This window comes from Ovis aries, chromosome 16, assembly GCF_016772045.2.
Source record: "Ovis aries strain OAR_USU_Benz2616 breed Rambouillet chromosome 16, ARS-UI_Ramb_v3.0, whole genome shotgun sequence".
NCBI classification, from domain to species: Eukaryota; Metazoa; Chordata; class Mammalia; order Artiodactyla; family Bovidae; genus Ovis; species Ovis aries.
Window position 1 is genome coordinate 33,477,360 of NC_056069.1, and position 121,166 is coordinate 33,598,525.

The 121,166-nt window shown below is 39.3% G+C and overlaps 1 protein-coding gene across 8 annotated transcripts; it reads left to right on the forward strand.

Annotated features, from left to right (window-relative positions):
• Positions 1–9,904: 9,904 nt before the first annotated feature.
• On the forward strand, positions 9,905–94,396 carry C6 (complement C6). 8 transcript variants are annotated; one of them, XM_042233825.1, is made up of 21 exons: positions 9,905–9,979; positions 16,154–16,244; positions 19,264–19,311; positions 20,888–20,952; positions 25,678–25,840; positions 27,833–27,989; positions 29,554–29,698; positions 36,686–36,827; positions 41,373–41,511; positions 46,600–46,800; positions 52,464–52,704; positions 58,064–58,186; positions 63,810–63,976; positions 65,391–65,616; positions 66,759–66,930; positions 67,503–67,614; positions 71,839–71,971; positions 72,865–73,053; positions 78,615–78,705; positions 86,979–87,220; positions 93,836–94,396. In XM_042233825.1, the coding sequence occupies exons 5-21, from the start codon at positions 25,698–25,700 to the stop codon at positions 94,009–94,011; spliced, it is 2,799 nt and encodes a 932-aa protein (XP_042089759.1). In that variant the 5' UTR covers positions 9,905–9,979; positions 16,154–16,244; positions 19,264–19,311; positions 20,888–20,952; positions 25,678–25,697; the 3' UTR covers positions 94,012–94,396. The 8 variants fall into 8 exon arrangements, with proteins under 8 accessions (XP_042089759.1, XP_042089757.1, XP_042089760.1 ...); XM_042233823.1 differs by lacking the exon at positions 20,888–20,952; XM_042233826.1 differs by lacking the exon at positions 16,154–16,244.
• Positions 94,397–121,166: the final 26,770 nt, after the last annotated feature.

The window sequence follows — 121,166 nt, forward strand, 5'->3', positions numbered from 1 at the left end:
TTATTGTCAAATTCTCTGATGAAATGATCCCAGTTCCCTGAGTTATGCAACATTTTCTAACCCAAAGAAATAGAATAACAAAGTTTCATTTGTGGGAAAATGCTAGAATTTTTCCCTAAACATGAGGAAATGGAATTTCTATTATTAAAACAAGGAATCTAGTTACTTTGGACCACATCAGTATCAATACCTTGCCATTATAATATACAGTGCTTTCTACTTTATCCTTTAAAAGAAATAATGCTATGCTCACCCGGGAAGAATCATCTTTATGGAAGAGCATTCTATACTGTTTACCTGGTTTTGTAAACTCTGGCTACCAAAATTTTATCTCTATTGGTTAAGCTAAGTCTATCCATCCAGGTATCATATATAGGAATGCTTGAAGGTTTAATTTACTTTCAGGGATTTATCAAGAGACGGAAATATTTCTGGAAATTACTAACGCAATGTTCAATATCATTACCACATTCATAGTATGCTGCTAATGCTGCTGCTGCTGCTTAGTCATTTTGGTCATGTCCAACTCTGTGCAACCCCATGAACTGTAGCCCACCAGGCTCCTCTGTCCATGAGGATTCTTCAGGCAAGAATACTGGAGTGGGTTGCCATGCCCTCCTCCAGGGGATATTCCCAACCCAGGGATCAAACCTGGGTCTCCTGTATTGCAGACAGATTCTTTACCACAAGGACACCAGAGAAGCCCATGCTTAGTATAACCAGAATCAAACAACAAATTAATTTATTGAAAAAGCTAAGTAAACTGCAAATGTATACATAGGTAACATTCTCATATCACCTAATGATAATCTCAGAGAAGGCAATGGCACCCCACTCCAGTACTCTTGCCTGGAAAATCCCACGGACGCAGGAACCTGGTGGGCTGCAGTCCATGGGGTCGCTAAGAGTCGGACACAAGACTTCACTTTCACTTTTCACCTTCCTGCGTCGGAGAAGGAAATGGCAACCCACTCCAGTGTTCTTGCCTGGAGAATCCCAGGGACCGAGGAGCCTGGTGGGCTGCCGTCTATGGGGTCGCACAGAGTCAGACACGACTGACGCGACTTAGCAGCAGCAGCAGATGATGATGATAATAATCTAGCATGGCTAGACAAAATGATCTGGTCTCACCTGGATATTGCTGTTTCTTTCACAGCGTTCTTTCAAATCTTTAAGATAGGAGAGCTCTTTTTCCTTCCCATCCTTTATTTAAAAAATGCACTGATTTATTTTTGCTCATGCACTTACTTAGAAACAACTGAGTATTTATCACATTTCTGCAGATGTGCTTGCCTCCCTCTAAAGTGCACTACAAAAAGTTAATTGCTTACTTTTCTGTAACGAGAATAGCTCTATGCTCTTTTCTTACATTATTGGCCTTTGATGCTCGTCCCTCTGCCATGATGTGAATGTTCTGCCGGTGAAGAGCTTTTCTATCTATGATGTCAGTAGAGACAGTTACACCTTCTTTAGAGATCTTAGGTGAGCATCTCTCAAATCAGATAGTCCAGTTACACTTTTTGTAGACCATACATCAAATAACAGTGGTAGCAGCAGTTTGTCATCATTGTTTAACTACTTCATGTCCAATATCTTTTATGCCACCATCTCCTTACAGATCAGTGGTTTCACTTACTTTTGGCAACTATCAGAAACAGTAGTTAGAGCAATTATCATTTCCTTATTTAAGATGTAACTGAACCCTAAAAATATTAATTTACATTCCCAGGTCAAAATTGGTGACTGAGCTATCATTAGAAGAAAATTTTCATATAGATAAATGTTTATGATATTGTCAAGTGAATTTTAAAAATATAAAAATGCAGACAAAATGATATGCATGACAGAATATTAATTTAAAATATACACACACAAAGAATAAGGCTGGTAGAAAAGCACATTTTATTAATATCAAATATCTGCTATGTTCTAGGCTATGCTAGATACTATTTACAGAGAGGAGCAGAAATATGGTCCTTACCACACTGTCACTAATAATTGAATGCTAATAAAATAAATATAAAAATAAATCTATGATAGCACATTGTGGAAAGTGTTAACTAAGTGCTATGAATAGTATCTAACTTAATATGAATAAGGGCTGATTAGACTTTGAAGGAGTTAATCGAGGTTGCAAGCAGAAAGATGACTAGGAATTAACCAGGTGAAAATGTTGGATGCTTTTTAAATTTTTCTCTTTATTTTTCTGACTTTCCAAATTTCTACAAAACATGGTTACTTTGCCAGTTAGGAAATAAACATGTGTGACTTTTGATTTTTCTCCCTGGTAGAGTACTACCCATCAGACCAAACTCTTCTAAAAACAATTCTAAAAGCTAAAATTAAAAAGAGAATAAGCAAGGCAATAAATACTTTAACAATCAAGAAGACTGAGCAAAGGAAAATCCACTGTGGTAAAAAAAAATTCTGTCACTTTTCTTTTTAAAGAATTGTCTGACATATGATATGGGCTAGAGTCTTAACAAAAAGCAGGAGATTAGAGCTTTCTGGAGACTCTTAGTCCTAGGGAGCCAAAAGCTAGTAGACTTCTAAGATAGCCAGAACTCAAGGGATAGGCAGTGATATGGAAGATTTTAATCCACTGCTCAATAGTAATTTATAGGACAAGCAACCAAAATTCAGTAAAGATGCAGATTTGAAGAATGCTATTAATAAATTTGACTAAATTGGAATAGGTAAAAGATTACAAAATTTTTCATATACTTTTTTCAAGTGTATGTGAAACATTTGTCTTATATTGGTAGATAAAAGCCTGGCGAGCTGAAGTCCATGGGGTCGCAAAGGGTCAGACAGCACTGAGTGACTGAGCAGGCACACACACGCACAATCACTCACTGGATCAAATCACAAGCCTCAAAAATTCGAAGGGATGGAAATATATAAATATACTCTCAAATAACAGTGGTACTTATCTATGTCTGTGTATTCTAAAATGTTTGGAAATGAAGTGATACAGTTCTAAATTATCTATGGATGAAAGATGTCATAAAAATGGCAAATAAAAAATATTTTAACTTGAAAAGCAAATGCAACATATTAAATCTTGTAGAATAAAATGAAAATGTGTAAGGTAAATTTAAAACCTTAAATGTATGTGTTTAGGATGAAAAAACTGAAAACAAATAATACAAGTTTATTAAAACTTAAAAAAAATTAAACCCAAATGAAATGAAAAGAAAATGATAAAGTGCAGAAGGTGATAAAACAGAAAACAAGAATGCTAAAGAGAAAATTAATAAGACCAAAAATTGGAGCTTTGAAAAGACTAATACAATTGAGAAAACTTAATCTATACTGAGAGAAAATAATTATTAACAAAAATGCTAACATTAGGAATAATAAAAGACATTATTAGAGAGCCTGCAGAATCTAAAATTATCATATTTTGAACAACTTTATGCCAAAAAATAGAAAGAAAAAGAGAAATGGACAAATTCTTGAAAAACAAAAGTATCAAAACACAAGAAAAGAAATAGATCATTTGTATAGTCTATTTTGATTAAATAGATATTGTGTTTTATTAAATTCTTTACCTCTCCAAAAGTTAGGTCTGTATTGGACTTACTTGCAAATATTTTTAAATAACATTAATCTTAAACTCTGTCACATTATTTACAAAAAAAAGTTTGTTTATCATGGCCAATATAATCTTATTACTGACATTTGACCAATACATTAGAAGAAGGGACAATTATATTCCAGTCTTTCTCATGAACATAGAGACATAAATCTTAAATATATATGCAAATTAAATTCAATTAATATTTTATTAATTATATTAATAAATTATTCAATAAATAAAATTTATTAATCTTGAATTAATATTTAAGACATTAATCTTAAATATATATTAGCAAATTCAAACATTTCCAAAATGCACTTAATCTCAAATGCAATGGTACTTTGAGATTCAGAAATCATTTGATGTTATCTATCTTCAGGTGTGGTACTTTTAGGCAAACCCAAAGTGAGAAATATTCTAAAATTAGCTGGTCTTTATTCCTCAAATTAATTAATGCAGCAAATGACCATGAAAATTTAGGCATCTCTTGTTATATTAAAAGAGGCAATGAAACTAAATGAAACAAGATTTGGGGCTAGATGCTATACTGGAGAGAAAAAAGGCCATAAAGGATAGTATTGAAACAATTAACAGTATTGAAATATGAAAAATGTAAACTGTTCATGTCATAATATAACAAAATTAGATAGAAGTACTGTATTAGTTACTAGCTTTTCTAAATTTTATAAATGTACTTGGATCAACAGTACACTGATACGACTCCTAGAAGCAGAGAGGAGAAGGGTGGTTGCCAGGGACTACGGGGAGTGGGTAATGGGAGCTCTTAGCCAAAGGGTGCAAACTTGCAGCTATGCAAGATGAATAAATCCTAGAGATCTACTCGACATCATAGTGCTTATAGTTAACAATACAGTATAGTATACTTAAAAATTTTGTTCAGAGGGTAGATCTTATGTTAAGTATTCTTATAAAGAGGATGGAAAGAAACCTTTGGAAATGATGGATATGTTTATGGCATCAGTCAGTTCAGTTCAGTTCAGTCACTCAGTCGTGTCTGACTCTTTGCGACTCCATGAATGGCAGCACGCCAGGCCTCCCTGTCCATCACCAACTCCTGGAGTTCACTCAAACTCACGTCCATCGAGTTGGTGATGGCATCCAGCCATCTCATCCTCTGTTGTCCCCTTTTCCTCCTTCCCCCAATCCCTCCCAGCATCAGAGTCTTTTCCAACGAGTCGACTCTTGGCATGAGGTGGCCAAAGTACTGGAGCTTCAGCTTTAGCATCATTCCTTCCAAAGAACACCCAGGGCTGATCTCGTTTAGAATGGACTGGTTGGATCTCCTTGCAGTCCAAGGGATTCTCAAGAGTTTTCTCCAACACCACAGTTCAAAAGCATCAATTCTTTTGCAGTCAGCTTTCTTCACAGTCCAACTCTCACATCCATACATGACCACTGGAAAAACCATAGCCTTGACTAGATGGCCCTTTGTTGGCAAAGTAATGTCTCTGCTTTTCAATATGCTATCTCGGTTGGTCATAACTTTCCTTCCAAGGAGTAAGCGTCTTTTATTTCATGGCTGCAGTCACCATCTACAGTGATTTTGGAGCCCAAAAATATAAAGTCTGACACTGTTTCCACTGTTTCCCCATCTATTTCCCATGAAGTGATGGGACCAGATGCCATGATCTTAGTTTTCTGAATGTTGAGCTTTAAGCCAACCTTCTCACTCTCCTCTTTCACTTTCATCAAGAGGCTCTTTAGTTCTCCTTCCCTTTCTGCCATAAGGGTGGTGTCATCTGCATATCTGAGGTTATTGATATAGATTGTCATAATAGTGTATATTTATCTCCAAACTCTTCAGGTCATATACATTAAATACATACAACTTTTTGTATCAATCACACTTCAATAATTTTGTTTTTTTCAAGTAAGTAGACTGGTTAAATAAACTGTGAAGTTCCTACAGTGGAACTTTGTTGTCTTCTTTGTTGTCTTCCATGCATTGAAGACTAGGGGAATACTGTTTTCATTCAAATAGACTGCTTCACTTTGGGCTTCCATAGTGGCTCAATGGATAAGAATCTAACTGCAATGCAGGAGACACAGGTTCAATTGCTGAGTTGGGAAGAAACCCCAGAGGAGGACGCGGAAACCCACTCCAGTATTCTTGCCTGGAGAACACCACGGACAAGGATCCTGGCAGGCTACAGTCCATAGGGTTGCAAAGAGTTGGACATGACTGAAGTAGCTGAGCACTGCACTTCACTTTACCTGTTAGCAAAGACTTGAGTCAGTGTAATCACGCAAACGGTCAGTTAGGCATATTCCATGGTGCCAAGAAAACATATTTTGAGATCTCTTTTCCTGAAGGGAAAAGGGACTATGCTTTCATCTTTTTATCATATCCTTGCATCTTGAAAGCTTCACTTGGTAACCTGGCACCTGGGATTGCTCATCCACCCAGTCTGTTGTGTAGCTGTATTCCCTGTGGATCCCCTTTAGTATCACTGGAGAGAAGAGCAGAAAAAGCATTTGTAATCAAGTACAATTTCATTCAACCATCTAGTCACTCTAAAACAATAAAATCACCACAGTTTTATAACTAATTCTCTGCTACTCTCTTTGTTTTCCTGCCTCACCTAACATGTATCTCCCCAGTACCCAATGGGGTAACAATAACTGTTAATTCATAAATGTCAACTGTAGATGAAACCATAAAACATAATGCCTTTATTTATTACAATAGTACCTGAGGCGAGTTCAGCTTCAGGCTGAATGCAAATCTTTTCCTTTACATTCTCATTAATTGTATTCATTATATCTGTATTCAAAACAGATTGAAAAGCTTAATTTGTGATAGAAATTCAAAAGGATTTACACAAGTTAAAATATTTTAGGATGAGGAGAAGAACAGGGAAAGTAGCTGATTAAATAAATACATTTAAGAGATTAAATGTATTCTCACTTGAAAGGCTATGTGAAATTCTACTGAACATAGCAATTGGCCATATGGACTTACTTCATCAATTTCTCTTTATAACAGGAAAGAAATAAAATGTTGCAAATTCAAAAGGATGGGGAGAATAGAGGAGAGCTCAGAAGACATCACATCTTAACATCTTTTAGAAAACAAAAAACAGATGGAAGGATAGTACCTGACTTAGAACAGAGGAAGCTATATGCTAAGAGTCACACAGAGAAGAATTCTAAAGAGAAGACAGTCCATTTTCCGCAGAACCCTGTGGAAGAAAAGGACTAGGAAGCACCAACTCACCTCACTTAAGATACATAATTTTAGGTTTAGAAAAACAGATCTTAACAAGTGAGATGGAGAACATTGGAGATACACAAAAATAGTGTTTTTCCCCCTCTTAATTTCTTTAAAATATATACAATAGCTTAAATCAGATTTCCAACCTTTGTTTTCCTTATTGCCCCTTTGAAGTCTATTTAGACACCTTTTGCCTAGTCATTCCCTCAACTCCTGCAATAAAATTTTAATACTTGACATATATGGCACACCTGTTTATATGTTGTACATATATCTGCTTTATGAACAAAAACAACAATCTAAAGTTTATTCTTTTTGTTTAGTATAGAGTTTAGAATGACTAAATTTTTAACTTAAAAGTTATGGTAAAAAATTTAAGAGCGACGTCACGTAACCTAACTTTATAACTGCATAACTGCATGCTTGCCAAGTTGCTGCCCTCAGGTCCAACTCTGCAACCATATGAACTGTAGCTCTGCAGGCTCCTCTGTCCATAGGATTCTTCAGGCAAGAATACTGGAGTGGGTGGCAGTGCTCTCCTCCAGGGGATCTTCCCAACCCAGGGATCAATCCTGGGTCTCTCCAACTCGATGGACATGAGTTTGAGCAGGCTCCCGGAGTTGGTGATGGACAGGGAAGCCTGGCATGCTGCAGTCCATGGGATCACAAACAGCTGGACACGACTCAGCAACTGAACTGAACTGAACTTGTGTCTCCTACATTGGCAGACAGGTTGTTTACCACTAGCACCACCTGGGAAACCCATGACTGCGTAATTATTGCTAAGTAAATTTTAATGTAATTTATTTAGTTCTGAAAGTTGTAAAAAAAATATAATAGCAAATTAGCAAGGTATAAAATACACAGCAATAAGACCTCTCAAAGCAATACATTTTTGAAAAAAGTAATATAACATTTATGAACAAATGTCCATCTAGTCAAGGCTATGGTTTTTCCAGTGGTTATGTATGGATGTGAGAGTTGGACTGTGAAGAAAGCTGAGCGCCAAAGAATTGATGCTTTTGAACTGTGGTGTTGGAGAAGACTCTTGAGAGTCCCTTGGACTGCAAGGAGATCCAACCAGTCTATCCTAAAGGAGATCGGTTCTGGGTGTTCATTGGAAGGACTGATGCTGAAGCTGAAACTCCAATACTTTGGACATCTGATGTGAAGAGCCGACTCATTTGAAAAGACCCTGATGTTGGGAAAGATTGAGGGCAGGAGGAGAAGGGGACAACAGAGGATGAGATGGCTGGATGGCATCAGCAACTCAATGGACATGGGTTTGGGTGGACTCCAGGAGTTGGTGATGAACAGGGAGGCCTGGCTTGCTGCAGTTCATGGGGTCACAAAGAGTTGGACATGACTGAGCGACTGAACTGAACTGAACTGAACTGAACTGAAATATTAAATTTCTTAAAAATTATCTTTAGTGAAATCAACTTTAATTTTTATTTGACATGAGACAATAAAGAACTGCTAGATATCTATTTGAATATTGGGGTTTTTTTTTTGTTTTTTTAGTTCTTGACATGTTAAATAACTTTTATGGAATTCAATAAAATAAACTGAAAATATTTTTATTTAATTCTCAAGCCCAAGTCATACACAGAGACACTGAGGATCAATTAATGATCCAATGTCAGCCAAAAGACACGAAGACCATTTCTTGCAAATATGCCTTGAGATAAATCACCTAATTGAAAAAAGAAGCCATTTACTCACCACAATTTCTTAGCACTGATCTTATATTTTGTATATCTTCCTCGAATCCAATGTCATTACCGCTCATGTGCTACCCAAGAAACCCAGTCAGTGAAATTAAATCCTAAGGAATAAGGTTCTGTTGGGTGAATTTTTACAGACTATTGTAATAGCCAAGAATTTTTCACCATCTTCACCAACCACCCTTTTCATCCTCTTGAGGACAATGTCATCCCTATCATAAATGTATAATTTAAAGCAACAATTATAACAGTGTGTTATGTAGGTTACATTAAGACTATAACGTAAATGGCTGGGGTTAAGATAAAGGCAGTTACATGGGTGGTAGTATTAAGAAATGCTTCCCGGATAGCTCAAGCGGTAAAGAATCCACCTTCAATGCAGGAGATACAGGTGAGGCAGGTTTGATCCCTGGGTCATGAAGATCCCTTGGAGGAAGAAATGGCAACCCACTCCAGTGTTCTTGCCTGGAAAACCACATGGACAGAAGAGCCTGACAGTTTACAATCCATGGGGTCGCAAAGAGTTGGACACTACTGAAGGAGCTTAGCACACACACACACAATCATCTAACACAGCTTAGCTCACATGTTCATCCTTCATCCTTTTCTGACCTCCAAATCTGAATTCCATATCCTTTATACTTTCTCCTGGCAAACTATTATTTTTATAGCACTCTTCATATTTAATTAAACAGTTTTAAAGTTATTATTTCAAAAGTTATACACTTTATGTGCATGCTTATTTTTTAATACGTTTTTCCTAATATACTATAAGTAAGCTCATGAGAGCAATATCTATTTTAGCTACAATTATATTCAGGGTTGAATTCATTCACTAACATATAGGTGGCACTCCAGGGATATTTTCATGAAATCAAGAAACTTCTTTGACTTTGCATCACATGCTATACCATGTCAACAGGAGTTGAATATTTTGTCACTGTAAGACTGTCATTTGTCATCATTTATTAAAAAATACAAATATGCACCAGAGTTTAGTTATTTTTAAAAGTGACTTCCTGTAGTGCAACCCTTGACAGTTGCAGGGAAAGGAGGCTGTTCTTTTTCTTTTTTTTTTGTAAACCAGGTGCTTGACTTAAGCTTTGATTGCCAAGAAATTCACTGCAAAGAGTCGTTCACTTCAAACACAGCTATCTCAAATAAACACAATGCCGTCACATGACTAAATAAGGAGGCCGCTTCTCCACTGAGGCTTCTTTGTTTTGAGCCACTATTTTTCTCTTCTCAAGCTTTGAATTCCTGCTCTTAGATTTTAAATTCACCAATAAACAGTGAGCCTGGGGAACCTTAGGCCTCCACCCTTGACCCCAATAAAAGAAGAACCCCTGGTGCTTGTTCATTCACTCTTGCACTCTCTCTCTACCCAAGACTTCACTGTGTGGTTCCAGGTATGCTGTAAAATTTCCAGTTTCTGTAAGTAATAAATTTGTATTTTTTCAAAGTTTACTGATGGTTACTGTTCAAGGGTATTTTGCAATTATAAGAACCACAAAGCTAGTCACACCACAATGCTGGTAATTGATGGACTCAGACAGCTACATAACACCTCTCTAAACACTTCAATTCCTTCCATTTCTTTCTTTTCCTCTCTACTTTTGCTGTGTTGCACTGCTCTGGTAAAGATGCTATATATATCCTGTTTATGTCCTGTTAGACTTTCAAATACTTAACTAAAATAATTCCTCCCTTAAAGATCTTGAAGAAAATGGGTATTTATTTGTGTGATGCAAATTGTGACGAGAGGGTGTGCTCTATTTCTCATTGACTTTTACTCTTAGCCTGTTGTTAAAAACTGGAGATGTTGATTTGCCCCAACAAAACATTTCTTCCTTTGCCTTGAAGCCTCAAACCTAGCCAAGACCTCACTGATATCTTACTCGACTTGTTCTTTGTTCCATGCTTCATCTATTGCCCTAAGCCCAGAGGATCACATCAGTGATCATTATTAACTTTTCAGTATTTTTCCACAGCCTCACTATCAGAATAAAAATGTTCCCTCATAGCACATCATTAGAACTATCTCAAGGACCTCACATCTCTGTTGCTTTTATTGCTTCACTCATTAGCTACTCACAACCCTGAAGATAAACAGTGTTCAATACAGCCCATTCACCTCTTTTAACAGTCACACTTGAACTTTGAATGGCCTTTTTTCTTGGCCTCTTTCCTTCTATCTTACAGGTTAATCCTACATGATGCTACCTGAAGGAAGCTATCCAATTTCTAGCTTTCTCTTTCCATACAACTATAGGGGGGAAAGTAAGCCATTTTTAGCAAATATTTAGCTGATTTGTTAATTTCTACAAACTTTAAGAAGGAAATAAATTTGGAATGGCCTAAGAAGAACACATGCACAATACTCTAATAATTCAAAATTTGGAATTGAGGGGGGAAGAGTTCCAAGAAAGAAATACAGGAGAAATTATATCTCATTTCGAGGAACAGCAAATTTTCCAATCTAGCTGGATGATGGTACCAATGGAAGAAGAGAAATACATCTAAAGAGCTAATGTAGGGTCAAATTGCTCTGGGCTTAAAAAAATTAGGTGTTGGGACTCTATTCCTAATCCAACAGCCTTTCAAAAAAGAGCAACACTGAGATTTTGCATAGTTTGTGCCACTGGGAGGTGAGCTATAGAACTGAGTTGAGCTTCTGAACTACTCTAGCAAAGTAGTTCAAAAGGAATTACAGGAAGAGTCCAAAGGCTAGAGATAAATTATGCCACTGATAAGATCTTCACGGTGTGAGGTCATCATGGCTGGAGGGGGAGCTGTAACTGTAGACTAGGTGAAGAGGTGGAAAAGATGCAAAGTGCATAGACAAGAGGGAGTTACAGGAGTTAGAACCTAGCTTCACGACCCAATAATCATGATGGTGTGATCATTCACCTAGAGCCAGACATACTGGAATGTGAAGTCAAGTGGGCCTTAGGAAGCATCACTACTAACAAAGCTAGTGGAGGTGATGGAATTCCAGTTGAGCTTTTTCAAATCCTGAAAGATGATGCTGTGAAAGTGCTGCACTCAATATGCCAGCAAATTTGGAAAACTCAGCAGTGGTCACAGGACTGGAAAAGGTCAGTTTTCATTCCAATCCCAAAGAAAAGAAATGTCAAAGAATGCTCAAACGACCACACAATTGCACTCATCTCACACGCTAGTAAAGTAATGCTCAAAATTCTCCAAGCCAGGCTTCAGCAATATGTGAACTGTGAGCTTTCAGATGTTCAAGCTAGTTTTAGAAAAGGCAGAGGAACCAAAGATCAAATTTTCAACATCCGCTATATCATCAAAAAAGCAAGAGAGTTCCAAAAAACATCTATTTCTGCTTTATTGACTATGCCAAAGCCTTTGACTGTGTGGATCACAAGAAACTGTGGAAAATTCTGAAAGAGATGGGAATACCAGACCACCTGACCTGCCTCTTGAGAAACCTGTATGCAGGTCAGGAGGCAACAGTTAGAACTGAACATGGAACAACAGACTAGTTCCAAATATGAAAAGGAGTATGTCAAGGCTGTATATGGTCACTCTGCTTATTAAACTTCTATGCAGAGTACATCATGAGAAATGCTGGGCTGGATGAAGCAAAAGCTGGAATCAAGATTGCTGGGAGAAATAGCAATAACCTCAGATATGCAGATGACACCACCCTTATGGTAGAAAGTGAAGAAGGAACTAAAGAGCCTCTTGATGAAAGTGAAAGAGGAGAGTAAAAAAGTTGGCTTAAAGCTCAACATTCAGAAAATGAAGATCATGGCGGCTGGTCCCATCACTTCATGGGAAATAGATGGGGAAACAGTGGAAACAGTGGCTGACTTTATTTTTGGGGGCTCCAAAATCACTGTAGATGGTGATTGCAGCCATGAAACTAAAAGATGCTTATTCCTTGGAAGGAAAGTTATGACCAACCTAGACAGCATATTAAAACGCAGAGACATTACTTTGCCAACTAAGGTCCATCTAGTCAAGGCTATGTTTTTTCCAGTGGTCATGTATGGATGTGAGAGTTGGACTATAAAGAAAGCTGAGCACTGAAGAATTGATGCTTTTGAACTGTGGTGTTGGAGAAAACCTTTACGGGTACCTTGGACTGCAAGGAGATCCAACCAGTCCATCCTCAGGGAGATCCATCCTGGGTGTTCATTGGAAGGACTGATGTTGAAGCTGAAACTCCAATACTTTGGCCACTTGATGCGAAGAGCTGACTCACTTGAAAAGACCCTGATCCTGGGAGGGATTGGGGGCAGGAGGAAAAGGGGACGACAGAGGTTGGCATCACTGACTCAATGGACATGAGTTTGGGTAGGTTCCGGGAGTTGGTGATGGACAGGGAGGCCTGGTGTGCTGCAGTTCACGGTGTCTCAAAGAGTCGGACACGACTGAGTGACTGAACTGAATTGAACTGAGAATAAAGGAAATGGGGAGAGAAGATGTCATCCCTGTAATAGGATGTTCTCTATGGATACTATTAATGAACGTTAGAATACAGATTGGTGGACAAAAAAGCAATCAATACAAAGGGGATAGATAATGTTATGTAAGGAGATAATTGTTATTGTTGTTGTTCAGTAGCTAAGTTGTGTATGATTCATGCAACCCCATGGACTGCAGCACACCAGGCTTCCCTGTCCCTCACCACCTCCCAGAGTTTGCCCAAGTTCATGTCCACTGAATTGATGATGCCATCCAACCATCCATCCTCTGCTGCTCTCTTCTCCTTTTGCCTTCAATATTTGCCAGCATCAGGGTCTTTTCCAAAAATTAGCTGTTTGTATCAGGTGGCCAGAGTATTGGAGCTTCAACTTCAGTATCAGTCCTTCCAATGAGTATGCATGGTTGATTTCCATTAGGATTGACTGGTTTGATCTTGCTCTCCAAAGGACTCTCAAGAGTCTTCTCCAGCACCACAATTCAAAAGCATCAGTTCTTCAGCATTCAGCCTTCTTTACCGTCCAATTCTCACATCTGTTCATGACTACTGAAAAGACCATAGCTTTGACTTTTAATATACTGTCTAGGTTTTTCATAGCTTTCCTTCCAAGATGCATGTGTCTTTTAATTTCATTGCTACAGTCACCATCCTTGGTGATTTTGGAGCCCAAGAAGAGAAAATCTGTCACTGCTTCCATTTTTTCCCCTCCTGTTTGCCATGAAGTGATGGGGCCAGATGCCATGATCTTAGTTTTTTGAATGTTGAGTTTTAAGGCAGCTTTTCCACTCTCCTCTTTCACCCTCAGCAGGAGGCTCTTTAGTTCCTCGTCACTTTCTGGCATTAGAGTAGTATCATCTTACAAAAGAAAAGAGATTGAAGATAGAATACCAGATGGGAGTAGGAAGAAAATCATAAAAAGAGAAAAGAGAGGAATTTCCTGAGAAAAAAATATGTATTGTACCATGTTCAGGTACAATACATCTTGTACCTGGACATGGGATGAGAGTTACCATACATCTTGTACCTGGACATGGAATGAAATGGTTGAATAGCATCACCGACTTGATGGACATGAGTTTTAGCAAGCTCTGGGAATTGGTGATGGACAGGGAGGCCTGGCATGCTGCAGTCCATGGGATCGCAAGAGTTGGACATGACTAAGTGACTGAACTGACTGACCACATCCAGGAGCCGATAGAGAATTGAAAAGTGAACGTAGTGAATTTAGACTATTCTAATAATTTTAGTAGCAAAGCGAAAGAGAAAAAGATCATAGTAGCCTGCGGTCCAAAGCAAACTTCTATTTTCTCCACTTGAGACTTTTTATCTATGATTCTCCATGTGAAATAATTTAATTTGCATTTCACTTTATCAACTCACACATTGACTGACAAAGTACACTCTAAAGGGCTTGTGAAATAGATGGGGTCATTAGTCTTGGCGCTAATGAGAAATTACAGTATTTTTGCTATAATGATAAGTTGGCATGTGAATATTTAACTTATGAAAAAGCCTTCAGAGAGTCAGCAGCTCCCACTGTTCATTATCTTATGTGTGGGGTTATTTTCTTGGCAGAAAATACCATTTGGTTGTGAATCTATCATCATTAGGAGAGGAATAAAGATTTTTAACAATACACATTCTCCTTCTGGAAAAACGATAATTGCTCCCTCTTAAGTTTTCCACGTCCTGGCTCTGAGTTCCTCCCACACCCTTCTGTTTCTCTACAATTAAAGCCTTTTTTACTGGTCAGTCAAATTTAAGCTCACTAGCAAATTTCTACATTATGAAAATATGGAGCATTTTGTGCTAAAAGGTATTTCATGTCACCAGCCAACACTTTATAAAGTCTGCAGTTGCTTAGAGAGCTCTGATGAACTTCATAGTACACTTTGTTTCTCAGCAGCATGCATCCAAATATCATTTAGAGAGCACTCATATTCTCACCTGGGGTAGTCCTGATCATAATTGTACACAAGCATTCAGCTCCTAGCTCTGAAACAACACCTATGTATTAGACGCAAGTAACACTACTGCAACTTCTCAAAGCCAACTGGACATAGTGGTTGTATTGATCAGACTAGGAATCTTTCCCTTTGGTGTTGTAGGATTCAGAAAGCTTTTTCTGTAGAGGGCCAGATAATAAATATTTTTGGCTTTGCATGCTATATAGTCTCTGTTGGGGCTACTCAATCCTACCATTGTAGTACAAAAGCAGCCATAGACAATGACTAATTGTGTGACTTTATTCCAAAAAAACCTTATTTACAAAATAGGCATCAGGCTAGAATTGTCTCACTGGCTTTAGTTTCCCAATCCCTGCTCTAGAAAAGGACCTTGAGTGCGATATGTCATTTAGCCATCCACGAGAACACAAGATGGAGAATCCAAAGACATCATTGAAAAGATGCTAAATTCTCCTTTGATGCCAGGTCGCTCTTGCATCATTCTCAAGAATTCCTGTATGCAGCCTTCAGTTCTTTCAACCTGTGTTTTTCCTGTACCATGACACACAATATTTTTACTTCTCTATCTTTCTTATAGCACATGTTAATTAATAGTTCTATCTAGCCTCATTCCACTGAGTCTGGACTCTTACCCCTCCAGGGTCCTACTTTTAGCATTTTCCCTTAAGTCCAAACACAATACCTTAGGGAAAATGCATTTAATTTTAGGCCCTCAAAGAACCAACTAGAAAAAGAAGTACTCACACACAAAGGATATATTTTCTCACCCAGGCATAAAATATTTTCTCTCTTCTTTATTGTCTCAGATCCTCATGGTTGAAATTGCTACACCAGCCCCAAGTGTCCGCAACACTGGCATGCAGCGCACCAATTTTCCTTCCTTCTTAGCTTAAATTTTCAGTCTTTAAAGTCTCAATACAATATAGGAGAAAGAAGACAGACTTGTATTCTGGGTCTGACTTGCTTTGGTCTTGGGTAAGTTACTAGAATGCATAGTAAAGCATGATATCTTGGAGTACTGGCTCTCTGCTGTGCTCTTGTGAATCTTCATACTACTGAGGTAATCACGCCCACCACTTGGTGAAAATTTAATTTTTCTGAAGAATATTTGTTTTAGCTTCTTTCCATAATGAGGATATAATTAGCATTTTTAAAAGACATTTTATCCTGTTTTTTTTTAATTAGAGAAACATTTATTTTACAAATGAGGAAACAGCTTCGATGAAGTAAAGTGATTTGTTAAAAATCACCTAGCTGGTGACGGCCAGAATCGACAGTAAGTTTTCTCTTGGGTTTGCTGGGATATAGAAATACTTTTTTGATAATAAATTTGTATCCAGTAACCTTACTAAATTCATTTATTAATTCTAATCTATATCTGTAACTCCTTTTGGATTTTCTATGTACACTATTATTCTATCTATAATTCAATTTACTTTCTTTTCAATGTGATACTTTTTTTTTTCTTTCCTGATTGCACTGGATAAGATCTCTGGTGCAGTACAGAATAAAAATGGTGATAACAGGCATCTTGTCTCTTTTCTGGTCTAAGGAAGAAAAAGTTCAATATCTTTGCACTAGCTATTGATATTAGCTACAAGGTTTTTTGTTTTTGTTTCATTTACTTTATTCTACCTCATACCATTTATAAAAACATAGTGTGACTGTAGAGAACTAAGGAGTATATCAAAAATATAAAACTATAGGATTCTGAAGAAAACTTAGGACTATATCTATGACTTCAGATTTCTTAAAATAATTTCTTAAACAAAAGAAAAACTATCCAAAGCAAAAACTATCAGAGGAAAATAAACAAATTAGATGACATTAAAATTAAAAGTCTCTTATCAATCAAAAATACCATAGATAAAACTAATAGATAAGTGACAGACTGAGAGATCTGTAAAATCCATATCTTACAAGACATTAATATCTAGAATGTATGGGGCACATCTGTACAGATAGAAAGCCAGAATGTTGGGTGAGAATGGAATGCTGAAGTTCACTATTGATCTCTGACATGCTACTTGAACAACACTTAACAAACAAAAAGTGCTAGTGAGAAGTCTTCATAGGCTGCTAGTAAGTTTAAGCACGCATAGTTTTTCTGAAGGGCAACCTGGAAGTCTCTTGGAATTCTTCTCAAAGGTTCACGAGGAAAAAGAACATTGTGTTTATAATTGCAGGGAGATGAAGGCAACAAAAGTGCTAAGAGAGTGGGAAAATAAAATGTAGTCCATACAGTGAATGTCTGTGTTCCAGCAGACATACACTGCATAAGGCTCAGAAGCATAAAGTTGAATGAAGAAAGTAAGAAATCAAATAAAACTTTAGCAAAATACCATTTGTGTAAATCACAAAAGTACTCATAGAAAATGAGACTTTGTATTTTTAGGGTATAAACACGTATATCTAAATAACCATATGTAAGGACAAACATGAAATATACTAATATATAACTAATCTGGGAAAAGAAATGAAACAAAATCATGGGGGAAGATAGTGAAATTAAATAAAAGATCATGCACAGACCAATGATGATATGGTTCTGTAAATCATGGAATATGATAAATTCTGTGCCATTTAAATCTTTTTAAAAATGTGTACTGTCACAAAATTATATATATATGCTTTTTCTGCATATGTGTACGTGGAGAGACACATATATGTGTCCCACTGAACATTATATGACTGAAGTACATTATATATGGAGTATGTACTCCAACTATGAATAGTTTTATCTGTTTATGAAAACTGATTTTGCTTTTCCTCTTCATGCTTTTCACATTTTCTAAATCTTTCTCAATAAATATTACATAATCAGAAAAAATCTATACATTTTTAAATTAAATGGACACATTGCTAAAGGAGAAGGCAATTTTAAGCGATTTATTCTGACAGTTTTTTAAGAGTCAGAGATTTCTTTTATCTTCAGTAGCAGTACCCATTACAATAGTCTTTGAATGGGAAAATCACTGAAAAAGCAGGACCCTGTGTAATATCTCACTCTTAAGAGATACAGGGTTGTTGCAGAGTTGTTTCAATGCTACTCTCTCAATTCATCCACCCTGTCTTTCCCCTACTCTGTCCACAAGTTTGTTCTCTATGTCTGTATCTCTATTCCTGCCCTGCAAATAGGTTCATCAGTACTATTTTTCTAGATTTCATATATATGTATTAATATATGATATTTGTTTTTCTCTTTCTGACTTACTTCACTCTGCATAACAAGCTCTAGGTTAATCCACCTCAACAGAAGTAACTGAAGTTCATTCCTTTTTTATGGCTGTGTGATAGTCCACACACAGCCTCACTCCTTTGAACTGTATCCTGAGAAACTGGGATAGATTTGATCCCCAGGGCTTAAAGAAGACACACCTGGTCTTCTTATGCGATACTGCATGGCCACGGTATCCACTGGAGGACGGCGAATGCTGGCCGGTTGGAGGGTCTCTTAAGCATAATACTGTTTTACAATTAGACCAGTTCTGTAAGGAACAAGGGAAGTGGGTAGAAGTAGCATATGTGTTGCCCTTTTTTTCTCTGTGAAATATGCCAGACTTATGTCCTAAGGGTGGCAACCCACTCCAGTACTCTTGCCTGGAAAATCCCATGAGTGGAGGAGCCGGCTGCAGTCCATGGGGTCGCTAGGAGTCAGACACGACTGAGCGACTTCACTTTTCACTTTCTTCACTTTTCACTTTCTTCACTTTTCACTTTCATGCATTGGAGAAGGAAATGGCAACCCACTCCAGTGTTCTTGCCTGGAGAATCCCAGGGACAGGGGAGCCTGGTGGGCTGCTGTCTATGGGGTCGCACAGAGTGGGACACGACTGAAGTGACTTAGTAGTAGTAGTACCATATGTAAAATAGATAGCTAGAGATAGTGGCAAATTGCTGTGTAATACAGGGAGCTCAACCCAGTACTCTGTGACAACCTAGAAGGGTAGGATGAGTTAGAGGGTGAGAGGGAGGTTCAAGAGGGTGGGGACATATGTGTACTTATGTATGACAGAAGTCAACACTACATTGTAAAGCAATTTTCCTCCAAATAAAAATAAATTTTAAAAAACTTAACAAGGAAAAAAAAAAGTTTTAGGATTACTGCTGATTGAAGTAATCATTTCCAAAGTCCAGATTTCCCACGGAATGTTTGTTCTGACAGTGCTCTAGGTGTTGTTAGATCTCTGGGACATGACCTTGTGTCAGCTAGCAAAGGGGAAAAAAGATTTGTTTGGATTATTCTATAAACCCTTTTCACTGTGAGTGCCTATTGTTTCCTTAACCATCTGCAGATTAGCTCTCTGGATACCACAAACTGGATACCACAATCTTTGTTTAAGGTAAGTGACATAATGATTTCATTTGTGATTTTAAGATTTCAAAATTGTAGATCATGCTTCCAACAAACTTGTCCTTTCATGCATGAAAATACATAACAGATTACAGTCCTTTACTTCCTTTTAAAATAAGATGTAACTATTTTGCTTAAACCTCAAAAGAACCAAAAGGTTCATATTTCTCAAAGAAGTGTTCTTCCAGAGAGCTGCCTTGGTGAATCAAGTTTTTCTGTGAGATAAACTACATTTAAAAGTAGAGCAAACATAACTTTTAGTCAAAGACTAGTCATGTGCCTGGGCTCCCCAGACAGCACCAACAGAGGTAAATACGACTTCTTGAGCTTCTAGGGCATGCGCAGAAGGAAAAAATAAAAAATAAGAGATTCAAGACATTTACAAGAAGATGGAAAGGAAGAACTTGAACTTAGGGTCAGACTAGAACACCCTCTGAACCTGTCAGGTAAGATGTGCTGAACGGCCTTAGGAACAAATCATTCATGTGAGTCAAGGACATGGGAAGGTGACAGATCAGAATAAATGGATTTTACTCTATAATAGAATTCTCCAAATGTTCACATAGCCATCTTCAATGGTTCAATGGAACCGCTCAGTTTTAGAGTTCAAAAGTGTTGGCAATGAGAAAACTTGCAGAACTGCTGCTCTTCTACTATGCTACTGCAGTGGAAAATTTTTCTTAACTACATTTCTCTATTCACTGAAAATTCTTTTTGTTCCATGTTTATATGAAAATTGTGTGGTAATGGGCATAATGCCTGCATGACATTTTAGATATCTCCAAAATGTCTAAAGATGTTAAAAATCGATAAATAAGGAATGCTTTGATATTAGATGCTGGGCTATGATAATAAAAAAATAAAAGAAATAATTATCTTTATTTGAATGAGAATTATTTTAACATAAGACAATTTTTCCTTATAACAATAAAATGTCATAAAAGGAGAAGCTACTGATTAGCTATTTTATTAGCATCTCCTCAAATAAGAATCTTTGGCATTATCATCTTCATTTATAGCATTTTCCAAATTGTCTCAGAGTAGTATAGCCAAATATGAGATTAGCATATTTTATATGGATTCTGTTATTGCAGTTTTATGATAAGAGGAATAAAATCCACCTATACTTTTCAAGCTTTTGGAAGTTAAAACAGAGTGTCTGCTGAGAATTGAGAACTAGTAATCTCTTGGAATTCAATTTTTCCTGATCATTTACATGTTGATCCCACAAAATAAGAATTTATTTTCTTTACAACTGAATTATTCTGGAACATATCTATCTCCTCAAAATTTAATAAGAAAAAGATCAAATAAATAAACAACAGGAAAAACCCCTCTGTTTAGGTTTCCTTCCTTGCTGAAATGGTTCCTGCTTGAGAAGGTCCCAATTTGGGGGTGGGGAATGGGATGTGGTCTGTCTAGTGATTAATAAGAAGACTTCATATTGTTTAGAAGCCTCAGGGCCTTTGGCAGCTGGTAGAAAGCCAGTAGAAAATCATTCAATCTCAGCTTGGGTCTGATGTGTAGTATATAGAACTCATACTATGTATTTGGTTTGAACCCAGCCTAACTTCTGGACACTCTTATCCCAAAGTCTATGGTTCTGTATTGCTGAAGAAAACCAGAAAAGGTGAGTTAAAAACCAGTGAACTAAAATTGGGCTACCTTCATGGCTCAGGTGGTAAAGGATCTGCCTGCAATGTGGGAGACTTGAATTCCATCCCTGGATTGGGACAATCCCATGGAAAAGGGCATGAAAACCCACTCCAGTACTCTTGCCTAGAGAATCCCTGTGGACAAAAGAGCCTGAAAGACTATAGTCCATGGGGTCACAAAGAGTCAGACATGACTGAGAGAACTAAATTTGGCAGGCAAGTGCAGTGGTCTTTAAAGGAGTCTCTTGTTTTATATGATTGAAACAGCCTATGGGTGTAGCAACTTACATGTATCCTATGGCTGATTCATGTTGATGTATGGCAGAAACCAGGTCAATACTGTAAAGTAACTATTCTCCAATTAAAAATAATTTTTTTTAAAGTTTGAATAAAAACCATGAAAAGCATCTTCAGTTTCTGTCTACCCTCCTCAGACAGTGATAATGAATTCTGTTTCTTTATATCTCACTCAATGAATAGTCAAATAGGTGTCAATTCCATTTTAAATTAAAGGACATATTCAGCCACATGTCAGTGGATTTTGTTGCTTTTATACTAGCATTTTTCTCTGAGCTTGTAGGACAATTTGAAAATGTTTACTGACTGACATACTAAGTGATGTAAGTTAGAAAGACAAATGCCATAGGATATGGGCAACATAAAATATGATACAAGTGAACTTATTTACAAGACAGACTCGAAGACACAGAAAGCAAATTTATGGTTACCCAAAGGGAAAAGGGGTAGGAGAGGGATAAATTAGGAGTCTGGAGTTAGCTGATACAAACTACTGTATACAAAGGAAATAAACAAGATCCTATTGCATAGCACAGGGAACCATACATCCAGTTTATTTATATATGTATTTGGGCTTCCCTCATAGCTAAGTCTATAAGTCTTAGCTAACCTCTAACCCTTGTGGCTCAGACGGTAAAATGTCTATCTACAATGCGGGACACCTGGGTTCGATCCCTGGGTCGGGAAGATTCCCTGCAGAAGGAAATGGCAACCCACTCCAGTACTCTTGCCTAGAAAATCCCATGGATGGAGGAGCCTGGTGCAGGCTACTGTCCATGGGGTCGCAAAGAGTCACGGACATGACTGAGCGACTTCACTTTCTTTCTTTTTTTCATAGCTAAGTCAGTAAAGAATCTGCTTGCAAAGCAGGAGACCCAGGTTCTATTCCTGGGTTGGAAAGATCCTCTGGAGTAGGAAATGGCATCTCACTCCAGTATTCTTGCCTGGAGAATCCCACAGACAGAGGAGCCTGGCAGGCTATAGTACATGGGGTTGTAAGAGTCAGATACAACTTAGTGTCTAAACCAGCACCAGCATATATATATGTGTGTGTATATATATATATAACTGAATCACTTTGCTGTATACTGGAAATTGTTGTTGTTCAATCCCTCAATCATGTCTGGCTCTTGGTAATCCCATGGACATGCCAGGCTTCCCTGTCTTTCAGTGTCTCCCGGTTTGCTCAAACTCACGTCCATTGAGTCGATGATGTCATCCAATCCTCTCATCCTCTGTTACCCTCTTTTCTCACCCCCAATCTTTCCCAGCATCAGGGTCTTTTCCAATGAGTCAGCTCTTCTCATCAAGTGGCCAAAGTGTTGGAGCTTCAGCTTCAGCTGAATATTTATCAGTCCTTTCAATGAATATCAGGACTGATTTCCTTTAGGACTGACTAGTTGGCTCTCTTTGCAGTCCAAGGGATTCTCGAGAGTCTTCTTCAGCACCACAGTTCAAGAGCATCATTTCTTCAGCACTCAGCCTTCTTTATGGTACAGCTCTCACATTGGTACCTGTCTACTGGAAAAACCATAGCTTTGACTAGATAGACATTTGTCGGCAAAGTAATGTCTCTGCTTTTTCACGCACTGTCTAGGGTAGTCACAGCTTTTCTTCCTAGGAGTAAGCATCTTTTAATTTCATGGCTTCAGTCACCATCCACAGTGACTTTGGAGCCCAAGAAAATAAAGCCTGTCACTGTTTCCTTTTTTTCCCCCATCTGTTTGCCATGAGGCTAATGGGACCAGATGCCATGATCTTAGTTTTTTGAATGTTGAGTTTTAAGCCAGCTCTTTTACTCTCCTCTTTCACCTTCATCAAGAGGCTTTTTAGTTCCTCTTCATTTTCTGTCATTAGAGTGGTGTCACCTGCATATCTGAGGTTATTGATATTTCTCACAACAATCTTGATTCCAACTTCCAACTTGAGCTTCATCCAGCCTGGCATTTTGCATGATGTACTCTGCATAGAAGTTAAATAAACAGGGTGACAATATACAGCCTTGACATACTCCTTTCCCTATTTGGAACCAGTCTGTTGTTCCATGTCCAGTTCTAACTGTTGATTCTTAATCTACAGATAGGTTTCTCAGGAGGCAGGTAGGCTGGTATTCCCATCTCTTTAAGCATTTTCCACAGAGTTTGTTGTGATCCACACAGTCCATGGCTTTAGCATAGTCAATGAAGCAGAAGTGTATGTTTTTCTTGAATTCTCTTGCTTTTTCTATGATACAATGGATGTTGGCAATTTGATCTCTGGTTCCTCTGCCTTTTCTAAATCCAGTTTGTACATCTGGAAGTTCTTGGTTCATGTACAGTTGAAGAGATGGGAATACCAGACCACCTGACCTGCCTCTTCAGAAATCTGTATGCAGGTCAGGAAGTAACAGTTAGAACTGGACATGGAACAACAGACTGGTTCCAAATAGGAAAAGGAGTACGTCAAGGCTGTATATTGTCATCCTGCTTATTTAACTTATATACAGAGTACATCATGAAAAACGCTGGGCTGGATGAAGCACAAGCTGGAATCAAGATTGCCGGGAGAAATATCAAAAACCTCAAATATGCAGATGACACCACCCTTATGGCAGAAAATGAAGAGGAACTAAAAGCCTCTTGATGAAAGTGAAAGAGGAGAGTGAAAAAGTTGGCTTAAAGCTCAACGTTCAGAAAACTAAGATCATGGCATCTGGTCCCAGCACTTCATGGGAAACAGATGAGGAAACAGTGGAAACAGTGACAGACTTTATTTTCTTGTGCTCCAAAATCACTGCAGATGGTGACTGCAGCCATGAAATTAAAAGACATTTGCTCTTTGGAAGAAAAGCTATGGCCAACCTAGACAGCATATTAAAACGCAGAGACATGACTTTGCTAACAAAGGTCCATCTAGTCAAAGCTATAGTTTTTCCAGTAGTCATGTATGAATATAGGTATTGGACTATAAAGAAAGCTGAGCACCGAAGAATTGATGCTTTTGAACTGTGGTGTTGGAGAAGACTCTTGAGAGTCCCTTAGCCTGCAAGGAGATCCAACCAGTCCATCCTAAAGGAAATCAGTCCTGAATATTCATTGGAAGGACTGATGTTGAAGCTGAAACTCCAATAGTTGGGCCCCCTGATGTAAAGAACTTACTCATTTGACAAGACCCTGATACTGGGGAAAATTGAAGGCAGGAGGAGAAAGGGACAACAGAGGATGAGATGGTTGGATGGCATCACCGGCTCAATGGACATGAGTCTGGGTAAACTCTGGGAGTTGGTGATGAACAGGGAGGCCTGGCGTGCTGCAGTCCATGGGTTCACAAAGAATCAGACACGACTGAGCAACTGAACTGATACTGATAACTGCTGACACCCAGCTTGGAGAATTTTGAGCATTACTTTGCTAGCATGTGACACGAGTGCAATCATGTTGTAGTTTGAACATTCTTTGACATTGCTCTTCTTTGGAATTGGAATGAGAATTGGCCTTTTCCAGTCCTGTGGACACTGCTGAGTTTTCCAAATTTGCTGGCATATTGAGTGCATGTTTTGTTAGAGATACAAAAATCAAAATGGCAGTATTGGGGGGCAAGTATGGTTTTGCTAACTCCATTCATTCTCAAGGCTCCACAGCACATGGGCAACCACTGGTCCAAGTTTTCTCTGGCATTTAGCCACATCTGAGCAAACCCTCTTGTGCTCTAGGTGGTGAAGTTCCAAGCATGTAGATTAGTTTTACTAGAAATCAAATGAAGGGATACATCTCAGCTAAGAATGTGGAATCTTGGGCTTACTTGTCATGTTGCTTCAACCTTATTGTACCTGCTAAAGCCTCAGCCTCACCATCCCTAAAATGAGGGAGTTTAACCTAAAGGTTTCAAAGACCCTTTCCAGCTCTAACTTCTCTGAGTCTAAAAGTAGAGATAATGGGACAATGAACTCTTGAGCAAGCTATTAACGCCAAGATGCCAGGAAACTAAACAGAGCTTCAGAAAGAAAGGTTCCAAAGTCCTTCCCCAGTCCCAGAAAGGTATGAAAAACTGAAAGGAAGTACTAGGTAATACTTGAGGGTATTGTCTGCACAAAATAAGTAATTATCTCAAAAAAGTGAAAGATCATATAAAAAATTCCATTTGGAATGGAATGAGATACAAATATTTACTACACACTTTGTCTTGTAGCCTATCACTCACAGTTCAGAGAAACCTAACTAGTACTGGGATTTTGAACTATGGGAGTGTCCACCCTAAAAATCTTTTTAGAAATGGGATTTATACTCATAAGGCTGTGAATTTATATGTGTTGCCTTAAGGAAGGCAAGATGTTTTCAAAGATCATATTTGAGAATGTAACTGAGAATGATTTGTTAAGTTTTACCCCATGAATGTTTAATATGTATTACATCATTTCTTTTCAGGATCTGGAGGCCCTCCGGGCATGGCCAGACAGTCCATCTTGTATTTTATCCTGCTGAGTGCTCTGATTAACAAGAGTCAAGCCTGTTTCTGTGATCATTACCCATGGACTCAGTGGTCCAGCTGCTCAAAAACCTGCAATTCTGGAACCCAGACCAGAGAGAGGTGGGTGTGGGCTTTGTAGCTTTTCTTTGTGCCCTGGGAAACCTCAAGGACAGAATTAGCAAAATCAAAAAGTGCCACACTAAGCAATGGGAAAGAAAATATATCTTGCAGAGTAAAATCTGCAAACTTTTTAATTTTAAAAAGAACTCATGAATTTGGATGGAATTTGATGTCTTTTCCACATAAGGTTAAAGTGGAGTCTACTTTTGTTCTCTCCATAAAATTGAAGCATTTTAAAGAAATTCAATTAAGAATCTGTTCAATATTTTCAGTTGACTATTTAATTTACTTAGAATCACTACTTGGGCTTTTTCTTTTTTTCAATCAGCACATAACTCTGCTTGCCTACAGTTAGTGAGTTAATTATAGAGAATTTTCTACTCATTAAACTGAGTCTAACAGGACCGCAATTGAGCAGCACTGCTAGCTATTAGCTCGATTGTTGGCATGGACAAGAAGGCAAGAAAACTGTGTTTTACTTGATAACATTTAATAATTCAGTCTTTTCATTAATTCAGATTCCTCCCCCACAGTTTCTTTAAATCTGTTAGATATTTCTGTTCCATGAAGATGCTCATGTGACTTGGAAGAAAAAAAGGCATATACTTAATGTATTTTTAATTGTTATAGAACATTTTAGAGATCTATTTTAGAAAACTATTTTTACATATGTAGTGTGAGTCTCATTAAAATCACCACCTGATGGCCTCAATAAACCATCCACTTTGGATGTAAGAACAGATTTGTTCATAATACTTCCCTACTCAAAAGTCCCTTAGTAGCTCACTACTGCTGCTGCTGCTGCTAAGTCGCTCAGTCATGCCCGACTCAACGACCCCATGGACTGCAGCCTACCAGGCTCCTCGGTTCATGGGATTTTCCAGGCAAGAGTACTGGAGTAGCTCACTACTTACTACCAAATAAAGTACCATAATAAAAGCTCATCCCTCTCGATTATGCTCTTCTCAGGTCCATCCCACAAGCTCCTCCATGGACATGTCATACTCCTTCCCTGCTCATCTGTGCACAAGCTGTTTCCTCTGAACGCCCTACCCTTTGTTGCCTGGAAAACTCACGAGCATTTTTCAAAATGTATCTCTCATGTCACTTTCTCCTTTCATCTTTAGCCCCACAGAGCTCTGGCTCTATCTCAGTCATTGTACTTACCACACTGCATTGTCATCTTTTAAGTAATTTGCAGAAACTTTCTTCTTTCTCTTTCTTCTAGTCCCTCCCAGGAATTCCAGCATGGCAGTCTTCACAGATGTGTAGCCTGTGCAGTCCACACAGGATCCCACTCTGAGGAGGCTATGGTGTGGCCTCATGCTCTGCCTCCTCTCTTTGGAAATTCTTAAGAATTCATGAGTGTGTTGCTGTTCAGTCGCTCAATCATGACTGATTCTTTGCAACTTCATGAACAGTAGCCCGCCAGGTTTCCCTGTGCTTCACTATCTCCCAAAGTTTGCTCAAACTCATGTCCATGGAGTCAGTGATGCCATTGAAACATCTCATCCTCTGCCATCCCCTTCTCCTCCTACCTTCAATCTTTCCCAGCATCAAGGTCTTTTCCAATAAGTTGGCTCTTCACATTTAGGTGGCCAAAGTATTGGAGCTTCACTTTCAGCCTCAGTCCTTCTAACGAATATTCAGGATTGATATCCTTTAGGATTGACTGGTTTGATCTCTTTGCAGTCCGAGGGACTCTTAAGGGTTCTCTAGCACCACAGTTTGAAAGCATCAATTCTTTGGTGCTTAGCCTTCTTTGAACATGTGGCCCCCCTACTTTTATTTTGCACTGTGCCCCACAAATTACGGACCCAGTCCTGAGTTCCATTAAGTGGTAAAAACTGTACATATGGTGGACTGCTTGATTTTCCATGAAAACCTCTTTCCTTTTATTCACTGTAATTGATGCTCAATGAATATTTTTCTTATGGGGCTAGAGCCACAGTGAAGAGACTCATTCTAAGCATTTTCTCTTCCTTATTATAGACGGATTGTTACAGATCAGTACTATTTTGAAAACTTTTGTGGCCAGCTTTGTACCAAGCAGGAGTCCAGAGAGTGTAACTGGCAAACTTGCCCTATCAATTGCCACCTGGGAGATTATGGACCCTGGTCAGACTGCGACCCTTGTGTTCAAAAACGGGTAAGTGAAATGTGGGTATATTCAGGAAATCAGAATCATAAATTCTCGAATTCCCTGACAAACTCAACAATCATAGAAATGATGAATTACTTTAATTTCTGAAAATAAATTGTCCCAGCTTCCACTGAGGGAAATATTTTAGGGGGAGGCAGGATTCATTTGACATGCTTTATTGGCATGTGAATACCAAAAAAGTTCTGCCTGCCACCCCCCAAACCCTGAGGATTGGTATTGCACTCACCCAACTCTGATTTCCACTGCCTCTGCCCTGTGAGAGCTCACAAAGCAAAAACAGGTGCTAAAAAATGGGCAATTCAGTCCAAAGTTTAAAATCAGACAGAAATGAGGTACATTAATTAAAATGACTCCTTGCCCTTTCTTTAACTGCCCCTACTAAGGGAAAGTCCCTCGATTTGTTTATTGTTCCCAGCTGCAATATTTACCTACCTCAAGTGCATTCCAGGTAGGGCACTGGCCCACGTGAATTCCAGTCAGGGTAGGTGCTAAACATTCAGACATTAGGGAAGTAAAGGAATTGACCCAGTACAAGGAAAGCACTCACTATCTCAGAGAGACAGTTTAGGTTCCTTTGCACACATCATCTTACTCAAACTTCACATCACATTGTTTTTCTACCCATTTTACAGATGAGGAAGTTATAGATCATTAGGGGTGAAGTAATTTACCCAAGCACACATCACTAATGAATAGAAAGCTTCATACTGAACTTGGATTTTTCTGACTTTAAAGTCAGTACTTTTGAATCCTATTCTATCTTTCCCTGACTCTTTGATTTACTGCTGCTGCTGCTGCTAAGTCTCCTCAGTCGTGTCCGACTCTGTGCGACCCCATAGACGGCAGCCCACCAGGCTCCCCCGTCCCTGGGATTCTCCAGGCAAGAACACTGGAGTGGGTTGCCATTTCCTTCTCCAATGCATGAAAGTGAAAAGTGAAAGTGAAGTTGCTCAGTCATGTCCGACTCCTAGCGACCCCATGGACTGCAGCCCACCAAGCTCCTCCACCCATGGGCTTTTCCAGGCAAGAGTACTGGAGTGGGGTGCCATTACCTTCTCCGCTTTGATTTACTACTGACAATTTGAAACCTTTCAAAGTGTGGAAAATGTGCCAGCCTTGGTTTCCACAGTGACTTTCTCATACATAAGCCCGCCCCCATCAGTCCTTTCACATTTATCACTTCACACTATCTTTGAGGAATAAAAGGGCTACTGTTATGACCTGGAAGATTTATTGCACTCAGGACATGCTCAGTAAATATTTGTTCATTTGATTTTGATTCAATTTAGAATCCTATGATTTCAGAGTTAGAAACCTTAGGAAATTTGTTGTCCCACTTCCTCATTTTACAGGTTGGAAAAATGAGACCCCAAAAGTATTGACTTCCCTAAGAAAACACAATAATGGAATTGGGGAAAAATCATTAGTAATTTAGGAAATGCCACTATAGGAAAAATCACTACTGTGACGGAGAAGCCCAGTTTTCTTAGACACTTTCTGGCTTTGATCCAGCCTCAGAGTTATTCACCTTTCTCTCCTTTCCTTTTAGTTTAAGGTTAGGCCCATCTTGCACCCCAGTCAGTTTGGAGGACAACCATGTACTGAGCCTCTCATGACCTTTCAGCCATGCATTCCATCCAAGCTCTGCAAAATTGAAGAGATTGACTGCAAGAATAAATTCCGCTGTGACAGTGGTAATGTCTTTTGAAAAATGTTCAGTCTTCACTAAAAATGACTAAAGTTATTCCAATTGACTCCCAGTGAAAGTCATGATAGAAAAGTCCCACCATATTTTAAGCCTAGGGAGACAGGGATGTTATGCTACCAATTATGTACTATTCATGTGTAAAATTATAGCTTTCAGGCTATAATCATCTTGACCACTTACCTGTTTCCTTTGCTCATCAAGTACAGGTTCCCAGGTTCCTACACTGTTATGAAACAGGAGGAAGAGAATGAGGAGGAGGAAATAGAGGAGGAAGCAGATACTTTTAAAAATGGGCTATTAATAAGCACAACTGAAATAAGCAATTGAAAAAGAGTGATGCATTTTAAAATTTTAATATAGTTTATTAAGATAAGGATGCTAATGCTAAGATATTATGTAAAGGGGATGGTTAGAGATGATGTAACAAATTTTCTGGTATGGTCCATTGAATGACTCCAAAGACAATCACAAAAGAGGAGACTGCAAATGATTTAAACAATGGCAACAATTCCCTTCAAGTTCAATTCTCGTACAGATTCATACATTTGGATATTTAAGTATTGTTAGATTATAATCAAACCTTGAATATACTACTTAACCTATGTATTCTCTTGCTAATTAATAGCTTTCCAAAGCTCAGCATGTTGAACCATATAGGTCAGATCTGCAAACTTTTTCAGGAGAAGTCCAGGTGGTGAATATTTTAGGGTTTGCAGGCCATACAGTCTATGTAGCAACTATTCAGCTCTGGAATCGTGGCATCAAAGCTGCCACAATTTGGCAGTATACAATAAACAGTATGTCAACAAATGAGCATGACTATGTTCCAATAGGATTTTATTTACAAGAGCAAGTAGCAGGTCAGTTTTTGTCCATGGGCCATAGTTCACTGATTTCTTGTATAAATAGTCAATTTTAGTTAAAATAAAATTAGAGTTCTGATTAATAAAATCCAAATTATTTGCGTACTCTAAAATACACTGAAAAGTAGAACTAGACGGCAGATTTCGAATTCCCATAAACTGACCCCAGACTTGGGCATAATGTTTCTCTTCTCTTACTCTTTGCTTCCTGCTTTCAGCTTTACCAATCTTTTCTGAAAGTCAGACAGGAAGGCTGGCTCCAGGGTTTTCTCTCTGTACCTCATCCCCAAAACAGGATGTGAGGGTGAGACATGGGTAGGGAGATATACATTATGCCTAAGTAAATAAGGGGCTTCCCAGTTGACCTTAGTGGTAAGGAAACCACCTGCCAATGCCGGAGACACAAGAGATGGGGGTTCGATTCCTGAGTGGGGAAGATCCCCTGGAGGAGCAAATGGCAACTCACTCCAGTATTCTTGCTGGGAAAATTCTATGGGCAGAGAAGACTGGCCAGCTACAGTCCATGCCGCCTCAAGGAGTCAGATATGACTGAGCAACTGAGCAACCAACAACCAACTGGAAGCTGAGAAGAGGCAAGAAGGACCTTCCCAGAGTTTTAGAGGGAGCACGGCCTTGCAGAAATCTTGTTTGGACTTCTGCACTCCAGAACTATGAGAGAAAAAATTTCTGAATTTCTGTATATAAATAAGGTCATGTCACATATTGACAAAACAGGGAATATGAGAAAAACCTTGATGGTAATGGCTAAGGGGAATACAGACCTAAGCACTATATTCAGAATATTAAGATAAAAGTTTAGAACTGATGTACATCAATTTGAAGCTTGAAGGGTAGTTTCTAGAACAGATTACCAGGGAGAACTCTTATATTCAATAGATGATAAATCTATGAAATTTATTATGAAAGAGTTTATGTCAAAAATATCCACAAGTCTGAGAAGTCTTTAGATATATCCATGTGCTATCAGTTCAAGATGAGTGATTTCAGGAAAGTTACTGGTATAGGCACAGCAATCTCTACTTCATCAGTAATACGTCCATAGCTGGTGATAGAAACTGAACCATTGAAATGCAGCTGTAATGGTTGATAAGCAGCTGCTACCCTGAGCTCTCTTAGTGACCTCTGCCCTACTGCCCAGATCCCTTCATCAGAAATTCCTAGATCTCCCCACAGTCCAACCATTAACTAGTTAATCTCTGGTACAAACATGGGTACCATTCTGACTGGGTAATGCCATGGGCTCTTGGTTGTTGAATATTCCACTGAAGATGATATACCACTGTACTCTCCTAAAAACATCCACTAATGCCACTCTCAAAGGAATAAAAGATTGGATGGACCATTATTTGTCTGACATATCAGGATGATGTAAGTCATCCTGACAAATATCAGGATGATATTTGGATCAGTTAACAACAGAAAAAATCTCTATCTTTCCTTTCTACTCTCATGATTGCTCTTCAGAATCTCCCAAGGCGAATTGTATTTTTTTTGTTTTGTTTAGTTTTTAAAACATTTTCCATGGGTGCACTGTGTCCCCCCATTCTGAACCCTCCTCCCATCCCCCTCCCCACCCCACGCCTCTGGGTTGTCCCAGAGTGCTGGCTTTGAGTGCCCTGCTTCATGCATCGAACTTGCACTGGTCATCTATTTCACATACGGTAATATACATGTTTCAGTGCTATTCTCTCAAATTATCCCTTTAATGTATACATGGACCTTTGAGAAGAACCCATGAGGCAAATCCCCATGCACTATGCCAACTCCTCTCGAAGTCCTAACTTTAACACAGAGATGAGAATTTGCAACTGGTTATAAAAGTAATATACCATGTAGTAACATAAATCAATTCAAGTAAATAGGAAAATCATATATAATTCTAAATGACTACATAATTCCAGGTGTAAATATATATATATATGCATGTGTTGGCCAAAGCATGCTGACTTCTACAAATTCTGAACTATTGAAATGTCCCTTCACCTCTGCCATTCCTTTTTTAGTACAGGATATATTTGTGGCTCACAAATCTTTCCGCTTCCTATTGCATTGTGTTTCCATGACCTAGAACCTTTCTCAACTGTGTCCCATCAGTCCTATTTCACACTGCCACCCACTCCTAAACATCGCTCAAGAGAGGTCCTCTTGCTTTCATCCCTACCCTTGCTAATCTTGTTGCTGTTTAGTCACTAAGTCATGTTCAACTCTTGGCTAACCCATGAACTATAGCCTGCCAGGCTCTTCTGTCTGTAGGATTTTCCCAGCAAGAATGCAGGAGTGAGTTGCCATTTCCTTCTGCAGGGGATCTTGCTGACCCACGGATCAAACCTGAGTCTCCTGAATTAGCAGGTGAATTCTTTATCACTGAGCCACCAGGGAAGCCCACCCTTGTTAATAGAGACTCTATAATATCCCTAGAATTGTTAGCACAAGTTCACATTGAAGTCAAACAAACCAAAATGTCAGAGTTTGGAACAGAGAAAGTTAACTGCAGAGCCATACAAGGAGATGGGTGGTTCAAGCCCTAAAAACCCCTGAGCTCCCTGAAACATTTCAGTAAAGCATTTTTAAAAGCCAGGTAAGGGAAGGGAGTCACAGGATATGTGATCAGCTCATGCACAGTTCTCTAACTGGCTGGTGATGAGGTAACAGGGGTGTGTCACTATCAGTCCTTAGGCTCCAGGAGGCCTGGGGCTTTGTGTTCATCGTCATCAAGAGGTTAACATCTTCCATTTGGTGGGGGATGCTCACACCTGTGAAACAACTCAGGACATGTGCTTCAAAAGTATACACACACACACACACACACACATATATATATTCAGTAGGTACTTCAGAGAGGAGCTAAAGCAGGGGATATGAGAGAACGCTAGCTGGAAAAGCCCCACAGGGTCCTGCTCCATTACAGAAGTATCAAATGAATAGACTTTCTTACATATCTGGTACCCTGATCATAAACCTAGGTTAATGAGAATTGTACCTTACAAGTGTATCTCTACCTCCATCTGATAAAATGGGAGTTTTAGTGTAAAATATAAAAAATCAGCTCTTTTTCAAATTTGTGAGTACTATGTTCAAAACTTTTAAAAACTGTAAGATATGTCTTTTTTTTCTCCTTTAGGTAAAGCATCTCTATTTCAAACTAAATTAACCATTCTGCACTGCCCTAAGAAAAGCAAACAAGAAAAACCAGAGATGTGTTATTTTAACAAATAGGGTATCTTTCAGGTTATATCTTAGGACTGACAGGAATTTAATTCTCTCTATATTTTCAGTCTTGTGTGATTATGATGCTCATACCTATAATAAATGTCTTGATATAAAATTTTGAATAATCAAAGGATGATTTAATTACTTGCATTACATTCCACCTTTCTTACTGATGATTCTTCAGCTCAGCTCAGTTGCTCAGTCGTGTCCGACTCTTTGTGACCCCCGTGGATTGCAGCATGCCAGGCTTCCCTGTCCATCACCAACTCCCAGAGCTTGCTCAAACTCATGTCCTGAGTCAGTGATGCCATCTAACCATCTCATCCTCTGTCGTCTCCTTCTCCTTCCACCTTCAATCTTTCCCAGCATCAGGGTCTTTTCCAATGCGCCAATTCTTCTCATCAGGTGGCCAAAGTATTGGAGATTCAGCTTCAGCATCAGTCTTTCCAATGAATATTCAGGGCTGATTTTCTTTAGGATGGATCGGTTTGATCTCCTTGCAGTCCAAGGGATTCCCAAGTCTTCTCCAACACCACAGTTCAACAGCATCAATTCTCTGGTCCTCAGCTTTCTTTATAGTCCAACTCTCACATCCATATATCACTACTGGAAAAACCATAGGTTTGACTAGATGGGCCTTTGTTGGCAAAGTAATGTCTCTGCTTTTGAATATGCTGTCTAGGTTGGTCATAGCTTTTCTTCCAAGGAGCAAATGTCTTTTAATTTCATGGCTGCAGTCACCATCTGCAGCGATTTTGGAGTCCAAGAAAATAAAGTCTGTCACTCTTTCCATTGTTTCCCCAACTATTTGCCATGAAGTGATGGGACTGGATGCCATGATCTTAGTTTTTTGAATGTTGAGTTTTAAGCCAGCTTTTTCACTCTTCTCTTTCACTTTCATCAACAGGCTCTTTAGTACCTCTCACTTTCTGTCATAAGGGTGGTATCATCTGCATATCTGAGGTTACGGTTATTTCTCCTGGAAATCTTTATCCCAGCTTGTGCTTCATCCAGTCCGGCATTGTGCATGATGTACTCTGCATATAAGTTAAATAAGCAGGGTGACAATATACAGCCTGGATGTACTCCTTTCCCTATTTGGAACCAGTCTGTTGTTTCATGTCCAGTTCTAACTGTTGCTTCTTGACCTGCATACAGATTTCTCAGGAGGCAGGTAAGGTGGTCTGGTATTCTCATCTCTTGAAGAATTTTCCAGTTTGTTGTGATCTACACAGTCACAGGCTTTGGCCTAATCAATAAAGCAGAAGTAGATGTTTTTTTCTGGAATTCTCTTGCTTTTTCTATCATCCATTAAGATTATTAACCCCCCAAAAGTTGAAACTAAGTGCTTTCTGGGGAACTCTTTATTAGTTAAAAAAAATAAATTCAACAAAATATCTAATTTCCTCAAGCATTTCAGTTGATCAAAATAGTCACTCATAGCTGTATTGAAATGTTGACCACAATTTAAGATAGGTAATGAGATGTGTGTGTGTGTGCATGAAGGTGCTCAGTCGCTCAGTCATGTCTGACTCGTTGCAACCCCATGGACTGTATAGCCCACCAGGCTCCTCTATCCATGGAATTCTCCAGATAAGATAGTCCTGAGTAAAACATTCAATCACTGTTGATGAGACTTGTACATAATGGTACAGATGCCAGCATTCCTGATTATACGCAAGAGACTGAGGAGCAGGAGATGGGCTATCTGTCATTGTAGAAAGAGTGTTTCAATTTCAGTAATATACAGGCACACACTGTTTCCTAGGATCATAATGAAATTCAGCAAGTTTTAAAAGAAAGAGAATTATCTGAGTTGGTACTGTTTTCTAAACTCACTCACACAAATTGCTATCTAACACTGTGGTATCCAGGCATTTAATGTGTCCAAAAAATAGATATAGTAAATTGTATGTAGTGAAACTCTTATTAATGGTAATTATAACAGTAATCATATATAGTGAATATCTACAATAAAATATTTAATAATGTATAGTAAAGTGGGGGCTTCCCTGGTGACTCAGACAGTAAAGAATCTGCGTGCATTGCAGGAGACACAGGTTCTACCCCTGGGTCAGGAATAACCACTGGAGAAAGGAATGGTAACCTGCTCCAGTATTCTTACCTAGAAAACTCCAGAGGAGCCTAGAGGGCTACAGTCCATGGAGTTGCAGAGTCAGATACAACTTAGTGACTTACACTTTCACTTTTTTTTTTACTTTTCAAAATAATTATATATAGTAAAATATACTGATAGTAAGTGTGCAATTTGATTTTGACAAATATGTACACCCACGTAAATGACCCCCAATCAAGGTACAGAAAATCTCCATAAACCCCAAAAGTTCCTTGTTTCCTGTTTCTAGTTAATCCTTCTTGTTCTTGAACATGAGATAAAAGACTCAGATGGCATGCCTCGTCTGTGTCCAGCTTCTTTCTCTCAATATAAAATTTTAGACATTAAGTCACATTGTTATGTGTACCAGTAGACATGTGTGTGTGAAATTATAGTTTTTTAAAAATAAAAGCAGTGACCTTGAGTCTATTATCCTGAATTAAAACAAAATTCTGAGCTTATTGTTAATTTTCTCCTACAGAACATGATTTCTGCAGCAAGCTCACTGTAGTGGGAATGGGATTCTAGAGTTGTTTCTTTGATTTAAGACAATCAGCTCAAGAGTGACTAATTCTATCCAGACTCTTGCAATCCTAAACAAGATGAGAAAATATCAGTTTGTTATTCCATTTCCTTATTTCCCATCAAGAATAATGAAAACTGGCCCTCTACCTTCCCTTGAAATTTAAAGTAAACATGTTTCAAATCAATAAATACTCTGTTAAGTGACCATTTGTTGTCCATATTACTATTTCTTGACCAGGTCGCTGCATTGCCAGCAAGTTGGAATGCAATGGAGAAAATGATTGTGGAGACAATTCAGATGAAAGGAATTGTGGGAGAAAAAAACCAGTATGTTCACGGAGCTATAAACCCATCCCTAGTGTACAGCTGATGGGCATGGGGTATGTAACATCTTTTTATCGTTTGGGAAGTAAAACCATTTCAAAACCAGAGCTGGAAGCAGCGATGAAGCAGTGAGACCCACCCCTGTTCACATTCCTCATTAACCTCTTACTCCTCCCACTAGTCCTATCTGCCCCTGATACTTGGCTGCCAGGCTTAATGATAAAAATAATTACTTTTAATTTTTAGCTATTTAATAAAGTAAAATGATAATTTAAATTTAGCATTTTCACATTCAGTGCGTAGTAGACAATGCTATGAGTACTTCATAAACATAGCTTGTTTAAAGTCTTATGGCAGGTATTCTTTCCTTCCTGAGTTCCCTCAGGGCTCACCAGTTCACCATTGGTGGTAGCTGCAATTGCTAACATCCTTTGTTTACTGATATGGCAGGAAATATTCCACTTCTCAAATGGTGTTTAAGCATCATTCAATGACTGGTATTTTAAAAATCACCATTGAGCTTTGATCCTCTAAAACTTATTCACAATATTTCCCTATTATAATCCTATTTTAAAAAAAAAAAAGGCAGAAAAAGAAAAGAAAACAAGAGCTACGCCTTAGTTGAAAGCATAAGAAAAACCAGTAAAGGTAATTTCTTGTACTCTCCTGTTCTCATGATAAATAATTCTCCCTTCAGTTTTTGGCCAGAAAGCAAATAGTATTATTCAGGCTTTTATTGCTTTGTAGTGAGATTTTTAAAGTCTTTACTTGTACTGCCCGACTTGCATAAAAAGAAACCTTGAGGCTCTAAAGACAAACAGCAACAGTTGCAAATACAACCTCATTTGATTAGAATGAAAACTAGCAGCTGTAGAACCAAACTCAAGTACAGCAATAAAGTGCAACAGCCATTAATCTGGAAGTGAGAGGAGGCTCCTCCATCCATGGGATTCTCCAGGCAAGAATACTGGAGTGGGTAGCCATTCCCTTCTCCAGGGGATCTTCCTGACCCAGGGATCGAATCCAGGCCTCCCAGATCGAAGGCAGATTCTTTACCGTCTGAGCCACCACCTACTTCTGCATTAATTCACAATATCATGACCAAATAAGTGAACATCTCTCAGCTGTAATTTCCCCAGCTCTAAGTTGGATGGCTACAAACTGATTTGAGGTTGTGTTGGGCTTCATGGGGTCGCAAAGAGTCGGACACGACTGAGCGACTGAACTGAACTGAGCGACTGAACTGAACTGAACTGAGAACTCCTAATTAAGAGTTATTTCAACAAGAGTGTTTCACAGCATCTTCTTGTCAAGGTACAGAAATGGTTTCCTTTTCTTCTTTTCTTTGGAAGAAAAACTCAGCCAAAACCTCCCACTGATAATCCCATTTTCCAATGTTCTGACTGATTCTGGGTAACATTACAAACTCACCTCTTGTTCAGTTGATCTAGACTCTCGAGTTACAGATGGGAAAGACCACATGCTGTGTGTACTTTGGCAGAAGGACCATGTGGGACTCTGCCAGCCAGAGCTGCTGTCCCAAGGATTCTCAGAAATGAGCAAAACCTGCTGGCTCAGGGACAGCCAGTCCTCTCCTCGCCTCCCCAGGGATTGAGAGTTCTGAGAGCTGCTTACTGGAATCTCTAATTTTCTGGCCTTAAAATCGCTGCTTCTCTCCAACACATTTCTACCCAAAAAAAGAAGCTTCCTGAGTGACTGTCCTTCACTTTTAAATGGCATCTTTCCAATAAAGAATTTAATAAGACATTCCAACATTGCTACTTTGTCAACATCAGTCACCAGTTTTGAAATCTGAAGCAAGAACCAGGCAATAATAGTGGGCTGCTTGTGTTCTCTCAGGCTCAGACAAGGTACAAATGCATCCACACAGATGCACACACACACACGTAGAAATAAATATACAAACACACATGCACATTTATATACAGAAATTCTAATGAGATTCAAAAAGTTATAAAATATAACATTAAAGTCAAATTAGATAAAACACTTTAGAAACCTAACATAATAAAAGCCACAATGTGTTTGAGACACCAAAATATTTAAAATTAACTTAAATACCACAGAGGTGAGTAGAGAAAATAGTGCTAAAAACTGCTACATAGCTGACTTCACTTCTAAAAGTCTCCTTGGGGTGCCCTAAGAGGGCCACCTCCACAAAAGTCCTATCTTCAGCCTCTGCCAGCAGTGACTACCATCAGAGATTCCTCATGACCTGCGAGCCATTTTCCTCAAGCCCGTTCTTGTTAGTGATGAACTTATAAGTAGACTGGATAAGGGCAGTATAAGATCATCAGTTTTTTTTTTCCTCATTGACCCCTCTTAACTCAGAAAATGAGTCCTAAACACCTGTGTTAGTCATGTTAACTTAAGTTCTTTGGAAAGTTTTTCCCAGACCAGCTCCTCTTACTTCCTCCCTCAAATGCCCACTTATACAAACTCAAATATGGATGAGAATTTGACTATGAGATATATCTTACAGGAAAGGTAAGAATCATTCTTTTTTATCAGTTTTACTGAGATTTGATTGACATGTGGGTTTTCCTGTTATGTACATCTTTTATTCTCACACCACTGCCACACCTCAACACTTTTGATGCCAGACATAGGCAGGGGGTTTCCCCCACCAAGCCATTGTCTGTGACCCCAGCTGACTGCCCCACAATTTAATTGAATTTTGACCTCAGCTACCTGAAGACAGTATTAGATCCCCTCGGTTCAGGGCTCAGTCCTGCAAGACTGCCGCCGCTCCCCCAGAATGTCAGACACCGATTGCAAGTTCAGGTTTGCATATGTGCTCCTGTCACACTGGAGATTCCCATAAACTCCTCCTTGGGTTTGATTAATTTGCAAGAGCTACTCATAGAAGCCAGTAAAACAATTTACTTAAATTCACCAGTTTGCTATGAAAGAATATGATAAAGGATACAGATGACCACCCTGTTGGGAGAGATAGGTACAGCAAGGATGCGGAAGAGGCCTGAGCTTCCATGCCTTGCTTAGGTACCACTCACCTGCACCTCCGTATGCTCACCGACCTGGAAGCTCTCTGAACCCCATACTTTTGGGATGCTTATGGAGTCTTCATTACATAGGCGTAATCAGTCATTACCCCTGTTTTCAGCCCGTTTCCCCTCTCTGGAGAATGGAAGGTAGGGCTAAAAATTCTAAGCTTTGAATCATGGCAGGATCTGTGTTGTGACCAGCACCCATCTGGGAGCCCACAAAGAATCACCTCATTGGAACAAAAGACACTTTTGTCACTCAAGAAATTCCAAGGTGTTAGAAGCCTTGTGTCAAAAACTGAGGTCAAAGACTAAATATTAGAAAAAAAAGATGCTCTTAGTGCTCTTACTACATAAATTACATGGGTTTTGCGAGCTCTGTGCCAAGAAATGGGCAGCAGACACCATTATGGGTATTTTCTATGATCTCATCATTGGTTTCCCTGGTGGCTCAGTGGTAAAGAATCCACCTGCAAGGCAGGGGACGCAGGAGATATGGGTTCAATCCCTGGGTTGAGAAGATCCCTTGGAGGAGGGCATGGTAACCCACTCCAGTATTCTTGCCTGGAGAATTCCATGCAAAGAGGAGCCTGGTGGGCTACAGTCTACAGAGTCACAAAGAGTCAGACATGACTGAAGCAACTAAGCGTGCATGCATTATCTCATCATATGTGATTCAGCAATACTAAATTTTTGACAAAAAACTTTTTTTTAAAGAGTTAATTTAACAGATATTAATATCTATAAGAACTTGGAAAACAATCAGCATTCTGGAGTAGTTCTTATCTACCACGAAACAGTGTCTTAAATACTTGATTTGTATTAAGCTAATTAATCTGTCTGTGCTTCAATTTCCTCATTTGTAAAATGGGTATAATAATTGTGCCTATATCACATGGTTGTCATAAATATTAATTAAATATAATATTAATGTCAAATACAGATCAAATAGTACTAGACACAGTAAACATTATGTAAGCATTTGTTAAACAGATTTTAAATATCATTATAGTTATTAGTATAAACAATAATAATAGATTACAATTCTATTAAAATATTGCTGTTACTATTTCATTATTAGCTCTTTATAAGAATTCTTTTACTGTATGATAGTAAAGACAATGGACCCAGAATGGCATAAATTATGTAGTAATTTATTTCATAATCTGCTTCCAAAGTTTGTGTTGGTTTTGTAAGTCATGAAATAATTATAAACCTAAATTTTATTTCATAGTGAAAGGTTGGAACAATTAAATAAGTGGAATAGAGAGAACCTAACAGATGAACACCCTTTTGGGAGAGATAGGTATGGCAAGGATGTGGAAAGGGCATGAGCTTCCATGCCTTGCTTAGGTACCACTCACCTGCACCTCCGTGTGCTCACCGACCTGGACGCTCTCTGACTTCCAGACCTTTTTGGATACCTCTCCATAAACTGGAAAACATGGACTTTCCTTCAAGCCATCTGTCAAGAGTCAAAACATGCCTAAGAGAAGAATTTCTTTCATATAAATACAATAAATGTTAAAGACTGCTTTACATCTATTGAATTCTTAAAAATTACTCTGTTTCTAGGTTTCATTTCCTGGCAGGAGAGCCCAGAGGAGAAGTCCTTGATAACTCTTTCACTGGAGGAGTGTGTAGAACTGTCAAAAGCAGTAGAGCAAGTAATCCATACCGTGTTGCGGCCAATCTAGAAAATGTCAACTTCGAGGTACGACAGCCTATCTTGAGGGCATTCCAAATGCCAATGGTGATTATAAGCTAAATTTCAATGAAAAGAGTCATGAAGGAAGGGACAGAATAAAAAGGTAATGAGCATTCTTCATCACTATCATGTGCTGACATTTATTCCTTCCACAGCTCAGTAATGTCCGTGTTTTCATCCTCAATTCCCAGATGGAAAACAAGGAAACTAAATTGCCCAAAGTTAAGCATCTATCAAGTAGTTGGGTTCAAGATTTAAGCACAACTTTTCCAAATTCCAGAGTCCATGCTTTCTCCCATGAACAAATAGCTATAACAGGTCCCCACTCAGATAAATGACTTGGTATATTCAGAATCTTCTACCATAGTTCTCTCAGTTAACCACAAAATTTAGACATAAAACACATTTTAAAAATCCAGATGAATTTAAGCATAATGGGGGTAATTCTACTTACCTTCCATCCCATTCTACTAGTTGGTTTGGTTTTCTTTTCATTTTTCTGAGTCATAAGGAGCAGTGTGTTATATATTCTTAGAATCTATCCCAGCGCCTTACACATGATAAGTACTCCATACTTGCTGAACTAAAGTAAACAGTTTGTTTCTTCTCATTTATGATAAGGCAAACAGGAAAGACAGGACTTTAATTGTTGTATCCATGCATACAAATTTGACATGCTAGGGAGAATTTCAGAAAATCTAATGATTTCTGAGACCACTTTTCAGATAATATGCATTCAGCAAATCATTCGATCCTTTAAAAAAAAGATTATATTCATATAAATACAGTCATTTTCCAATTTGACAAACTCGACTTAAAAACCATCTAATACATATTAATGGATACAGTCTTGGAATCCAACTGTCAAGTTCAAACTCCTCTGGGGAGACTTACCTTGGGAAGTCCCACCTCTGCCTGGAAGTAAATGTGACTAGAGTAACAAGTGACCCTGAGCAGGTAAAGAAAATCCTCGCTCTCTCGCCACAGATCCAGCAGATGCTAACCCCAGAGGATTCACTACCACCAAGGGAGGTAGAGAAGGTCTTGCTGGAATGCTGAAAAAGAACTCAGAAGAGACATATTTCCAAAGAAAAGATAGCATCAAAAATTCTGTCAATGATGGAAGATGTATTCTATTCTTAAGATGTAGGCTTTGTAGGAGCTAAAACCCAAACGTTTATATACATTACTGTTATGTTGAAGGAAGTTTTCTAGCTCCTAAACAACCAATCCATTAACTTACTTTCAAAATAAATAACTCCCCCGCCCCAAAAAAATACTGCCTATACTCTCAGCAAGCATCTCTTTTATACAGTTTTACAAGTAAAAAATCTTGGCTCAACACATGATAGTAAAATATGGGCAGAGTTAACACTTTACGCTTAAGTAATACTATGAGTTTTACTCAAGTGCCATAACAACCTTCCCAGAAAGAGAAATTTACTTTATGTTCCTCTTATTAATAATAGGATATTTAAGATAATTGAAGTTAGAAACCTTCTCAGAGTAATGCAGCAAGTAAATGGCACAGTGAATGAGAATTTGTGCCAGATGAGACCTTGATAATAAAGTATCAAGAAAGATATTAATGATTCTGCAACAAGTGCCAGGTCTGAGTACCTGTCATAAACTCTCATTTAAAAGGTATCACCTGTGAAGTTCACCAATGATGTGCTAGAGTCAGCTTTTCCAGCTTATAAAAGCCAACTGTTAAATTTTCAAGACTTTTGTAAGCTGATTATTAAACATGACCATTATTAGATATTAAATATATGATCTTAAATTAAGATTAAATAAAGATATTAAATTAAAATAAAGATATTAAAACACATGATAATTACTCAAAATATATCACTTCTCAATTATTTTGGCACATTTGACCACGAATCTATGCTCTTGAAGCTACTTGCATTTATTGTATCATAAAAGTACTACGTAATAATTTGCAGGACACAACACTTAACCGTCAATGCCAATTGGCAGTCCGTGCTAATTGTTAAAAACCATTAGCTTCCCCACCCCCCAAAAAAAATAATAATTTGCTACTGTGCATCTTTTTCCAAGTTTGAATTCAAGAGTATCACATAGGTAGTTAGCTTGAAATCAGCATAGTAGGAATATATACAGCAAGAGAAAGGCCAATGCTGTAGTATTAAATCACAGGGTTTTTTGTTGTTTATTTCCCCCCCTCAGACAATTGGTTTTTAAACATTTACCCGCAGAATACTGGATCTACCCATGTAACTTAGTAACCCAAGCCTGCATGCCAAGTTTCATCAGGAAATAACAGCCTGAAATTCCTCATTCAGAAGAAAGTATATTCTTTTCGTTATCCATGTAGTTCTGAAACTCGTTCTACCTTAAGAAGCTACCTGAGTTGGTCTCTATCTATATGTCATTGGGCTGTAGATAATATTCAACTGCTGAGGAAGGTTTGAAAATGACCAGAGCCGAGGTCACTTACTTTCCTTACAGTAGCTCACTTTCCACTGACCCCTGTTAGCAAGCTATTACTTTGTTCATGCCATTAACAGGCATCTGTGCAAATCTAAGCTATTCCTCACTGAAAACAGCAGAGGAAGAGAAATTCAGCAGGCATCTGACTTCCATTCTTCTACAGTATCAGAGCATATTGAGACAATGGAATTCATGAGCTGGCTGGTACACAAAGATTAGAGAAGGCTGCTGAATGGAAGGCAGTTGGACAGGAAGTCAGAATGGAAGACGGTAGGAAGAATCTTGCCCCTCAGGGATCTCCCAAGTGCTAAATGCAGAGCTCTGTCACAGTACAACCCCTGCACCAGTCCCCAGAGTTGTATCACTATCTCAGGACACCTCATCTCTTTTCTTAAGAGTTGCTGCTTGCTACTGGCTGGACGCTAAGTACTCACTGTCACCAGCAAAGTACAGAGCGCAGTTATCACTAGTCTTTTTGATTCTTACCAATATACTGACCTACCTAGATAACATTTCTTGCTGCATCCTAAAGCCTGAAAGACTTCAAAGGTCTGAAGTGCCCCAAAGCCTCTCCAAATCCCTTGTGAAATTCATAACTTTAGGTTCTGTCTCTAACCCTCACATCACAAGCAACCAAGGGTCACCATCCTGTCCGTTCCCCCAGCCTCTCTCAACTGTTTTCTACCCCTCCCTACAAACCCAGCTCCTTTCTTCAGACACAAAAGTGAAATGTCGACACATGTCAAGCTCTAGGAGGTCATCAGCCCACAAGATCCACAGATAGTCAGGATGGGCTAGAAATAAGATGTAAAATGGGGATTAAAACCTTTTTCCCAGAGTTTGCTTAACATCTCTTTCTGGGAAAAGCTAGGAAGATGAAGTTAATCAGAGCTCACCAGCTGTTCTTTACACATCATGAAAAGAACTCATCTTTCTCCTTGTGAAATTGTCTTGGCTTTCCATATTCCTGTTCATGGAACAGCATTCCCATTCATTATTTCTCTCTCTCTTCCCACCCCTGCCCCCGCCCCCCACAGGCACATGAACACACACACACATACACCTCTTAGTCAACAACTTCTGTTGATTTACCTCCTAAATATCTTTAAAATCCACCACTTTGTCTCTACCCAACCAATGTTGCCCTCGATCTGGCCATTCTTCTTTTTCAACTTTTTTGCAACAGTTTTTTAAACTGCTCTCCTTGCCTCTAGTTTAGCTATAGTTAACACGATCTTTGCAAAACAATATGTGGCATCCCCAATTTTTCAATCCTTCAATTAATATTGTTAAAGAACTTATTAGATGCAAAATCTTGCCTTTAGAAGTCAATTCAAATGCTTTATCAGAATATAGGAGGCCTGGCCCCAGTTTCCCAGTTCAATTTTTCAGCATTGCTCAGCGATAAACTTGCTTTCTCACCAAGCTAACATACATGGTCAGATTTTCTCTGAGCTTCTTCCCAGGATACCCAATGTCCTTACTTTATATGCAAATATATTTTTTCTTTAAGGCGACACATCTTTTCTTACATGAGAGTTAATGTATAAAACTAAATATTTGTAGTCAAGCTTTTTAAACAAATATTAAAGAAATGTCAGCAACTACACTTAATTATGGTTGTATCGCTTTGTTGTTAATGGATGCACTTCATTTTTGGACATTTTAAAAGCTAACTAGCATGCACTGCAATGTCTCAGAGGAATCCTGAACTTTTGACTGTATTTTACTGTTGAGCAAGACTCTCTTGCAGCTGGGTTATTTCTTCCCTTGACTAATTGTGCAAGCTATTTAACTATGACATGTGGTTTGCCTCACAGTGCATTTTAATATTAAATAATTTAAAACAAGAGTTTTTTTCATTACCAACAAAACAAGCATTTTTAACATAAAGAGGTACTCTTCAATCAATCAAATTTGCAACTTTTAAAAATTTGTCTGTTGTTCTCTTCTTACTAGCATAACCATAGCAAGGGTTTACCTTGTGCTTGGAAAATTCATCAAGGACTCATAATTCAAGTTTCACTGGCTGCTTTTTCTCCTCCTCCCAGACCCGGTCAGATGAAAACCGATCACCACTTACCAGACAGAACCAATGGATTACTGGTGATTTGTTCTCTGTCTTGCAGACTTGGCCAGTGAAGTGCTAATGCCTAGTATATGAATAAGGCTGAGGGGTTCAGGATGGAGCCAGAGCAGAGTAGGACAAGATCTGCCCTCCACTTTTCTAGGTCTCAATTTTCTGAAAGATACCTTCCATTAGCTTAAAAAGAGCATCAAATTCACAGGCAGACTAAACTAGGTCTGTGTTCTTGTCACCTCACTAAATCTCAGTTTAGGAGTCATTTCCTTGATGGTAACTTCCCTAGTATTGCCTCTCTGAATGTTATAGTTATTTGTGGCAATCCCATTGGAAACATAATGCTACTCTCATTGAGTGTCTGATTGTCTCTCTCCCTCACTAAACTATTAACTTCCTGAAGACACGGACTAATACTATTCCTTGTTCTCTAGGAAAATGGGTCCACAATAACTGTTTACTGAATGCATCAATGAATGAATGATCATTGGATTAGGTGTTCACAAATAGCTCTAATTTCCTAAATTACGTTTTATTTCTTGTGGATTTTCCTCCAGGTGCAAACTAAAGAAGATGATTTGGAAACAGATTTCTACGACGATTTAATTGCCCTTGAAGATAATAAACATCAAGAAGCCTTAGGTTCTAGCCAAGCTACGGGCTCTTTTCATGTACCGATTTTCTATTCCTCAAAGAGAAGTCGAAGCAGCTCCCATACTTCTGCCTTTAAACAAGCCATTCAAGCCTCCCACAAAACGGTAATAAAAGTGGTTCTTGATCTTTTTAATTTTTCCTGAAAAATAACACTGATTCCAGCAATCATGCAAGGAGAAGGAGATCATTTTAATATCAAATAGTAGGATTTCTAACATAGATTTAAGTAGACTTACTTTTTTGTTGTTATAGCCCACTTCAAAAGTTATAGAGATAATAATGCCTTTTTTGCAAGCATTTGGCTGTGCTTGTGGTTGTGTTCTTGCTATTTTAACTTTTGTCTTATTATTTTAAGCGCATTTCTTATAAACCACATGTAACAGAATATTGTTTTTTTTTTTAACATAATCTGACAGTCTAGGGTCTTTGCTGGAGAAATTCAGCCAACTTCTATTTAGTATCTTTCTGAAATATTTAATCATGCTCCTTTCCTCTTTAATGTGTCTCACTCATTTAACTTTGTTGCTAGTTTCTTGTTTCTTTACTTTTCTTTGTCACATTTCTTCTTACTTTTTTTGGTCATTTTGGAAGTTCTACTAAACTTTTAAATTCTGCTGGTACTTACCTTTCTCTGGTTAATGCACATAATTAAACCAATGTCTTTCTTTTATTCCATGAGGTAATATATAGCCTCCACCAAAGGATTAATCATTTTTCTACTCCCCGCATTCCATTCCCACAATCTCCTAGCAAACATATTTGCTTCTTTCTTTCCCCACCACTACCACCACAAGCCTCCAAAGCCTTCAGTTTTATTGAGATAGAATCTTTGTATTCCAAGCTATTCCTAGGAATTGTTTTGTATTCTTTTTTATATTATATATGTTCATTAGTCATTTATTCTGGATCCCATCTTCCCTATTAACAATTCCTCACATAATACGATAAATTCCAGTTCAGAATATGTATTTTGTATTTGTGTATTTCTTTGTATGTGTGTATGTGTATATATATTACATAGTTCTATATCCCATATACATACTCATCACCACTTCTTCTTTCATCTTCCCTTTCTTGAGATCCTGTTCTCATTCAATTGCCATATTTCCAGTGTTTTCTTCAGGTAGGATACATGCAAAGTATATTCCCTAAATCCTTATATATATACAAATGTCTGTCTTTTCATTGAACAATAAAGATGCAAAATATCTTGACTGGATAAAGGAATCTTGGAACACAGTCTTCTTTTCTTGATAGCTGGTGGATGTTATTCTACTATCTTCTAATTTCTATTGTAACACAGGAAAAATTACATGTAAGCTGATCTTCTTTCTTTTGTTCTCTCTCTGAAAATTTGAAATTTTTAATACTCTAAGCATTGGACTTTATCTACTAATCTTGCCAGGAACTAATGGAACTTTTCAATACATAAAACTGCATTTTCATTGGTTAATCTTTCCTCATATCTTCCTTTTTCCTTTGTTTGCTTGTAAAATCTTCTAGATTTGTATTCCAACTCTTAAATGATTTAGGGGATAGATTTCTATTAGGCATTTTTAGACATTTACAAGTGTCTTTTAAAATAGTATCTATTTCTCATTACAACCACCACTCTAAGTAGGATTTGTTCTTTCCAAAGAGACATATGGGAAGATTGGGTCCTGAATCCAAGAACTTGATGGCAGATGTGAAAAGAATAGACCAAAGTACCAGTGTCAGAACCAAAGGCACCAGCACTGGAGGGCACCATTTTATTGCTCTTTATGTTTCTACCATAGTGCCCCTCATATTTTTTTTATTAATTCATTCATATACTTATGTAAGTATGAGTACTTATAATACTTTACAGATAAATTTTCCAAGCATTTCATTTGTCTTCAAAAGAACCCTAAGAGGTAATGTTGTTGTTCACTCAGTCATGTCCAGCTCTTTGCGACCCCATGGACTGCAGCATGCCAGGCTTCCCTGTCCATCACCATCTACTGGAGCTTGCTGAAGGTCATGTCTATTGAGTCGGTGATGCCATCTGACCATCTCATCCTCTATCGTCCCCTTCTCCTCTTGCCTTCAATCTTTTCCAGCATCAGGGTCTTTTCCAAAAAGTCGGCATTAGGTGGCCAAAGTATTGGAGTTTCAGCATCGGTCCTTCCAGTGAATATTCAGGGTTGATTTCTTTTAGGATTGACTGGTTTTATCTCCTTGCTGCCCAAGGGACTCTCAAGAGTCTTTTCCAACACCACAGTTCAAAAGTATCAATTCTTTGGCACTCAGCCTTCTTTACTATTTAACAGGTAATGGTAGATATTTTTAACATCATCTTGCAGATAAGTAGATTGAAGTCCATATATTTATTTTTAATTCAACTGGCATCCATCACAGACCTACGCTGCATCAGGCACTATACTCTAGTACAAGAAGCTAAGTGACTCTCGTGATCGTAAAATGAGGAAATGCCAGAATTGGGAATTGAAATCACTTTTCTAATTTTTGCCCACTATTCACATCTACCACATTCTATTTCAAGCTTCTTGCTTATCTTCATCAAACTCTGAAAAGAGTATAGCTCTAGTGATATGAGCATGTAAAAAAGAACAAAACAGATTCCTTTTATAACACAGATTGTTAGCCTACTTTAAAATTTTTTAATTTATTTATTTTTGACTGTGCTGGGTCTTCATTGCAACCCAGGCTTTCCTCTAATAGTAGCAAGTGGGAGCTACTCTCTACTCACAAGGTGCAGGCTTCTGGTTACAGTGGCTTCTCTTGTTGAGGAGCACGGACTTGGGCACACGGGCTTAGTTGCTCCACGGCATGTGGGATCTTCCCAGATCAGGGATCAAACCCATTTCTCCTGCACTGGCAGGCAGATTCTTTACCACTGAGCCACCAGGGGAGCCCCTGTTAGTTCACTTCTGAATGGATTATGGGTTATATCATGGATTATATCATGCCCCTCACACTTAACCAAATTATTAAGACAAGTTAGTGTCAGAAGTACCAGGAAGTAAAAATACATCTCCCCAGGTCCTTCTTTTAATTTACTGATTCAGATTATCTGGGATTGGGTGTGAGATTCTGGCTTTTTTTTTTTTAAGTCCTCCAGCTTGTGACTGAAGTGACTTAGCAGCAGCAGCAGCAGCAGCTTGCTCTAATATCATATCCAGGATTGGAAATGACTGCCCAAAAATATAGTCAAAGCTGAGGAGAGAAATAGAGGTGTTGAAATATATATGTGCGTGTGTGTGTATGTGTTGTAGTCCCTCAGTCATGTCCAGCTCTTTGTGAGCCCACCGGGCTCCTCTGTTCATGGAATTTGCCAGGCAAGAATACTGGAGTGGATATCCATTCCTTTCACCAAGGAATCTTCCCAACCCAGGGATTGAACTCAGGTCTCCTGCATTGCAGGCAGGTTTCTTTTATTGAATGAGCCACACGTGTGTGTGTGTGTGTGTGTGTGTGTGTGTGTGTGTATCTACACAGACACATATATACACCAGCTTCCCTGGTGGCTCAGAGGGTAAAGCATCTGCCCGCAATTTGGGAGACCTGGATTCGATCCCTGGATTGGGAGGATACCCTGGAGAAGGAAAAGGCAACCCACTCCAGTACTCTTGCCTGGAAAATCCCATGGACGGAGAAGCCTGGTAGCCTACAGTCCATAGGGTTGCAAAGAGTCAGACAAGACTGAGCAACTTCACTTTCGCTTTCAATATTAAGATTTGCTTCTCAGAATCAGTTTCTAAATGTCTCAAACATGCTAGAGAATACTTACAAAACTCTTATCTGTAGGTAAACAGCTTTTATTTGATCCTTTAATATCTGCCTCAAAGTGGAAACATTTCAGACTATTCACAGTATCAGATTCAAACATATGAAATTGCTGATATTCAACCATTTTTGACTTACAAGATTGGCAACTTTGTATGGTTCAACCCAACATCTTTGATTAGATCTGAACGGAATCAGGATATCTCAGGTTAAATAGAAAATGCTTCTGCAAACCTCTCTTAATCTTCAAATACTGAAAACAAGGTCCCACAAGCTTGAAAATCATTTCAAGCCCTTCAGTGGCGCTCAATGCTTTATTTTGTCAAGCACAGATCTCACTAAACATTGGTTGGTCAGACAGTCTGTTTCAAAGTCAAAATACTATTCAGTGAGTTTTTGGAATTGCTTTACAAAACTGAACCAACAAAAAGATGGTTAAAATAATGCAAGATCTCACAAAATGTTGAAATAGACCATACATAGTTAATAACTTGCTGTCAGGTAATTTTTTAGTTCAAAATAGCCAGTTCTAGCCCTTAGAAACTAGCAAATGGAACACCAGGGAGATGTTTGTGCTAAGCCGAGTTACCAAAATTTCACTTCTATTTCCCACAATTTCGTTTTTAAAGTGACCTGAAAATTTTGAACAGCCTATTTCAATGCGCATAACTAAACAGACATTTCAGATATTCAGGGAGTAAGAGTGCTTCTTCCTAAGAGCACAATGTCCCTCTGTCTTTCCAAGGCCACACCTCCATGACAAAATTCAAGTATTAAACCTACAGTTAATGGACACTTAAAATGTAAGCTCCATAAAGGCATGCATTTTTCTGCCTTGCTCACGTTTGTGTCCACTGCCTCTGAGATAGCTGAGAGAAACGTATTGAAGGGAAGAAGGGAGCAAGGAGAAAGGGAGAGCAGGAAGGAGGAAGAGCAAGAGGGAAACAGAGAGGGAGGGGAACGAATGTTGTCTCTTCCTCAGGCTTTGTGGTGTTTTTTTCTTTTTCCCCTTCTTTGTTAATAGTCATTTTGTGCCATAATTATAGCACATGGGAAGATAGCTGTTTAATAATTTGTAGCCATAATAATGACAGGTTTAACAATTCAACTAATACAGATTTTTGGCTAAAGTATGCCCCTCTCTTTTTATTACTTAAACATTACAATTTGCTAAAACTAAGACATCAGTTACAATATCTAAAATTTTTTAAAACAACAGTATATGTGGATATACTCATAAAACTCAGTGTCTATGGAAAAGGACAATTTAATGGAATGAAATTTGGGGCAGCTACCAACCACATAATCCTAAATTTACCTGACATAACAAGAGATGATTAAAGAAAAAAAGAACCTCCAAACAAATAGTTCTGTTTGTGGATGGAGGACAGAGGATACAAACAATTTTGCTTAATTTTACCGCCTAAGTAATTTTGAGTCATAGCATCTTGGAGTTGAAAGGAGTGTGAAGCGTCACAGATGAAGACTGTGCACAGGTGACTTTTCCCGGACAACTGAGGCCCAGAGAATTGATATGCTTTCCCCAGCTGGTGGACAAAGCTACGATTTGAATCTCATTGTGTAACTTCCAGCTAAAAACGTATACAATATTTTTTCAATTATTTGCATTAGCAAGACTTTCTAAATAAAAATGCAGTAGGGATGCACCCATGATTGACCATCAAGAAAGCAAGATTGACTTTTTGATCCTTGATTTCTTTTTGGCAGACAGCATATCCCTCCATCACACAATTTACATGATTGAGGTTATCTTATCTGTTTAGCATTTTGAATATCTAAGGAAACTGAACTGAAGGAAGAGGTACTGGAAAAATAAGATGAAAATTATCATTTTGTATGTGGGAACATTCAATGGACAGTTAACAATTATAATACTATGGTACAATGAAGCTGACAATAAACATTTAATGTTTGATACCTCAAGCTTTCATTACCTTTAATCATTTTTTTTTCCACTTCTTTCTTCTCTTCCATTTAGGCTTCCAGTTTTATTAGGATCCATAAAGTCATAAAAGTCTTAAACTTCACAATGAAAACTAAAGATCTGCAGCTTTCTGATGTCTTCTTGAAAGCACTTAACCATCTGCCTCTAGAATACAACTCTGCTTTATACAGCCGGATCTTTGATGAGTTCGGGACTCACTATTTCACCTCTGGCTCTCTGGGAGGCGTGTATGACGTCCTTTATCAGTTTAGCAAGGAGGAACTAAAGAACTCAGGTTCGATTTCTTCAACACTTATTTTTAACTGATAAGATACTGTGAATTGCATTTTTCTCTTACTCTATCCTTTCAGTTCTTTATCGACTTTATTTCGACCGTGCTTTATTTCCAAAATGATATGAAGAACAACCAAAATGTACATACTCAAGAAAATAAAAATAGAAAATTCAGGTCAAAAAAAGAAGGAGAAATAAATAGGCTTAACCTCTTTGGGCATCAGATTTGTCTCAGAATTTCCTGACATTTAAGAACATCATAAACTGCCTAGCAGTGGTAAACTAAAGAGAGATACACGCTATCACCTAGGAAAACAAAATTTGTCTTGGAACTAAACTCCAAAAAATAATTTACTTATAGAATTTTTATAGAAGATAATTTTATAAAATTGTAATTACAACAAATCCACTGACAGGTTTTTTGTTTTGTTTTGTTTTGTTTTGTTTTGCCACATGGCTTGTGGGATTTCAGTTCCCCCAACAGAGACTGAACCTGGCCCCCTAGGCAATGAAAGCACTGAGTCCTAAAGACTGGACCTAGTCATTTTCTTTTAATGACTTTAACTAAAAGCCAAGGGCAAAAGATGAAAAGCAATTAATAATTTGACAAGGGACTAAGTTAGTATGAGCCAGACATGCCCCTACTGGTGGCGAAGCTTGAAACCAGATGGGAGGCACTTTTCTTTGAGGAAAAGTTGCAATTTTATATCAGGGGATATAATCTGTGATATTTTCTGCTTACATATAAAATAATAATATAAATCTTGGTTTAAAAAATAACTTTTGATTTCTTAACTATTATCTTGCTGCTGCTGCTGCTAAGTTGCTTCTGTCATGTCCGACTCTGTGTGACCCCATAGATGGCAGCCCACCAGTCTCCCCCATCCCTGGGATTCTCCAGGAAAGAACACTGGAGTGGGTTGCCATTTCCTTCTCCAACGCATGAAAGTGAAAAGGGAAAGTGAAGTTGCTCAGTCACCAATATTCATTTCTATTAGAGCTTAAGTACCTTTTTATAAATTTGTTTTCAGGCTTCAGTGTGAAATGACACAGCATTCTTGTGATGCTTCTATCTTGAAAACATGGTTAGTAACTGTGTAATAACCAGAACCCAAGTGTCCAATTCTCCTAAATAAATCAGAATTCTTGATCATTTGACTCTTCTACAAAAGAAATCAGGAATTTATTTTTAAAAGACACCAAGCCAACCCTGGGGTCAGTAGAATTTCAATTCCTCTATTCTTATATCTCATTATGGCAAATAGTTACATTTAATGTGGGTTCCCTAAGTCTTTCCTACTTTAAATGAGCAGATATCCATCATGATCTGCTTTTAAAGAGAAGAGACGGGATATATGTCTTTGAAAAGGATTTTCAGTAAGAAGGTCTTCAAAATTTTTTGCCTGACAGAGTTAACTGAAATCCCAGAGATTTACACTGTGATGGGCTTTCCACATCACCTCTTACATTTCATTACAGTTATCCTTTCCACTGGAGTAATATTTGCTCACTGAATTTGATGTCTTTGCCATTGAGAACAGCACCAACATTAAAGCTGAGCACAAATGATTGGGGGAAGTCTCTGGCCCTTGTCTTGGTTTCATCTCACTCTAGGGATGAAATTATTCTGGTCACTGCTGCTGTAGCCCAGAAAATAATTTCTCATTCGATAAGCTATACTCATGCATTTACAGCAAAGCTGCTAAAGGCTTAGAGTTCAGGTCCGTTAAAGAACTATGTGAATCTTTAATCAAACATACAGGATTTTAATAGTTGAAGCCCCATAACTAAAATGAAGAGTGATGAGCTGTATTTTCTTCCTGAAATATTCTCACTTTCCTTCTCTTTCTCCTTTAATAAAGGTAGAGACTTTAGACACACAGATATACATAATAAGAGAAAGAAAGGGAGTCTGAGGTGTCATATAAAACTGGAAACATATAACCATGCACACCTACATACACATACAAACACTACACATTATACATAATATATATGCATATAAGACATATTCTTATGTTTTATATGTAATATGTAATCTTATAGTCATGATATATATATACTTCTCTGAGTCACAATAATAATACTGGAACCCAGTTTTAACTGTGGTTTAAGATGAAACACACTTAGAAAAAAATCTCATTAAAATGGAATTCTCCGGTGGATGTGCTTGTCTGTTTTTGCCCACTCTCTAGATGAATCCATATTTCAGCCTCCTCCCTTTTCCCCTTTTTAGTTCTTTCCCCCTTACTTCGCCACAATGTAGAGCTAGAGTTTAGGCTTAGTTTTATTTGCTTTATTCAATAAGAATTATATCCCTTGTCATTAATTTTTTTAAAAAATGATTCGAATACCTCAGAGTACTTTCTCTAGTGCAAGAAGAATAAAACAAAATTAAATTGCTTTTTATTTGCATCTCTTGATGTATTCCTCTATTCTGCAGTGTTCCACAGTCAATTTAAAACATTGAATAAAAAGTTGACCTTGCTCCAGTGTGCAAGGTAAAAAGAACTTCAGGGACACAGAGAAAACAGTAAACAATTAGAATATCATGTTATACAACATGCTAATTTTAAATTTCTTTTGCTGGGAAGTCATGTTCTGCTCTGATTGAAGAAGAAAAACTATTCACCCCACTGTTTATCAGTATGACATTTTTGATTGACACTGTTGATCTTTGCCCAGTCAGAGTAGCTGAGGACATTTCCAGAATACTCATTCCTGTGCCACATCAAACTCAGGTTTGAGACTGCAAGCGCTTCAGCATCAAGCATCTCCTTTGTCAGTGTGGACAGGGTCAGACATAAGCTACAGCGCGTCTTGTGGGGAAGAAAAGGCCAGTACGGAAATTCACTGATAACGCATTGATATTTTCAACACTGTGTGAGCAATACCGCGGCTCATAAGAGAGATTCATCATTCAAATCTTGAAGGAGTCCCCTGTAACCATCAGAAACTGAAAGGAATGAGGTTTATAGTTCATTAATTATGCTATAGTTAATGAATTGGTCACATGCAATTGAATTTTCATTTATAAGTCATAGAAGCTAGGGACTTGCCCGGCGGTCCAGTGGTTAAGACTCTGCCTGCCAATGCAGAGGATATAAGTTTGATCTCTGGTCAGGGAGCTAAGACCCTACATGACTCAAGGCCAGAAAACCAAAGCAAAACAAAAAACCCAGAAGCAACATTGCAACAAATTCAATAAAGTCTTTAAAAATGGCCCACTTCAAAAAATCGTTTAAAATAAATCATAGAAATCTAATGAAAGAATAAGAAAGGGTTCAGTTCAGTTCAGTTCAGTCACTCAGTTGTGTCCAACTCTTTGTGACCCCGGAATCGCAGCATGCCAGGCCTCCCTGTCCATCACCAACTCCCGGAGTTCACTCAAACTCACGTCCATTGAGTCGGTGATGCCATCCAGCCATCTCATCCTCTGTCATCCCCTTCTCCTCCTGCCCCCAATCCCTCCCAGCATCAGGGTCTTTTCCAATGAGTCAACTCTTTGCATGCCGTGGCCAAAGTTCAGCTTTAGCATCATTCCCTCCAAAGAAATCCCAGGGTTGATCTCCTTCAGAATGGACTGGTTGGATCTCCTTGCAGTCCAAGGGACCCTCAAGAGTCTTCTCCAACACCACAGTTCAAAAGCATCAATTCTTCAGTGCTCAGCTTTCTTCACAGTCCAACTCTCACATCCATACATGACCACTGCAAAAACCATAGCCTTGACTAGATGGAAGGGTTAGAGGACCATTAAATCCCTCACACTGCCTGAACATTTGACTGACCCATTTATAAGAACAATGCCACCGGAAGAAAAATGAGTCATATTTATTCAGCTTAATCAAAACAGCCATCTTTTTTGTTAGAAATTAAAATGCCAGGTACACACGAGGGCCTCAAACCAAGACTTATTTTTACTCCCAATCTTTGATTCATCTCTTTCAATGTGTCAAACTATTGAAAAAACTACAAAGTAGGAAGCCTCATCTGCATCTATTCAGCTTCATTCCTTGATAAGCCGCGCACTCGGGTTTATATTGCAGCATCACACACTCACATGGTGCCTCTGGCTCTGATAACACTCTTCCCTGGCTCTTGTAACCTGCAACCCTAAGAATCAGTATTTGATAAACTACTTTGCTTTGAAGTGCTTAATAGTTCACATAACAGCTCTATCTCTTATGTGCTTGTATTTTGCAAGGCAATTTTAAACTAAACAGCAAAAATATTGGATTCTAATTTTGGTGTTTTTGCGTACCAGGTCAGGTGACTGAGGAAGCTGTTTAAAAAGAATAAAGGAAACACTTCTCAAACTACCCTAGAGAGACAGTACCAAGTCAGCCTCCAAACAGCCAGACCTGTTTCCCTGCCTCTGTCCCACTCAATCCCTGACATCCCCCACCAATTTTGAAGTCCTTAAGGATAATGGACTAGCATTAGGGCGGGAAAGACTGATTCAGATACCAAAATCTTCAACAAATGAGGAAGTTTGGCAAAAGATCAGAACAATGAGGACCAAAGGTATTAGAACTGGATACTCTGAGTCTTAGAGCATAAGGATTTTTACAAGACTTATACAACTGTGGTGTGTTGTCCTGTGCAAGCAGTCCTGGGAAACTAGGAAGGTATTAAGCCCAGCTCCCACTCCTAAAGAGACTGGGAACCAGGCAGCATCAACCTCCCTTGAAGACAACAGGGAAAATGTATCAAGTATGGGCTTGAATTAAGATAAGGAGAAAGAGTGAACAGTCCCGAAGGACACTGAAGAGTTCATGAGTCAGGAAGTCAGTTTCTGAGGCAAACGAAAGGGTTTTGGAGGTAGAGGTTGAGTGAACGGCCAAGTCAGGGAGAGGAAGCTTAGATGAGTATGGGAATGAGTGTTCAGGGAAGGAGAAGTGACCAGCGAGATTTACATTTGCAGTGGTGAACAAGGGAAGAAATGAAACAGACTCAGTCCTCACAGAATCAGCTGTGGCCCCCAAAGAACGGTGCCCCCTGATGATGGGGCACCAAACAGAGCAAGTGTTCGTCTCTTGACTTGCTGTACAGGGGCAGAGGCCAATAGCATGGGCAAGCTTAGAGGTTTACTGTATGCAGGCAACATAGAGAGGCCAACATGATCCCCACAGGGAAGATGGCAGGGACTCATAAATACCTTTAATCTTCAGGATGTCCCATGGCCTGTGAAGAACCACCTTTGTAGTAAAAGCCATTCATCATTCAAGCTCACGGGAAGGAAAGGAGCTGGATGCTGGTACAGAGTACCTGTAGCTTCCAGAGTGCTCAGAGTCTCATGCTCTTCTCTGAATTCTCCAGGGTGCGTTCTCAGGGGTTTTTTCTTGTACTTTATTTCCCAGGTTTAACAAAGGAAGAAGCCAAAAATTGTATCCGGATTGAAACAAAGAAACGCTTCCTTTTTGTTAAAAAAACAAAAGTGGAACACCGGTGCACCACTAACAAACTGTCAGAGAAATACGAAGGTAACAGTACTCTCTTAGCAGCTTACCTAGCAGGTTCTGACTGGCAATAACTTAAGTACCATATTGCACTTGACTGCGACTGCACTATTTTCCTATTTCAGTAGTTTCGTTTATCTGCCTCAGAGTCCTATGTGTGGTATGGAGGAAGAAAATCAAATATTGGTACTACTCAAAACAGGACATGGTTAGGATTTTCTTTATCTCCTGTTTAGGTTGTCTGAATGCACATTTATTGATTCTTCCTATGCGTCTGCCTGCAATGCAGGAGACCCGGGTTCAATCCTTGGGTTGGGACAATCCCCTGAAGAAGGAACTGGCAATCCACTCCAGTATTCTTGCCTGGAGAATCCCATGGAGAGAGGAGCCTGGCAGCCTACAGTCCACGGGGTCGCAAAGAGTCGGACACGACTGAGCAATTTCACACATGTGGGCCAAACCCAGTACTGCTGCTGCTGCTGCTGCCAAGTCGCTTCAGTCCTGTCCAACTCTGTGCGACCCCATAGATGGCAGCCCACCAGGCTCCCCCGTCCCTGGGGTTCTCCAGGCAAGAACACTGCAGTGGGTTGCCATTTCCCTCTCCAATGCATGGAAGTGAAAAATGAAAGTGAAGTCGCTCAGTCGTGTCCGACTCTGTGCGACCCCATGGACTGCAGCCTACCAGGCTCCTCCATCCATGGGACCCTCCAGGCAAGAGTACTAGACATTGTAAAGTAAGGACGGACATGAACTAGGTTTTCCATTCAAGGAGTTTACAAAGTAAGGATATATATAGACAACCATTAAAAACACAGGAGAGGTAGTACACACATACAATGAAATACTACGCAGCCATAAATAGAATGAAATAATGCCACTTGCATCAACATGGATGGACCTAGAGATTGTCATACTAAGTGAAGTCAAAGATAAACAACATATGATATCATTTCTATGTGGAATCTAAAATAAGATACAAATGGACTTATCTACAGAACAGAAATAGACTCAGGGACATAGAAAACAAACTTATGATTATCAAATGGGAAGCAGAGGTAGGGATAAATTAGGAGTTTTGGATTAGAAGATACAAACTAGTCTGTGTGTACAGAGTCACTAGTTGTGTCTGACTCTTGTGACTCAACTGACTGTAGCTCCTCTGTCCAACAGAATCCTCTGCCCTTGGGATTCTCCAGGCAAGATTACTGGAGTGGCTTGCCATTTTCTCCTCCAAGAGATCTTCCCAACTCAGGGATCGAACCTGGGTCTCCTGCATTTCAGGTGGACTCTTTACCATCTGAGCCACCAGGAAAGACCTAAACTACTATATATAAAATAGCTAAACAACAGGGTCCTACTGTATAGCACAAGAAACTACATTCAATATATTATAATAAACCATAATGGAAAAAACTATGAAAAAAATATATATATATGTGTGTGCTCAGTTGTGTCTGATTCTTTGCAACCCCATGGACTATAGCCCTCCAGGCCCCTTTGTCCATGGAATTTTCTAGGCAAAAATACTGGAGTGGGTTGCCATTTCCTACTCCAATATTTACATATATATATATATTTAATATATATGTAAAACAGAATGATTTTGTTGTACACTAGAAACTAACACAAAATTGTATATCAACTATATTTCAATTTAAAAAAAAAAAAAACAGACTGATAAGTTCTAAGAGGGGGGATTCCCAGACGGCTTAGTGGTAACGAATCTGCCTGCCAATACAAGAGACACAGGTTTGATCCCTCGGTCAGGAGCCTCCTATGGAGGAGGAAATGGCAACCCACTCCAGAATTCTTGCCTGGGAAAGCCCATGGACAGAGGAGCCTAGCAGGCTACTACAGTCCATGAGGTCACAAAGAGTCAGACGCATGCACGGAAGCTCTAAAAGTAGTACATTAAAAACACTCAGACAACCAAGTGAGAAACCTGAGTGCTGTCTTTGATTTCTCCCTCCCTCTTTCTTGCCTCTAGATGCAGTAAGCAGTCATTCCCCCTTCTTAATATGTCTCGCAGCTCTCCCCATTTCCTCATTTCCATGCACACACCTTCCATTCATCATTTCCAACTTGGATTACCACAGAGGCCTCCCAGCTGGTCCCTTTGCCTCTGGTCTTGCCTTACTCTACACATTTGCTGTGAGAGGAATATTCTCCAAGGCAAATCTTATCATGAAACACTCAGGCCTTAAACCTGTCAGTGGCTTCGCATAGCCTTGAAGATAAGTTCCTGCCTCACTTTCTGCCTAGCTAAGTTTCTGCCTCTCTTTCCTAAATAAGTCATGCTCTCGACTGTGCCTTGTCATTATAAATAACTCCTTCTCTGTGTAAAATTCTCTTATTCCCTTACTTTTCTGACTGATGACTGCTTCTGCTCAGAACAAAGGGAATCACAGAAACTCCCCAAATATGAAGCTTATATTGTCACTGGGGGACAGCCAAGGTCCCCCAGTATTAGAAGTAGCTAAGCTACTTATAATAATAAGTAGATAGTTTTAAGTATCAGAGGCTATTGATGGTTTACATGTGGATGCCCATGTTGAGCATAAGCAAAACGAGAGCTGATTTGATAACTATACATTTGTATTACAGCCAAAAAAAAGGAGTATGCAATCAACCTAGTAATGTAAATTAGAGAATATACAGATTCTATACCAGTTTGTCTTGCAATAGAATAGTTTAATAAGAATGAGAATTCAATAAATCAAGAGCTCAGAGTTCGAAAAGATTAAATATAAGAATTAACTGAAAAGGAAGATTTCAAAACTAAGGTACAAGGACACAAATATTGAAAAGAATCACCATTATAGTTATAAACAGACACTGAAAATTCAAGATATTATTGTCTGAAAGTAAAATTAATAAAAGAACGATCTAAAGTAATTCATAATAAATGCAGACAAATTCAGATATTAACCATTATTAAAGATTATCTAATGGAAATAGAATGACAAATATAATTTAATATATGGGAATTAATGTTCCTGAAATAGAGAGCTCAAGAAATGAAAGAGAAAAACTATTTTAATAAATAAGTAAATATATGAACATGTCCCGGAAAGAAAGCACGGAATTTGTCTTGATTAATTGTATCAGAAATATGGTTCAAATATACAATTTCAAGGCAAATTCTAGCTAATTAACTAAATTCAAAGATTTTTAAAATGAATTCAAGTACCTTAGCTGAAAAAATAATTTCCTATAGAATAACAACAAAATCTGGCTGGCGTCAGACTTATCCACAAAATAAAGCTAAGACAATAAAGGAATGTTCACAAACTTCTAAAACAGAAAAGAAAATGTGTTCATATGTAAACATAACAGAAAGATGTCTCAAAACCTGAGAGCATTCTGTAAATGTTCATTCTTGAGTACTCAATGAATAAAAACTACTCAGCTGTAAAATCCATCCAACATAGAGATGAGAAAATGTCCAAAATGGACTCGTAACAGGAAGACACTGCAAAACCAGAGACTATTGCAGCAGTATCCAAACCGATTAATCAACCCAACCATCCAGCCTACCCTGCTTACACATCACTGATATTCCTGAACTGTGTCAACTCTCCAACCCAAGTTTTTAGTGCCTGGTTTATAGAACATTGTCAACTAACACTGATCAATCACAATGACAATTTGCCTAAAAACAAAGACGTATTTATGTTGTTTTCTAAAAGCACACTTAAGAATACAGATATGTCTATTTCTAACCCTGAGCTAGTTTCAAAATATAGTCTATATAAACTAGAATTTTTCATAATCTTGCTCATCATAGTTGTCACTGAGTCTCTCAGTCAAGTCTAACTCTTTTGTGACCCCATGGACTATAGCCCGCCAGATTCCTCTGTCTATGGGGTTTTCCAGGCAAGAATACCTGAGTGGATTGCCATTTCCTTCTCCAGGGGATCTTTCCAACCCTGGAATCGGACCTGACTACCCTGCATTCTAGTGTACTCTTTGCCTCTGAACCACTAGGAAACCCCTGGTTTTGATATCATATCATAGTGATAATACTTCATAAAACTCCTTGAAACTTTTGATATGTTTTGAGGCAGCTTTGGTATCAAACTCATGTTGTGACAACGAGAAGCTTGCATAAGAAAGAGAAGGATCTGTTCTTCCTTCCACTAGTTGTTTTGCTTATGTTTGCGCTATAGGTATCATCTTCAGTCTGAATTTTCTTTCTGGAATCTTTTTAAGCCATTTATTCACTTGTGAGCATTCTGTTCATAGTAGTTAATAGAATAATAAATAGACTTAACTCTAGGTCTTTCTTCAAGATTCCAAGCTTATCATATATAACTCTTACCATAGTGTCATTCCACTTATGACATATATGATATCAATCTAGCAAGTCAGAATCACTGTCAATAGGTATATGGTATATTGGCAAATAATCATTTCTCTCATATTTCACATGAAAAATAAATGCAAAAAAAGAAAAACCTTCTAAAATGTTCTTCCTATATCCCTCTTAAGCAGCTCACTTTGAAAAAGACCATAGTTTTTTCATAGACAGAGTATTTCATCCATTGTTTTAATCATCCTAGTCTCCCTCACTGCAGAATTTCTAAACAGGGGCATGGCTGAACCTTACTGAAACTCCAGAACAGACATCAAATCCATGTCATTAACTATTACCCATATCACTAACCTCTTTACCATTTGATTTTCTCATTACAATTTCTTATCACCAAGCTGGGCTTCCCAGGTGTTGTAGTGGTAAAAAATCCACAGGCCAATGCAGGAGCCTCAGGAGACCCAGGTTTGATCCCAGGATCAGGAAGATCCCCTGGAGAAGGAAATGGCAACCCACTCCAGTATTCTTGCCTGGAAAATTCCATCAACAGAGGAGCCTGGCAGGCTAGAGTCTATGGGGTCGCAAAGAGTCAGACACGACTGAGCACACACACACACTCATACTAAAGACACTATGAGTTAATAGGAATTGTCCTGAAAATGTATGTAAAAGATCTTTGCTATATACAGTAAATGCATTACCTCTAAAGCAACATTGTGCCAACTCTTATGTTTAATTTTTCCCTTTGGTTAGTTGTACTTTTACTCCTATCTTTAGGCTTAAAAGCATTCTATCACCTTTTTCTGTAATTGTAGTCAATTATGGCATGGTGGTCCACTGAATGGGTGCCAGAAACCATGTGATTTATGTTATTCTGAGGCCCAAGACATATGCTTATATAAGTCAAAAGTGAGAGGTTTGGCATTCAAAGAGCAGGAGGCAGAGTCCTTAGGCCTTAGGTTACATCTGTGTCCCACCCCCTCTCTCTCCTTAGTAACCACGTGTTCCAGGCCAAATTACTTCTGGCTTCAAAGTCCATGTTTATTATAACACCTACTTCTCAGGATTGTTATGAGAATTATATGAATAATGAGAGTAGAGTGCCCGGCATACACGAGTTGCTTAATAAATGGTAGCTGTTAGCACTATGGTTATCATTTCTATTATTAAACTCCCTTTAGGGACAGGAGGTGTGTTCCAGAGCTTTCACTTAGCTGACTTAATGGAGCTACAAGGTTCTGCCATCTGCTTCTTTCTCCTGTGCAGATAGGCTTTACTTTCCAGTTTGAATTTGCAATAAAATTAAACAAGTCATTTTCTTGAAATACCTTGCAGGTTCCTTTATGCAGGGATCAGAGAAATCCATATCGCTGGTTCAAGGCGGGAGGAGTGAGTATGCGGCGGCTTTGGCTTGGGAGAAAGGGAGCTCTGCTCCGGAAGAGAGGGTATTTTCTGACTGGTTAGAATCAGTAAAGGAAAATCCTTCTGTGATCGACTTTGCGGTAAGATCGAAAAGCATTATGGGTAGGAGCTAAAGCTGTTGTCTGGCAGCCCAAACTATGCATCACACAATTCCTTTTCCATTTCCTTCTCAGATGAAAAAAGAAATGTGTTTCTTTGGTGTGCATGCACACTATACCTTTTTAGAAAACACTGAATTACACATCTCTTGTTTTTGCTGTTCGAACAAGCATTCTGTAGTAAGGCATTTAGAATTCGTAGCATACATAAAATACCAAAAGAGGGAATTTGATGCATAAAACTGCCTAAACTTGCCTAGAGTACTGCTCTTTATCTTCCCATGTATATAATACATTTGATTTCTGTATTTTTCTTGCAATTCTTTAGTTGATGAGCACTCCTAAATCTTCATTTATAGTTCTATGAGATATATGAGATTTTAGATCCATTTGAAATTCTGTTTCTAAAACCACTGATTAAATTTACCAGTCTTATATTTGTTGTAATTACATTAAAGGGTGTTTTTTATTATGTCTGAAATACTTTGTCCACAAATCAGTCGTACACCACTTAAACCAGTTTTGCCTGGAACATAAGCACATTTTTTAAAGCCCCTAAAGGAACTATTCTGCTCATTTCATTCAAATGAAAATAAAGGAATTCAATCATCATGAAAGTAGGATGATTTACATGCAATGTGAAGATATTTGGAATTCTACAGGTTATGGTAGGAAAATGTGGTCCAGCCATCCATCTGGGCACTTGTGAGTCATACACTGCATAGAGAGTCATTCCTCTGGGGTTTTAAAATGTTGATGAGCCTTGATTTTTGTGTTAGCCCCCATATTTGTTATTGTAATTCTTCTATTGATTCTACCAGAAAGTTCATTTCTTTGTGTTCTCTCTCCACATTTTTTCACCTGGTTCACCAAAAGCCAATATTATTGTCCCTGGAAAAACAAAGAATACAGAAAGCCTCTCCTCACTCTTCCCAGATCTTTCTCCTTGAGTCAAACTTGTTGAGGTTTCACCAAAACATTCCTGAGCTGCCTGACTCTTAGTCACTTATCTCCAGACGTTGATGCTTAATAAGTAAGATGATATAAATTCTCATAAGTAACACCTCATCTGAGGCTTCCTCCATAGTAGAAGCACAGGGAAAGTAAACTCCATGTACATTACACCTGCTGTACTTTAGGACAGTGGAAGACAGCTAATCTTGAAGACAGCTGGTCTACCCAGGACAGAAGGGAAGAAGCTCCCTGCCCTCCCCTTCCCTGGAGAGGGCTTTTCTCTACTGGTTCAATAGACAGATATGCCGTATTCTACAATAATCGCTTTGAAGCATACGATTGCCCAGGTCTTGCCTCTGATTCCATGAGAACTGGGTGGTGATGTCAACATATGCCAAAGAGGTGACTCTGACTAGAGCTTCCCCCTCCCATCTGCTCTTAGCTTGCTCCCATCACGGACCTGGTCAGAAACATCCCCTGTGCAGTGACAAGACGGAACAACCTCAGGAGAGCTTTTCAAGAGTATGCAGCCAAGTTTGACCCTTGCCGGTGTGCTCGATGCCCTAACAATGGCCGCCCTGTGCTCTCAGGGACCGAATGTCTGTGTGTTTGCCAGAGCGGCACCTATGGCGAGAACTGTGAGAGGCGCTCCCCGGATTACAAATCTAGTAAGTGTCAGTAACTTACTAGGAGGCAGGAAGCTTTCCCCTCCCCAAGGTATTCTAGGTTGGTTAATGAAAACAGCAAAACAAAACAAAACTTGTCCTTGCAATTTCCACCTTACGCAAATTCACAAGGAAATTAGGCCTGGAGAAAATTAGACTCAAAAGTCAAACAGTTTGATGTCAGTCTCAGCTGTAACCTATCAGCTGTGTGACCTTGGAAAAGTCACCTAACCTCTCTGTGCCTAAATCGATTTTCCATAAAATGGAGATAAGGCACTATACACTTGAAAGTTATATACATGTGTTTATGTAGTCGGGCTTCCCAGGTGGTGCTAGTGGTAAAGAACCCACCTGGCAGTGCAGGAAACATAAGAGAAGTAGGTTTGATCCTTGAGTCAGGAAAATCCCCTGGAGAAGGAAATGGCAACCCACTCCAGTATTCTTGCCTGGAGAACCCCATGGACAGAGAAGCCTGGCCGGCTATAGTCCACCAGGTCACACAGAATCAGACACAACTGTTGTTGACTAAACAACAACAACAACATATGTATATGAAATAAACAGCACAATGCCTATCACATAAGATAAATAAAATAAAAAACATAATATAAAGTAAACTATATGATACTGATGTTATGAGTCTCTTATGCATTATAATGTAGAATAAGGATAGCTTGTAATAAGGGACAAATTAAGCCACAATCAAAATTTTCATACTGGACTAAGATATATTCATGGCTACCTCTAATCCTCTTTAGAAAGAGGATATGTCATGGGAGTAAGAATATAGTCTATTACCTTTAGAAATGTATTTTAATATATATATTAGATAGATATATATCCTTTTCAGAAGATGTTAATATGTATACATAGATGTATGCATATATGTACTGTGTGACACATTGCTGATAGTTGAAAATTTTTCAGAGCTGTTGCCATTTTATTCCTGCGGGAACAGGAAAGTAAAAACAGATGATGTATCAGCCTCTTTACACAGAGAATTTCTTCTAATCCTGACAACAACGCTATGATATCCTGCAAAGGATCCCACAGCTAAAATGCGAGGCAACCAAGTTGGCCTGGCTTCAAAGCCCCAGTTCTCTGGGCTGCACTGAGATCGGTGGGTGGATGTCCCTGTCTTCCAGATGCTGTGGACGGCAACTGGGGCTGCTGGTCCTCCTGGAGCTCGTGTGATGCTACTTACAGGAGATCGAGAACCCGCGAATGTAACAACCCTGCCCCTCAGCAAGGAGGAAAACGCTGTGAGGGGGAGAGGCATCAAGAGGAACACTGCACGTTCTCCATAATGCAGAACGAGTAAGGATGGAAAGACGGGAGCCGGGGAGAGTGGGCAGCCACCCCCACTGCTAGAGACTTGCAGTATTTATTTTTTTATTGCTAAGTGAAGAAATACTTAGAATTTTACCTATTTCAACATATCAGTGAGGTGTTAGGTATGCTACTACCCCTTTTCCTCTCTAATATTTTCTCTCTTTTTTATCTGTTTTATATACATATATATATGGGCTTCCCAAGTGGCGCTAGTGGCAAAGAACCCACCTGCCGATGCAGGAGACATAAGAGACACAGGTTCTATCTATGGGTCGGAAGATCCCCTGGAGGAGGTCATGGCAACCCACCCTAGTATTCTTGCCTGGGAAATCCCATGGACAGAGGAGCCTGGTGGGCTACAGTCCATGGGGTTGCAAAGAGTCAGACACAATTAAAGCAACTTAGCATGCTCTAAAGTATACATATATACACACACTTTAGAGCATATATATGCTGTAAAGTATATATATATATGCATCCATATATGTACATACATAGACATTTAGGTATGTGTACCTATTTATTTTATTATACGTATCTTTTTTTTTCCCTTCTAGTGGACAACCATGCATCAGTGATGATGAGTACATGAAAGAAACTGATCTCCCTGAATTAGAATCAGATTCAGGGTGTCCTCAACCAGTCCCTCCAGAAAATGGGTTTATTCGGGTAAGCATCCTGACCTTCACTTTAGGTTTGGAATCCTAAAAGGAGAACTTAGGAAGCATGCATTTTCTTTTATGTGGAGTTGTTTTTTTCATAGTTTGATAACCTATTGACTTAAAAGGTAAAAAACGTATTTAGAAAGGCTCCACCACTTCCCCTCTTGAATTCCCTGAAGACGTCCTCATACCTAGTTAGACCAAAGGCTGACAGGGTCTTTTGTGCTCCTTGGCACTACCCCATGTGCTGATGACACATTTATGTGAGTAAAGAATGGTTTGGATGACTTCTCTGCTGCTGCTGCTGCTGCTGCTGCTGCTAAGTCGCCTCAGTCGTGTCCGACTCTGTGCCACCCCAGATACAGCAGCCCACCAGGCTCCCCTGTCCCTGGGATTCTCAAGGCAAGAATACTGGAGTGGGTTGCCATTGCCTTCTCCGGATGGCTTCTCTAAGAGTCTACAAATAAGATCTGACTGTTTATTTCTGAATCTAAACAAACTAACCCCCTATCTAAGGCACATTATCAGGGAAACAAACTAGTTTGACTATAACATAGGTGGTGCTGAGCCTATAATGATTTATTAGGCTAAATACCTGTAGAACTCTTAAGCAATCAAAGTTTTATTACCTTTTATCTTTTTTCTTTAAACCACTGTATATTTCTATGATTAAAAACAACTTTTTTTGTTAGACAGCTCTGTGACTTTAGATATAAATTTTCAGGAGATACATAATACTTAAAATTGATCACAGGAGGCATGTGCCTTAATCAATTTCACATTTTTAAAAGAAATTTTACCTTTCTTAAACCCAGTAAAGCCTTTCATCTGTTTCCAACTATGTCATATTTATGATTAAAGAGCAATAACCTTCGATTCTCCAAAGCCAGCGAATAAATAGCCACAGAACAGTGTCTGCACTAATATATCTTCCCTGTTCATTCATCTTCTGTTCATGTATAAGGTGCTAGGCCTAGAGGTGTGAAGGGGGAGAAATATTTGGAGGGGAGTAATGTCTTTGGCCACCTAATGTGAAGAGCTGAATCATTAGAAAAGACCCTGATGCTGTAAACGATTGAAGGCAGGAGGAGAAAGGGATGGCATCACCAACTCGATGGACATGAGTTTGAGCAAGCTCCAGGAGTTGGTGATGGACAGGGAAGCCTGGTGTGCTGCAGTCCACGGGGTCACAAAGAGTCGGACATGACTGAGTGATTGAACTGAATGTTCATTAGTCCTTACTGGAGAACCAGAGGTTCTCAAACTCCAAAGTCTTAAGCAAGGCCCAGAAACTTCCATAACAAGCAAGATCTCCTATAATACTGGTGCTGCTAGTTGGGGAGCCACACTTCGGGAACAAATCCTTTAGGACAGGGATCAGCAAACTATACCCAGGAGCCAAATCTGGTCTGCCCTCTGTTTTTCTTTTTCTTTTCTTTTTTAGTATTTATTTATTCACATTTGGCTGTGCTGAGTCTTTGTTGCTGCTCCATTTTTTTCTCTAGTTGCAGCAAGCAGGGCTTACTCTTCATCATGGTGAATGGGCTTCTCATTGCCATGATGTCTCTTGTTGAGAAACAAGCTCTAGAGTGAGCAGGTTTCAGTAGTTGTGGCTTCCAGGCTTTAGCGCTCAGGCTCAATAGTTGGGGTGCACAGACTTCCAGGGCATGTGGGATCTTCCTGGACCAGGGGTCGAAACGTGTCCCTTGCATTGGCAGGTGGGTTCTTTACCACAGAGCCACCAGGGAGGCCCTGTTCGTCCTTTTTCAAGTGAATTTTTTGGAACACAACTACATTCCTTTGTTTACATAATGACTATGACTTTTTTGTGCAACAGTGGCACAAGGTGACAGATGCTACCTGGCCTGTAATTGACTCTCAAGGCCCTTTACAGAAATAGTTTGCCAATCCCTGCCCTTTTCAACATTATCCTCAAAATTACACTTTGTCACATCCAGATTTCTAAATAGTTTTTAATCTGTTTGCGTCAGTTGCTTACATAAAGTGTTAAAATGATTGATGTTCTAATTTTAAAAACACACAAAAGGTTTAAACAGTGATTCATTATTCCAATGACTGTTCACAAAATTAGAATATATGTTTCTATTTCTATGAATAAGTTCACTACTTGTTTCAATTTACTCTTTATTAAAGGCCTAATTCCTACCTAACAATAGTTTTTGCTCAAAAGTAAGACAATTTTGACTTTCCTAATGAGGACTTTCTAGAATTCCAAGTAGCAAAATGCCCCTTTTATGGAATCAAAGGCAGATGTGCCTCATTCCAGGCTAGAGCAATCATGCCCCTGCATGTGAAGATATCTGTTTAGTGACCAAAGGCACTTACCCCAGAGGCAAGTGACAGTGACTTTGGGTAAAGGCCTTTGCTAAGTTGGTCTAGCAGATGTGTTGACAAAGCTTGATGGCTGCAGCATATACTTATAGGTTATAGCTTCATAAGAGAAATGAAGCAGAAGCTTGTGACAATAACTTATTTCAGAATGATTGTGAGGGAAAATGTGCAGCCTTTGAATAAAATATCCAGATCATTAATACTAGCCATCATGCCATTCCCCTTGGAAACACAGCCATATCCATAATAACCAATGATGGGATACTCTTTTTGTATTCAGAAAATTAATCATCTTCTGGGAGACAAGTTGGATCTCATGGCCACGTAGTAACAAAGGTTGATAACTGAACTTTCACCTCCCTCAAAAGTCCCATCTTCAATTTTCAGAGAATAACTTCCTAGTCAGTTCTTTGTACTTGCCTCCCATTCAGTAAGGAGAGACCATTACATTACTGTCTTCCTCAAAAAGAGAGTGTTTTTCATTTTATTCAGCATAGTTATCAAGCCCTGTGTAAGGCTCAGGTGGTAAAGAATCTGCTTCCAATGCAGGAGACCGGGGTTCGATCCTTGGGTCAGGAAGATATCCTGGAGAAGAGAATGGCAACTTACGCCAGTATTCTTGCCTGGAGAATCCCGTAGACAGAGGGGCTTGGCGGGCTAGAGTCCATGGAATTGCAAAGAGTCAGTCTCAACTGAGTGACTAACACACAAAGATTTGTGAGGCAGAGAGCTGGTAGAAGAAATACCACTCAGGCACAGGTGTGGGGCTGATAAATGTGATAAACATAAAATAGAGCTTATACAAGTTTAAGCGTAGGGGTGGGGCTGATAAATGTGATCAAATAGAACTTTGTGCAAGTTTCTCTCCAAAACCGAAAGGATGATACACATGATGAAACTGGTAAATGAAAGAGATTTCCCACACAGGAAATTCTACTTGAGTTGGGTCTCAGGACAATGGAAGAGAGAAGATGTTGAGGACAGAGGAAACAGCTAATAAAGATATGGAGGCGTGAAAGAGAATATTACGTGCAAAGAATGGTAGATGCCTTTGTTTTCCTAGAGCATAGATTCTATGGGAAGAAATGGCAAGAGGAGAGGATGGGGAAGTGGGTCAAGTTTCATATTCTAAGTTAAGAGTATAAAATCCACTTTATCTTAAAATCTTTTCGTGAACTCCCACATGCCAATAGTTGCACTTTATTTACACATTAAGTGGGAAAATATGTAATGCCCGATAGGTTATTAGGAATACTTTCAAATGATTTGTAGTCAATTTGTTACCATAGCGATTGCATATATTTGCTGCATATGTAGAATACATTACTCACTCAGTTTATAGCTGCAGGATAGTATATAGTTTTCTTATTCTTGCAATAGTAAGCCATCACATATACAGAGTAGAGTAAGTTATTAAGTAAATATAGGTATATATATAGTCTAATCAATTTAAACTAGAAATATGGAAGAAGGATTAGAAGAGGGACTAGTTGGTTGTTAGATAGCTCAATAGTTATGGTGAGTGAAGTCGCTCAGTCGTGTCCAACTCTTTGTGACCCGGTGAACTGTAGACCACCAGGCTCCTCTGTCCATGGGATTCTCCAGGCAAGAATACTGGAATGGGTTGCCATTTCCTTCTCCAGGGGATCTTGTTGGTCCAGGGATCGAGTTGTGATAAGAGAGAATATGTACTGTGAGCAAAGGCAGTGATGATGGCAAAGGAAAGGAGTGAACTTTGAGAGATATTTAGAAGTACACATTTAGCAGACTCTGAGTATATACAGGAATGAAGGGACAAAAGAGATCTAGGAGGGCCCTGAGGTGTTTGAAGATATTATTCATCACAATGGTAATGTGCTGATTTCGGCTTTAATTCTAGAATGAAAAGAAACAGTACTCAGTTGGAGAAGAAGTTGAAATTTTATGCTTTACTGGATTCAAAGCTGTCGGATACCAGTACTTCAGATGCTTACCAGACAGGAGCTGGAGGCAAGGAGACGTGGAATGCCAACGTGAGAACTGGGCAGACCCTCTATGTGACTGCTAAAGAATGAACGTGCCCAAAATAAATAAAGAAAAGTCACACCCTTAGATTAGTACATTTTACCATTTTTCAGTAACTCTGGTGAAAAGATTTAGTGAAACAGAAAATAGGATTCGTCTGCTAAAGTTAGATTTCAAACTGTCTTCATATTTTAGTTCTCACCCCTGCATGTCAGCCGGACTGTGAGGCTTGTGCTTAAAAAGAAATTGGGGACTTCTGCTAACTGCATCCAACCACAGACATCGGCCTGGCCCAGAGTACAAAGAAATGCAAGCTAATGGGTCCCAGGGAAATGATGCTTAACTCTTAGGTGTCAGAGATGGCATATCATGTGAAATGCAGTTTTCCCCTTGGAGCACATTGGCATGCTTTGCTGGAAAAGAGAGCAAGGGTTTGTAGGCTCCACACATACCCATGCTTCATCGGAGTCAAAATGTGATTCAAACAAGGTTCAGATGGGAACTCCAAAGAGTTATTATGGAATACCATGACACAAAGTTGAAATCAGTGTCAATTAGAACATCCTGCCTCTGTGTCACCCACAGTGCAGCCACCTGATTTTGGGAAAACTCACTGGGGAGAAGAGTGAAAAGATTATTTCTTGAAAATGTCCCAATGATGTAGTGACGAGTATCTGAAATGATTTCCATAGCAAGTTCTTCCGTTAATGGAACTAAAGGCAGTTTCTCAGTGGAAGCCTGGGATCCTCAAGCCCCAATTTTTCTGCTCAAAAGGCAGCATTAACAACTGAACCGATATGGTCAATCACATAAAATCATTTCTTGGAATGCCCAAAATCTGCCTGTATCCCTTGAGTGTTCTGCTCCACCAAATGCATCTGAAATGTTTCTCTCTCTGCAGGGACAGAGTGCCTCAAGCCAACAGTGCCAGAAGGACTGACGCTGTCACCATTTCAGACATTATATAAAATTGGTGACTCCATTGACCTAACTTGTCCCAGAGGTTTGGTTGTCAATGGGCCATCGAGGTACACATGCAGTGGGGATTCCTGGACACCACCTATTTTGGACTCACTCAGCTGTGAAGAAGGTAACAGCTCAGGATCCTGGGGTCTGCTAAGGTGGTGTCCTTTGAGATTATCTGTGTAGCATCCACAGAGATGCTGTTGCTTATGATGGGCTAAGTTGTATTTCACCTTGTATTGATGAAGAGCTCAGGCACACATAAGTAGCTATTGGTCAAGTGGATATTTTCAAATCTTGGAGAGTGAGGTCAATTTTATTTTCCAATCTAATACTTCAATATTCTGATAGAGCACAGTGCTCTTATATAACAAGATCAGAATTGAGGGTTAACTGAAATTTTAGCTCAACTGGAGAGTGACAAAAAAGTAATACACACTGCTTTTTAATTAATGAAACATTTTATATTAACTTATTTGCTTGTTTGATGAGTCACTTCAGTCTTGTCTGACTTTTTGCAACTCCCTGGACTGTAGCCTGCCAGGCTCCTCCATCCATGGGATTCTCCAAGCAAGAAGACTGGAGTGGGTTGCCATTTCCTCCTCCAGGGGATCTTCTCGACCCAGGGATCATACCCACATCTCCTGCAGTCCCTTCATTAAGGGTGGATTCTTTACTGCTGAGCCACTGGGAGCCTATTATTTTTAATTTAGAACATAGAAATATATAAATATTCACCAATTTTCTAACATAGGACCAACCTCTTATTTCCTAAAGGGTCTCCTGATTTGAGTTCCAAGATTTCTTTCTTGAATAAAACAAATACCTAATTCATCATTTGCTATCGAATAGATGGCAATTTTGCTATCCCATATCAATTTCTCTAAAACAATAAGTTTTTAAACTCCAAGTAGGGCACTTCTTTGAAAACCACCTCGGCTTAAGTCCCTTTCCCTGATTCTGATGTCGTTGAGCTAGGAGGGCCAGTATCTGTGTTTATACAAATCTTTCCAAGTTAATCTGGATACAGCCAAAGTTGAGAATTACTGTTTTGAAGAGAGGTGAAAGCTTAAAGGCAACTTTTGCAGCAAATTTGACTAGAAAATGCTTTAAAATTGTTATATGTATTTTTTTCCTTAATCTTTTACAGTAGTTTCCTCCACAGTTAATTCAGAGAAACATTTTTGCAAACCATTTTAAATTATTCAATGTTTTCAACTTAGTTTTTATAAAAATAATTTTTCCTCCTTTATTTTATCAGTTGATATATTTATCAACTTATATGTAAGTTTGATATATTATGGAAGTTGATATATTTAATTAGCATACACAATTACAATAGGAATTGGCATAAATAGACTTGGAAACAAATAAAACTGACTCTTGGTAAGTCTATAACTGGACTAGTGGTGCAGAAGAGTGAAGCTGTGAAAGACGGGAACATATAAACCTGGAAGTTCAGTTTCTGACAGGCAGCTAGCTGGCAGCAGGAGCTGAGAACTCCCATTAGTCTGGCGTGTTGGTTACTTGGAGGAAAAGGAAGGGAGTTTCAACTATTTCATATCTTCCAAATTTCTCAACACGCTTGTTCAAGTTATGTCTCATTTTTAATCAGAGAATCCTGGAGGGTTTATCTGAGCTCAGCTACGATTAGGCCTATTTTGCCTATGAAAAAACTAAAGGCAAAGAGATGCTAAATTAGACCCAAAACCAGACAGTTTGGGTCAAACAAGCAGCTCTGCTAATTCCTCAAGCTCTCTGCTACCTTGCCTTCTTTATCCTGTTCTGTGCTTTTATAATGTCTGAAGGAAAAGGAGAAACTTAATCTCTTACATGGGTTTCCCTGGTGGCTCAGATGGTAGAGAATCTGCCTGCAATGCAAGAGACCTGGGTTCAGTCCCTGGGTTGGGAAGATCCCCTGGAGAAGGAAATGGTAATCCACTCCAGCATTCTTGCTTGGAGAATCCCATGGACAGAGGAACCTGGTAGGCAGCAGTCCATGGGGTCACGAAGAGTTGAACATGATTGAGTGACTTTCACTTTTCAACGGTTATATAACCTTAAAACTATTGATAAAGAGATAATATGGAAATCTGTGAGAACTTCAGGTTGGTATTGTGGCTTAGTTTCACCTGATTCTTGATCATACATGTAAGAGAGATGAATGTGTTTAGGGACTACACAGTTTACAAAATTAAGACTTTCTGGGCATCTTAGGTAGATCCTTCTCTTTATACAAATAACAGCATATGTATACACATACACACACCCCTCCATGTTTTTAAAAGAAATTGCAATTATAATTCAAACTGAGAGATAACAAAATGCTGTACATTGAGATAAAAGAAAGAAATACTCCATCTCATCTACTTTCTCTCTGACAATGTTGGCAGAAGGATCAATGAAAGGAGTCACAGAAAAAGAAAGTCATCAGTAAAACTGAACCTCTTTACTCTCAATGTGGTGGGAGATGTGTGATACAGAGATGTCCAGGTCATTGGTTGGCCAGAAAGACTTTTCATTCTTTTAATGTGAAAAAAAATTTTGCTTCCTGAAGAAATGAGATGCCGTACACCTCCCCTGTCATTTTTATCCCTTCCTCTAAGAGATTAACACCTCCAAAGATCCTCTTGCCTTCATCACTCTTTAAAGATTGCAAAGTTTTCATTTCCACATTGCTCACAAATTGTGCAGGGCAGAAAGTGTGAGCAGCTGAGGACCAGTTCTGGCTTCCACCTGATTCTTAGTGAGGGAGCAAGGAATCCTTGTATGTGGTCACTGATGACATCAAACTGGTGGGAAGGGAGCAAAGCTCTGTGTGCTTGAAAACTGATGCTCTTTGGAAATGTATAGCTTAGAGTCCCTCCTTGACCTGAGTAAGTGTGGATTTATTTACAAAAGCCTAAGAGGCATAGCCACACAAGACACCAAAGAAAAACAAGCCCATGTCAATGGAAATCTTAGTATCTGAGAACTTAGCAGCAGTTATAGGTCTCCATGTTCATGAAAGCTCTGAGCCATATTTCACCAGCTAGAATGAGGGTCCTAAAAGAGGAGAATAGCAGGGAATGGAAATGCATAGCAGCAAAGAAGACAATGTACCAATTTTTTAAATCTTTATTTTTGCCTGTAACATAAACCTGCTCCCCTACCAAACCTCCTGCCTGATATACCTTTCTACTTCCCTCCTTTGTCAGTTACTTGCTTTCAGAGGCCATTGTGGTCATATGGATGCCTGATTAGTCAGATCCAGTCTAGGGCCGTGTGTTTCATCCAGGAGGCTCGGGATGTCAGCTCCATGTTTAATTCAATCAGTCTAAAGCTTCTTTGGGTGACCTCAACATAAGCAAAGATAACCCAGATTTCCCCTTCCATATACCTACTGCAATGCGGGTATATAATTCGCATGGAATGTGGAAGACCTGGGTTCCATCCCTGGGTTGGGAAGTTCCCCTGGAGGAGGGCATGGCAACCCACTCCAGTATCCTGGAGAATCCCCATGGACAGAGGAGACTGGTAGGCTACAGTCCATAGGGCCGCAAAGAGCTGGACATGATTGAGCAACTAAGCACAGCATTTAGCACATAATATACCTGTGTTCTTCATTCTACTTTAATCTCCAGTCCTCATATTCAGTATTTAATTGCTCATCTTAGCACAAGCATCATTTCCTTATAAATCTTCCTTACCCTTCTCAGTTTTTGTTTTTTGCTGATATGGTCTCCTGAAATCATATTTCTTCCAAATACCTATCTCAGCTTTTAATTATAAACTCATCCCTATGATTATTTGATTAATGTCTCTTTTTCCACTATTGCTTAGATTCATGGAAAAAGAGGATAACTGCTGTTTTCATTTTTCTACTTCTCTTTTTCCCACCATAACATCCTAGTACCTAGAATATCGGGCCGGGATAAATAGCTACATTTGGGAGCTGTCCATTTCTCTGCTGATTATTCTTATAAGAAAAGTCTGGCTTTTCATTATCCCCTAAAATCCATTTGCACAGTTGTTGACACTGACATCCATATTGCTAAACCCAATGGACAATATTTCGGTCTTCATTTGCTTTGGTCTCAGCAACATTCGACAGAGCTGACCTTCTGCAGATGTATTCTTTCCCTGCTTACAACACACAATGCCATCTGGTTTAACTTCTATGCCACTGGCTGCTGCCCTGCATCTTTAGCAGGCTCCTGCCTGTGCATGGGCTTTAAATGCTGGAGTTCCTCAAGACTCAGACCTGTGCCCTAACCTCATGCTACACTCTCCTGCTGAGGAATCTCACCCATACCCAGGGCGTCAATGATCCCTCCATAGGCTAATAACAAATTTAAATCTTTCCCACAGACTTCTCCACTGAGCTTTAGGCCTGAGTATCCAAGTTCCTATACATCTGTTTTGTTTGGCTGTCTTAAAGAGATCACAGATTCAGCATTTGCAGAGAGGAATTCCCGAGTCATCACCCTTGCCTCCCTACCACTAACTTTTTCTAATATTTACTGTTTCAGTTTAGGCACCAACATCTATTCTCTTATGCAAACCAGAAATCTAAGAATTACACTTGACAGTTCTTATAACCTACCCACAATATGCAATCTCATGCATTTTACATGGTTGAAATGTCTCAGATTCACCCACTTCTCTCCATTTCCACCTCTGGCACTTTGATCCAAATGACCATTCTCTTTCACCCAAACTACTATAGTGAAAGTGAAAGTTACTCAGTCATGTCAGACTCTTTTCGACCCCATGGACCGTACAGTCCATGGAATTCTCCAGGCCAGAATACTGGAGTGGGTAGCCTTTTCCCTCCTCTAGAGGATCTTCCCAATAATAACCTCATAAATTGTCTACTATCTTGACCACCATGCCTCTCCAAATGCATCCTCTACACAGAAGCCAGAATTAAATTCTTTTCCACATCCAGACCTGATTTTGTCACGCCACCCCCTGCTAAAACCTATCAAAGATTTACCACTGGTTATAAAATAAGACAAAAATCCTTCAAAAGCCCTTTATGACCCTACACAGTCCACCGCACAGCCATTTCTCTGGCCATTTCTTGTTGCTTGCCCTTGTTTCCCTGGCTTTCTTTCAATTCCAAGAAAGTCAAATGTTCTCTCTCTTTTGAGCACGTTCATGTCTGCTATTTCCTTTGCTTCCATGATACTCCATTTTCTCTTCCCATTTTACCGTTCATAACCTTCCTGGCTACATCAATTTTCTTGATTATATGCTTTCTCTTTAATAGCACTAATAACAGCAGAAATTCTATGTGTAGAGTGTGTTTGTTTGATTAATGTCTGTCTGCCCACAAGACTAGAATTTCTGTGAGCATGGGATCTGGGTCAAATTTTGCTCAACTCACTATCGCCAGAATCTATCACAGTGCTGGTAAATCATAGTCATTCAATAAATATTTGAAAAATGAACAAAAATTTCACCAGTTGCAATTTCTTGAACTTAATAGCAGTTTTAGGTTGGAAACGTGACAGCTCACAAGGGCTAGAAAGGACTTTTCAGATGGACTATTTCATAACAACAGATTTGAAAAAGCTACAATGAGTGCTCTAACTCTAGGAGACAAGTGAGAACATTTCACCATAGCCTTTTCTCCTAAATTCAAACTGACCACTTGAAATCCATGCTGTGAACTGTTCTTGTCTTCATTTTCTTTTGTTTCAGATATCCTGACAGGCTTAAGGGGTCACTGTCAACCAGGACAAAAACAGTTGGGATCTGAATGCATTTGCATGTCTCCAGAAGAAGACTGTGGGTAAGAGATACTCTCTGGACTGTGCTTAGGAACTGAGAAAACCAGTCTAGTGTAACCAACTTCATGAAGGAGCCGGGCTTCTTAAAACATGAATACAAAGCATATTAATTTTTAATATAACTGATACCCCTTGTGCCCTGTTGAATTCTTCCTTCCCCACTGAGTAGCAAGCAGTCTTAATTATCTCTCAGCCTTGTTCCCTAAGTTTGCATAGCTTTTGTGCTAAAACAATCTCATTCTGGTGATAAAGACATTTCTATCCTGTTTAAAGCATCAGACACAATTATCTCAAAGCCTTCTTCTTCCCCCTAAGTATAGGAGCGAAGTTGTGACTCCAAGAGGTTGGAGTAGAGAAAGAGGTGTGAGCATGGACTTCACACACACATACACACACATCTCTTTGTCAGTTTATTCTTTCACATGGTGGCAGAGAGCATAAAGAAAAATGATATATCCTTATATGGCTGCCATGACTCTGTAATTATAACTGCCTTTTTCTAAATAAACCCAGGAGTGTCAAGAGTACTTATTAATTTCAGGACTACTTTCATGGGAGGAAAATCCTAAGTAAGATTCGCTTAAAGTAAAATTTTGTTTCTCTATCGTACAAAATAAATGCAGGGGGAAGGCAGTCTAGGGATGGTCTGGTGATTCTCTTCTTGCAGATAGGACTGGAGCTCCTTCCTGCTGTCTGTTCTGCTATGCTTTTTTTTAATCTAATATTCATACTTTATGTTTTATTGAGGTATAGCTGATACTTTATTTCTCTTTATTAAAATAAAATTGTCTGGCCTGACATTCTTGAAGTTACATCATGGTGCAAGATTTCTCTGCTGGAGTACAAAGGAACGAAGATCAGACATGGACACATGCTCTGTTTTTAAGGAGAGTTCCTGGGGGTTCATCACAGCTCCCGTTTCACTACTCTTCTCTTGTTCACATGGCCATGTGGCCCTGCAAGGGAGGCGATGAAATGCCTAGAAGCAAAATCATTGGCTAGAAGCAAAAGCATTTTTTCCAGTAAAATTCAGTTCAGTTCAGTTCAGTCCATTAATCATGTCCGACACCTTGCAACCCCATGGACCACAGCACGACACGCCTCCCTGTCCATCACCAACTCCCAGTGTTTACTCAAACTCATGTCCGTTGACTCGGTGATGCCATCCAACCATCTCATCCTCTGTCGTCCCCTTCTTCTCCTGCCCTCAAACTTTCCCAGCATCAGGGTCTTTTCCAATGAGCCAGCTGTTCGCATCAGGGGGCCAAAGTATTGGAGTTTCAGCTTCAACATCACTCCTTCCAATGAACAACCAGGACTGATTTCCTCTAGGATGGACCGGTCGGATCTCCTTGTGGTCCAAGGGACTCACAAGAGTCTTCTCCAGTTGAAAAGCATCAATTCTTCAGCGCTCAGCTTTCTTCACAGTCCGACTCTCACATCCATACATGGCCACTGGAAAAACCATAGCCTTGACTAGATGGACCTTAGTTGGCAAAGTAATGTCTCTGCTTTATAATATGCTATCTAGGTTGGTCATAACTTTTCTTCCAAGGAGTAAGCATCTTTTAATTTCATGGCTGCAGTCACCATCTGCAGTGATTTTGGAGCACAAGAAAATAAAGTCTGCCACTGTTTCCACTGTTTCCCCATCTATTTCCCATGAAGTCATGGGACTGGATGCCATGATCTTAGTTTTCTGAATGTTGAGCTTTAAGCCAACGTTTTCACTCTCCACTTTCACTTTCATCAAGAGGCTCTTTAGTTCTTCACTTTCTGCCATAAGGGTGGTGTCATCTGCATATCTGAGGTTTTTGATATTTCTCCCAGCAATCTTGATTCCAGCTTGTGCTTCATCCAGCCCAGCGTTTCTCATGATGTACTCTGCATATAGGTTACATAAGCAGGGTGACAATATACAGCCTTGATGTACTCCTTTTCCTATTTGGAACCAATCTGTTGTTCCATGTCCAGTTCTAACTGTTGCTTCCTGACCTGCATACAGATTTCTCAACAGGCAGGTCAGGTGGTCTGGTATTCCCATCTCTTTCAGAATTTTCCATAGACATTGTGATCTACACAGTCAAAGGCTTTGGCATAGTCAATAAAGCAGAAATAGATGTTTTTCTGGACCTCTCTTGCTTTTTCAATGATCCAGTGGATATTGGCAATTTGATCTCTGGTTCCTCTGCCTTTTCTAAAACCATCTTGAACCTCTGGAAGTTCATGGTTCACGTATTGCTGAAGCGTGGCTTGGAGAATTTTGAGCATTACTTTACTAGCGTTGAGATGAGTGCAATTGTTAGGTAGTCTGAGCATTCTTTGGCATTGCCTTTCTTTGGGATTGGAATGAAAACTGACCTTTTCCAGTCCTGTGACCACTGCTGAGTTTTCCAAATTTGCTGGCATATTGGGTGCAGCACTTTCACAGCATAATCTTTTAGGGTTTGAAATAGCTCAACTGGAATTCCTCACCTCCACTAGCTTTGTTCCTAGTGATGCTTCCTTAAGACCCACTTGACTTCACATTCTAGGATGTCTGATTCTAGGTGAGTAATCACACCATCATGATATCTGGGTCATGAAGATCGTTTTTGTACAGTTCTTCTGTGTATTCTTGCCACCTCTTCTTAATATCTTCTACTTCTGTTAGGTCCATACCATTTCTGTCATTTATCGAGCCCATCTTTGTATGAAATATTCCCTTAGTATCTCTAATTTTCTCAAAGAACTCTCTAGTCTTTGCCATTCTATTATTTTCTTCTATTTCTTTGCACTGATCACTGAGGAAGACTTTTCCTTGCTATTCTTTGGAACTCTGCCTTCCAATGGGTTTATCGTTCCTTTTCTCCTTTGCTTTTTGCTTCTCTTCTTTTTTTTTTTTTTTTTTTTAGCTTCTTCTTTTTTTTTTTTTTTTTTTTTTAATTTTTTTATTTTTAAAATTTTAAAATCTTTAATTCTTACATGCATTCCCAAACATGAACCCCCTCCCACCTCCCTCCCCATAACATCTTTCTGGGTCATCCCCATGCACCAGCCCCAAGCATGCTGCATCCTGCGTCAGACATAGACTGGCGATTCAATTCACATGATAGTATACATGTTAGAATGTCATTCTCCCAAATCATCCCACCCTCTCCCTCTCCCTCTGAGTCCAAAAAGTCCGTTATACACATCTGTGTCTCTTTCCTGTCTTGCATACAGGGTCGTCATTGCCATCTTCCTAAATTCCATATATATGTGTTAGTATACTGTATTGGTGTTTTTCTTTCTGGCTTACTTCACTCTGTATAATCGGCTCCAGTGTCATCCATCTCATCAGAACTGATTCAAATGAATTCTTTTTAACGGCCGAGTAATACTCCATTGTGTATATGTACCACAGCTTTCTTATCCATTCATCTGCGGATGGACATCTAGGTTGTTTCCATGTCCTGGCTATTATAAACAGTGCTGCAATGAACATTGGGGTACATGTGTCTCTTTCAATTCTGGTTTCCTCGGTGTGTATGCCCAGAAGTGGGATTGCTGGGTCATAAGGTAGATCTATTTGCAATTTTTAAGGAATCTCACACTGTTTTCCATAGTGGCTGTACTAGTTTGCATTCCCACCAACAGTGTAGGAGGGTTCCTTTTCTCCACACCCTCGCCAGCATTTATTGCTTGCAGATTTTTGGATCGCAGCCATTCTGACTGGTGTGAAGTGGTACCTCATTGTGGTTTTGATTTGCATTTCTCTAATAATGAGTGATGTTGAGCATCTTTTCATGTGTTTGTTAGCCATCCGTATGTCTTCTTTGGAGAAATGTCTATTTAGTTCTTTGGCCCATTTTTTGATTGGGTCGTTTATTTTCTGGAGTTGAGCTGCAGAAGTTGCTTGTATATTTTTGAGATTAGTTGTTTGTCAGTTGCTTCATTTGCTATTATTTTCTCCCATTCAGAAGGCTGTCTTTTCACCTTGCTTATATTTTCCTTTGTTGTGCAGAAGCTTTTAATTTTAATTAGATCCCATTTGTTTATTTTTGCTTTTATTTCCAGAATTCTGGGAGGTGGATCATAGAGGATCCTGCTGTGATTTATGTCTGAGAGTGTTTTGCCTATGTTCTCCTCTAGGAGTTTTATAGTTTCTGATCTTACATTTAGATCTTTAATCCATTTTGAGTTTATTTTTGTGTGCGGTGTTAGAAAGTGATCTAGTTTCATTCTTTTACAAGTGGTTGACCAGTTTTCCCAGCACCACTTGTTAAAGAGATTGTCTTTACTCCATTGTATATTCTTGCCTCCTTTGTCAAAGATAAGGTGTCCATATGTGTGTGGATTTATCTCTGGGCTTTCTATTTTGTTCCATTGATCTATATGTCTGTCTTTGTGCCAGTACCATACTGTCTTGATGACTGTGGCTTTGTAGTAGAGCCTGAAGTCAGGCAAGTTGATTCCTCCAGTTCCATTCTTCTTTCTCAAGATTGCTTTGGCTATTCGAGGTTTTTGTATTTCCATACAAATCTTGAAATGATTTGTTCTAGTTCTGTGAAAAATGTGGCTGGTAGCTTGATAGGGATTGCATTGAATTTGTAAATTGCTTTGGGTAGTATACTCATTTTCACTATATTGATTCTTCCAATCCATGAACATGGTATATTTCTCCATCTATTAGTGTCCTCTTTGATTTCTTTCATCAGTGTTTTATAGTTTTCTATATATAGGTCTTTAGTTTCTTTAGGTAGATATATTCCTAAGTATTTTATTCTTTTCGTTGCAATGGTGAATGGAATTGTTTCCTTAATTTCTTTTCTACTTTCTCATTATTCGTGTATAGGAATGCAAGGGATTTCTGTGTGTTGATTTTATATCCTGCAACTTTACTATATTCATTGATGATCTCTAGTAATTTTCTGGTGGAGTCTTTAGGGTTTTCCATGTAGAGGATCATGTCATCTGCAAACAGTGAGAGTTTTACTTCTTCTTTTCCGATTTGGATTCCTTTTATTTCTTTTCTGCTCTGATTGCTGTGGCCAAAACTTCCAGAACTATGTTGAATAGTAGCGGTGAAAGTGGACACCCTTGTCTTGTTCCTGACTTTAGGGAAATGCTTTCAATTTTCACCATTGAGGATAATGTTTGCTGTGGGTTTGTCATAGATAGCTTTTATTATGTTGAGGTATGTTCCTTCTATTCCTGCTTTCTGGAGAGTTTTTATCATAAATGGATGTTGAATTTTGTCAAAGGCCTTCTCTGCATCTATTGAGATAATCATATGGTTTTTATTTTGCTTCTCTTCTTTTCACAGCTATTTGTAAGGCCTCCTCAGACAGCCATTTTGCTTTTCTGCATTTCTTTTTCTTGGGGATGGTCTTGATCCCTGTCTCCTGTACAATGTCACGAACCTCCATCCATAGTTCATCAGGCACTCTATCAGATCTAGTCCCTTAAATCTATTTCTCACTTCCACTGTATAATCATAAGGGATTTGATTTAGGTCATACTTGAATGGTCTAGTGGTTTTCCCTACTTTCTTCAATTTCAGTCTGAATTTGGTAATAAGGAGTTCATGATCTGAGCCACAGTCAGCTTCTGGTCTTGTTTTGGCTGACTGTATAGAGCTTCTCTATACATCTTTTCTATACATTTTTTGACTGCAAAGAATATAACCAGTCTTATTTCAGTGTTGGCCATCTTGTGATGCCCATGTGTAGAGTCTTCTCTTGTGTTGTTGAAAGAGGGTGTTTGCTATGACCAGTGCGTTCTCTTTGCAAAACTTTATTAGCCTTTGCCCTGGTTCATTCTATACTCCAAGGCCATTTGCCTGTTACTCCAAGTGTTTCCTGACTTCCTACTTTTGCATTCCAGTCCCCTATAATGAAAAGGACACCTTTTAGGGTGTTAGTTCTAAAAGGTCTTGTAAGTCTTCACAGAACTGTTCAACTTCAGCTTCTTCAGCATTACAGGTCCAGGCATAGACTTGGATTACCGTGAATTGAATGGTTTGCCTTAGAAATGAACAGAGATCATTCTGTCGTTTTTGAGATTGCATCCAAGTACTACATTTCGGACTCTTTTGTTGACTATCATGGCTAATCCATTTCTTCTAAGGGATTCCTGCCCACAGTAGTAGATATAATGATCATCTGAGTTAAATTCACCCATTTCAGTCAATTTTAGTTCACTGATTCCTTTAGAATGTCGACATTCACTCTTGCCATTTCCTGTTTGACCACTTCCAATTTGCCTTGATTCATGGACCTAACATTCCAGGTTCCTATGCAGTATTTCTCTTTACAGCATCAGATCTTGCTTCTATCACCAGTCACATCCACAAGTGGGTGTTGTTTTTGCTTTGGCGCCTTCCCTTCATTCTTTCTGGAATTATTTCTCCACTGATCTCTAGTAGCATATTGCACACCCATCTTTCAGTATCCTATCTTTTTGCCTTTTCATACTGTTCATGGGGTTCTCAAGGCAAGAATACTGAAGTGATTTGCCATTCCTTTCTCCAGTGGACCACATTTTGTCAGAACTCTCCACCATGACCTGTCTGTCTTGGGTAGTCCTACGTGGTAAATAAAATTAGAATTAAGTTATCGAAGAAGAGAATGAATAAATGGTGAAATAGGAAATCAACAGACTGTGTCCAGTTGTGATATTTCACTTTTTATATATTTTAAACAATGCAGGCTGTTCTAAGGCAATTTTCATCTTCAAAAACACATGTACATAATTGTTGGGGCTTCCCAGGTGGCTCAGTGATAAAGAATTCGCCTACCAATGCAGGAGGCACAGTTTTGATCCCTGGGTCAAGAAGATCCCTTGAAGAGGGGAATGGCAACCCACTGCAGTATTCTTGCCTGGAAAATCCCGTGGACAAGGAGCCTGCTGGGCTACAGTTCATGGAGTCACAAAGGGTCAGACATAACTTGGCGACTAAACAGCAGCAGCAGCAGTTCATAATTGCTACTTTGGAATTTTTCTTCTATTTCTTTGCACCAAGGTTTTTTTCAGCTTTAACACTGATTGCCTCTCACATTCTTCTGAGTTCCAAGTAAAAAAACACTTGTAGGGACACTTTGTTTATTTATTTATGAGACCACTACAGGGACTTTTTCTGTAACATTCCACTGTTGTAATTCAACCCAAAGATGACTCTGTCTATCTTCCTAAGAATCGACCACAAGTGGTCCACCTTGTATGAGCTACCTGCTGCTGGGGTCTCCTCACCCAGAAAATGGCCTTCTAGGGAGAACTCACAACATTCACATTGTCCATGTAACCCGGAGGGAACTTCTTTCTTTGTTTGCAATGCCAGACTATGAGAGCACAGACTGTCCTCTAGAACTGTCTGAATTTCAGCTCAGCCCTCCCTTTCCAGCCTCTTCCTATACGCCTCAGTCCTCTTTGATATGGCACTGAAGGTGTTTGTGAGAGTGACTGGCCCCACAGCTTAAATTCTCTGAACTTAGAAAGTGGCTTTTTGTTCTGTCTCTGGGCTTCAGTTCCTGGAAACAAATTTACACACTGGTGCACTGATTTTTAACTCTGAAGTTGACATCAGAGAAGAAACTCAGGTTTGGAGTAATCAAGTTATTGTCCTCTCAGCAAGAAAAAGACTATGGCTATCTTCTTGTTAACAGGACCCATCCCTTTACTTAGATTTAGTGAGTTAATCAGAGATTGACCTAAAAACTCATGCTGTTAGTCACAATACAAACACACTTGCAATGCTATATAATTATATTTAACACTTTGGTGTTGCAAATGAGTTCAGGGGAAGTGCAAACTAAAATAGACTAGGTTGATCAGAATTAGCTTCAAAATGTAGCCAAGAATTGATCTGGACATAGACAGCTGGAGATGGGAGACAGTGCAACATGGATTGAGCAGGGCATGGGATGGTAGCAAAGGAAGAATAATCTTGTCAGTCTAGAAAATGCTCAATACAATTGTCAGGTGATAAAAAGGGATTAAGGAGGATGGGAAACTGATTCTAGAAAGGAAAGTTGATTGGATGAATTCAAAATAGAAGATTTTGATTATCAGAATTAATGAATTCAGACTTTAATTTGAAGGCAATTGTGAATAGTAACAAGCTTAAAATGATTTGGTTTTTTTTTAGGAAGATGAATCCCAGAGCATGCAAGATTAAATGAGAGACTGAAGAGAGAAACTGGGGGGAAGAGAGAAACTGGGGTACAGAACTAGGTGGAAAGTTAACATATGAGTTGGCTACACACCATCTTTTCTAGTCTTCATGTATTAATGCTTGCTTTTCTCTCCCATATAGCCATTATTCAGAAGAAATCTGTGTGCTTGATACAACATCCAGCCATCACTTTACTTCATCTGCTTGTAAGCTTTTGGCTGAGAAATGTTTAAATAATCAGCAGCTCCATTTTCTACATATTGGTTCATGCGAAGAGGGTCCGCAGTTAAAATGGGGTCTGGAAAGGATAAAACTTTCCTCCAGTAGCACAAAGAATGAATCCTGTGGTTATGACACCTGCTACAACTGGGAAAAATGTTCAGGTAAGCTCCAGTGGTAATTCATACTAAAAAAGCTATCACTTAACCTTCATCTCAGCTAGTACATCTTATTTGTATTTATACATTGTTTCTTATAAAAAAACCTTTCCTTAATCAAAACTAAGTCTTTTTCATTGTAAAAAATGTTAGGAAATGATTTAAATAGAAGGGAAAATTAGAACCCAACCTACCCACAATTAGAAATAACTACTTTAACAACTTTGGTGTAAATCTTTCCAGTCTTTTTCTGTACATACATAATCAGACTCACCTTTCATCCCCAAGTAAGACCACCCATCCTGATCTCACGCTTCAGCACCCCACTTCCCCACCCTTTGGAGGGCCTTTATCAAATTGTCTAAGTTTCCTCTGGCAGATGGAACCAGCTGGGGCCAGCATAGGTAGAGTGCCCTGAGCCCGGACTGGGTTCCTCATCAATACCAATTACCAGAAATATCTGCCTCACGTATTTTGAAGTCCCCTTGTAGTGTCTGGGATCAGCCCACGCTGGTAGGGTTCCATAGGCAGGATGCCTTGAACCCACATGAGGTTCCTTGTGAGCCCAAGCCCTATTCCCCCCTTGTGGAACATTCTCCTACCCTCTACTCCTTCTCTCCTCATTAGATGTGATGTTCCAAGAAGCTCTGGGACTGTATCTACAGAGTCTTCCCTGGCTCAGAGCTAGACCCTCATTCCCAGAGAGCAGCCTGGTGAGCCACTGGCCAGCAGGGTAGTCTTTCTCAAAATTGCTTGAGATCAGAATGCTAGTATGGAGTTGACACTATTTAGAATGGCTTCAATCATTTATATAAAAGAAACACCCCATTAAAAAGTTCCCTGGAGCCTCACACACCTCAGGGATAGCACTGATTATATTACTTGAAAACAATAGGATCAAATACTACATCTTATTTATATATTGCGGTTTTTTTTTCACTTTGATGTATCATGAAATTATTTCCATATCATTATATATTATTCTGCCACATAATTTTAAATGTCTGCAAAAACTTATATGGGCATTTTGTGATTTTACTTAATCAATCTTCAATTTGATATTGAGATTTTCCCCCAGATTTTGCTATTAGAAACAGTGCTGTGATAGACAAATCTATCACAGGTAAATCTATACTCTAAGATTCTATCCTTAGATTTTACTTAAATGGAATGTTTCTAGATAAATACTATTTTAAAATAGAAAGTCTTTGTTGATGCAATGTATCAACTTGCTTTCTAGAAATGTCTTTATCATATTATATTCATATTTACAGTGTGTGATAAAAACTGCCTTTCACACCCTCAACAAACCTTGGGGCTATTACCTGTTTATATCTCTGCCTATTTGATACTTAAAAAATAGTATTACATTTCTATTTTCAGTAAGTGTATTGCCTATTGGCGTTTCATTTGTGAACTGCTTAAAAGCAGAAACTTCACAGCAGTGCATTTGCGCTAAGGTGAAATTGGAACCTGAAATAGTTCAACTGAGCTTCATATAATACATAAATATGGGTTGAAGATTAGGACTTAACAGAACTCACATAGGCAGCTAGATTTCCCTCTGGCCCATCTTCAAAAAATCATCTGAAATCGAGGCATAAAGTAAGCAATGGGAACTTACTGAGTTGTTAACTTCTACCTTTAGCTGAAGCCACTTTAGTTTTGCAAAAACAAAGATAAAAACCTTATTATTACCCTTGACTTCTCTTTCACTTTTCAACCCAGTTCTTTGAGTCAGTCCTGGAAAAAGGGAGATGCTTTATAAACCAAATCCAGGCTTTTCTTGATCCACTGAAAGCTGATTATCAAGGTCCAGCTCCCTTGACAGGTGGCAGGATGAAATCCATGACAGAAGGTCACCATGATTGGCACAGCCAACAGGCCATCTGATGGTGGCTACTCAGCAAGTCACTCTCTGGGGCTTCTCACCTTGTGCCTCGAATAAGGCAATTTCACATCAGTTCAGTTCAGTCACTTAGTCATGTCTGACTCTGTGACCCCATGGACCAAAAGCAAGTCAGGCCTCCCTGTCCTTCACCAACTCCTGGAGTTTACCCAAACTCATGTCCATTGAGTCAGTGATGCCATCCAACCATCTCATCCTCCATCCCCTTTTCCTCCTGCCTTCAATATTTCCCAAAATAAGGGTATTTTCAAATGAGTCAGCTCTTCATATCATGTGGCCAAAATATTGGAGCTTCAGCCTCAGCATCAGTCCCTCCAATGAACACCCAGGACCGATTTCCTTTAGGATGGACTGGTTGGATCTCCTTGCAGTCCAAGCGACTCACAAGAGTCTTCTCCAACAACGCAGTTCAAAAGCATCAATTCTTCGGCACTCAGCTTTCTTCACAGTCCAACTCTCATATCCATACATGACTACTGGAAACACCATAGCCTTGACTAGATGGACCTTTGTTGACAAAGTAATGTCTCTGCTTTTGAATATGCTATCTAGGTTGGTCATAACTTTTCTCCCAAGAAGTAAGTGTCTTTTAATTTCATGGCTGCAATCATCATCTGCAGTGAGTTTGGAGCCCCCAAAAATGAAGTCTGACACTGTTTCCACTGTTTCCCCATCTATTTCCCGTGAAGTCATGGGACCAGATGCCATGATCTTCGTTTTCTGAATGTTGAGCTTTAAGCCAACTTTTTCACTCTCCACTTTCACTTTCATCAAGAGGCTCTTTAGTTCTTCACTTTCTGCCATAAGGGTGGTATCATCTGCATATCTGAGGTTTTTGATATTTCTCCCGGCAATCTTGATTCCAGCTTGTGCTTCATCCAGCCCAGCATTTCTCATGATGTACTCTGCATATAGGTTACATAAGCAGGGTGACAATATACAGCCTTGATGTATTCCTTTTCCTATTTGGAACCAGTCTGTTGTTCCATATCCAGTAACTGTTGCTTCCTGACCTGCATATAGGTTTCTTAAGAGGCAGGTCAAGTGGTCTGGTATTCCCATCTCTTTCAGAATTTTCCACAGTTTCTTGTGATCCACACAGTCAAAGGCTTTGGCATAGTCAATAAAGCAGAAATAGATGTTTTTCTGGAACTCTCTTACTTTTTCGATTATCCAGCGAATATTGGCAATTTGATCTCTGGTTCCTCTGCCTTTTCTAAAACCATCTTGAGCATCTGGAAGTTCACATATTGCTGAAGCCTGGCTTGGAGAATTTTGAGCATTACTTTACTAGCATGTGAGATGAGTACAATTAGTTTGAGCATTCCAATTTTACAAAGAAGATGGAAAACCAGGCCTAAATACTTTCATTGCTTGACTCTAATCATTGTTCAATCATCATGAACACTACTATTCATTTTTTTGTTGCCTGACCAATACCATCACCTAACTGACATCTCTCTCAGAGACAATAATTTGTGATAGATAAGAGCTGAAAGTACTGTACAACTATGTATTTATTTAAATTTTGGATTTAAAAAATAAACTTTTTCTCTAACAATTATAATGTAAGAACATTATTGTCAAAAATACATACAAAAAATAAAAGGGATTTGGACAGCAGGAAGGACAAATGGTGCCTGTCTGTACCACAATAGGTAACACAGGTGTTCGGGGATGTGTTTACTGTTAACATCTATTTCCCTTGTTTATCATGGAGAAAGGTCTTCATGGAACTCCTCTGTTTCAAAGAGTTTCTTTCCCCCCCGCCCCTTTTTCTTTTCCTACAAATTATTCTTTCCAAATTTGGCTGAGTAACAATACATGACTTAACGATTTAGTCAAAATATATCTTTATTTTTAGCCCTTTGCTTAGTGTGTGCGTGCTTAGCCCCTAGGTTAGGTCCGACTCTTTGTGACCCCTACATATATCTAAATCCCATAGTCACCAGGATCCTAAGCTTGTCTTTAAAAGAGAGCAGTCAACTAAAACTATAGTCACAACCTGAAAGTAGAGAGTTATCTTGTTTGGTGGGAACATCTAGGACCACGAGCCTGAGCCCAGGAGGCAGGATCTCAGTAGCTCTGAGAAAGCTGCTCCAAGGATGGGGGCAGGGGAGTCTGGCTATATACAAGTTTGCAACAAAGGGAGCAGGCCCTCTGAACATCAAAGATCAGCTATCAAGTTAAGGAATTTAACATGCTTTGTATGTGAAGATGCAAGCCTTTCGGCTCACTGAACTGATTCCTTTCATATGCACCTCTATCTGGAGCCAATCCTGTTTCCTTCCTTGTTCACCTTAAGGAATGGCAGATGGCTGCTTCTTGCGTTTCCCCAGCTCCTCAGCAATCACCACAGGTGGTGGCAGCATCTGCTAGATCTCAGTTTGGGGAGACCTCATTCACATTCGGAAGCTAGAAATCGCTGATGACTGTGACTGTGCTTAAGTCATTCAGTCGTGTCCAGCTCTTTGCGACCTCATGGACTGTAGCCTACCAGGCTCCTCTGTCCCTGGGGATTCTCCAGGAAGAACCCCTTCAGGGGAACTTCTCAACCCAGGGATCAAACTCAGGTCTCCTGAATTGCAAGCAGATTCTTTACCTGCTGAGCCACCAGGAAAGTCCAATGGCTGTGACATTTCTTGTTTGTTGATATGGCAGGAGATATTTTCATTTCACAGAACATATAAGGTTCGAATACTTAACAAATATTGGTCAAATTAGCAGAATGTCTTGGGGTAGTAAAAATAAAGCATGAACATTACTTAATAAGAGAGTTAAGTCATTTAAAATATCCTTTGATCCTACACACAGTCCAAAAACGGAAAGCATTTTTCCCCTAAAGATATGATCTGCCTGTGCCAGCCTTCTTTAGCTGGTGAGCAAAAGTCAGTGTCACAGAGATATCTGTTCATGTGGCACTCCAGAACAAAAGTATGAACCACAGCATTTATGAAAAGAGGAAACTAAAAAGGTATTTCGTACTCAATCTAACTCAGATATTTTGGCAACATAAATTATCCCTCAAATACTTTTCTTTTTGAATGCTTATACCTGCACCCCAAATCCAGAATTGAAACCAATTGATGAAGCAGAATTAATTAAGCACCTTGTTAAGAGCTGGTTGGGACAAACAGATGGATGAGTCGTGGTTACTGCTCTCTCACAAAGCAGTTGTAAGAGGCTTGGGAGAAAGACATATGAAAAGCTAGCTTTCTCCAGGGGAATCTACCCAGTCCAGAGATTGAACCCCAATCTCCCGCATTGCAGGCAGATTCTTTACCATCCAAGCCACCAGGGAAGCTAATTAACAAAAGACTATAAAAATGTCAGATGTGGTACTGAGAAATTTACACCATTAAAATTTAGTTATAGAAAACCTTGGTGGGGGATATGCGGCTATACAATGCTTCATGGAGGAGTTAAGGCTTATAGACATTGGACATGGGCAGGAATATTGGAAAGAGCATACCAGTCTGGCAAAAGAAGGGAATAGGATGGGCAGTGGACAAAAACTGGACCACCCTTGGGGTCCTTATTGGGAAACAGAGAATGAGTCACTCTATCTGGGATGAAGAAAGCAGAGAATATCTGCTGCAAAGGGACATTGAGGCCAAATGGTGGAAGACCTTGAACTTTGATCAAATGAGCTTATATCCTTTTACTCTAAATTGATTTAATATACTTGGCTTTGGTAACTTTACCCCAAATGGTCATTTTAAAACTCTTTCATGAATACAAGATTTATATGAATTATGAAGTGATGGGGTGGTTTTGAAGCCAAGCCTCATAACCTAGGAATATTCTAGGAAGAAATAAAAAATGTGGTACAGAATTATAAGAAGTGGCACACTTTATTTTCTTGGGCTCCAAAATCACTGCAGAAGGTGTTTGCAGCCATGAAATTAAAAGATGCTTACTCCTTGGAAGGAAAGTTATGACCAACCTAGATAGCATATTTAAAAGCAGAGACATTACTTTGCCAACAAAGGTCCGTCTAGTCAAGGCTATGGTTTTGCCAGTGGCCATGTATAGATGTGAGAGTTGGATGGTGAAGAAAGCTGAGCGCCGAAGAATTGATGCTTTTGAACTGTGGTGTTGGAGAAGACTCTTGAGAGTCCCTTGGACTGCAAGGAGATCCAACCAGTCCATCCTAAAGGAGATCAGTCCTGTGTGTTCATTGGAAGGACTGACGTTGAAGATGAAACTCCAATACTTTGGCCGCCACCTCATGCAAAGCGTTGTCTCATTGGAAAAGACCCTGATGCTGGGAGGGATTGGGGGCAGGAGGAGAAGGGGATGACAGAAGATGAGATGGCTGGATGGCATCACGGACTCGATGCACATGAGTTTGAGTGAACTCCGGGAATTGGTGATGGACAGGGAGGCCTGGCGTGCTGCGATTCATGGGGTCGCAAAGAGTCGGACACGACTGAGTGACTGAACTGAACTGAGCAGCTGATTGGATGTGGCTAGTGAGGGAGAGGAGGTGTCAGAGGTAGCCTGGCTCCTACATCTTACTGACTTACCAGCTGCCTCTCCTCGCTTACATCCAGATGACTCCATTCAACCGCAGTTGGGTCTTTTGAGTCAGTCCCTTTGTGCCCGCATTCTCACTCATTGCCACCAAAGTGCTCGCTGCACTGGGGAGGAGTCAGGTAAAATCAAATCCTAAAGCCCTGTAAAGAGTCACACTGTCTCTCTCCTTGCAGCCACCACCTCCAAGTGTGTCTGCCTGTTACCCTCCCGGTGCACCAAGGGTGGAGACCAACTCTTCTGCGTCAAAATAGGATCATCAGTGAGCGGGAAAACAATGAACATATGTGAAGTAGGAGCTGTAAAATGTGCCAAAAGGGAAATGGAAATACTGCATTCTGGGAGGTGTTAGACCTAACACAATTACCCATAAAACAGAGTTACTACCCCCCCCACCCTCGCAAATAACCCCTACAAAAGGACACTGTTGAATAAACAGCAGACTGGCACATTCAGGAGTTACCGACAAAAATCCTTAGGTGTTAGTTTCACGCAATAATTCTCCCTGCCTCTCTCGTGTCTTCTCCCTCGTCCACTTCCCATCCATGCAGCTCTATAGCATATCTCTAGGTAATAACTTCCGCATCAATCTAGTAAATTCTTCAGTTCATGTCACACTAAAATGATTGGACTTCTGAGGACCTTATGATGCCTGCGGTATTAAGCATACTGACAAGAAGAAATCAGAATAAAAACGATAATTTTCCTCAATGAATCAATAAACATAGAAATCTAAACAACTTGTACAACACATTCTTGAAACCCAACTTTCATGCACTCATTCAATAAATAATTGGGAACGTCTGTAATAAACCTGGCACGATCTAGGGAAACCAGCACTGAATATAACAGACAAAAGCCCTGGTCTTCATGAAGCTCACATTCTTGTGGAGGAAGGCATACAGAACATAATAGAAGCATACAAAATATATAGTATGTTGGATGGTGATGATTCTTATGGAGAAGACAATACAGGGAAAAGTGAGTCCCATCCTTAAACCTCATCTTATGTGAGGAAATATTCCATAGTTAATAACCATCATAGTAAGTACAACTGAATCCAAGTAGAAATTGCCTTGCTTAAAGTAGTTAAATTCCTGAAGTTTCCTCCTTCTTAGGAGACTCTTTTTGCTTCAGCTAAAGTGCATCAGAATGTTTTTAAGCTAAAAGTGTGTGATGGATGGAAAAATCATCAAAAAATTTCAAAAGAATAATTCTTACGGTAAGTCATATCTATTATACTAGGCCCTACCAAGTAGACACTCATTTCTTAGAGAGGCTAGGGTGTCATTTTGAATTGGAGAAGAGAAACATCTTTGGAGCAGTGGTTCTCCAGCATGAGAGTGCATTGGAGTCACTTGGAGCACTTTTTAATATAGATGCCTGCAGCCCACCCCCAGTTCCTGGTTCAGTAGGTCTGGGGTGGGGCTGAGAATCTGTCTTCCTACCAACTTTCCAGGTGGGACTGCTAATGATGATCACATTTTGAAAACTTTCAGTCTAGAAGTGAATCCATCAAGCAGCTAATCCAATTACTAAAGTAACTGATCCCAACTTGAGCCAGTCAGTTTCTAAGCAGGTGAGTAGAAGCAGATTCCCTTCCTCTAAATCTCAATGGGATGCTCACCTAAGGGAAGGGGCTATGAGTCACAGCCATCCAGTGGCACTTTTATTAGGCTTACACATTAAATGTCACTCCTCCTCCATCTCATTAAGATCTCAGCCAAAATCTAAACCATCTTACAGAGTTCCCTGGCTGTCCAGTGATTAGGACTCTGCATCCCCACTGCAGGGGGCACAGGTTCAATCCCTGGTCAGGTAACTAAGATCTCACATGCTGAGCAGCACAGCCCCACCCCCACCCCCCAAAAAATCCCAAATCTTAAAAAAAAAAAAACCCTCTAAAACATCTTGCAATATCAAAGGATAAATATGAGGAAGGAAAAGCCTAGAAACAGAAAGCCCATTTTCCTGGTATAATGGCAACTGAGTGGGAATTGATCTTTGTCCAGGAGTCAGTGACCCATCTTTCCCCATCATACAGCCCTACTCCCTTCTCACTACCAAAGTGGCATAGGCTACTCTTGTAAGTTTTGTGCCCTCAGCACTCCCAAGATGCCAGAATGAAGGCAAAGTTTAGGCATTAAATAGTCCCACATTCAAAGGAGAGACACCAACAACTGAGTCGGGAAACTCTGCTCAGGACTGACTTGGCTCTGCTCTACCAGCTCTCACACCAGCACCACACCTTTCCAGGCTGTACAGCAGGACTAGGGCTGACAGGGGTGGGGGAACGGGGGGCTATGGGGCTCTGCAGGTGCAGGGAGGCAGTGCTCATAGTGAAGATCCTATTACCTCCCCAAAGTCCTTTTCTTCCCCTTGATGAGGGGGAGGGAGATGCTCTAAGTATCCCCTGAGGCCAGGCAACCAAAGCCTTGAGAGAATCACTTGTCAGGGCACCTATATCCAGGATATGTGATGCCACCCTCACCGGCTGGAGGCTGTGGAATCTTAGAACTACCGCTGGTGGGCAGGTTGCTGGAGGAGTTTCTGGGAGGTATGGATCCACACCAGAGGAATTCTCTCTTACATGAGCCCAAGACCCCTTGCTGTCCAGGGCATGTGGGAGGCAGGGTGTTGACAAAATGGTCTGATTGTTTCCATAATGACAAGGGAGTGGTGTGGCATGACTTGGAAAAAAGATGGATGCAGCCCTTTCTCCACCTCAATCCCAAGGCACAGAGAAGAAATGGAGGACTTTGGTGGGTTACATGGCTCCATAGTAAGGAGCACAGAGAAGAAGAAAGGCAGGAACTCTGAGGCCACCTGTGTCTTGAACATGAACCTATTGGGAACACCAAAAGGAAGCATAGCTGCCTCTCTCACAGAAAGTTCTGGGAGACAGCATGGGTAAGAGTAAAGCAGAATGCCACCCCAAGAAAACACAGGGACCACCAATATCATAGAGTCAGATTTAGTAAGAACAAGTGCAGAGGGCATGCCCCATCACTGACTGTTGTATCAAGAAGCTTCTGCCATCTTTCCAAGTCCACTTCCTTCCAACAGCAGAGAACCAGATCCAACAGATGCAGGGGACAAGGGTGTCCTAGAATGAGACATGCCTCTGCCCATCACTTCTAAGAGGGGTGGGAAATTTGCAAGAACCATTCTCATCCCTTCCCTACTCTGAGTCCTCTGACCAACAGGCCTGGCTGATACTGAGGGCAGGGAAGAAGATGAGATATAATTTGGATCTGAGATTAGACACATAACCTGGACTGAATTTTAAAAATAGTAACTGATCAGAAATCTATGTGACCTGTCTCAGACTTAATTGAGGCAAGAGAAGAATGGGGTTTGGCAGAGCATAGAGGAAAACTGTGACTATTGCTAGCTTGCTGAAGCTGTCATAACAAAGCACTGCAAACTGGGCAGCTTAGAAATACATTGTCTCACAGATCGAGGGGGCTAGACATCCAAAATCAGCCTGTCCACCGGACCATGTTCCTTCTGAAGCTTATGGGAGAGAACTCTTCCCTGCTTCCTCTGGCTTCTGGCGTTTGCCAGAAATGCTGCCCATTCCTTAGTTTGTGGGTGCATCACTCTAGTCTTTGCTTCCAGCATCTCATGGCCCTCTTCATTGCCTTCCCTCTGTGCATACCTGTCTGCCTAAATGCGCATTACCATATGCGTACAGCAATCTTGGGTCAGGCCCCCTCTAATGACCTCACCTTAACTGTATTACATCTGTGAAGACCCTATTTCTAAATAAGGTTATGTTTGCAGGTACTAGGTTTTTGGACTTCAACTTGTCTTTTACTGCAGACACAATTCAATCCAGAGCACCCTGACTGGGGGAAAAAATATATATTTTCTATTTATACCCCATAATATAATCAAAGGTTTATACTAGCTATTATATTTATATTGTTTGATTAAAATCAGTCAAGCTTGCTTGCTTGAAAGTATTTTGTTCTTGTACTTGTAGTAATATTCCCTTTTAATGGTGATTAGTTGGTCTTTTTATCACTTTTGTTATCTTTGTTTCAAAGGATTTTTTGAGTGCATGAATCCATTAAAGTTTGCATTAGGCTAATTTGCATACCACTTACCAGTTGAATTTTTCACACTCTGACATTAATATTAATATAGCAATTTAGTACAATAAGTGTTAAAAGCTAGTGATAAAACTGTCGCCACGAAGCAGAGAGCAAAACTGAGACATATTAAATACCTGGAATTTGGACCTAGAGTCTCCAGTGCTGTCCTAGAAGATTAAATAAATTCTAGATCAAAGGTAAAAGCTTTATCCTCTTAGGCTAGAGATGAATGCAAAGCATTCATACTGGTAGCTTAAGTAACTGGAAACCAACTCAAGTCCATTTTTTATATGGATTTTAATTTTTTGTTGATTCTACAGAATAAATGGGACCCCAGTTTAAAGAACTTTATAAATAGACGTGCTATAAATCTCAAATGTCCTAGAAGCAGAGTTCTAAGACTATGATTTTTTCCAGTCCTCTCATGTGGTGACATTCAGGTTTAACCAAATATTTCCTCTTTTTGGCAATCTTCAGTAACGCTCACTAAATTTTAGACTACATCGTTACTCTTTCTACAAAGGCCTACAACTCCCACAACGAACATTCTTTAGAGTTAAAACTTAAGCTATTCTGTTTTTTCTCCTGAAGAGCACCCACAACTAAATGGAACCCATATCCCTTCCTATATTCTGAGTAACAAGGATCTAACAGATCGTGCTGGGTCTGGTCGGTGCTGGGCACCAAATATCCTGAGGCTGGATTAATTGGATTCTTGATGGTTGACTGTCTCCAAGGTCACCTTCATTCTTTAGGGATACATTGTGTATGGAATCAGTGAAGCATCTAGCTGTTAGCCAAATAAATGGTCTGCAGAATTATGGTTGTAACCATTTTATTTTATGAGCGTGAGACAGGCCACTGATACACTATTTGTCTTCTTGACAAGTTCTAGCTACACAGCTTTAGCCCCACATGTCAAATATCAGTTAGCAGAGGTGTGCGTCACCAATCAAGGGACTCCAAGGGAAGGACGGTGCACTGAAAATCATGCTCAGAGATTTATATAGAAAGATGTTCATCACAACATTATTTATAATCGCAAAAAGTTGACAGAGCCTAAACGTCCAATAATAAATCATGCACCTTCCAGACGATAGAACAGTATGAAGCCACTGACAAGCATCCTTTAAAAGGATTTTAAAGGACATAATAAAGAGAAAAATCAGGCTGCAATACTATGTATGCTTACAGTTGTGTAAGTTTTGTGTGTCCACATGCCCTTAGAAAGAATGATTGAGAGAACAAATCTCTGGAATTTGGAATTATTTTTATTTTCTTATTTATATCTTTCTGCATTTCCTAGATTTTCTAGAATCAGCATATATTTTTTAATCTTTTTTCTTTTTATTCCAATCATGAAAGTAGCACAAGCTTATTGCAGATGTTTAGAAAATACAGTACAAATAATTCATACTTAATAAATTATTTTCATATTGATCTGTTCTTATGCTTACATGTTTGCTGCTATTATTCATTACATATATTACTCAGCATGAATTTTTATATATAATCAATCATGAAAATTGTTCTTGAAATGTTCTTTTCAACTTAAGTAGAAAAAACAGATAACTGATTCTGCTTGTATAGAAAACTGATAGCACATTGGCATTGGAGGTCAGACAGCTTGTCTGGTCTAAATTTGCACACATGGTAGTCTTCAGCGAGGCTAGACATGTGAGCCTCACACGGATGCACTCATTCATTCATAAGCATTGTCTGAATACCTGCCAAGCCACAAGGGTTAGACCTATAGTTGTGCAAAGATTTTGGAGGTACTTACAGTACCCTGTGGAGATTTTAAAGGTGTATTTAAATCAGCATTATATAATATAGAAAGCTATTTTAAAATTAGAAGTAAGGATAACATCAGAGAATTAAAAATACTGGACAGTCAATAAAATAAAATCTAAATTCCAAAATTTTATTACAATTGGAGACACTGAACAGCTGTTTGAACTTGAACAAATACCTAAGACTGTTTCCTCACTTAAAAACAGGAAAATACCAGCCAATTCTCTATTTCTTCTGAGAATAGGCTAGAACATATAATACACACAACTACTAAATAGCCTAGAATGCAATGTGCGTTCACCTACTCAAATACTATTATTATTATCATTAACACCAGTGGATAAGAGTGGCTGGACTTCTCCCTTTATTTCCTGCTGTATGAGACCCTTCATCTATTGCCATTCTTTCCACTGAATTGTGATTTATTAAAGAGCCTGTGGGCTTACTTAGATTGTTCAGGGGAGAGAAATGGGTAGAATACTCCGACTAAGCATGCAGACTAAGCTGATGAAATGTGCTTATTCACTGTGCTCACGCAGGCATGACCACAATGAGCAACACCAGCAGTAAAGGTTTTTTAAGTTCTCTTTAGAATGAATCATGCTTCATACCATATAAATGGAGATGGCTCGATGTTTGAAGTCAAAAACCTAACAATCTATGATATCAAAAGCAATGTGGACAGAAGACCCATGATTAGAAAGTGAAGAGGAAATTAGACTGGGCAGCTGGAAATACCCTCCAAGATTATTTGCTTGATACCACCCTACCAGTACTGGGGGCAGGAGAAGGGGACGACAGAGGATGAGATGGCTGGATGGCATCACCAACTCGATGGACGTGAGTTTGAGTGAACTCCGGGAGTTGGTGATGGACAGGGAGGCCTGGTGTTCTGCAATTCATTAGGTCACAAAGAGTCAGACATGACTGAGCTGAACCTTACCAGTATGCAGTGACAGAATAGATTTTGAAAAAGGCTACATTTAACCTAAAATATGACCCTTAATGTGAGGGAAAAGCCATACCACAGTTCCAGTTCATGAGGTGAGATTCTGTTGTCCTTTATAAATCTGTATTTGTAGTAACACTAGGGTATAGAGCACACCCTAACTGAAGCATTTCCATTTTGGTTATAACAACTGAATACTAATTGTTCCTTTAGGGCATGTCTCCCCTTCTACTGAAAGGCAATGATTCACACTGGTACATCTTTGCCATTGTCAAAAATACTGCTCACCATTGCTGGCTCTCCATTTCCCAGGGACCTGGTAGGAACACACTTAGTAGCCCCCATGGGTTAGGGTGCCAGGTAATTGATTCTGACAAATAAAATGTGACCAGAAGTATGTGTGTAGCTTCTGGACAAAACAAGGAATTGCTGGCATGAAGACCTCCCAACACTCCTTTGTTGCACATTTGAAATGGTAGCTCCTCTATCAACCTGATTCACTAGCATGAGCAGAGTCCTCTATAGGTCGTCAAACTTCTGTGGGTATATGGCATGAGCAAAATATAAACCTTTCCGAGGTGTGGGGGTGATATACTTGTTACATTGTTACTACCTGTCTGATCCTAACTGTAACAGATGACATGATGACATAGGAAGCTGATCTCTTTCACTTGCCCAGATTGCATCTAGAACACTCAGTTTCCTGTGGGCATTACTAAGTAAATAGGAATTGCTTTTGGTCTGAATGGAGCCTATAATCACTAATATGATTGGAAAAAAAATACAGAACAAATTAAAATTAGTGAAGAGAAGTGATCATGCTTAGTTCTTAAGTACATTCATAATTGCATCCCTCATTTTATAGAGAAATTGATTAGTGGAAAATTAAAATTAAAAGAAAATAAATCCTTCCATAGAGAGTTTACCAGCTAGGACTATAAAGAAACATAAATGCAAATGCAAAAATGGTGAACACACTTTTAACAATCTCTTTATTATATTTGGGAAATTTTTTAGAATCTTAGAAACATTTACTATTTTAAAAAGCATTTCAAAGTTAATTAAATCTACTTCATTTTTCTTGATTACCAAATGATTCTTATTATGTTTCATGCCAATTGCTTATCAAAACTGCTTTCTAAAGAACATCAGGAATTTGCTAATGATGCAAATGTACCAAATGGATTTTTTAATTCTAGTTTCTAATGCTTGGTTATAACACAATCTAACTAGTATACTGTAGCAGGTAGTATTTACTGCTCCTCCCCCACCAATTTATTCAGCTCCTGACCAACGGCCAGTATTTCGGAAGAGGTTAGTACCAGCCCCAACACTAGACCCAAAAAGTAAACTACAGTTGGTTTAAGTCAATCTACAGGGTTGCATTTCCCTCCCCAGGTGGTTTGGACATGTACAGGTGATGCAAATCTGATGAATGGGAGATAAGGAGCATCTTCTGGAGGGCTTCTTAGAAGGAGTTTCTCACTCCGAAAGAGTTCACAGGAAGGATGCTCTCTTCTGAATGTTGCCATGTCTGAATGTGATGCTCGAAACTGCTACAGCCATCTTGCCACCATGAGGAGGTTTACATTTGTGGTCCAGCCAACATATGGAAGAGACTCCACTAGAGACATAGAAAGAACCCTTTGTGGACCCTTGTGAAATCATTGATCTACTGATTTACCCAGTTCTGGGGGATCCATGTTTCTGGTCTTCCTGTTATAATAATGTCTCTATAGCATAACCTATTTTTGAGTTGTTGCTCTGCTACATTAGCCAAAGGTATCCTGATTCAGAAATTAGTCAAGTCCTTGAGGTTTGTACCTTCATGATGTTAATACATTGTATTAACATGTTAGATTGGTAATACATTTTTCTTTTAAATGAGTATAAATTGTTTTTTAAAAATAGAGAATTCTATCTCTTGGTTGATAATACTAAACTTGCATGTGATAAAGAAATATGAACCTTCAGAAATAGAAACTCATAAGGCAACAATTTAAGCATATAACGAATTTCATCATTTTTGAGAAAACTGAAGTTGCCTCTAAAGCTTTCCAACCAGCCAATAATTAACTGTAGGCCTCGTGAGCACTCAGCAGTATGTTTAATTCTATGAGGTCAAAGGGAAATCTAAAGCTTTCTAAGCCACTACTGGGCGCCAGAATCATGGTAGTTTATTAGGCTTCACAGCCACCTAAGACATAGGTATTATTGGCCTCGTTTAGAGATGAGGAGACTAAAGATCAGAGGCCAGAATTACTTGCCAAGTCTATACCTTGTAGAAAGCAGAGACAAGAGACAGACTTCAAACCTGCCCAGTCTAACTCAAGGACTCAAGGACCAATGGTACTGTAACAATGTTAAAAATTTGTTGATTTTTATAATTACACTGTGGTTATCAGACAGTAAAGCATCTGCCTGCAATGTGGGAGACCTGGGTTCGATTCCTGGGTTGGGAAGATCCCCTGGAGAAGGAAATGGCAATCCACTCCAGTACTCTTGCCTGGAAAATCCCATGGATGGAGGAGCCTGATAGGCTACAGTCCATGGGGTCACAAAGAGTCAGACACGACTGAGCGACTTCGCTTACTGTAGTGATAATAATAGAGATGGCTGCCAATTTTTTACTCTCTCTTATTAAGATGTGGGTTCTACAACTGTCCATCAATGGATGAATGAATGAACAAAACAGATATATACATACAAGAGAATATTATTCATCTTTTGAAAAGAAGGAAATTCTGACATATGCTGGATTAACTTTGAAGACATTATGCTAAGTGAAGTAAATACTGTATGATTCTGCTTATATGAATTACCTCAAACAGTCAAATCTGTTGAGACCAGGATGAGAGCATATCAGAAAAACAAACAACAACAAGAAACAAGCTGGATTCTATTAAATTATTAACAAGAATCATTTAGGACTCTTCGACTGCACTTAAGGGCTGATGGCCACTGATCATTCCATACAGAACATTAGTGATCGCAGCCCTGACTCTTTCTTGTGACTCTAGGAGCAAATCCCTTTCCTTATCACTTCTAGCCCCTAGAGATTTTCTGCTTCCCTTGGCACCTGGTTCTCTTCCACTGTATTTGAACCTAGAAATTTCATCACTCCTACCTCTGCTTCCGGCATCACATCTTCCTCCTCCTCTTTTCTCTTCCCACTTTCTCTTATCAGAACCTTTGTGATTACACTGATCCCACCCAGACAGTCCAGAGTCATCTCTCTTTCTCATCATCCTTAATTTAATAACATCAGCAAATTCCCTTTGTGCACATAAGGTCACACAGTCACAGGTTCTGGAGATCAGAACATAGGCACCTTTAGGGAGACCTGATTCTGTCTACCACATTTGGTGTACTCCAAACATCATTAGCCATAAGAGATTCAGAGTTCTCCATAAACTTGGAAGATTTTTTTTTAATTAAAGAGAAATCATTTCACAAAGGAGAAGACCAATATCATTCCTGCAAATAATAAGGATATCCTATCCTCTTTGTTTCTGACCCCATAACATGGGACCAGAGATGTTAGAACCTTCCAAAATACTCATGTTTGAATATAATCAGGACTGTCTCCTTATCTCGTATTTAAGTTTCTTTATGCCTTCTGCCTTATTCTCTATCTCCACAGATGAGCTCGATCGCATAGTAGAAAACATGACAGCCAAATTTTAAGGAAATGAGTGGATAAATCTTGGCTCTCTGCGACTCAAGTTAAAACCCCCAGGAAGACTCTCATTAATCTTGCTTCAGTAAGATGGTTATGTGTAGACCAATGAACTGTGATCAGAAGGCAAGGTCACACAGAGTAAAGCAGCTTGGACACTAGCCCTCTGGAAGAAAGAGAGATGGAGGGAGGGGTGCAATTCCCTTAAGATTGGTCACCATACCTAATACAATAGTTCCGTGTCATAGCAAAGCTTCAAAATTTCCATTGAGTTATAAGAATGTAAGGTCTTGAATCAGAGTAGTGATAACTCCCTCAGAAAGTGGAGACACTGTTACAGCAATAAGAAATCTACTAACAGTGATTCCCAAACCTAGCAATCATCAAAACCATTTAGAGAGCTTTTTAAAAAGATTGATTCCCAAGTCCCACCCAGAGTTACTACATCAGAATGTCCAGAGCAGATAAAAGCACACACTCAATTAGAAACCCAGTCAGGAAAACTGTTTCAGCTCTAGGCTGAGGCGTACAATTTATTACATAACAGGAATCATACTCCCTACGTGCTCTGAGTCCTTGGACACTGGCGCTAATCCAAACCCTATCCCTCACCCACTCTCACACCCTCTTCAAGGCTTCCACAGCTTTCCTAGGCTTGTGCCAGTAAGATCATATGGCAGTAAGATCACATGGCCAGCATTTTCTGCAAGTTTGTTCCTTCAAGCATTGTGCTCAAGTCTTCTGCCTTGGCTGGCCCTGCTGGCTGATTCTAGATTTAGGAATCTCAAAAATCCATACCCAGTGGTCAAGGGAAATATTTCATTTCTCCTATTACCTCTAGAATGTTTATGGTTCTAAAATAGCAAGGAATGGAGGAAAAATAAGGAGAGAAAAATGGTAGAGAGTAAAATGACAGTCTGGGATGAAAGAAGAATGTGCCATGTCAAAGGGTAGGCAATTTATCCTCCAACTCAAAACCTGGAACCAAGATCACCTGTACCAAAATTGACTCAAGTTGTGCTACTCAAAATGCTTCTCTGTGAATTATCTGTTATGGTCTCCAGAAAGATAATGGGCTAGCACCAAAATACAAATCAACAAACTGCTTCCTTCATCCATAAAGTCTTGCTACCAAAAAAAAGGTAGGGTAAAGTAAGCAGTGTAATTAGTACTAAAGTTTACATGCATTCTGTCACAGGCTCCTTGTCCCATGAAAACCAGCAAGACTCAGTTCTCAGGAGACACTTCAAGCATACTTAACCTAGGGTACTTGTTTAAGTAACAACAACAACAACAATAATATACTGAAATTTACTATATGCTTCAGTGTCATGTATAAAGAGATATTATCAATTTTATTAGTAGTCTACTAAAATTGATAGTGATATACATGAGCAAAGGAGCTAAGCTAAAATTCTTCTTAGTAAACTTCAAACTACATAGCAGAGAGCTATTGATACAGCAAGTGATACACTTACTTGAATAGAAGTAAAAGCATAAGAGAAATAAAGAAAATGGATTAGAAGGAGATTAGAAATATAGAAGTATACGTCATCTGCCAGCAACACAAAAAACCATGTAAGTAAATAATTTCCCTAAGAGAATTAAGCCCGATTTTCTTTTTTGAATTATTCATCCACTAATTCATTTTAGCATTTATTCATTCAATTGAGAGTTTACTAAAAGCGTTATTAGGGACAAGCATGCTTCTTATTCTCATGGAACATAAATTATTATGGAAGAAACAAACAATAAATTATTAACTACTAGTAAGTAAGTTACAGTGTTATAAACTGCAATGAGAACCAAAGAGGTGGAAGAAGGCATACAGCATGTGGAGTCTGAGGGAGAGGAGAGAAGACGTGGAGAACAGCCCAAGCAAAGACCCTGAGCTGAGAAAGTGTCGGGACCTTTCCAAGAAGTGAGACTAATTTGACTTCTGCTTTCAAGCAGGTTGGAGGCCAATATGCTGTTAAAACAAAAAGAAAAGCCAGACATATTTTTAGAGTGTATCTATTAAGGCGTAAAAGGCTAGAGAAGCAACAAAGACTAAAAGGGCTAACATTTCAGAAAAGGGACTTTCAAGAGGTGAGCTGGTGATTTGCCTCTGCCCCTGGGGACACATGCTGATCCTCAGCATCAACTAGAGACCAAGAATCGGGGCAAAGACAGGCAGCGGGCCAATGCTGGGGCACAGGGAAACCAGTGGGATCGTTTGGTTGTACAGAATGGAGTGATAAATGGAGAAGTAAATGGCTTGAGGCATTTGGCCACTTTCTCTTTCAAAATACTGACATTCCAGAGATGTAGGACAGGAGGCTAAAACATTAAGCTGAGTCTTAGAAAAGCAGATTTCTTGCAGTCTCCCAGCACTTGGGAGCACAAGATCTGGGGAGAAAAGGCCAAGCAGGAGTCAGGAACCCTTGAGGAAGTAATGCGATGATCCTGGCAACTTCTTAACATGTTTTATATGGGAGCATGTACCAATATGGAGCTTCCCTGATAGCTCAGCTGGTAAAGAATCTACCTACAATGCAGGAGACCTGAGTTCGATCCCTGGTTGCAAAGATCCCCTAGAGAAGGGATAGGCAACCCACTCCAGCTTTGGGCTTCCTTGGTGGTTCAGACAGTAAAGAATCCACCTGCAATGTGGGACACCTGGGTTCAATCCCTGGGTTGGGAAGATCCCCTGGAGGAGGGCATGGCAGCCCACTCCAATATTCGTGCTTGGAGAATCCCCATAGACAGAGAAACCTGGCGGGCTGCAGTCCATGGAGTCACAAATAGTGAGACACAACTGAGAGATTAAGCATAGCCCAGCACATGTACCTATATAGGAACATCAGCACTTCTAAAGGCTGAAAATCCAGGCTGGTTCCTGGAAAAGAGTCACAGATGAGGTAAGGGAAAGCCAGCAGGACTTTGGCAGTCCTATAGACTAGGAGTGACAAAAATGGAGATTTATGGGCTTTCAGCACTGAGTAAGTCTCTCCCTCAAGGCATCTGCCGACTGAAACTTCATAGGGTGGCAGGCTAAAGAGCTAAGTCAAAAACCTCTCATGTGTGTGTGCTCAGTGCTGTCTGACTCTTTTGCAACCCCATGGACTGTAGCCCACCAGGCTTCTCTTCCCATGGGATTTTCCAGGCAAGAATACTGGAGTGGTTTGCCATTTCCTACTCTGGGAGATCTTCCTGACCCAGGGATCAAACTTGTATCTCCTGCCTTGGCAGGTGGATTCTTTGCCACTGAGCCACCTGGGAAGACCATGCAAGCCACTAAAAAGGCCTGAAATTAGATTGAGGTGATGGCTGCACAACTCTGTCAAAACACTAAATTCCATTGTACATTTAACATGGGTGAATATTATAGCTTAAAAAAGCTGTTAAATAAAAACCTGTCAAAATCAGAGTGGAAGTTTCATACCATCAGCTCAGTTCAGTTCAATCAATCGCTCAATCGTGTCCAACTCTTTGCAACCCCATGAACTGCAGCACGCTAGTCCTCCCTGTCCATCACCAACTCCCAGAGTTTACCCAAACTCATGTGCATTGAGTCAGTGATGCCATCCAGCCATTTCATCCTCTGTCATCCCCTTCTCCTCCTGCCCCCAATCCCTCCCAGCATCAAGGTCTTTTCCAATGAGTCAACTCTTCGCATGAGATGGCCAAAGTATTGGAGTTTCAGCTTCAGCATCAGTCCTCCCAATAAACACCCAGCACTGATCTCCTTTAGATTGGACTGGTTGGATCTCCTTGAAGTCCAAGGGACTCATAAGAGTCTCCTCCCAGCACCACAGTTCATACTCTCTCTCCACTAAGGAGATGCAAGTCCACAAGACTCACTGAAAAAGTCCCAAAGGACCAAGCCCTAAGAACGAGGGTCACCTGGGGGTAAACCACAATCCAACCTCAATCAAGCTCAGCAATGAGTGGATTAAAGCCATCAGTTCTGCCCTCTATCTCCTTAACAAAGAAAAGAGAGAAAGTTCCCTGGTGAGTAATAACATCAACTGGAACCTCTAAGTTTTTTTAAATATATAGACTGTCTGATACTTAACTAAAAATTACTAGACAGGATCATATAAGGGTTATACAACCAATAACCAAGAGGAAAAATAGACAATAAATACAGACTCTCATGTGACCCAGATATTGACTTTAGGACATGGGGTGCTTAAGTAAGTATGATTATTATGTTCAAGAAAATCTTTTTAAAATAGACAAATAAGGCCAATATAGCTTTACCATAGAAGAGAATGAAATATAAGATTGAAGATATAAGCAGGGGCTGCTCATGCAGACCCTTTTAGGCTATGGTGGAAAGTCTTAATTTTTTTTTTTAAGATGCAAATACTCCCCAAATTTATTTATTTATTTATATTTTTAAATATAAATTTATTTATTTTAATTGGAGGCTAATTACTTTACAGTATTGTATTGGTTTTGCCATACATCAACATGAATCTGTCACTGGTGTACATGTGTTCCCCATCTTGAACCCCCCTCCCACCTCCCTCCCCATACCATCCCTCTGGGTCATCCCAGTGCACCAGCCCCGAAAGTCTTAATTCTATTCTGAGTTATAGTTTTAAGTAAGAGAGTGAAATAACTCAATTTGCATTTAAAAAAGAAGAATCAAGGAAATCATCTAAGAACCCATAACTCTAACCCAGCTGAGAGATGATGGTAACTTGGACTGGAATTGTATAAGATATGAAGAGAAGGAAATAGATTCAAGATATATTTTGGAGGTAGATGCTACAGGACTTGCTGGTGGTTTGAATGTAATTGGTCAGAGAAAGAAAGATAGTAAAGAGTTCTTAGGTTTCTGACTTGAGGGAAATCTCTCAAGCAAGATGGGGTAGAATGATAGTAGAATAGTTTAGGGAGCTGAGGGAAACTGGGAGGCTTTCCTAAGACTACTAACTCAGTAGCAAAAGAAGGACTAGAATCCAAGTATCCTGATTCTTACTCCAGTACTTTCTACCACACTAAGCTAACTTTTCTCTAGGAATTATTTTCAGTAGTATGATGTCTGCCTGTTTTACACAGACTGAGCAAAAACAGTTTGTATTTAGAAATCCAGTTTCCAGGTAGTCAAATATCAGTTTTGAGCCTTTAAACATGGGTGACAAATCCCAGTGCTTTCAGAGGCAGGGCATAAGATGGGTAAAGATCAGGCTTTTTGCTAATAGAGAATGGGGTGGGGGATCTTTTGATGAACCTGCAGCATATACACCATCTGCTGCTGCTGCTGGTGCTGCTAAGTCGCTTCAGTCGTGTCCAACTCTATGCGACGCCACAGACGGCAGCCCACCAGGCTCCCCCGTCCCTGGGATTCTCCAGGCAAGAACACTGGAGTGGGTTGCCATTTCCTTCTCCAATACACCGTCTACAGCCATTCAAATACAATTTTTAAAATATTTTAATTACTCTCCTGCCAATTAAAACATATTTATAGGCAGTTTACTAACTCCTGCTAATTAGATGCAAATGTGTTTGGAAACACCTTTGGTTTTGAATATGAGCAAAAAGATAGAAGAGCTCAGTTCAAGAACTCTGCTCTCATTTAGCCACTTATTGGAAATGGCAACATGCTCCTAGTTGCATGAATGTTTATATGTAAAATAGAAGTCTAAAGTTTATTCCATAAACAAATAACTAAAAGAATAAACCAATCATGTATTGTGATAAATAAATTGTGATAAATAAACCAACCATAATGTATTGTGATCCAGCAATTATGATTCTTCTAATCTTTTACAACAAAAATTCAAATAAATTAACTGGATTATCTTGCTTGTTCCTTTGAGATACGATGCCAGGAAACTTCAACCTCATCACCTAGGAACAGAAAACAGAAAGAGGGAGAAAAGCATGTTTATAAAATAGAAGCTGCCAGTGACGTACTAGCATATGGAAGTTCAATAAAAAAAGTAGTGGTATGGGGAGGGAGGTGGGAGGGTTCAGGATTGGGAACCCATGTACACCCATGGTGGATTCATGTTGATGTATGGCAAAACCAATACAATATTGTAAAGTAAAATATAAAATAAATAAATAAAAATTTTTAAATTAAAAAAAACACACAAATATACATGAAGGTAACCAAAAGGAATTCATGTGCACAAAGAGAGCAAGTTCAAGAATAGAAACATCTAGATAAACCTAGTGACTTAATAAAAATTAAAATGTGTAGCATCTCTGAAACTATAAAATCTTGTTTCTGTGAATCAATAAAATTAATCTATAATTTAGTTTAAAAAAGCAGTGGGGAAAAATTGTAACATAGAAAACCCTAGTTTATGTCTATTTCATGAAATTTCTTAAAATTTTAAGAAAATGTTTAATTTTTATATGTTTCAATTTGGAAGGCATTCAGCTGAAATGTTTCTTGCCAGTTTTGTAATTTCTAAAGTCATTAATATAGAAACACATTTGGCAGAATATCAGTGTAGTGTGTTTTTTGACAAAATGCCTGAATGTCTTTTACATGCTTATTTTTTGAAAATGTATTCAATGAAAGGACAAAAATTCAATTCATTATATAATACACAAAGCACAATAATTCAATACCAATGAAATATCTTGAAGACGTAAGACCCGCAGGATTGTCATTATCAAGTTCATATTTTAGAATTTTTATTTCACTTTGCATCTATTTTTTCATAACATGTTATCTTTTAGGGGAGAGAGGATCTCTCAAGATATCTGTTGTGACTTGATTAATTTATTTCCTTCCACTACTTAATAAAATTGGGCTATTTGATCTATTTCTTCTGCTATTTTGCTATAAACGAAATAGTTTATATTTTAAATAGCTTTAATGAATGCAAGGAAAGTGAAGTCACTCAGTCGTGTCCGACTCTTTGTGACCCCATGGACTGTAGCCCTACCAGGCTCCTCTGTCCGTGGATTTTCCAGGCAAGAATACTGGAGTGGGTTGCCACTTCCTTCTCCAAAATAGCTTTAATATAACTATATAAACATAGCTATTTCCCTTCATTGGCTTCCAAAAATGTATGAATGCACATCAAAAGTAGTGTTATGCATGTAGAAAATCAAATGCTGTCTTTAGAACAGTTTATATTTTTTAAAAAGTAGGCTTTTAGGTGCTGACAATCTTAATGTGAGCCTACACTGCAATAATTGCTAGCCTTATTTCTATTACTGCCATTGATAATAACAATACTTTATTCTAGTCAATTTGATGAATAATTGTAAGATTATTCATCAAATAAACAACTTTAATGTAAACATATAACAATGATAAAATATCTGCATATCTTTTAAAACATACATATGTATTTGTTCTTAAAACAGTATTAACCAGATATTCATGAACCAGAAAGAGAATTACATTGGATTAGGACACCAGACCTATCGAATATCAGAGTGATACCAGGCCAAACATCTACATCAATTTCTAGGTAGCTCGTTAGAAACTATATTGTCAAAAAAAGAAAAAGAAACCATATTGTCACATTGGTTTTTGTTTGTTTGTTTATTTAGTTGCTAAGTCATGTGTGACTCTTTTGTGACCCCCATGGACTGTGGCAGGCCAGGCTCCTCTGTCCATGGGATTTTCCAGGCAAGAATATGGCAGTGGGTTGCCATTTCCTTCTCCAAGGGATCTTCGCAATCCAGAGATCAAACCCGTATCTCCTGCATTGACAGGCGAGTTCTTTTCCACTGAGCCAACAAGGAGGCTCACATAATGTCGCATACGTTTTAGACAACCAGGGTCAGTTTCGTGACATAAATTCAAAGATGGGGCTTCTTGTCTGAACGAAGTCTTTCTTTTTTTTAAGCCCATTCTATATGGAGAAAGTAGTAGCATTTGAGACCACAAACTTGGATCAAGCTATCCTGTTGCCTTACAAAATGTGTTTTTTATATTCTCCCAGCATAATAGACCCTTGTTAAAATACCAAAATGAAGTCTGGTTCCATAATGAGAAACCAACATATTGGACAAAGCCAACTTAAAAATATTAACACAGAGGTATGCATGTGGCAAGGGAAAAAGAAAACACATACAAGGGCACACACACATACATCCTACACAAAATAAGCTTGCAAATAAAAACTTTGAAAGCACTTAAGAATAATAATGACACCACCCTTATGGCAGAAAGTGAAGAGGAACTAAAAGCCTCTTGATGAACGTGAAAGAGGAGAGTGAAAAAATTGGCTTAAAGCTCAACATTCAGAAAACGAAGATCATGGCATCTGGTCCCATCACTTCATGGGAAATAGATGGGGAAACAGTGGAAACAGTGGCAGACTTTATTTTTGGGGGGCTCCAAAATCACTGCAGATGGTGACTGCAGCCATGAAATTAAAAGATGCTTACTCCTTGGAAGAAACGTTATGACCAACCTAGATAGCATATTCAAAAGCAGAGACGTTACTTTGCCAACTAAGGTCCATCTAGTCAAGGCTATGGTTTTTCAGTGGTCATATAAGGTTGTGAGAGTTGGACTGTGAAGAAAGCTGAGCACTGAAGAATTGATGCTTTTGAACTGTGGTGTTGGAGAAGACTCTTGAGAGTCCCTTGGACTGCAAGGAGATCCAACCAGTCCATTCTGAAGGAGATCAGCCCTGGGATTTCTTTGGAAGGAATGATGCTAAAGCTGAAACTCCAGTGCTTTGGCCACCTCATGAGAAGAGTTGACTTATCGGAAAAGACTTTGATGCTGGGAGGGATTGGGGGCAGGAGGAGAAGGGGATGACCGAGGATGAGATGGCTGGATGGCATCACTGACTCGATGGACGTGAATCTGAGTGAACTCCGGGAGTTGGTGATGGACAGGGAGGCCTGGCGTGCTGCGATTCATCGGATAGCAAAGAGTCGGACACGACTGAGCGACTGAACTGAACTGAAGAATAATAAACATAATTAAGCTCAAAAAACAGAAAAATTATTCTAAAATAATGGCATATATTAACACAGTCTTCCAAGGACTTTAAAATCTCCATAAAGAGGAGTGGAGTGATGAGGAGAATAATATTAATACTAAAGTCAACAACAAAATAATAGCAGTTAAAATGAATTGAGTACTTCTGCCACTGTTCTCAAGTGGACTGATTCATTTACTACAACAAATCAATGAGTAAAATAAAGGAGAAAATTTCAAAGTTTTACCTGACCCCCATTCAACAAAATCAATGCTTAACTTCTCAACCTCTTAACTTTGGAATCAACAAACACCTCAAGAGAAAACAAATGGTACCAAATGCTGTACATTTATCTGTGAGCTTCTACTTTCTCCCCTGAATCTTGCTCTCATCTCTATAATGCAAAATCAATCATTATGAAACAAAACCAGGAAGATAGGAATCAAGAGTAACTAGAGCAAGAGGAAAACAAATCACAAAAATGAAAAATGCAATCACTGTAATGGGAAAAGACAAATAAGGATCTAACTGATGAGATAACTGGTGAATTGGAGGGTTATTCATTTGTGTTCAGTCATGTCTGGCTCCTTGAGACCCCATGGACTACAGCCCTCCAGGTTCCTCTGTCTATGGAATTTTCCAGGCAAGAATACTGGAGTAGGTTGCCATTTCCTCCTCCAAGGGATCTTTCTGATCCAGGGATCAAACCCACATCTCTTGCACCTCCTGCTTTAGCAGGTGGATTTTCACCATTTCACCACCTGAGAAGTCCAAATTGGAGGATAGTGGTTAGGAATTTACCTGGAACCAGGGCAGCAATGGAGACACAGACATAATAAAGAACAGACTTATGAACTTGGGGTGAGGGGGTGGGGAGGGGGAAGGAGAGGGTGGGATGTATGGAGAGACTGAGATGGAAACTTACATTATCATACATAAAATAGATAGTCAATGGGAATTTGCTGTATGTCTCAGGGAACTCAAACTGGGGCTCTGTAAGACTAGAGTGGTGGGATGGGCAGGGAGCCAGGAAGGAGGTTCAAGGAGGAGGGGACATATGCATATCTATGGCTGATTTATGTTGATGGTTGATGTTTGGTAGAAAGAAACACACTTTTGTAAAGCAATTATCCTTCAATTTAAAAATAAATAAATTTAAAATTAAAAAAGAATTTACCTGGAAGAAAATGTAGCACATAAGCAAAAATAAAAATGTAGAAGATAGGAGAGAATAGATAAGAAGTTCTAGCATATACCTGACCATTGTTCCACAATTTAAGACCAGAGATTTTTAAATTAAAAGACTAATGATTTTCCCAAATTAAACGAAGTCAGAAATTATCAGAAAGAAAATGCTTGGTGCACAACAGAACAAATCATATCAAGCCTACATCGATGAGTTTGATTACATTAAGAGTGACATTTCCATAGCACTTCACTGAGTGTCTAACATAGGGGTTCTGCTTCTAACAATGACAATGAGGACAGCTGGGAAATCTAGATAACTTGTTAACAATTTATGTGAAAGCATCAGAAAGCTACCATGAAAATGAGGATCTGTGGTAGCAAGATCTAGGCAGAGGGGACAGGCACAGAAACTGGCTCTTTCATTGAGATAATTGCCAACTGTGAAAATGGCAGCTGAGGGCTGAGAAACTGAGCAGTAGTATAGAGCAATCTGTGGTGTTACTGCAGCTGAGTTCAAGGGTCACACAAAAAGACGGGCACTACCACATATGCCAGGCTTTTGACTGAGCCTATGAAGAACTGCATATTGTCACCCTGCTTATTTAACTTCTATGCAGAGTACATCATGAGAAATGCTGGACTGGAAGAAACACAAGCTGGAATCAAGATTGCTGGGAGAAATATCAATAACCTCAGATATGCAGATAACACCACCCTTATGGCAGAAAATGAAGAGGAATTAAAAAGCCTCTTGATGAAAGTGAAAGTGGAGAGTGAAAAAGTTGGCTTAAAGCTCAACATTCAGAAAACTAAGATCATGGCATCCGGTCCCATCACTTCATGGGAAATAGATGGGGAAACAGTGGAAACAGTGTCAGACTTTATTTTGGGGGGCTCCAAAATCACTGCAGATGGTGATTGCAGCCATGAAATTAAAAGATGCTTACTCCTTGGAAGAAAAGTTATGACCAACCTAGATAGCATATTCAAAAGCAGAGACATTACTTTGCCGACTAAGGTCTGTCTAGTCAAGGCTATGGTTTTTCAGTGGTCATGTATGGGTGTGAGAGTTGGACTGCGAAGAAGGCTGAGCGCTGAAGAATTGATGCTTTTGAACTGTGGTGTTGGAGAAGAGTCTTGAGAGTCCCTTGGACTGCAAGGAGATCCAACCAGTCCATTCTGAAGGAGATCAGCCCTGGGATTTCTTTGGAAGGAATGATGCTAAAGCTGAAACTCTAGTACTTTGACCACCTCATGCGAAGAGTTGACTCACTGGAAAAGACTGATGCTGAGAGGGATTGGGGGCAGGAGGAGAAGGGGACGACCGAGAATGAGATGGCTGGATGGCATCACTGACTCGATGGACGTGAGTCTGAGTGATCTCCAGGAGTTGGTGATGAACAGGGAGGCCTGGCATGCTGCGATTCATGGGGTCGCAAAGAGTCAGACACCACTGAGCGACTGAACTGAACTGAACTGAATGAAGAGCTGCACTCTAAGAATAATGCTGTATTAGACCACATGTAGGTTAAACTGCTGAAAACTAAAGACAGAAAAAAATCTTTAATGTCATTATAAAACGAAAAAAAAAAAACTCCAAAAGAATAGAAATTAACCTTTCAGCTTACTTCTAAACAGAAATAATGGAAGCCAAAGATAATAGAATTGTAAAGGGATGGAAAGAAAATATCTATTAATATACAATAAAATACCTTTTGAAAATGAAAATGATGTAAATATATTTTCTAAGAAACACAAAGACTTTATCACTGGCAGACCTACACCAAAACAAATGACAAAAGCTGTTCTTTAGATAGAAGGAAAATGAGGGGAAAAGGATAAGTGGGTAAGTGAATAGAGAGTGTACATAATCAGGATGTGTGAAGATTGAACAAAAATGAAAAAAAAAAGAAAAAACATTACATAATTGGAGAAAAGAATAAATAAGGTTTAAATGTTCTAAGATCCTTGCATTGTCTAGAAAGTGATGTGTGCGTGCTTAGTCACTCAGTCGTGTCCAACTCTTTGGGACCCCAAGGGCTGTAGTCTACCAGGCTTCTCTCTCCATGGGGACTCTCCAGGAAAGAATACTGGAGTGGGTTTCCATTCCCTCCGCCAGGGGATTTTCCCAACCCAGGGATCGAACCTAGGTCTCCCGCATTGCAAGAGGATTCTTTACCAGCTGAGCCACCAGGGAAGCCCAAAAACACTGGAGTGGGTAGCATATTCCTTCTCCAGGGGATCTTCCCAAGCCAGGAATCTAACCAGGGTCTCCTGCATTGCAGATGGATTCTAGACCAGCTGAACTACAGGGAAGCCCAAGTAATTGGAGTAAGGATAAATAAGGTTTAAATGTTCTAAGGTTCTTGCATTGTCTAGAAAGTGGTAAATGTATTAATTTAGATGATACTTTAATAACTTAAGGATACAGATTGTAATCTCTAAACCCATAATGACTAAATAATAGTAAAAACATATAACTAACAAGGTAATAAGTGATTAAAAGTATAATTATGATTATATAAGTATAACATGACTAAATAAAATGTTATGATTTAAAATATAATTTGAAAGAAGTCGAAAGAAGCAAAATAAAATTTTATTTTGTAAATATTACTGCGATGAGCATCTTAGGAGATTATAACTAGGTCACATAAGAATGAACACTGTTGAAGCCCTTGGTATAAGCTGCCTAACCTTGGTGATGCTATTTAAATACAATATGACTTGAAAAGAAACCTGTAAAACATAAGAATCTGAAAACAAAGGTACAGCACAAATACAGCACTTTAACATTTAAAAATAACTTTCTTATTATATAGTGTTTTATTTGATACTGAAAACAATTCTATAGAAGTGCTGTGACAGATATCATCATTGGTAATGTGTCCCAAACCCATCAGTTAATAATCTATATGAAAGTGAAAGTCGCTCAGTCGTGTCCAAAGCTTTGCGACCCCATGGACTGTACAGTCCATGGAACTCTCCAGGCCAGAATACTGGAGTGGATAGCCATTCCCTTCTCCAGGGGATCTTCCCAACCCAGGGATCAAACCCAGGTCTCCCACATTGCAGACAGACGTTACCAACTGAGCCACCAGGGACACCTAAGAATACTGGAATGGGTAGCCTATCCCTTCTCCAGCAAATCTTCCTGATCCAGGAATAAAACCAGGGTCTTCTGCATTGCAGGTGGATTCTACACCAGCTGAGCTGCCAGGGAAGTATAATAATCTATATAGCTGAGACCAAAACAGGTCCTGTAAATGCATATGCTCTCTCCTTATTCCACAGTATTCAACTTGACATAATACTGTATATATGTATGTAGATCAATACTAACCCTTTTTAATGAGTATTGCTGAAGTTTTACTCTCATCCTTGTGCTTAAGTTTTATATTACAAAAAACACAAAGAACCAGTTCTGGTTTTAACCAGGTAATGGCCATGCTATCCTTAAAGTCAGATGGTTTCTCTTCCATATGGATAAATAAGTTCCAAGTGCTGATGAGTTTAGACAAAATGTCATGGGTAATTTTCATCTCTAATAGAATAAAAGTGATTGTATTACTCCTACTCAGCACTGGAATAAAAATTACAGTGCTCCAGGAAAGGAAAATATGATAACATATTTAATGATTATGGTGGAGAGGATATATGTCCCCAGAGATTTTTTTTTTTTACTTTGAGCAGAACTTTTACAAGGGCTTATCCTTCCTTTCTGCCTCAACTGTACAGACTGGCATCCTTTCACAGCCAAAGCCTATATTATTTGCACTGAAAACCTTCTTTCCACATACATTTTTTCTTTGTTTGTTTCTTTGAAGGGAATTTGATACAGCTCATGACAATTCTGCCATGACAAAAAATGTGTTTCAATCCGGTTCTGTAAGGTCAATTTGGTTTCAAACATACTACCTCATGTATTCCCATCATGCAAAATCTCTGTTATTTTAAACTCCAATCTGCTGCAGACTCAGAGAATACTGTGGTGTGTCTGTAATTCATGTTTATTTTTAGAGTTATATGGCTTTCATTAGAAATCACAAATCTGTCTTAAACCCAGTTTAGACTTATGTTCTGACAAAAGAATGCTCTTGCCAGGAGAGTTTCAATGAGCATGCTTTGAAAAATAATCAAAGGAGTTATTCCTGGGGAGATATGATGATGGTGGAATATGTTCATTGGTATCCCTCTTATAAGGCTAAAAGCATCCTCCCAGGTAATTGATTCATACCACCAAAGAATATTGGGCTTCCCTGGTGGCTCAGAGGTTAAAGCATCTGCCCACAATGCAGGAGACCTGGGTTCGATCCCTGGGTCATGAAGTTCCCCTGGAGAAGGAAATGGCAACCCACTTCAGTATTCTTGCCTGGAGAATCCCAAGGATGGAGGAGCCTGGTGGGCTACAGTTCATGGGGTCACAAAGAGTCAGACACGACTGAGTGACTTCACTTCACTCATCAAAGAATATCAGGTGAGGGTTTCACTAAAGATATAGATTATGAGTCTTAAAAAAAAAATCTCCATAAAGCAAGATGAAGAGATATTTGAAAGAAAGCATGTTTGAAGAGGGAGGATCTAGCACTTAGTGTTTACCAGGTCCCAAGCACTTTTTGCACCATAACAAGTAAGTATTGTTAGCAGCTCCATTTTAGAGTTAACAAAACTGAGCAAATAAAGAGCAAAGCCAAGATGTGAATCCATATCTGTTCCAAAAGCATTGCTTTCTCCAGCTTTTTTTACTATACAGCACAAATTGAATGAGAGTGTGATCTTGCTCATAGTGGTAGTCTGCCTTAATGCTCCCAAAATTTCACCACTTCCTGTACAACCACCCTTTGCCACGTGGCTTTCAGCTTTTTACTACTTCCTGCATCCAGCATTTATTTATTTATTTTTGTCTGCTCTGGGTCTTCTTTGCTTTGCCTGGGCTTTCTCTGCTTGCGGCAAGCAGGGGCTACTCTCTAGTCGAGGTGCATGGGCTTCTCGTTGCAATGGCTTCTCTTGTTGTGGAGCACAGGCTCTAGGCACACAAGCTTCAGAAGTGACAATTCATGGGCTTAGTCGTTCCATTGCACATGGGATATTCCAGGACCAGGGATCTAACTCATCCCCTCGATTGTCAGGCAGATTTTTTTTTTTTTTTTTTTTTTTTACCACTGGACCATCAGGGAGGTCTCTGCCAGGTAACTTTATAGGGCCAGGTAGCTCAAATGGTAAAAAAATCTGCCTGCAGTGTAGGAAACCTGGGTTCAATCCCTGGGTCAGGAATATCCCCTGGAGAAGGGCATGGAAACCCACTGCAGTATTCTTGCCTGGGAAATCCCACAGACAGAGGAACGTGGTAGGCTATAGTCCATGGGGTCACAAAGAGTCAGACACGACAGAGTAACTAACAGACTGTCTATAGGGGAGTCCATGCTTAGTTGCTCAGTCATGTCTGACTCTTTGCAACCCTTTGGACTGTAGCCCTCCAGACTCCTCTGTCTATGGGGATTCTCCAGGCAAGAATACTGGAGTGAGTTGCCATTTCCTCCTCCAGGGGATCTACCTGAAACCAAGGATCAAACCTGAGTCTTCTGCGTCTCATGCATTGCAGGCAGATTCGAACCATCGGTGGAGAGTAAGCTTCATATCTCAAGTCAGGTCTCAGCCATGTGACTTGCTTTGTTCCATGGGATATTAACAGACATAATGCAAGCAGGCGCTTTAAAGCATGTGCATGGTTGGGTTTGCCCTCTTTTACCTCTGCCAACACCATGAGAAAGACTGGTTCAGAGGGAAGATGAGAAAAACATGAACCAAATATACCCAGCCTGGACCAGCTGAACCCAGCAAACTGCAGACACATGAGTGAATGCAGTCAAGATCAACAGAACCATCTAGTCACACCCCTGCCTAACTCAACCACCCACAGCCAGCCTATAGACCTGTAAAAATAAATTTTATTGCTTTAATGCATTGAATTCTGGGGTGATTTATTACATAGCAGTTTTGTGGCTATAGCTGAATAATCTACCCCTCAAACCCTGTCCCCACATGACACACAAATTGGATTGTATTTTTCTTTTTAATCCTGCAGGTTGCAACACCTACGAAAGACTGAATATTGCTTGTATTCACAGTGAAGGAAAACCTTTCAGTTAAACAATTAATCCTAGAAATGTTCCTTAAGAGTTCTTTAAATATTAAAATGCTAGCCACATTGCACAGTTAGGCAACTATGAAACAATAAGGCTCAAGGTCAGCAGCTTCTGATTTCCTAGAATGTAATTAACATTCTAGGGGGGAAAGGCATGTTTCTAAGAGACACCAGCCAGCTATGACTCTGAAAGCAGGAAGTATGTAAAAATTGCAGCCTGTAAAATTCACACTTTAAAATAACTGATAGGGAAAGTTAATTAGTTTTTATCGTCTATTCCTACAGTTTCATGGGGTCTCTCTTGCCCCAAAGAACTTACTGAATTCTCCTTTATGTTAGAGAAAAATAACTATGTAAAGATAAACAGATCAGTTATATCTCTGCTTTTTGCCTAGTATTACCCTTCTACTAACACCTGGAGCATCCTTCTGTTTCACACATTCTATAGTGTCTGCAGACCACTTATTAGAACAAGACTTTTTTGTTATATAGTGAAATTTACCCATGCTTTGGGACTCTGATCCAATTTTTGCTCTTTAATAAAGAGTTTTATAGACTGTTCACTCTTTCTAGCCTAATGGCTTGCCATCAACCAAAAATAATCCCTGTCCCAGAGTTCTCCCCTGCTGATTTATTTTAAAGTAGTTTTATGATACTTTCCAGTTGGATTTTGAGGCATTTTGTGTGTGTTTGCATTTTGCCCCATCTGCAATACGACGGGCCATAATTTGAATTGCCTCCAAACACCAGAA

Excerpts from the sequence above, each read along its gene's own strand:
- C6 (XM_042233825.1), top strand. The coding sequence starts at position 25,698 with ATGGCCAGACAGTCCATCTTGTATTTTATCCTGCTGAGTGCTCTGATT. Across the intron at positions 58,187-63,809 it reads ACTGTCAGAGAAATACGAAG|GTTCCTTTATGCAGGGATCA; the intron begins GTAACAGTACTC and ends AATACCTTGCAG. Across the intron at positions 63,977-65,390 it reads CTTCTGTGATCGACTTTGCG|CTTGCTCCCATCACGGACCT; the intron begins GTAAGATCGAAA and ends ATCTGCTCTTAG.